The 144179-nt window shown below is 43.7% G+C and overlaps 4 protein-coding genes across 10 annotated transcripts in view; 2 read left to right on the top strand and 2 right to left on the bottom strand.

Annotated features, from left to right (window-relative positions):
- The window catches only part of SLC16A6 (solute carrier family 16 member 6), a 14950-nt gene extending 14449 nt beyond the window's left edge, over positions 1-501 (top strand). The window contains exon 6 of the mRNA XM_083727611.1: positions 1-501. This exon is cut by the window's left edge and continues 3160 nt beyond it. The gene's annotated coding sequence lies outside the window, so the exon portion shown is untranslated.
- Positions 502-8457: 7956 nt separating this feature from the next.
- On the bottom strand, positions 8458-25248 carry AMZ2 (archaelysin family metallopeptidase 2). Of its 4 annotated transcripts, none has more exons than XM_083727718.1 (7): positions 24990-25248; positions 19366-19648; positions 16613-16786; positions 13542-13670; positions 10811-10974; positions 9382-9558; positions 8458-8612 (listed from the first exon to the last, which is right to left on the bottom strand). In XM_083727718.1, the coding sequence occupies exons 2-7, from the start codon at positions 19646-19648 to the stop codon at positions 8466-8468; spliced, it is 1074 nt and encodes a 357-aa protein (XP_083583844.1). In that variant the 5' UTR covers positions 24990-25248; the 3' UTR covers positions 8458-8465. The 4 variants fall into 4 exon arrangements, with proteins under 4 accessions (XP_083583844.1, XP_083583843.1, XP_083583845.1 ...); XM_083727717.1 differs by lacking the exon at positions 24990-25248 and adding an exon at positions 24388-24747; XM_083727719.1 differs by lacking the exon at positions 24990-25248 and adding an exon at positions 24111-24385.
- Positions 25249-30039: 4791 nt separating this feature from the next.
- On the bottom strand, positions 30040-61683 carry GNA13 (G protein subunit alpha 13). Its single transcript, XM_083727703.1, has 4 exons — positions 61171-61683; positions 54586-54812; positions 36354-36404; positions 30040-34356 (listed from the first exon to the last, which is right to left on the bottom strand). The coding sequence occupies exons 1-4, from the start codon at positions 61451-61453 to the stop codon at positions 33781-33783; spliced, it is 1137 nt and encodes a 378-aa protein (XP_083583829.1). The 5' UTR covers positions 61454-61683; the 3' UTR covers positions 30040-33780.
- Positions 61684-66078: 4395 nt separating this feature from the next.
- On the top strand, positions 66079-140052 carry RGS9 (regulator of G protein signaling 9). 4 transcript variants are annotated; one of them, XM_083727533.1, is made up of 19 exons: positions 66080-66289; positions 73630-73726; positions 80432-80482; positions 81295-81401; positions 85195-85246; positions 88039-88097; positions 88952-89028; positions 90824-90905; positions 94879-94941; positions 103940-103969; positions 107072-107133; positions 109349-109462; positions 111077-111192; positions 111800-111887; positions 112768-112906; positions 115750-115838; positions 122593-122710; positions 135256-135755; positions 137684-140052. In XM_083727533.1, exons 1-19 carry the CDS (start codon positions 66227-66229, stop codon positions 137838-137840), a joined length of 2064 nt encoding a protein of 687 aa, XP_083583659.1. In that variant the 5' UTR covers positions 66080-66226; the 3' UTR covers positions 137841-140052. The 4 variants fall into 4 exon arrangements, 3 of the variants coding, with proteins under 3 accessions (XP_083583660.1, XP_083583659.1, XP_083583661.1); XR_014561331.1 differs by lacking the exons at positions 135256-135755; positions 137684-140052 and having other exon boundaries at positions 66079-66289; positions 115747-115838; positions 122593-125196; XM_083727534.1 differs by lacking the exons at positions 135256-135755; positions 137684-140052 and having other exon boundaries at positions 66079-66289; positions 122593-125195.
- Positions 140053-144179: the final 4127 nt, after the last annotated feature.

Here is a 144179-nt window from a genome sequence, read left to right as displayed (position 1 = left end):
CAAAACATGAAACTTATGTTTGCAAAATGTGTTATTTATTTATTTATTTAGCAAGCTTACCTTATGAATTATTTGTCACTATACCTCTAGAAAAGTTAACATACTAAATTAACTGGCTAAATTAATGACATCTCCGTAATAAAAGACCTCAGTACAGTACTTTTTGCTGTTACAACTTTGCTGAAGATGAAACGGTTAAGGAGCACATTCTGTGTTTGTGGGGAAAACCTAGCTGGTCCTGCAGTTTAACAAGGTTCTACTGTATCTTCTTCTTTATACAAGGATTTCCATTACTAAATAATATGTGTATAACAGACCACATCGTAAGTTATTGTTCCAAGTACATACTATATTAGCATGACTAAGAGCATATTTGTGTGCATAAAAGATCCAAAATCAGGATATAACATGGATTGCTGGTTTGTTCTGTACTGTAATTAGTGAACTCTGGAAGTGCTACCAAACACTGAATTTTGCAATAAACTTTTTTTAAAAAAGAAATCAACCTTCATGTTTCAGTTTAATAATTCCTCTTTACTCCTCCGTCTTCCCATGTGCCTTTCAGCCAAGCAAATTTTATTCATTAAAAACCTACGGCAATCTCACAAACACTAAAACACAGAAATGGCCCGAGCTCTGGAAATCTGATCTGCCGTGAACACAACATAGTATCTAAACTGAGGGAGATCAAGATGATAAATGGTGGAAACCAAGATTTACAAGGCATGGCTGAGGAAGTTGGGTATGTTTAGCCTGGATAAGAGGGGACTGAGGGGAGATATGATAGCCATCTTCAAATATCACAAGGGCTGTCACATGGAGGATGGAGCAATCTTGCTTTCTCCTCCAGAGGCTGGGACCCAAACGAATGGATTCAAGTTACAAGAGATTGCATCTAAACACCAGGAAGAACTTTCTGACAGTAAGAGCTGTTCAACAGTGGAACAGACTCCCATGAAAGTTGGTGGATTCTTCCTTGGAGGTTTTTAAGCAAAGGTTAGATGGCCATCTGTCATGCATCATCCGGTCAAAAAGTATTGTACTGGAAGAAATAGATACGCATTCAGAGCATCTCTACATGAGGCAGGTTACGGATTGGTTCGGGATCCTTGCTCACATGGAAAAGGATCCATGTACACTGTAACGCATGCCTCTGACACACTATGAACATGTAGTCAGTGTGGTTCTTAGACTTGACTCCAAAAGGGTGTGCAGCTGGAGGAAACCCCCCACAAACACATTCTTTCAACATGTGTATGTTGGCAGGGGAAGTTGCCTAAAACCGCCTCATCTAACAAAGTTAAGCTGAAGTTTCTACCACAATGAGACGACTTCTATTCTCACCATCCCACACCTTGGTCTCCGCCATGTATCAGCCAGCTATCAGGCACAGCCATCACAACCACCTGTCACAGGAGGGGTCACTCCAAGCAGGGGAACAGCTCGGCTACTTTTTCTGGCCAAAAGTGAATCAAATGGCCCCGCCAGAGTACAGAACTTGTAGCAGACGCACACCCCTCTCCCACCCACAAAGACACTCGCATTCACTTAAGTGGACAACTCTGCACAGGCAGAGTTTAAGTGAATGGGGAAATCCACTTGTGCATAAGTCCTGCATGCCCGTTAACAACATGAAACTCTAGATTGGTTGTACAAGCGTCAAACTTCTTTCCCCCATGCTATAAAGCTGTAACATTAATAACGGCATTACAAAGTAGAAGCACTTTCTGGTTGGAGTAAAATAGGTGTACAGCATATGCATGGGATTGCCAAATGTTTGGCCATTAAACAAAATGCTTCTCCCCCAACCCTCAATATCCTTTGGGGGAAAAGATTTGTTTTCCAAGCATCCTTTTGTGGATCACCTATTGCTAGCCACTTGATTGAAGCACCCACTTTTGATGGCCTCGCTAGCTCATCTTCAGCAAGTCACAAGCTGCCACCTTCAGTTTCTTATCTTTATAGTAAGAATGATTGCTATCTTCATTATTGGTAATTTTTCTATCCTTCCCTTCCTTCCAAAGGACCTGCTTCACTGAATTGTGATGATGAAGAGGATTACTGCCCCATGGCTTCTATGTTAGAAGCACTACATAATCAAGTGTGATGGTCTTTATTACTACAGAGAAGTCCTTATTAAACTGTCTGAATTTTTATTAGTTACAGCAGACCAATTCACAGTCCCCATATGCTCAACGGTATCGTGGAGATGTGGAGGTCTAAAAATAAGTAGGAGCATTTTTCCAGGCTTTGAGGGGCTTTCACATACACACAGATTGGAGGATGTTCTCATTCATTCAAAAAGGAGGGAACAAATCTATATTGCGGGGGAGGAGGAACGGATGTGCAAACTTGGTTGATGGGTAGCTTTATCTGTCTAGTGGCGCTCCCATCCCAAGACCAAATTGCTGTATTTACATAACTTTAAGGAACGTTCAATGCTTATTCACATCTCTAAAACAAGAAAAATGTATCCTGTTCAATTTTTTGATTCCTTAAAATGTTGTTCCTTTAAAGCTATAACAAAATATTCATTTCACTTGAAGCATTCTTTTTAAAACTTTAAATGTGCGGCAGATTTTAGTATTCAGGTGTGAATTTTAGGAAGGAAGGGGAAAAGAACACATTTCATTTTAATTACAAAAAGATCTTCAAACGTATTTGCTTTGCAGAAATTCTCATTAAATACACATAGGGTGTAAGGCTAGAGAGAGCAGACTTTGCTTTAAAGAGGCTAGAGAGTTCCCTCTAGTGTGCTGTTCTAGAAAAGATTTACCGTACTTATATTAAGACATGTTGTGGGCATCACAAATACAAACAATATTCTTTAGGATGTAAGAAGTTACACACACACCCTTGGTGGAATTTAACTTTTACTCAGAGTTTAGTCCATTAATTTAAACAGGTCTACTCTGAGTAAAACCTGCTTGACTATCACATCTAAGTTCATCTCTCCCATCAAGCTTTCAGTTTTCCTTGGGGGACTGGCTGCCAATTCACTCCAAACTAAGCAGGATTTTACTGACTTCACTGGTCCTTCCAGAGACCCCACATCTAGCAGATCAAGACCAGTAGGCCCATAAGCTATGGCTGGCCTCCAAAAGCCGTAATGAGAGGGTTCAATAACACATCTTCACATTTCATGCTGCCTTGTAGCAGACCAGGCTATTTGCCCCATTAGGCCAGGAGTGGCAAACTTTTGGCTCTCAAATTTCAGCAGCGACGCTAAAATTTTGTAAAACCCCCCCCCCACTCCATTCTACTGCATTGTTGTGGCCCCCCTGCAGTGCAGCAATCAAGCTGTACCAGTCACGTTACCCTAAAACCAGCTCTGAGCCCAGACCGCCAGAGGCTCTGGCAAGGGTATTTTTATATCATCTACTACCTGGTCCTTTTAAACTAGAGATGCCACTGATCTACATGCAACGTACGTGCTCTGCTACTGAGATACAGAATCTCCCCCCCAATGGCAAGCAAGCCCACCAAGACAGAAGTGAAGCCCAAACCCTGCTGGATTACTTTAAAACCTGCTTTTTTTGTTAGTTTCGTGGGGTTTCCCAGGATCTGGCCATATTGGCAGGTCTCAATAAAATCCAATGTTGCTTTTGTTTTTCCTTTGTGGCAAGCAATACTTTGTTTTAACATTTTCCTCTTGAATTCACCTTTTCTTCAGGAACAAGCCCGGCAAGCATTTGCAGCTGAATAAAAACAGAGCTAGGTTTTTTGGGGGAAACACTTCATCCAATTCAGCAACAAGTTAGTCTATACTGTAGGCTATAATGACAATACAATACATTGTGGAAGGCCATAACGAGCAGTGCATACTAGCTCATGCCAGGAATTAGGCAGGAAAAGCCTAAATTTCACGGGTCCCTCAAACGAAACAGCCCTGGGCTGAGTTAAATATACAGATGAATGCTTTCTTTGTACAAACCAATTAAACTGGCCCTGTCAGCTGTCACTTTTCACTTCCTGGTTGCAATGTAGAAAAAAAGTTACCAAATATTGATCTCAGACAGAGATCAGTTACACCATAGTTCTTTACCATTTTAGTATGTTCATGTGTATATATATCCTAGCGCATAACCTGAATATTAGGGAGTGAGGTTTCAGGTGGGAGGACACCAGCAGCATCTCCTGTTCTCCAAGAGGTCACTTTAGAGGCATTTGGAGGGGGGTTGTTGAGGAGGCAGCAGTGGCAGATCTGTCTTCCATGGTGTGCCCCATAGCTGCAGAAGCAGGTGATGCGTTCCTTGGAGGCCGGGTCTGCTGCCCTTGTAGATCTCGCCATCCAAGGTGGTCCTTTCACCTTGCATCGTGGGTGGGCCAGCCCTGTTCCTAGGAGCAGATTTAGGGGAACGCAACCAGTTCGGTTGCACCGGGCGTGTATCCTTGTGGGGCGCTGCGCCACAGCTATGGTGCAGAATGGAAGGCGAGTGGCACTAGATTGTGTCTTCCACACGACTAAAACTTTGACTTGCTGCTCGCAAAGCAGTTGCTCTGTAACTGACCCACGGCCCTACCATATCTATCTACAGTGGTACCTCAGGTTAAAGACGCTTCAGGTTGCAGACGCTTCAGGTTACAGACCTCGCTAACCCAGAAATAGTTCCTCAGGTTAAGAACTTTGCTTCAGGATGAGAACAGAAATCGTGCAGCAGGCCCCATTAGCTAAAGTGGTACCTCAGGTTAAGAACAGTTTCAGGTTAAGAACGGACCTGCAAAACGAATTAAATTCTTAACCCGAGGTACCACTGTATCCAGATCTATGTATGTGAAAAGAAAGAAAACCAGCTTAACGCATCAGTTGGCAGAGAGTATATTTGGGGCTGACTCTGCTCCAACCTGAGCACGACAACAGGAGAGGGGCTTCAACGCGACGTTTTCTGTTTTTCCTTGTCAGAGGCGGACGGGAGAGGAAACACCCCCTAAAACCACGCGGGGAAAGTAGGGGGCGGTAAGGGAACCCTCCAATTGCGTCAGCGCGCTACGTACCGCGAGCTGCGCCCCGCCCTCTACGCGCCGGGCATCGGGGCCAGCTGGGCGGGCAGAGAGAAGCATGGCTTCCCAAGCAGGCGGCGCAGCGGCGGAAATTTCCATTGCGCCGCCCTGCACCGGAAGCGCCGCACTCCGCCTTCCATTGGCTCCCATCCCCAGCGACGATTTTGAAGCGATTGCGGACGCGAAACCTCCACGCCCCCCAGTTGGAGTTGGCGAAGCTTGCCACCCCAATCCTATTGAACCCCCCTCCCCAGAACATCATGATCCCCTGGATTGCCACAAAAACCCACAAGAGCTTTGTTTGGGGGTAGATATCTCGATGCATCCCTTCCTCAGGCTGGCCCCATACTAAAGAGGCCAGGGCACCGACTCCTTCAACAGCTGCGTGCAGAAGAGGGAATAGGAGCAGGTGTAGCCTGCAGCACACGGCAACGCTAGCTGAAATTCCCTTCTCCTGCACCCAAGCAAAGATGCGGGAGCCCCCGGCCTCTTTTGCATCCAGTGACCGGACCCTTCCTTCTGCATCCCTCCCCGATTGTTTACGAGACACTTCCAAAACCGCCCTCTCCCTCGGAAAAGGCTGGCGGCTGCTAAATTGCTCGTGCCACTCAGGATCGGTCCCACCCATCACCCGGCTTGTCCCCTGCAAAATCTGCAAATCCCCGCTCGCACCCCCAGCAAAGACAGCCTGCCCCAAAGGGGCAATTCACTCACAGGTTTGCGTCGCTGAGTTACCCCACCGCTGCTGCTGCAGGCGCCGCTCGCTCCCACGTTGCACGGTTCGCGGCCCGTGTGAGCGCGGGCTTTGCGCCGCCCCTTTCTCCGATCCTGGACCAATGGGAACCTTCCCTCTAAACTCCCGAGCTCGGCGAATCCGCATCGCTCCGCGTAACGCAACGCCTTTGGGCAAGGCGAAGTTGCAAGTGGTCGTTGTCTCCCTGCGCAGGCGAGATTTTGCAAGGCCGGCGATGCAGCGAGCAGCAGGGACGCCCGTGGGCGCTTTGCAGGAGAGATCTCCGAAAGCCGTGGCCTGCGCAACGCCGCTGCCCTCATGCTCCAGGAGCTTGCGTCCGGCACGAAAGCTGAGCTGAGCAGGGGCACTTCGACCGGCTGTCCGCGTACCTATTTGCTGCGCCAGGCTGCAGCCGGGGCGAGATCCGAGTGCCTCAGCGCACGTGCAGCGGGCACTTCCTGGATCAGCCACTTGCGGCGCAGTGCAGAGAAGGCAGCCACGCCCACCCGCACTTTAATACGCACCACCTGCTTCCAACGCGCCTCTTGTTTGTTTTGCAAACTGTGGCACGATCCTGTGCACGTTTACCCAGGAGTAAGTTATTGACAGGAGTTTACATCCGTACAAGCATGCATACGATTGGGCTGTACACTGTTACTAAATAACCAGTGAGTCCAAGGATAGTGTAAGTGCAACATCCTCTATTGATCATTGATCAAAGTAGTGCAGCCAGAGACATTTCGATCTGTTATAAAGGTAAAGGGACCCCTGAGCATTAGGTCTAGTTGTGGCCGACTCTGGGGTTGCGGCGCTCATCTCGCTTTATCGGCCGACGGAGCCGGCGTACAGCTTCCGGGTCATGTGGCCAGCATGACTAAGCCGCTTCTGGTGAACCAGAGCAGCGCACGGAAACGCCGTTTACCTTCCCGCCGGAGCGGTACCTATTTATCTACTTGCACTTTGACGTCCTTTCGAACTGCTAGGTTGGCAGGAGCTGGGACCGAAAAATGGGAGCTCACTCCGTCGTGGGAATTCAAACCACCAACCTTCTGATTGGCAAGTCCTAGGCTCTGTGGTTTAACCCACAGCGTCACCAACGTCCCTTTTTTGATCTGTTATAGCTGAACCCTATCTTGCCCATACAGTGGTACCCCGGGTTACAGACACTTCAGGTTACAGACTCCGCTAACCCAGAAATAGTACCTTGGGTTAAGAACTTTGCTTCAGGATGAGAACAGAAATCGCGCGGCGGCAGCAGGAGACCCCATTAGCTAAAGTGGTACCCCAGGTTAAGAACAGTTTCAGGTTAAGAACAGACCTCCGGAATGAATTAAGTTCTTAACCCGAGGTACCACTGTATATACCTGCTGGGTGCTGCTCAGATAAGCCACTGCAGAGAGCACCACATGCCCCAGAAGTGCGCTACTTTGTACTAGAAATAGGGCTTTTAGTGTTGCTGCTCCAGCTCTTTGGAATTGGTTACCAGCTGAGATCAGACAGATGCAGTGTCTTGATACTTATGCAGCTGTTGAGGATCTTTTTGTTCAAGAAGGCTTTCCCTGAATTGTGACCCAATCTAATTATGGAATACTATTTGTAAAATTAATAGAAATGGTTTAATGCTTTTTTAAAAAGAATTTTTATAGAGTTTGTATTATAGAGCACAAATCAAACAGGGAACCAGGCAGAGGGCCTTCTCTGTAGTGGCACCCGCCCTGTGGAACGCCCTCTGATCAGATGTCAAAGAAATAGACAACTCTCCGATGTTTAGAAGACATCTGAAGGCAGCCCTGTTTAGGGAAGTTTTTAATGACTGATGTTTTAATGTATTTTTAATCTTTTGTTGGAAGCCACCCAGAGTAGCTGTGGAAACCCAGCCAGATGGGCGGGGTAAAACAAACAAACAAACAAATAAATACCGGTAATATTAACAATGAAGGGTGGGCTATGAATCTTTCATATAAGTAAAAATAATCCTTAACTCTCTGAACAACTCCAACTATTAGAGAATTTAAATTGATTGCATAGCTAAAAACTATGTACCTGTATGTTTTAGTTTAACGGATTCAAGACTGGCAGTGTTGTCTGTTCAGTCTACTCATCTTAAGGAAAATTCCCACTACCTTCAGATAATGGACACATCAATCCTCATAAACATTCATTTGAAACTAAATGCTGATTTCAATGGATATTGCTGCTGAAACCTCACTGTTCCTGACTTTTAGCTTTATAATAGGTAACTCACAGAATTGAGGCAATGAAAAGCTAAGGTTTACTTGATCCATCTATATTGTATGAATGTTCTCTGATTAAAAAAAAGTTGTGTACATCACTCTGTGCCAGAGCCATTGCTTGTTTTAGAATTCCAGATTTTCAAGGTATGTAAATGTTACACAACTGTCCTGCAGGTAGATATTGGTAAGACTGCCAATCAAAAGGGGGACAAGTATGAATCTCTGGTGTTAGTTCTTTGGATTTTAACGTAGCTGAAGTATTTTGAAATGTTTTATAGAGTTTTCTCTGATAGCTCAGAACAAAGAATTAAAGTAAGTAGCAAGGGGAAACCTTGCTCACAAAATAAACTCACTAAACTTTTAAGGACAAGTTGTTTAGTTTCTAACGAAAGAACTAAACAAATCATTCATTCGTTCATCACCATCTCACATTTTAGCAGCTGCCCACCACTGAAATAAGAGTGTTCACTTTAACATTACCTACACCCCAAAGGATTTTACTTCTGTAGAACTTCTAGGCATTTGGAAATCCAGTCATAGCTTTCTTTAAATGCTTCCAATGGTTTCTCCAAACTTGGCCTTGCTTCACTGCTAAGCCCTTCTTCTGTTCCAGTAGCTTCTTCCTCCATCCATTTCTGCAGTGCCTAGGAGAAATCCAAACACTAACTAAAAGTCTTATATAAAATGGTTGTTTCAAATAAAATAAACAGTTAAGATAAACCAATTGGTTTGGCATGGAACCATGATTATGCACCAACAATGACTTCTTTTGTGCATTTTTTTTGACCACAGCTTTCTCTAGGGCCTTTCAGTTTATTTGTGCTTTTATTTGTTGAAGATAAGAAGACAAAGAGAAGCAAAGAAACAAACCGTAGCAGAAGAAACACAAAGAAATATTTCTTCAGGCTGTGTGTGGCAGATCTGTGGATTTATCTCCTCATAAAGAAAATAGTGTGTTAAAATATAACCAGTTCTTAAGCAGTTCAGTGGCTTATTGACATTCACCTCTCAAAATCTAGGGTGGATCTGGGTTGAGGACTGAGAATCCTCAACAATCTAATCTCACAATCTGTACAGGGTTGTTTGTACAAGGAGGCAGTGTGGGATGGGGGTCACAGAGGAGAAAGTGATAACTTGTCTCTTAAGTTATTTCATTTTCAACATTGTTATGCTGTCCCATAAAAAAGTTCTCTGTGTGGTGTACAATAAATAAGCAAAAAATACTTTATCTGTTAAATACAAAAGGAGACGTAAAATCAAAAGCTACATTAAATGCACACACCCCCAACCAATAAGTTGAGAGCAGCCTGCAGTAGTTCCTACACTGCTGGGGTAACACTTGCCCATGTTTAGTTTTAGAGTAAAAGGCAAAAAGGATGGATGTCTCCAACCTGAATGGCAATCTTTTTATACCTTGTATCTTTCCAGAATGTTGAAGCCAAGGGCAGACTGTAGCTTGCGCAGACAAATGGGGCAAAGGTCCAATGGGCGTCGGTCCGATTCCTCCAAATGGTTGGAGCCCTGCATGACGCATTCTAACCACTGGCAGTGATGCAGCCCAAAGATGTGCCCAATTTCGTGAGTCAGGGTCTGAAACGCAGGACCAAATGAAACAAGGAACAATTGGAGCGTGTGTTCTAAGGACCTGACATTCCCCATGGCACTACATATAGGGAAGCTTTTTAATGTATGATGTTTCTATATATATATTGGAAGCTGCCCAGAGTGGCTGGGGCGACCCAGTCAGGTGGGAGAGGCACAATCAATCAATCAATCAATCAATCATAAGTACTGTATTGTTAGCTCTTTTCCAAGACAAGGTATACACTTAACGGTGATAAAATTCTTGCTCTTTCAGGGAACTTGAACTTGCTGTTACGCAGAGCATTACGCAATAAACCCTCCCAAAACAAAACTTGATATTTTCACTTCCCCAACAAAAACTGTTTATGTATTCTGCGCACAGTGGCTTCCACAGGAAAGGCTTGCTTATGCAGAGCTCCAGCCACATCTGCTTCCCAGTTAAACCAAAACGGTTAACTGTGAGCTGACTACAGGTTTGTCCGCGCTTCTGCTTATCCCACAATTTCTAGGCATGGGTCCGAGCAGTTCTTCATTAGCCCTACCGCTTTCCCCGAGAAAAGCCACAGTTTACTGCTGAATCGGAACAAACAACAATCTGCAGGGGGGAATGTCCAATTGACATTTGTTCCAATTCAGTGGTAAACAATGGGTTTTCCTGAGGGAAAGCAGGGTGGATGAGCCTCATTGCCTTAAGAGGGAGGTGAATTGAGCGGCCTATTCTGAGAGGTTTCGTGTAAGTAAAGCCAAAGTAAAGCAGCACATCCAAGCAACATGAGCCTCCCAAACACCACACACAAGACAAAAATGTTGAACTCCTAATAAGACTAAATAAATAAACAATGTATTTTTCTGGAGCTCTGCTAAACATCCAGTTTGTTATTCTAGATCCAAATACTCCCTTGCTAGGGCTAGGCCATCAAGCCACAGTGAAGTGACAAAACTGGGATTACTGTATATCATCATTTTGGTTTACTGCCAGCAACAAAGTATTATGTTATTTTGTGGTTGTATGCCTTTTAGATAGATAGATGATAGGTAGATAGATAGATAGATAGATAGATAGATAGATAGATAGATATTAAAAAGGAGTATAGAAATGGCCTTAAAGAAGTAAAATAAATAAACAGTGTTAAGTCCACTTACTTTAACGGAATTAAAGTATTAAAGGAAATTAATTAAAGAATTAAAGGAAATGTGACTAAAACACAATTTCATTTATATGCGGAAATGTAGTGCTAGGAATCTAAAGCACACCCACTTTGCAGGACCTCAGAAGCAGCTTGCTTGTGATCTCAGGGGTATAGTAGCCATCAAACACAGAATAGTCAGATGGAGGAAGCTTCTTTGTAGTCTTCAGTGTGCCTTTGTAGTTTGCAGTGTAAAAGTCGCTGTCATACCTGGCAAAGCTGAAGATCCCCATTCCTTAACAATGCAAAGAGGAAATCAAATTAAGACTCCCACAAAGGGCAGACGGCTGTGGTGACAGGGTAATAGCACCAAAATGCTGAATATACTACTGGAAAAGCAAGTACAATACTTCTAGAAAGTCAGAAATGAGGCTTCCTCCCCTCTTCCACCTAGAAGTGACATGGGGGAAACTTACCCATAGGCCCCTGTTGACATCAGTCCAGCTACAAAAATGTTTTTGCTCAGACACGTGAGCTTCATAAGGTCCTATGGTCTCCCTAGAACTCCTGGGGCCAGCTGTGGCTTCACAGCAGTCATCTCTAAGAAGAATTCCAAGTTTGATGTGGGAATGGAACATGTACGACTAAGGTCAGGCTGAGAAAGCATGGGTGGGGCTGGGAGTAACCACAGAACTGCAGCCCCACTGCAGCACCCACCCTTAGCTGCAACTTGCTTCAAGCAAGTTGATGGATAGCATTTTTATTTTATTTTTACATTTGAATCCTAAAGGTAAAGGTACCCCTGCCCGTACGGGCCAGTCTTGACAGACTCTAGGGTTGTGCGCTCATCTCACTCTATAGGCTGGGAGCCAGTGCTGTCCGCAGACACTTCCGGGTCACCTGGCCAGCGTGACAAGCTGCATCTGGCGAGCCAGCGCAGCACACGGAACGCCGTTTACCTTCCCACTGGTAAGCAGTCCCTATTTATCTACTTGCACCCGGGGGTGCTTTCGAACTGTTAGGTTGGCAGGCGCTGGGACCGAACGGCGGAAGCGCACCCCGCCGCGGGGATTCGAACCGCCAACCATGCGATCAGCAAGTCCTAGGCGCTGAGGCTAAGGGAGTCAGGTGAAGGGAGGACAGGCCTCCTGCACTTTTAATAGTTTGTGTAGAGATGGGAGTTTTAGCAAGTGTACTTGCATTACTGAGTTTCCTACTGAAATGGTCTCTCGTGTGTGACTAATAAAGTTGCAGGAGTCCAGCCCTCTTCTGAATCTGGCCACTCTCCTCTTACCTTAGGGAAATGACTTGCTCAAAACTCAAACCACTTCATCGCACTCAAAGGAAATTTGTATTTTGCATAGATTTGTATGGCCCTCCTCTGAACTTGGTAAGCGCTGTTGTTCATTAGCACACCTCAAGGTGGTGTGTTGCAAAGGCCAGAGTTTCAGGAAGGGGGTGGTAGGTTTTATCATGAAAATTATACATGAGGAAATGGATATCCCTGACATCTATACCTATATCTGAGTGTTGTTGTCCTCCGAGTTGCTTTTTGCAAAAATGAGAAGAGACCCAATCTCGCCTAGTTTTATCCTCATGGTCCAGAATGCCCTACTGTCCTAGACAGAGCAGGAGACTTCATTATAAAACTGTTTTGTATGTGCTATTGCCACCCCTCTGTGGTCAAGAGATGTACTGCAACCCTCTTGCAAATCCTCACTCCCTCTGCACTGTTTATTGGACCTTTATTGAATCGAAAGAACCCAGCAGAACCTTTTCAAAAGAATAATTCATTTTCACAACACCAAGCTGGAAATTCTGCAGAAACATCTATCATCTCCGGTTTGAAATCCACTGTCCGGTTCATACTAGCATGGGGCCTTAAAAGTTTCTGTTCAGCTTACTTATAGTTACTGCCAGTGCCTTAAATGTGAAGAGGCTGGCTCCGCCATTCAAAGGCTGGGAAGGTAGGGAACGATGTACACCAGGAGTGGAGAAACTCAACCCCCAACAGCCCCAGCCAAGAAGGCCAATGGTCAGGGATGATGGCTGGAGAGCCACAGGTTTCTGACCCCTCATCTACATAGTCAGAGCCATGCTGGATCTGCACAAAGGCTTCTAGGATCCTGTGTGAGTAAATAATGCCATTAATCTATTCCAGAAGGCTCTGTGCTGTGTGGAGGACATCCTTCATTCTCACAAGCTGAGCTCTGCTATCATGGCCATGCAGTCATGCATCACACCCTGTCCTCAAGTGGGATGCCTGCAGCTTCAGAGTTGGACTTCAGCTTGCCAGAAGGAAGGATGCCAATCTGAATTCCATCTGTGGCAAAGTTTAACACTGACAACACAGGGTTGGCAGCGGAACAGGATGTGTGGCACAGCTCCCTCAGAAGCAGCCTCATTTTCAAAGCTTTCTTTCTTCCGCATCATGTGCACTGATAAATAAGAAATGCTTTCTCCTCAATGTGTGTTGTATTTTAATATATAAATACATATACAAAAATAAAAAGTGCACTTTTGGAGCAGCCCCACTGCTCAAAAAATAGTTGGCTTGTCTTCAGTCTTACAGTGGTACCTCTGGTTACGAACTTAATTTGTTCCAGAGGTCTGTTCTTAACCTGAAAGCGTTCTTAATCTGAGGTACCACTTTAGCTAATGGGGCCTCCTGCTGCCGCGGCACAATTTCTGTTCTCATCCTGAGGTAAAGTTTTTAACCCAAGGTACTACTTCTGGGTTAGCAGAGTCTGTAACCCGAGGTACCACTGTACTGATGTTTTGTGCAAAGATAGAAGAAGCTCATTATCAAATTAGTCATATATAGTCTTGATGACTTAATATAACAATAAACAATGTATATACCTTCAGTCAAGGAGGCTTGGCCAAAGACGAAATTCCAGGAGTCCTTTGGGTAAAGATCTATCATGGTTACTCCCACAATACAAAAAGCATCCTTTGGCTTTTTTTTCTTTAGGTAACTCAAGAGGTGACCTGTATGAACAACAGACGTAGGTCTCTCTCAGCAGAAGCAAAAGGACAGGAGATTGTAAATGCCCTAACACAGTGATAGCATAACCCAGACGGCTTTTTAGAGTGTTGTTTGTGCTGTACTTATTGTACTGTTTTGTTGTTGTTAGCCGCCCTGAGCCCGGCTTTGGCTGGGGAGGGCGGGATATAAATAAAATTTATTATTATTATTATTATTATTATTATTATTAAGCTATCAATTTCTATTAAAATTAATGTGACATTTGCAATGATAATAAGTAGAGATGACATCACCTTGCCAACAAAGGTCCGTATAGTTAAAGCTATGGTTTTCCCAGTAGTGATGTATGGAAGTGAGAGCTGGACCATAAAGAAGGCTGATCGCCAAAGAATTGATGCATTTAAATTATGGTGCTGGAGGAGACTCTTGGGAGTCCCATGGACTGCAAGAAGATCAAACCTCTCCATTCTTAAGGAAATCAGCCCTGAGTGCTCACTGGAAGGACAGATCGTGAAGCTGAGGCTCTAATACTTTGGCCACCTCATGAGAAGAGAAGACTCTCTGGAAAAGACCCTGATGTTGGAAAAGATGGAGGGCACAAGGAGAAGGGGATGAAAGAGGAAGAGATGGTTGGACAGTGTTCTCGAAGCTACCAGCATGAGTTTGACCAAACGGGGGGAGGCAGTGGAAGACAGGAGTGCCTGGCGTGCTCTGGTCCATGGCGTCATGAAGAGTCGGACACGACTAAACAACAACAACATACAGGGGGGAAACTATGGTAGAGAGCAGGGCAAAGAGATTTCCTTTATTGTGCCCTCCAGTATGTCTCCTCACTTTTGGAAGGTTTTTTTTTTTGGCTTGATGGAAGAGGGCCCAGGATCTGAAAGCTCTCAAGTCCCTGTGATGGCTTACAATCATAGGGCTGTAGAGTTGGAAGGGACCCTGAGGATCATCTAGTCCAACCCCCTGCAATGTAGGAATAGGCAGCTGTCCCATATGGGGATGGAGCCTGAGACCCTGGTGTTATCAACACCACGCTCTAACCACCGAGCCTACCGCATTTAGAATGCTTCTGACCCAGGGGAGGCAAATTTTGCTCATCCCTTTGTAAGCGCTGAAGTCATCGTGCAAATTTGTCTTGGGTTCCTGCCCAGGCTCCATGAAACGTTCAGGACTGAAGGGCAACAGGATGAGCCTGCCTCCTCCTTGGGCTTGGGCTGGGCTGGAGGGAAGCAAGAAGTGAGTGTCATGGTTTCCTTTCAGCCGCCCACTTCGAGCACCAGCCAGCTGAGAGCTTATGCCTACACACTTGCTTTCCACACTTGCTTGTAGCCTGTGCCTACACATTGCCCTGTACACACATTGCCCAGAGACTGCTTTTGGCGGAGGGGAGGGGTGTTCCCAAACCCACTATTTTCCAGCAGCTTTAGAGGGTCTTAATGCTAAGCCATGCTATACAAAAGGAATATCAGATACCTATGTCCTTTACCTACCACCGAGTTAAGCATTCTCCACAGAGAAAAGCAGCAAAACCAACAAGTCTACTACTCGGTTTACCACTAAGCAAATGAAACTGCAGTTTTGTACTCTCCCATTTTGTTTCCGCACAGGCCTCTATCTATAGCGCCGGGGGAAAGACACAGCCAGAATTTCCCTCCAGATATAAATAATTTTCAGTTGAAAAGGAATCTAGCCGTCATAACTCTTGCTTACTATCAAGAGTCTACACAACAGATTTTAAGACAGTTACAGTTAATGTGAATAAGATCCAGCCAAATACAATAAGTAACAATAAGTAATGGTTTGTTGTTATGTGAATAAGCCAGGGAGAGTCACAGAACTGTGCACCCTTCTTCATTTCATCTCCTTATGTGGCATGGAGAACATTGGGAAGTTTTTGCTTCTGCTTGTACCGAAGTAGAGTTTACTATTATGTCAGAACTGAGACAAACTGTGGTTTGCCTTAGCTATGGTTAACTGAAACAAGCATTCTGTGGACCAAGCTAGGTGCTGAGGGGCCTGTCATCTAATCTTCTACGCTTTATTTTTCAAGTTGAAAGCAGCTACAGCAAGATGGAGTGGCTCTTGGGGAGAGGGTATTTAACCCTCTCAACCTCCAGTGTTGTTTTCCTGCTTTAAGGCAGCAAACCTATACAGCCAGTTGACTCAGTATGGCTTATTCTTAAGTATGCATGTACTGAATAGGACTGTAAATCACAAACACAACCTTCCAAAGCTGTTGTTTGTCCCACAGCTGGCAAAACCATACAAAAACTGAACAAGAGCACTAGTACTGGGAGGAGCCATAACTCAGCGGAAAAGCACATGCAGACGGTTCCTGGTTCAATCCCAGGCAACTTCAGTTAAAAAGATCACATAGCAAGACCCTGAAGAGCAGCTGCCAGCCAGAGTAGGCTATAATGGGCTGGACAGAGAAATATTCTCAAATCTGAAGAAGCTTCCTAGGTTTTATATTTCTAAGTGTTGCTCTTTGCAACTGGTGTGAACTGCCAGTCACCCTTCTTGCCTTCATGGTTAAGAACTGCACAGAAGAATGACAGGCTCACATGGAAGAATCCCAAAGGCTCAATGCATGAAGCTGACATAAAATCCACGAGAGTTTGAAGACTTTTGGAGTACCTTCTCATTTGCTTTCTGATTACAGCCAGTCATTCAGGAGTAAGAATTCTCAGTGTTCTTACTTGCTAAAAAGAGTGCCATGATGCTATTTTAACACAGCTGAGATTTATAAGCTAGCTCACAGAACTGGCAAAATTGATTTAACGCCATGAGAAAGTCCCAATCGGATGCAGGGGTACGCATACCCCTAAACATTTTGTGAATCTAAGTTTGGCCTCATTGAGGGGCAGTATTTCAATATGAGTAGGAAAATGAGAGTACCCCTAAACATTTTTTAAAAGAAAAAAAAAAGCACTGCTCATACCTGCATGAATCTGCAGATTGTGTGTGTTTTCATTGATCCTAAAAGGGCAACCTGTGTGTGAAACTGGCACTGGTCCTAGGATTCGTACAATCAAGCCGTAGTAAAAGGCTTCACAGTAATCCTTCAGCCATTTCATGTAGACATCTGTGCTAACTCTGGAATCTCCAAAAGAACCTACCAAAAAACAGTGAAGAAAAGCAGCATGTTATAGCTTCAGCTATATAGTTCTGCCCCCCTCCCACCTCAAACTACATGAAGAGCTATTGTATACATAGTACCATTTTAAAATATGAGATATGGGTTTGCATTCAATATAGTGCTAAAGAAATGCAAACATTTCTGCTTGAAAAAGAACAATCTTCCCTCTCCTCCCTCCCCGATGTGCTGTCTTAGAAGTTCTTGCAACGCTTTTGAGCAGATTTGGGGAGGGCATGGAGGGGGGGGAGTCATGTTGTGCTAGCGAGAATCATTGTGCTGGCTTCAGTTACTACATTAATTTAGTTGAATACATCCCATGATTTGTAGTATTTATCTTGTCTGGCTTTAGAATAAGACTCTGAGATGTGCACCATTAGTCTTGTTTTAAAAATGAGGAACAAAGGCAGAGAGATAATGGTTTGCCATAGACCATCTAATGCAGGAATGGCCAACGTGGTGCCCTCTAGATTTTGTTGGACTACAACTCCCACAAGCCCAAGTAAGCATGGGAAAAGGCCAGAGATAATGGAAGTTGTAGTCTAACATTTGGATGGCACCATGTTGGCTATCTCTCATTTAATAAGTCATAGGGCAGAAGGTTCACAATGCAGAGAAATGTAGACTTATTTATTGGGCAGCAAGCCATACTGAATTTAATTAGACTTACTTCTGAGTAAACATGTACACGGTTTATCTGTCTGTTTATATCCCACTGGGCACGATATTTATCTCCTGCATATTTTGGTAGGGAGAGCCACATTGTCTTGGCTGCCATTCCAAATAGTAAGCCGGGGTGGGGGGCTGAGATAAAAGTGAAAAGGGGTGTGTTGGCAAAATTATCCAGCACAGTCACAACTGGCTATCAAAGCCAGGAAACATTATCTGAGGGTCAAATTTAGATTTTCCCTTTTTAATGGCATACAAAAAGCAAAAACTCTACAAAGGCAAGCACTCAAAAAGTAGTGAAGGTTAAAATTATGGTTGTATATATGATGGAAGAACACAGCAGACATGCTTAAATTCAATTTATTGCAATGGGATATACCTGTACACTTAAGTCTGTTGATATCAGTGGGACTTTTAAACAAAGTAAACAAAAGTTTGAACTACACTTATATAACTAGGACACCCTTTTTAAAGTTCTTTTGCTCAGCAGTAGAGTGCATACTCCTCTCTGAAATCTTGGAGAACTGCTACCACTCAGTGCAAACTAGAGGTCAGAAGACTTTAGGCTTGTGGCCCACCTTGTTTTTTACTAGAACATCAAGAACCAAAGCCATGTGCAAAATACATACATTAGTTTGGATAAATGAGGGTGACTATAAGCAAACTCTGAGCTTAGGAATTTGTTTTCAATTCTAGAACTCAATTTTGCTCACAGTCCTTTCTCACAAATGACCACTCCTGTTTAAAAAGGTAAAAGTAAAGGACTCCTGACAGTTAAGTCCAGTCGCGAACAACTCTGGGGTTGCAGTGCTCATCTCGCTTTACTGGCCAAGGGAGCCGACATTTGTCTGCAGACAGTTTTTCCGGGTCATGTGGACAGTATGACTAAGCCGCTTCTGGTGAAACCAGAGGAGCACACAGAAACGCCGTTTACCTTCCCACCAGAGCGGTACCTAGTTGCACTTTGACGTGCTTTCAAACTGCTAGGTTGGCAGGTGCTGGGACCGAGCAACGGGAGCTCACCCCGTCGCGGGGATTTGAACCGCCAACCTTCCAATCGGCAAACCCCAGGCTCAGTGGTTTAGACCATAGCGCCACCCACCCGCGTCACAAATGCCCACTCCTGTTTAGCTTTCTTTATTTCAGCAGTCTAATTTAGGTATAAGAAACCGCTATGTTGTTGCTACTGCTAGACAACTGAAAGTCAGACTCCCTGGCTAGGCATAACTTGCAAACCACCCAGAGATCTACCAGTAGATCCTGATCTACTTTCTGCCCACTTCTGAGCAAGACGTTCCCCAGGACTCTATGTAAAGCAGGTTTCTATGCTTCTCTCTTTTTTTAAAAAAAAATATTTAATTTTCCAACATACATTTATAGTATCCAATCTAAATTTATCACATATTTTCTCTTTTAGACTATCTGAAATGTGTATGTGATGAGCAAATAACGCTAGTGGGATTTCAAGAAGTTCTGTAAATGATAGAGGACTATTGTATTGATGAAAACTAAGTATGTGAAGGTTTATAACATGCAATATAAAATTAGGTTTCTATGCTTCTCATGTACCTCATCCCCATCTACCAATTCCTATGTGTCATGAAACACTTTCTAGACTTCAAAGGACTGGATATACAATAAGGCACATGGTGAGGCTTCACGGGTGTCCTTTGCCAACCAAGTGCACTCCAAAATATGAGTGATATCTGCTGCAATGTCCAAGGGCTCTGTGGTAGATGGGCACAGTGTTCAAAGTGAAAAGGCTTCCCTGAAGGTGAAAAGCTTGAAAAACCCCAGCTTAATTAGTTCCTATTTAATGACTCATTAAAGAACCTGCCTAACTTGGTTAGCATGCTTTATTGGCCATAAGGTTCTGTAGGCAGCATTACCAATGGGCTGAACATAAATCCGATTTTTCTGGGGAGTTGGTGTCTTTCTGCAAGGGTCATGATAAAACTGTGCAAAATCCTGGGTGGGTTCTGGGTGTGAGGAGATCCAATCCGACTCAGAATGCAGTGTGATGGGCTTGAAAAGAACACTGCCTGGCCGAAATGCTTCATTTAGCAAACACTTCTCCTTAGGGTTAAACTTCTCATAAAGTTTTGCAAGCTGTGTGTCCTTGGAAACCAGGGCTGCCTTCAGCACCTCCTCAGAATGTTTAATAACCTTCATCTAATGAAAGAGAAAGACGAAAAGTGTTACAACATCTGCATTTCACATGCACACATTTTTTTTTATTTTAAACTGTTCCCTTTCTTCCATCACTCCTCACAAGCTCCTATTATTCCTTTCATGATTAGTAACTAGCCACCCACCAGCCATATTTTGCAGCTTGCTGCTTACTCAGCAACCATCAAGTCCTACATATGCAACATTCAGCTTCCTCATTCCTGTCCTATTTCCATACCCAACCATCATTTCACAATCAGCTTCTGCTTTTGGACAAGACGAGCATGTGAAAGGCTTGCTACAAACTCAGTCGTCAGCCTAGTTCCATACAATGTTCACTGGGTCACTACATCCCAACTTTCACAAAAAAAAAATAAAAATCCAGCCACATTTACATCAGTCTGAAACCCACATTGTAACAAGATCTAGGTGGTTCTTAAATCCAGTTACAATTCATGACGTCTGTCCTAATGAAATCGAAGCAGTGGTTTATTAAACTTGTCACTCTGTCTTCAACCACAGCCCATTCTGAACATCTGAGAAACATTAAACAGCACAGGAAACCCATTCTATCATGAATGGCCTTTTAAAATCACATATTAATGATCAGCAGAGCCATCAGTACAGGATGTTGTGGTATGTTCTTATCTTCCTCTTCTGACATGCGTGTGTTTGGGGCAGGAGAAGGGGAGAGGTGGAGTTCGAGAAGAAGTCCCAGACCCTGAATCTTCCCTAATGAGAACAGCAAGACACACATGGCTTTGAGAACTATCTGTATGATTTACCAATTTGCTCATTTAGGTAGGCATTTCTGGCTCTGCGTTTTCAGACTATGCCTCAGAATATTTAGAGGGATGCTATAGGAAAATCCCAGTAGAAAAGCGGCTTTTTATATGTGGCAGTTGAAGATCTATACCATTATGTACTATATTGTCCTTTGTATTCTGAACTGAGAGCTAAGTATATTCTTGAATTGTTATGTAAGATGACTGAAGCAGACTACTGAGTGAAGATCACTTATTTGTTGTCTGACTTGATAAGTTTGTGACAAACAACATGGCAAGATTTGCAGTTGCTACCCAAAAACTAAGAAGAATGTTCATCAAGGATACTATGGTGGACTACAAAGATCTGATCATCAATGAAATATGGAAACGTGTGCTTTGGTTTGGATTTTAAGATATACAGGTATATGTATCAATTGGCTAATACTGACTTTTAATGGTGTATCTAGGCACATACCGTATAGCATGGATAGGATGTATACAGTGGTAAAAAAGGTAAAGGTACCCCTGACTGTTAGGTCCAGTCGCGGATGACTCTGGGGTTGCGGCGCGCATCTCGCTCTATAGGCCGAGGGAGCAGGCGTTTGTCTGCAGACAGCTTCCGGGTCATGTGGCCAGCATGACTAAGCTGCTTCTGGCGAACTAGAGCAGCGCACGGAAACACCATTTACCTTCTCACTGGAGCAGGACCTACTTGCACTTTGACCTGCTTTCAAACTGCTAGGTTGGCAGGAGCAGGGACCGAGCAATGGGAGCTCACCCCATCACGGGGATTCGAACTGCCGACCTTCTGATCAGCAAGCCCTAGGCTCTGTGGTTTAAACCACAGCGCCACCCACACCCCATGTACACAGGTTTGGTTTAAGAACAGCTTAGTTTATGAACCACTTGGATTAAGAATGCTGCAAACCTGGAAGTAGGTGTTTTGGATTGTGAACTTTGCCTTGGAAGCAGAACATGTTTCACTTCCTGTTGAGTGTGTTCTATTTGTAAATTGAGTCCCTCACTGCTATGGGAAAGCACACCTTGGTTTAAGAATGCTTTGGTTTAAGAACAGACTTCCAGAACTGATTAAGTTCGTAAACCAAGGTACCCCTGTATTTATTTTTAGTGACGGTTTGACCATGATGATCCCAAATGACCAGGATGGCCACAACAACAAATAATTTCTATTCTGATTTGTATTTTACCTGAGTCTGTTGTAGGTGCCATTAAAAACTCCAGGAAACACCAAAAGATTACTTTAGGTCTGTTCAAGAGCTTGGGCCTGCCCAATGGAAGTTTAAAGGAAAAAAAGAAGGAAAAAACCATTGACATCTTAACATATCCCAAACTTCTTTCAAAAGTTCTCTCAGTTTCAAAAACAAATTGCTACATGACTTGGGTGGGTAAGAAAAGCTGCTATTTTACACACATATTCCAAAAGCCACCTTGCATGCATGAAGCTAAGGGTTCCAGACTGGGTGTCATGGGAGCACTTCTTAAGGCACACTAGCTTCACCTAATTTTTCAGAGCTTGTTTCCTGAAACAATTTTCTAGAATTTATTGTTTGTTTGCTTATTTAATACATGTTTCCCTTGCCCTTCCTGCTATCAGAGCTCAGGACACCTTGGCAATTAAAAGCCATAAAAGTCATCATATGAACAGGTGATGGACTATATGGAATTGGCAGAAATGACTGGCAGAATCCGAGACCAGGGAGAAGAACCGGTAGAAGAAGACTGGAAGAAATTTAAAGACTATTTACAGAAACATTGCAAAATTAAGGAATGTTAGAAGGATGCTGAAATGAAGTTATATGGTTTTAGCAGTAATGTTATAGAATTAAGTGAAATTGGATTAAGAACAGGTGAGAAAGTAAAGATACAATATATTGAGATAAATTATTATGATAAAAGCAAAAATGGAAAGGATTTGCTGAAACAACTAACTGAATTAGAATACAAAAAAGGGAGGTGTGAGGAGGTCAGGGAAACAAGTAAATGAAAGAAAAGATATGGAAAGATTGATTTGTTTTTAATTGTTTCTATTTTTCTTTGTATTGTGTATTTTCTGTTTTCTTTTTCTTTTTGTAATTCTTTGAAATTTTAATAAATATTATTTTTTAAAAAAGAAGTCATCATATGAACACAACCTTAAAAACAGTAGCTACTCATCATGCTCAATACAGTAGAAAGAAATAATATGCTGTCATTCCCAATCACCCTTCCCCAAAGGCTTAGCCAAGTATTTCTTTATTTTTACTGTTAGCAAAAAGAAGACAGTTATATAGATCAGCCACAGTTCTGTGAAGGTGGTTCTGACAGAACAATGAAGCTGCTTAGCAAACCTCTTCATCATCTAGCCTATAAAATATAATTTTGTGCCTATATGCATTGGACAGTGTGCAGTTACCCAGACCCCTTGCTATTTTATTCTGAGCAAATCAGCTGCCATTGCTATACACTTACAAACACATGGCAGGACCAGCTTCAGGGGCTCCTTGGGCAAGATGCACCAAATGGGCCCCTTTTCAGAATGGATTTACCTCCTCCTTCCTTCACCCCTCTGCTGACCTCTCACTCTTGTTCCCCCAGAGCAGCCTTTCTCAACCTGTGGGTCCCCAGATGTTGTTGGACCACAACTCCCATCACCCCTAGCTAGCAAGGGATGATGGGAGTTGTAGTCCAACAACATCTGGGGACCCAAAGGTTGAGAACTGCTGCCCCAGAGGGAAGGCACAAGGCAAGTGAAGGAAGCTGCTCTGTCTTCTCACTTGTATGCTCAACGGGGACAGGTGAGCAGGATGTGACAGTGAGGAGGAACAGCGCTAGGAGGTGGGCATGTGTGTTAGCAGTGGACGCTGCTTTTTGTTGAGATTCCTGCATTGCAGAAGAGGACTGGAGGAAATTTAAGGACTATTTGCATAAATACTGTAATATAAAAAATTAGAAATTACTTGAAAGAAACAAATAGGCCTAGAATTAAGCTAAGTTATAATTAAATAAATGGGATTTAGAATGTTAAGAAAAGTGAATAAGATGGACTATAATTGGAAATTGTTTTAGTTTAATAATGATATTGGAAAGCTGTTACCTTTAATTACAAGGAAACTCAAAAGGGAGGGATTTGAGGAAGCCAACCAAGATGTTTAAAAGGTTAGATTTGTGAAGAATTAAGTTTGTTGTTATTGTTTATCTGTTTATTGTTCCTTCCCCCTCCCCCCTCCGTTTTTGTGTATCATTTTGCTTTGTGGTTTGTGTTATCATTGTGGAAAAATCTAATAAAAAATTATTTTTTTTAAAAAAAGTTTCCTGCATTGCAGGGGGTTAGACTAGATGACCCTCGGGATCCCTTCCAACTCAACAATTCTGTGATTCTCTAACTTTTCAAGAGACTGCATTTAATATTTCAGTTTCCGGCTAAGTGCGTGTGCTTTATATTTGACTTGGTTTTCTAATGTTTGGGTTGTTTTATTTGATGTTTTAATATAGGTTATAAACTGCTTTGAGATTTCCCCCCCTTAAATATATATATATATATATATATATATAGAGAGAGAGAGAGAGAGAGAGAGAGAGAGAGAGAGTCTGTCTGTCCGTGGGAAATGGGGACTCTTGGGAGGGCCTGAGCAGTTGGCACCCCTGACCCAGTACAATACACCCCCCCCCTGCCCTGACTGTGACACTTCCATCTTTACCGGAACTCATGGGTGTAACCAAGGGGGGCAACTGCCCCCCAAATCAATCAAAATCAATACATGAAGTTCTGCCCCCCCCCCCGTAACAAAAGCCTGTCCCCTCCTTAACAAAAATCCTGGCTATGCCCATGCTAAAAGGCCCCCTCCGTCCCTCCCTCAAGCGTCGTCCTCGGGGCCCTCTGCTTTGACACCCACACCCAAGCACCTCCCCTCACAGCTGAACCCCCCCAAAGCAACGCGCCGCTTCCGCGGGCCGCCACGCCCAGGCGAGGCCTACCTCCTCAGGCACGCCCCTCTCTCATAGCCGCGGCCCACACGGCCCGGCTCGGCCTGCTCCGCCCTTCTGCGTCGGCCGCGAAGCCCGGCTCGGTTCCAGCCGTTGCCAGGCGGACTGAGAGGGCGGAGGCCGGGCGGGGAGGAGGGCTTGCTCGGGTCTTCTCCAGACGCGAGGGCTCTGCTCCCGGATTCGTAGCCCGGCCGGCCGTGAGGGAAGCAGCAGGCCGGCTGGTCTGCCTTCCTGCCTCAGAATATGCAGGGCCTGGTCGACGGGAGAGATGCTGCCATCCCCTCTTTGGAATATATATATATACATTTACGCCTACGCTAAGGCACAGGCATAGGAGCTAACTCCTAGGGGGTCGAGGTCCCTTCGCCCCCCCCCCCCCGCTACAAAAAAAATAAAATATTTGAGGGGGTCTGCCCCCTCCCCTAAAACAGTTTGATGGGCATTGCGGCCCAAAGTGGCTGGGGAAACTCAGCTAGATGGGCGGGGTATAAATAATAAATTATTGTTGTTGTTATTGTTACTGTATTATTACTATTATTATTATTAAAATGTTGTGGGTGCACCCCATCATGTGATCGATTATGCAGGCTTACCTGGGCCTCCCCCCGCTCCCAGAATATATTATTCAAGTTGGCACCCCTGGGCACAATGCAGTCGCACGCAGGTAGTGAGTGTCTCTAAGCATGTGCCAAGTGCATTTCTCTCAACGCTGTTTAAGGGGGCTGCTGCCATGGGCGTATCCAGGGATTTATGTTGGGACATCCACCTGTCATCCTCCTCTGTCTGGCTCTATCTAGCAAGATGCGGAATGAAATGTCTCCACAACAGCTCTTTTAAATTACTTTCTTTTCACCCCAAGCGCTCAGGAAAATCTGTCCAAATCTTCAGTAGTTTGCAAACTAGGAAGTTACCGATAAATAAAAACAATTGCATTCATGAGATTAACGAGTATATTTTGCAAAATTACAAGGAACATGCCTTTTTCCATTTTATTTTAAAATCTATAAACTAAAACAAGCTTTCTTGGATTTGCCAAAAACCTTTTCAGCACTTCCTTCTCAAATTCCTCCTTTTGCCCCCATAGTTTTTCTGTGCACACTCAGTAAGCATAGCCGATTGAGATGCTCCAGTCATCTTCCAACAGTAGCCAGGTCTGTACTCTCTGCAAGAATGACTGCTCTGTGGTACAAGTGACCACAATGAGCATTTTCATTTCAAATATTTCAATTTTTATTTATTTTTATTTATTTGATTTAGGGGCAGCTTTACCCTCCCCCCTCCAGCTACTCCCATGGCTCTTGCTGCCAACCTGGTCATAGGACAACCAGGCAGGTTCCCGTGCAGGATCTCTTGAAAATAAGCACTGGAATATACAGTAGGACAAAGTAATATGTATATTATGCAATGAGTCCAGCCCAGAACATCACGTGAGGAGATGTGATGCCTTTAGTGTAAAACTAAGGTTTTGGACTGGTTTTCATTTTGAACAGGAGCCTTTTCTAACTTGATGTGAGTTTTAGATTAGTATGTCAAGTATAGATTTTCCCTCTGCACATGCAGAAATTTAGTTTTTAGATTCCTCTATTATGTTACTTTTATTGCAGAACCAAACAATGACAAGTATCCTGCGAACAATAGGGCAATGCTGGGGAAGGGTGTGTACTAAATGAAAAATAGCTATTTCCTGTTGTCCCAGCTGCAAGATAGCTACAGAAGTTAATAAGAGTGTGTGAATGAATTGATGCTCTGGGATGGGTCTTACCTTATTCAGGAAGAAAGAAACTACACTTTATCATTGGTAAACCTTTCAATGTCATTTCCACTTTATTATATATATTCTTGTTGCATCCCAGCTTTGTTTTCCACTGTATAGATACACATTGCAGCATGTGCAGTTCCCACATATATGAACCAATCCATCAAATTTGGGCTTTAGCTTTTCTTCTATTAAAAAAATAGAATTTCAGCAACATATCCTAAATATTTATGATGGTACACTGAAAAACTACAGATGGGATATTGAGAAACAATTGTCAAATAGGTAGATTCTGAGAAAGCAAAGCCAAGTTTAGCTTCTACAAAAGAAATTAGTTTGGTGTTAGCATAATGTTCTGAATTAAGCAATTTTTAAAAAAAGGTTTGTGTAATGAATGAAAGAGAAACAACTGCAGAGACACACTTCTGTCCAGTCCAATTGTGCAAAGGGTTTTACTGAGGAGGTACAAGCTTTTGTACAAATGAACGCCACTTCCTTATCTGATTTCCTGTAGCAGAATATACAAAATCCTCTTGCCTAGACACACCCCAACAGCAATACTTTGTCAGTTTCACCATAAGAGTGTGCAGCTTACACTATAGTCTAAATAGCATATGGTATTTCTAGGTGTGCCAATGTCAGTTTATTGGGCTAAGTAATTGGATTACACTGGATCTATAGGATATTTTGTGTCAACCCCATTTTCAAACATTGCAAGACAAAAGAGTACTCCATTTTTCTTTTTTACAGAATTCTCTAAAACTTTATAGTAAACTCAAATTTAATGTAAATTAAGTAGCCATATTTTTTGAGAATCTTTTTAAATTTTAAGTTCTGCTATTAGGAAATCAGGACAACAATGTTTATTTCTAACAGCAGTACCGCATGCAAAAATTTTTTTAATGCAATACTGTGATGATACAATTGAATCAAATATTTGATGTGCTCAGAAACATGTTCTGTGTGTACTGTATTATAGAGAAGCCTTCCTTTTTTAAAAAAAAAAATCTTTCCTGTGACACATACTCAGAGAGGGGAAGATTTTATCACAGTAACATTTCACTTTAAAGTAAATAAATAAAATGAAGAAATGTGCCTTTGCCTTTTGCACATTTTAGATACATTTAGTTTCTGGAATTTCTGGAGATAAAAGAATGAACTCTACCAACTAAGTCTTGAATGCATACATCAGAGAAAATAGTGAAGTAGAATGTGTTCAGGGAACAAGGAAACAGAAAATAGGGGTAATAATGTTCTTTTTTTAGTAGAGGGGAGAATCAAAATTAAATATCAAAACTTATTTTTAAAGTTTAAAAAGTGAGCAGACTTGCTTGATACTGGCATATAGATAGAAAAGCAAGCAACACCACCTGAAAATCACCACCTAAGACCCTTACTAGTTTTGTAAAGTTTATATTTACTGGTGTTCCTTCTGCCTCGTAACTAGGTTGGAGCTGCGTTTAGACGAATAGCTAAAAGGCTTCCAAATCTGTCCCTGTGCTCCAGTAGATAGAACAAAGGCAACAGGTTTTTACAAATCAATTTAGCTCAGTATTTTCTAATGATATGCAGCACCTCTCCAGGATTTCAGACAGGTCTTTCCCAGCCCCACCTGGAGATGTCAGGAATAGGTGCTCTGCAACTGAACCACAGCCCTCCCGTGATGTCAGACACCCCTCAAGGTGTTTCATGGCCCTGAAAGGCAATATAAATATCCAGTTAAGTTTTGCATCACCAGAACAGGGATCAATGTGGTTTTAAATGATTTTGCCATCTTTATAAATCTGCCCAACCCTTCAGAGCAGCATGACACATGATATAGGAATATCACCTGAATACCTATTCCACTGACAAGGCGCTAGTGCATCAAAGAGCCTTAATATCAGTGGAGGCACACTCATTGGATGCAGCCACAATGTCTCAATTGCTTTAGCCTAGGGTAGCTGGAAAACTAAAGTGCTCTTCTGCAATTCCTAATGAGGTTATGTCTGGGTAAAAAGGACTCCTGTGGTTGGAGGCTGTATTCTTCTAAATACCAGTTGCTGGAAACTACAGGCAGGGAGAGTGCTCTTGCACTCAGTTCCTGCTTGCAGGTTTCCCATAGACATCTGGTTGGCCATTGTGAGAAAAAGAGGCTGGAATAGATGGGCCTCTGGCCTGATCCAGCGGGCTTTTCTTGCAACTGCACCCAAGGAAAAAGGGACACTTCTTTCCTTCCTTTTGCCTCTGCCACCCATATTTGAATTCGGAATGATTTGGCTGGTTGTGTTAATTCCACACTATTGCATGTCCAAAACACTACACGGATCATTTATTTTCTAGATTTACGAATGTTTAAATGTCATCTACCCCTTCATGGATCACTGCCCTGCCATGGCGAAGGGGCTTGAATAACTCAGGGAAGCTATGAACTATGCCGTGCAGGGCACCTAAGATGGACAGGTCATAGTGGAGAGTTTTGACCAAACGTGATCCACCTGGAGCAGGAACCGGCAAGCCACTCCAGTATCCCTGCCAAGAAAACTCCACGGACAAAGACAACAGGCCTGAAGCTGAGACTCCAATACTTTGGCCACCTCATGAGAAGAGAAGACTCCCTGGAAAAGACCCTGATATTGGGAAAGATGGAGGGCACAAGGAGAAGGGGACGATGGAGGATGAGATGGTTGGATAGTGTTCTCAAAGCTCCCAGCATGATTTTGACCAAACTGCGGGAGGCAGTGGGAGACAGGAGTGCCTGGCGTGCTCTGGTCCATGGGGTCACGAAGAGTCGGACACAACTAAACGACCAAACAACAACAAATGCCATCTTGGAGTGTGTATAGAAGAGGTATGAATTAAAACAAGCGCACACACACACACACACACGTTGAAACTTCATTTCAGCTCTGATAATCCTGACCGGAATTAGGAATGCACTACCACAATGAGGCCACTCAGTGAGTGTTTAGCAAAACGTCACAAAAGGAGTGCTCTTCCACTTTTTTCTGCTCATTGTGCAACCTTAAAACTACTTTCAGAGGAAGGAAGGCTTGAGAAATTTCACTCAACACGTAGAGGGCTTCTTGGGGAAAAGAACGAACTTCAAATCAAGTCACATGGATGTATCCCGTAAATGGAGACCATAAAGCTCTTTCCTAACACTGACCTATTGGTTTCTAAGTAGCTCTATTACTCTGCTAAGTCAACATGCTAATACTATTGTGCCGACTGCCATCTGAAAGTTTTCCTTTTATAGGCAAGGATCAAGCTCTGCTTCTAAATACTTGTTTGTTTTGGGCAACGTGACACCAGCACATGTCTGAGAATAACTACTACATGCTGCAATCCTATGTAGAATAAAACTTAAATAGGAATTACTTACAAGTTATCAAGGTTAGGACTGTACTGCTAGTGACATAATGTGAAAAGTGAAATAATGGAGTTAGTAGTCATGCCTACAAAATGCCTTGGACTGCAGAATATAAAACTTAGGACTAATACAATCAGAATTCTTTTCAACATTCTAGCCTTGGCAAGCCCTCACTTTACTCTCTATGCTTCTACTCTTCCCACTATTTTCCTCCTCTTCCAAATAAATTCCAAATTACACCAAAATTCTGTATTTCAACACGGGATGAGATTCAATGTTTAGTAAACTTTTCGCTTAACTTTTGGACACTTGGGTGTGTCAAAACTCTAAAATGGCACTTATTTTTCCAATGGCAAGAATGCACAGAATTGCTTACTTTGCAGCTAGAGAAGACAACGCAAACCCACAAAATACAATTAAGTTCCACATACGTTAGAATTTCAAAGACAGGCAGTTGTCAAAATCTGGCTGCACTGCCAGCAAGTTATAAAACCTCAATCTAATATACACAAAGATACAAACTCCATATGCACAGTGAGGATGTATATTGTTTATTTACCGTCAGTAATTTACATAAGGCAAATATTAATAGTTGGAACACCTGCAATGTATGTACAGAGAGCAACGTAAATCTCAAAGAGGCTTTCGTCTATTAGTAACCGAACCATTTTAAAATTATGCCTTTAAGACCTTCTTTAGAAATAATTTATTGCTGATGCTGAACTAAGGCAAGAGGGATTTTTTTTTTTACAAAGTAGCAGATTCTCTTAGTCCCTGGAAAGTTACAAAAGTTACAAATATAAAAAAAAATGTAAAGCCACAAAACACCCCACATTTATACAAAGCTAATACAAATCCTGGTTTCATTAGATAAATATTATGTGAGGTTGTTACCAAATATATTTTGAGAAAAGGTTTCTAGAATGTAAGCTCTCAATATTCTTGAAGAATGAGAAAGCAGTTTTAAGTAAGTGGCAATTTGCTTTCAAGTACAAGATAAAAGAAAACTGCAAATGGCAGTATTACAATGCTGTGTCATCTTTACAAGTCTGGTTTTAGGGATGTCTTTGTTGTGGTACCAGAAAAAGGCCTATTAAAAAAAACTGGTCTTTGTGCAGTTGACTCTAGCACAAAGAAAATCTAATCAGGGGCTCAAGCAAGAATTTGCTGCCAATGAATTGGATGTGGACTTAGTCATGCTTAGAACAGATCCTCTGAAATCATTATGGGAAGAGTCCCATAATTTTCCAAATATGACCAAGTCTGGATTCAACCTAGGCTTCTTCTTAAGATAAGTTTCCAAATAATTTTACAAGAAAATCACATTTGGTTTAAGTGAAAAGCATCTTGAGAGTGTGCAACCATCACCTTGTCTTCAAAGGCTGATTTCAAAGTCTCCCTCTAGTTTTTGGGTTCTTCAAACTGCTCTCCCACACTGCAGTGAACTTTTCAAGAAGCCTGAGAGTGGGGCAGCAGTAGTCCCATCTTGCACTTCATTGAGAAAAGAGGGTTCTTTAAGCTTTGAAAAGCTTTGAAAAGTGGCTGTTTATACAGTGCTACTCCAAAATAAGGCATGAGGCTAAAGTTAAGACTGTTTTTTTGTTGTTTAAAAAGATCAGTTGTATTAATTTTTCTACTGAATTTTTAAATGAATTTTGACATTAAATGTTTTATTTCAGATTTTTGTTGCAGTCTAAAATATTATATGCAAGATCACTCCATGTTTATTCCACGGAGGTTAGAATGAAAATTCTACTCTCTAATTTTACTTAAATACAAATCCCGGAATTTGCAAAAGCAATTTGGAAGCATTTTGTTAAGCGACACTTGAGAAAAAGTGTTCTTACAAACCAGCCCTGTATTTGAAGGTGACATCTGAAAATGTAAGGTTCTACCAAACTAGACATGACACACAGTTGTATGTATCTTTCCCATGACTTTTTTTGAAGTTGCCATGAAAGGTTAAGCGGATGAGTAGCCAGGGGCTGCTTCACTCTTTTCCCTCTAGCTGATTTTCCTATCAAAATGACACCCCCACCACCAAGCTGTGGAGGAAAAGCAGCTGTGTATGTGTGAGACTGAGTGGGAAAGCTGCCAGCGGGGAAAGGACCACCCCTCTCCTCCCTAGTTCCCTTAATTAAATTTGCAGCCCTACCCCCAAATGTCTCCTTTTGGTTAAAAAATCCAAATACTCCAAATCTCTCCACTTCTAGCAATTCTTCTGGAGTACAATGGAAAATTTGTGCACCACACACTTTAAAAACTATACCCATTAACAATATTATAAAACTGAACCAATGAAACCAATTTGTTTCTTCCTATTTGCTTGTAGTTCCACATAAATCATGATTTGTTAACACATTTAAAAACAAATACTGCCCTTAACTATATATTACTTAGAAGACTAGCAAAAAGCGCTTTGCATACCGATTTTGATTGACTCCTGAAAGAATACAGGAGTGGGAGAAATATTATCTTCAGAACACCTACACCTATACTGTTACACTTCAGAATATCTGAGTGGGTGGTTTCATTTTTATTTTTAGTATTTTCTAGCAAATATGCAACATCTCTGTGCTGTAGCTAAGTTTAACCTGGCAATGGAGTCCCCACCCCACCCCACAGAAGGCCACAATCTGAAACATTGGCATTTGTGTTAAGGCCACCGTAAGGAAAAGCAATTAAGAGGCACTTTAGGTTAAAGGATTCTGCATCAATTAACAGTGTTTTCTGATGCTGTAATAGGCTCACTATTCCACACTGAGCCTGTTCTATTAAAGCACTTAATTGGCACGAGCTCTCAAGTTACCTGGATCTAGACAGCAAAACTAAATTGGTTTCAAACCTATGGATTTTGCTGACTGACTTCCTTCCACAAAGATTACGGAATTACAATAGCAATGCATCAAATTTGGCCTGTATAACAAAAAAAGGGGGAACTGTGCTGCTAATCTCTGATCATGTTAACCATTAAAACATTTATGAGAGTAAAGCGTTATAACAGGCATAAGTATCCATTGCTTTTGTAGATGTTCCCTTTAAAGCATAGCATAAAGTTATGTTTACAATTTACTTGGAAATCCAGAGTAACTAGTAGCATATGGGCTTTTAAACCAACACCTGAGAAATCAAAAATGTCACTAGCCTCCTCAGAATTGAGATGAAAAAAGGCAGTTAGTTCCACAAAACTGTTGTTTTCCGTGAATGAGGTGCTTACAAGGCTGAATTATTGAGGTGTGCAGCAACTGACGTGGAAAGTGGAGGCCTTTTAAAATTTCACTGTCTTGGAATATGGCATTTCAAGGTTATCATTCAGTTCCCTTATAATTTTTGATAATCACTTTCTGCCTTTTTGGCCAGCAATATAATATTCAGTGCTGTATGTTAATACAGTTATGTGCATTCTCAGTATTGTCAACACTATAGATGCACCTGACATCTATAAACACTGCTGCTGCTTAACAGAAACAAATCTCTCGCTTGGTTTCCTCCATCATCCAAACCATAATGTATGAGCTAACTGAACAACAACAACAATCCTCAAGGAACATTCTTAAAACAGTTAATTCACAGCAACTGGCAGACATCTAAAGCTGCAAACAGCTGTGCGATTTAAGCTAGTTAGTTCCAAACTTAAAGCATAGATTTTTTTGTCAAACCACGTGATCTAACAATGACCAATTAAGATCAGAAGTCCCTTTGCATGATTCTTTTTGATTAAAAAATTCCCGGGTAGCGGACCTCCTTTCTGGTACCATTTGGCGAACATCCTATATTGGCATGGAAGCAAAAATGCATTTGTAAACTTCAAAGACAGCTTAATTATTTGACAGGGTGGAGCTATTTGCCACAAAGAACTGACGGTGGTGGTTGGCCAAGCTTGGAGAGCAGTCCAGAGTTATACAAATCTCTTCTATAGCCCTTTCACATGCCAAAACTGCTTTTTAAACTTAATCAAGTTTCCGAAGTAAATTCTTTAAACCGCATGTCTACAAGTTACTTGTTATTGGAGTACAGGCTTCGTCAGGCTGAAAAGAGGGAAGAGGTTAAAACTTGTGAGTTAGCTTTAAAAAAGTTGAGGTCTGTTAAGAAATGAAAACTCTTTCAAGACACGAGATATAGCGGAAAAGATTTAAGCCTGAATTTTGAGAGAAGTTGGCAATTAACTGGAACAGCAGCAGCTTTACCCCACACATCGTGAGGTCGGACAAGACCTTTTTCCAACTCCTGCTGTAAACTATTAACACAAATCAAAGTTTTTTGTTGTTGCTGCGCATCACTGTAGCATGAGCTGCTTGAGGTTGTCATGAAGGATGGTATCCTTTACATCACGGAATACCAGGCGGATATTTTCTGTATTAATAGCAGTGGTGAAGTGGTTGTACAAGGGCTTCTGCTGCTGCTGGTCCCGGCGTTTCGTGCGAAAACAATCCACCAGGAATTTTTGGACGTCTGTTAAATTGTGGGGATCCCCTTCAAACTCTGGGAAATAGTCTTTGATGCTCACTTTTTGCACTTTTTCCTCAAGTAAGTCTGTCTTGTTTAGGAAGAGGATTATGGAGACATTGCTGAAAACCCGGTTGTTGACTATAGTTTCAAAAATGTTCAGAGATTCTGTAAGGCGATTTGTTAGTCGATCCTCCATAAGTACCTGGTCGAATTCACTCGATGAAACCAGGAACAATATAGAAGTGACGCTGTCAAAGCATTCAAACCAACGTTTTCGCTCTGACCTTTGGCCACCTACATCAACCATCTTGAAGGGAACATTTTTAATCTCAAAATCATACTCATGAATCCCTTTTGTAGGTCTTCGTGCCAGTAGAATATCTTGCTGGGAGGGAAGATAGTCCTAAGAAACAAACAAACAAACAAACAAACAAACAAACAAACAAACAAACAAACAAACAAACAGCCAAAGTTAATTAAGGTGCTATAAATGGTACTGAACATTAAAATGAACTGCCCTGGAATGTTTGAAACAGAAAAGATTTTATCATCCTTTGTTACCTAAATGTGTGTTTTTTTAAAATAACTCAGTAGTTGCGTGTACGATACAGTGCCAAACGTATAATGAGAATGATACCATTCTAAGTTTATCTCATTTAATTGATTAAAAAGTTTTCAGTGACAAATATATGGTTTCAGAAAGAGAAATTATTGGGGGCAGGGAGAGAAGAGAAGGGAACCATTTTCTATGACTGTGTTTTATTCGGGAAAGCACTTACCTAATTTCTAACATTCTGCAAAGTTAGCTATATTATTAAGTAACTAATAGTGTGTCTGAACATTAAATAAAGCCCCTCATAAACTTAAATTCATAGAATTTAAAGTTGGAAGGGACCTTCAGGGTCATCTACGTCAACCCCCTGCAATGCACTTGAGAGAAAAAATATAATTCTTCCCTGTGCAGATTGATCAAATTATACCTTGTCATCTTGAAGATTTCTAACAGGAGCATTTTTTGCAAAGCAGAATTAAAATGCTAACATACCCTAGCTGATTTGTTCTAATCAAGAAAAGAAATACAGAATACAGAATACAGAAGAGCTTTATGGACAGAAAAGGGCACAGCTTGATACTTTTCAATCTTTTTGGCTATGCAGATTTGCAATGCTATTTCTTCTCCGCATAATATCGTTCAAGTTTAGGATCTTTATCTTTCAGAAGCAGACACCTAAGCCCAGAATAATGCTGCTTAACAAGCAGAAGAATGTGGAAGACAAACACGGGAGCTGAAGAAAGGCGTGTGCTGCTTGATGTGAAGGCAAGATAGATTGAGAAATGCTGGGAGCTTCCCCTCCTTCCCAAGACGCTTGTCACGACTTCACTGCTGCTGGGGCCTAAAGCCCAATACAACAGGCTCACTCCCGCTACACAAGATTAACCAACTCAACTAAAACAGAACTGTCTAGCTGAAAGTGATTATGGCTCAATTTGCACATCATGGTAAGCAGAGAGTCAGGGGTCAGCAATCTTTTTCAGCCACTGTCGCTCAGACCATGTGGTGGGCCGGACTATATTTTGGAAAAAAATTTAAATGAACGAATTCCTATGCCCCACAAATAACCCAGAGATGCATTTTAAATAAAAGGACACCACATTCTACTCATGTAAAAACAAGCTGATTCCCAGACTATCCGCAGGCCGGATTCAGAAGGCGACTGGGCCGCATCCAGCCCCCGGGCCTTAGGTTGCCTACCCCTGCAGTAAGCCATGGCTTGCCGTGAATAAGCAATGTGCTCAAGCACACTGCTCAAATTGCTCCTGCTTCATCGTTCCATCCAGTCTAGAGATGTGAGAAACAACCATGAAACCTAGGCTTAGTGTTAACATGCAAACCTGCATTGGTAGTTTGTTTCTCTCCAAACAAATCATAAACAGAAGTCAGGCTTTGCTCCTTACTTACCCATTAATGTTTAGAGATAAAACAAACCATGAGCACTGGTTTGCTCATAACACTAAGCCAAGGCCTGCGTTAGCTTCCACCTTTTTTGTATGCCTTTGGAGCTTATAAACAATTCTATAATCCTGATGGAAACTGTGGCCCTGAAGCCGCTGTTATTCGCTTTACTGTGTTTTAGAGCTGCCCAAGAAGTGGGCAACATGCAATTTGAGCAGACGAAAAACACTATTAGCATCAACCATAGCACTCTGAGTTAATGGAGGAAGCTTAGTAGAGGACGCCAATGACTACTGAACACAAACACCACATAAGCAGTTTGTTGGCAGGTTTTCTCACTTTTAATTTGCAATATAAATTAACTTTCAACTGTTACAAGCTGTTAAATAAATAAAAACATTCAAAACATACCAGACTGCTTTAAAAATCAATGAAGTTACACTTACTTGTTCTCCAAGTTTATCCAAGTTATCCAGAAAATATTTCACAGATTCCCCCTAAAATGAAGGAATTGTACAGTTAATTGCTTTTCATAGGTAATATATGAATACAACTATCTAATGCAAATTAGATAAAGCAGGTATATTGCACCCCATTCCTAAACACACTTGCTTGAAAACAAATGCCACCAAGATCTGTGGGACTTGCATCAAATCAATGGCCACAATCTATCATAGGGCAAGCACATTGATTCCAGGGAATTTAAGCATTCTGAACACTCCTGGATTGGGACCAATGTACATGGGATCAGGGTGTGCAAGGTAACTGTTTAGAAATTCTGCTTACAAGGAGGTAAAGATGGGGAAATGACTCCAAGTGTGACAATGATTTCTGAACTTCTGCATAATTTGCCTGCACAAATTTGCTGCTCATCTGTTTAAAGGGGGAAGATTGATGCATTGACATTCATATGTGTTACATGCACATAAGATTCTATTTCAATAAATACAACTGGCTGTAGCAAGCAGCAACCCAAATTTCAAGGAAGTGCAAATTCACTAATAACAGAACGTTGGAATATAGCTCCCGCCATGTTCACCATAAACTAGTACATTTTTTAAAGAAAGTGTTTTGAAAAACGCACATTTCAAATTACCTTTCCATGCATACAGAAAGTTAATATAGCTGGCACAAGCCAGAGATGGCTCATCATCGGGGGGGGGGGGCGCTATCATTTGACTCAGTATCCTTCAAACAAAATATTCTTTAAGTAGTGAAATGCTTTGTTATGTATGGCAGGTTCGAGAAAGATTACAACTGCCCTATAGTACTGGGGCTAGCACGGTGTGATTCCTAGAAAACACAATTGCTATTAGAGTAAGTCAGCATGCCCTGCAACAAAATGCTGCAGTGTACCCCACTTCTCTTAAAATATGTGCTCTTATCCACCATTTGATGCAGCCATTCTCTCCAAGCAGAGCATTGCACTCTGTATCCTCCACACTCCAGTACTTGCAGTTCTCACTGGATGTTTGGCTTTTTTGTTCTCTTATTTTTTCTTTTTACAAAGTTTACTTTTCCCCTGCAAATCTCAGAAAACGCTCAAGCATGCTCTTTTTAAATCTAAAAACATTTATTCCATATTTCCCCAAAAAAAGAACCCAGAGCAGTTTAAAGCAATAAAACAAATATGCCCAGATAATTTATTAAAACACCATCACAATAAAGCAGAACACAAGAATAGTACTCCAGAAAGCACCAGTCCATAAGATTGAACTCAAGATAAAAGATAAAAAGAAAAGCATCAACATACCACTCTTGTTTCTCCCAGCCCCCTTTATGGTTACAATCCTGCTAGTACTCACAAAATGCACACAGCATATCTTCAGGCTTTAGATTTTAATTTGGTCAAATCAGGTTTTCATAATAAGAAACAAATCTGCATTTAGAGCAACTGCAGGGCCTGGGGCTGATGCATGTAATAACCACTGTGAACAGTGACAAATTCTGGAAGGAAAACCGTGTCATTCTCCTGACGTACAATAAAGAATCTTGAGGAACTGTAAGCATGAAGATTTACTGTGGTGTAAACATGCACTCTATTAGATGTATAAATGTTTATCCTCAATTGGAAGATTTTCAAATATCCTCTTTCCCTCTTTTAGCGACTCCCTTTTCTCTGTTCCCTTTCTCCCACACAGTCGTCCCTCTCACTTTCTCTCCTTTTCCATCTTATGTGTACAGTTATCATCGCCATCAATCACTGCCAATGTGAATGGACGCTTGCATATATCTCACATTTCATGACGATTTGGCCTCACTAATGAATTTTATCTTTCCTGTAACCAGTCTCCTGACTCAGGATCACATTTCTTGCACCTAATGAAGTGGGATTTAGCTTGAGAAATCTTGTGTCACAACAATCGTGCTAATGTAAATGTCCTGCCAGACTTGTGTTGCACGAAGCACTCCTGTTTGCCAATGTGAAAAGTATGCAATGGTTACTCATAGAATCTCATAGAAAACGAAGTTCCAGCCAAGGACATACGGGGTAGATATGGGACAAACCTGAGGCTCACATGCATCTTTGACCCAGAGAATATGTGGAATAAATCTTGGCTTCCAAACTGTTGGGGAAAGTCATGCAGAGGTATGAGGTTGAAGTGTCATCACTGCACTGATGACACTCAGCTTTACTTCTACGTTGTTCTGCACAGCACTGTATAATTGCAATTGTGTCATATAACACTTAGCAGTGGGGAGGGAGAAGAAATCATAAATACAACTAGTATGGTGCAGCAAGGCAGCACTCAGCACATCTCCTGGAATCTTCTCTGTGTCCATTCACGAATTGCATGAACTTCTGTCGTTCTGCACCATCTTTCAATCTGAGAGTTATTTTAATCAGGGGTACATGCTGTAATCTCACATCCTGCTTTATTAGGCTTTAAATCTATATTAATGTGTACTGGCCACCTTACCAGGATACCTGATGTATCCAGTGGAAGCAAACTGTTGCCACAATAAAACATTTAGGATTATAGATGTTACAGTACTCATTCAGAATCATTTATTGAGAAATACAGTGTGCTTGCTTGCTTGAATTTCACTTTCTCAAATCTGTGCTTATTCTAAGGGGTTATCCACTGTGCAGGTAACATATGATGAATTCATTCCCAGATCCCCAGTAGTGATGTATGGAAGTGAGAGCTGGACCATAAAGAAGGCTGATTGCCTAAGAATTGATGCTTTTGAATTATGGTGCTGGAGGAGACTCTTGAGAGTCCCATGGACTACAAGAAGATCAAACCTCTACATTCTGAAGGTAACCAGCCCTGAGTGCTCACTGAAAGACAGATCCTGAAGCTGAGGCTCCAATACTCTGGCCACCTCATGAGAAGAGAAGACTCTCTGGAAAAAGACCCTGATGCTGGGAAAGATTGAGGGCACAAGGAGAAGGGGATGACAGAGGACGAGATGGTTGGACTGTGTTCTCAAAGCTACGAACATGAGTTTGACCAAACTGCGGGAGGCAGTGGAAGACAGGAGTGCCTGCCGTGCTCTGGTCCGTGGGGTTACGAAGAGTCAGACACGACTAAACAACAACTGATCCACTGTCCAGAAATTTCCATGACATATATTGTGGCATTCAGGATCAGAGTAAGTTTACAGTTCACCATTCATGTCTATGTCTATCCCTTCATTTTACAGAGGTTAACCCTCTTCTGTTGTTATTCTGAACACACTTACCTGGTAGCAAATCCCAATGAACTCAGTGGAACTTACTTTTTAGTAGATATGTGCACGGCTATGTTTTTAATCATTCCTAGACTATGCTTTTAATGATTCCTAAATTATAGATTGCGCTATAATTTCATCTGCACCTTTAAAGAGGAAGAGATCAATCACTCGGTAATTTGCTTGAGGTCAAAAAGAACTCTGTGGTGAAAGAGGAAACTGCACTGAGGTTTCTTATAACCAAGGATAGCATTAAATGATGAATTTTTCAACCACATAGCAAACCATGTTCTACCAGGAAAAAATACAGAACAATTTAGACAAACTTGCAAGCCTATAGTATTGTCTGACAAGCTTTTGCTAACTTAGGGAAAACTTTTACAGTACTCACCAAATAAGTAATGTTATTGTTTGTAGGCTGAGACAAGCTAGTTCTGAAGGTTGTATTTTATGTACTTTGGGATGCCAAATGTGAATTTTGCTTTCCCCTAAGCAAATGAATAAATAGTATTTTACCTGAAATTTAAGATGACAGCCATTTGTTCTAGATGTCTATAAAATCCAGACCACTTGCCCAAACTATGAAATAGAGCACCTAAGTGTTGAATGCCGTACTCATATGAAATCTCAAACATTTCTGTTAAGAAGTCGCCAAGATACAGCAAATATCTTTCCTTGTTTCGTTTCTGTCATCCCCATTTACAACTCCCGCTCCACAGTGTATCTTTGTTTCCCCCTTTTCTTTCACCTAGAGATGCATCAAAATTTCAGGAGAATGCCAAAGGACTTGCTCTTCCAGGTTTTTGTGCAAATCCACTGTGTATTTTATTGAATATCAGACTTAACTATTGTAATGCACTCTACGTAGGGCTGCTCGTGAAGAGTATTTGGATGCTGCAGCTTGTGCAGAAAGCACAGCGAAGCTGCTAACGGCCAGCACTGACCAGACATGTATTACACTAGTCCAGAAATCTGCATTGGTTGTGAATTTGCTTTTGAGCCCAATTTAAGGTGTTAATACCGGCATATGATGCCCAAAATATATGAAGGAGAGGCTACACTCAAATTGGGCATAGAGCACTAGAATATCCCATTTAAAACAATCACAGAACATGTCAAGATGAAAAGTATAAAAATATGAGAAAATCACAAGCAATTTCAAACACACATGCATGCCATTCGTTTCCTTATACAGTCAGAAGCTATCAGTAACCAAGTGTTAACTCTCTAAATCTAACAGACTTGTGACCACTGATATTTGACCTTGGATGTTTCCACAGGGTTACAAATAGAGATCCTCCAACCCTACCCTGTAACTGAACGGTGTATGGATTTCTGTACACTAAGATGGCAAAGAAGCTTAACAACATCACTGGTGTACAAAGTTAAAAAAGGCCTTCTGTCATTTTGCTGGCCTTCAGCCAGTGTCCCTGAATGCGCATGGAACATCTGCTCTCTTGTTGAATTCATCAGCATTATCCAGGGCCAAACTCAGCTACAAAGCCTGGTCTTTTTTTCCACCTGAAAGATCTGAGTAATCTACAGATGCTCACTGTTAAATACACTGATTCATAAACAGCAAGTATTCGGTTTTCAGAGGGGCTGTATTTAGATAGCATGTGGTTCTCCCCGTAGTCTTGTGATCAACTGAAGAAAGTTTAAGCAAACATTTTAGTACAGTTAGACAAGTGCTGGTTTATGATGAACTGTGAGAAAGGAAATACTTAACCTAGAACTTGATGACACATCCAAAGCAAAATCAGTATTTTCTCCTTAAATATTGTATTCATTTACAGAAGCCTAGCCTATTTCCATCTGAGTCAGACATCTGGCAAATTAGTCATAGAATCCAGTTTCAGTTTGCAAACAGGCAACAGCACTAACTATCTATGCGCTATAAACCAATGTGCCCTTCTGCTGGCGAGGCAGTCAGAATTATTCACAAATGGGAGAGCTGAATATCCAAAAAGGCTTCTAAGAAAAGATCCCTTGCAACTTAACTGCACAATTAAGTTGCCCAATGCAACATGTGTTACTTGTCACACCCGACCTTGGTCTCCTAGTACCACCAGTTCTCCAAGTCAAGCTGTTCCATCCTCTTCAAATGCAAAGAGTACTTAAGATGCCTACCTGAGAGACCTGAGCAATTGGCTCTGGACCCAATGTTCAGCAAGTCAGAGGTCACCCCCTCAAAAGACAGGGGAAAGAGCCTGTAAAAAAGCTGAGCTGCCCTGCAGTTTTGCTCTTCCCACCACCAGAGATACAGACCAGACTATCATTGCCCACTACTTGTCAGTAAACCAGAACAACTATAGTACGCTAGGATTGGTGCAGTTTTAGAGCCACATTATTCTGAATTCTGTTCTACTTTGTCCTTCACCCTGAATGAGGAGGAAGATGAAGAAGAGCTGGAGTGGGAGGACCTGGCCCCCCAAGAAGAAACCGGGGGAAACTCAGATGTGGACACCAGCTTCCTGCCTGACAGTGACAGGAGGAAGAAAACCGACAGTGAGGTTCTTCACCTATGAGAAGAACTTCGCCAAGAGTGGGAAGCCAAACAGGAGAAAATCAAGAGTGAAAAAACCCCTATACCAGAATGACATTCGAACAAGGTTATATGACTCTTTGCTAGTTACTCTGTGCTGTCCAATGAGGGATTAAAGCTTGCAAGTAAAAATGGAAAAGGGTATGACTACAAATTTCATTATGTGATCTGGCACTGGGGTTGGGCATTTGACTAGTCAACAAAGATTTAGCTGATTGATCGGTAAAACATTTGTCAGTGTTGTTTTGAAGCACTGTTAAAACAAAGTAATACTTTAATCCAGTCTTCCCCAACTTAGTGTCTTCCAAATATCTGGAGGACACTAAGTTGGGGAAGACTGGATTAAAGTATTGCTTTGTTTTAACAGTGCTTCAAAAAAAACAAAACACTGACAAATGTTTTACCAATCAATCAGCTAAACTGGCCAGAAGAATACCATGGTCAATGGTACTGAAAGCCACTGAAGAACCAACAGGGTCACATCCCCTCTGCCCCACCCAATCTACTCCCTAATGTAAGCCGTCCACATGAGACAGAGACTGTTCTTACCCAAACTAAGGTATGAAGACTAATTGAAACAGATCCAAATAATCAGCATCAGCATGTCAAGTTGGGAAGCTATCATGTGTTCTAATACTGTGACTAATAATGAAATATTAGCGATCGGAGGCTAGTTCAAGGTTGGTGGATTCAATAAGGATTTACTTTATTTAATGAATTTAACCACCACCTCCAGAACGATAGGAACCACACCCTTTTTCTGTGAAATGTTCACTACCTTCATCTCCAGCCCAGTTCTATTGCTGATTTCAATAGCCACAATTGTCAAGGATCCAGAGTATACATGTTGGGATTCAATTATCTAAGAAGCTTATCCACATCCTCCAACTGCATAAGCCATGAAATTCCAAGGTCCTCCTGACAAAGTAGCCTAAGCATGGACATTAAAGTCCTCAACCCCATTGCCTTGGAGTCTTCAATAAGACCACCTATATCAGTTCAAATAGGGTGATGTGGGCAGAAAAACAATAGGTACAGAACTGGCCAACTGCTGAATAGGGCATCTGATGAGGCAGATGCTGTCCAGAGTCCCTGTCCAGAGTCCAAAGCCATACATCCTGCCCCTCAAATTATGCTTGGTGCTACATCCAATAGCTTGGGCATCTGGGAGAGGTTCATACCTCCCTCAATATCCAGCAATGTTTCAGTAACACAGCCAGACAGCTCACTGATCACAAATCAACACTTATAGTGTTTTCCTCCACGGCTTACCAAAACATTCACAATTACAGTGGTACCTCGGGTTAAGTACTTAATTCGTTCCAGAGGTCCGTACTTAACCTGAAACTGTTCTTAACCTGAAGCACCACTTTAGCTAATGGGGCCTCCTGCTGCCGCCGGAGCACAATTTCTGTTCTCATCCTGAAGCAAAGTTCTTAACCTGAAGCACTATTTCTGGGTTAGCAGCGTCTGTAACCTGAAGCGTAAGTAACCTGAAGCGTATGTAACCCGAGGTACCACTGTAAAATGCACAATACTAAAAGCCTTTGTAGTATGTGCTAATGACTAAGTAAAATTCAGCACCCACCTGATGCCCACTAATTTCTAGCTCTCATTCTTTCCCCCCCATTACTAGGGTCAGAATGTTGTAGACAAAGGTGAAACCATGACTGTCAAACCACCACTTTCAGGGTCCACAACCCTATAGCCCTTGGTTTCATGGGCCGCATATGCCCCCCCTCCCTCACCTGTCTATTTCCATACTGCTGATAATTCATAGTCCCTAGTTTAGTTTTGCCTCTGACAGCTTTCTTCTTGGTTCCTCAGTTCTGTGCCTTCACCACTGTTTCTTCATGCCCTCCTTGTCAGTCCACAGCCTGCTTTGTCCCCCTTCCTTCAGCCACCTTGTCTTTTGACTCATCTTCCTTCCTGCCCCACCCCACAACCTTTACTGATCTTCAGGGTTTTCTTCGGATTCTCCTTTTGCTGCAGTTTCTTATTTCCTTCATCCTTTTCCTGAAGCCTCGTTCTCCAGTTAGCCTTCCAGTCCATTTCGAGTGCTGATTTCAACATCTATATAAAATTCTGGAGAAAACTAAAAGGAAAAGTAGGAAAATAAATAAAGCATTTGAGTAGTATAAGCTACTCATATGAAAGGCCTGCTGCATTTAGCAAACTGTTTTTCATGTCTTTCCACCACTAGATGCTTTCTCTCTGAAAGCCTGACAACATTTGTCTTTGTTGGCCTGCATTTCCTGCTTGGGCTGGAAAACACAGTGTAGCAACTTCTTCATGTCCTAATTTAAATCTACTTCTATGAGATCAGAGGAGAGAGTACTGCAAAAGTTTAATCCAGAAATATTTCAACAGGCGAAATGCAGCCTCTTAATAAGGGTGAAAGCTAACTCCTAGTGATGAACAGCGGATCAAGTATTGAACTTGGATGGGGGAAATCAGTGTTCAGGTCCCCATTCAGCCACGTAGGTTCACAGGGGAACACAGAGAATGGAAGCTGAACCCTTCTTGCATGTCCATTGCTAATCTCTTTGCAAGTCATCCTTCATGAGTTCTTTTCTTATCTCCAGGTTCAGCGTCCTTACAGGAGAAAAGGAATTCTGGAAATCGAACACCCCAAGCTTTGTGCCTCACTAGGTCAGAAGCAGGTTTAAACAAACGGGTTTGGCGTCATCACATAAAACTTGAGCATTGAAGACATACAAAAACAAAAAGTTCATTGAAATATAGCTACACAGCCATGAGCATTTCTGAGGCTGGCTCTCTTGTTGTTTCTACGCTGGTTCCCAACCGATTAGATCAACCCTATACATAGCTATTCAAAGACAGGCTGGTAAGCTCTCATGCCAGTTGTTTACATGCACAACCCTTTCCCCCTCTCCAGCTTCATCTTTTCTAGTGCTAAAAGCAATTCAGGCCTTACTTTTATGGTATTTCCTTAGTGCCACTGAGATAGTGACCTAGCTACACACAACCTAACCTAGTATGATTCTTTAAGCAAGGTGGTAACGCTTTAACATTAGATGCACAGCACCAGTAATTCAGCCTTTATTGCAGAATATTCATTCCATGTTTTTTTTGTCCTTTGCCATTAAAGGACTATAAATTCTTTAATGCTCTGATAGCAAGACTGACACAACATACTGTAACTCTGGGCTAGAAGTTGAACATATTTATCACTACAGCAGGGGCCATTTCCCAATCAAGTGTTCACCTAGGGATAGGCAAGTGACAAATCACAGGGCTGCAATTGCTTACGTGGATAATGAACATTTCTCTCCACTGCTTTTCATGCTAAAAAGAGAAACAAACTGTAGAGATTGTAACCAAACACACCTTTTCCTGTCATTGACAATCTGATCAAAGGCTTGCAAGCATTGTCACAGACGTAAACAGGATTCTGAAGAAAGACACTGTTCTAATTCTTCCTGGAATGGTCTTGCACTAGTTTTAATGACAATTCTCTTTCAAAGTTGCTAACAGACCAAGGGGCCAATTCTACATCCTATTTCAGTTAAATGACAGAAGTGAGCATCCAAAGATCTGAATACTGCATGAACATGTTAAGAGAATATTCAAATTATTTAGAGAGATGCTAAATCTACATAGAAGCCACAACATTATTCAAACGCAAACTATGCCTCACTGGATTTAAACAAATATATTCCAGTGTAAAACTATGCAGAAGCAAATTAATTCAATTTAGATTTATCCAAATTGTTCTAACTTCAAATTTAAAATTAAAATGCAACTGGCTTATATAGTTGTATTTACAGTTAGACACTATTTGCAAGGTTTTTCTATTCCACTAAATATTCCTTTAGCTAATAATCTTGTACAGAAATAGTTGATTTTGTTTAAGAAATAAGATGCCACCACTCTAAGACATCTCTCCCTTCCTCTTACATGCTAGCCCTTCAAAAACCTCTAAAGTGAAGATCAGCATCAGATTAAAAACAGTCACCTGATTATGCCATTGCCATCACAAAAAGCTATTAATTCATACCTGTATCACTTGCCCCATGAATCTATACAATTTAATCTCAAATACACTAGTACCTACCACCAGACAATACATTTGTTCCAGTCACACAATACTATTTTTGTTTCAAATGTTTGATAGGTGCTTCAAGCTAAAATATCAAATGATGATTTACTGAACATTTCATAATACAATCTGCCTGCCTCCAGTTCCATAGAGCATGACATTTGTGTGTGTATCTGAGAGCTGCATATGGCCAGGAAGGTGGCCAAGTTGATTCACTTTTGCTGAGCCCTGAGAGGAACAGGGGATTTATGAAGGCACTATTAACAGTGGAGTACATTGCAGGGATACTGTAGGCTAGTCTGCCTCTTTGCACAGCTGTCCATTCTGCAACAGGAGTAAAACACTGAACTACACAGTAGGGTTGCTGTAAACATAATAATAATAATAATAATAATAATAATAATAATAATAATAATAATAATAATAATTAATTTATTTGTACCCTGCCCATCTGGCTGGGTTTCCCCAGCCACTCTGGGCAGCTTCCATAGAAACCAAAAAACACTAAAATATCACACATTAAAAACTTCCCTGAACAGGGCTGCCTTAAGATGTCTTCTGAATGTCAGGTAGTTGTTTATCACTTTGACATCTGATGGGAGGGCGTTCCAAAGGGGGGGGCGCCACTACCGAGAAGGCCCTCTGCCTGGTTCTCTGTAGCTTTGCTTCTCGCAATGAGGGAACTGCCAGAAGGCCCTCGGCACTGGACCTCAGCGTCCGGGCAGCATGATGGGGGTGAAGATGCTCCTTCAGGTATACTGGGCTGAGGCCGTTTAGGGCTTTAAAGGTCAACACCAGCACTTTGAATTGTGCTCGGAAACATACTGGGAGCCAATGTAGGTCTTTCAACTACTCTCAGTCCAATCTACAATGTGAGGATAAAAATGGGCAACAATGCAGGGCTATTGCAAGCTACCCTACGAGACCCCTAACCTGCAGGGGAGGTCTAATACCTCTACGCAACATTGCTCAGTTGTTGTAAACCAGAGGTGGGGACCATTTTCTACCCTGAGGACCGGATCCAGAACTTGTCCACCCCTGAATGCCATTTTTGTTTTTCTTTGTTATTATGTTATGCATGTTTGTGTTTTCATATTGTAAACTGTCCTGTGATCCTTGGATGAAAGGCAGCATAGAAATTTAATAAATAATAATGATGATAATTTTGACAAGTAGGTGGGGTACCTACTTTTCAATTGCCTGACATCAGGCAATTCAAATTTCAAGCCAGAAGCAGGCACAGGCTTATCTCCAGTCTTAAGTGATGTATGGTTAGACTCTGCTTTGATGGTTAAAAGGCAGCAGTTAAGAGCACACTTATCACTGATCTTAGCTCTGTCCCTGTCCAGAAACATCTGTAGCTGGTGAACCACATCAAGCTGGTAAAAGGTAGTCATGGCCACAAAGGACACTTGGGCCTCTAGCGGCAAAGATATATCTAGGAGTGCCCACATCTGCTTCTTCAGAGGGAGTGCAACCCCATCCAGAATGGGTAATTTGCCTATCTTCCAGGTATGGAGCCACCCACCTAAGGAATGTTTATCTGTGGGTGCTTCTGGAGGGAGAATTGTACAGTGGAACCTCGGTTGTCAAACATAATCCGTTCTGGAAGACCGTTTGACTTCTCAAACATTCAACAACCAAGGCGCAATTGCCAGTCAGCAAAATCCATTGAAAAAAAATGGAGAAACGCGCCTTGGAAGCCATTTGACTTACGAGGCATGTTCAAAAATGGAAGCATTCACTTCCGGGTTGTTGTTCGAAAGCCGAAACGTTCAACTTCCAAAGTGTTCGACAACTGAGGTTCCACTGTACACTGATTTGCAATTAAGCAGCCTCTAATAAAAATATTAATCTGTTCTTTATTGTTGTTGTTTATATTGTGCTTATTTTAATTGTTCCTGGCCATGGGGTTGTTTTGTAAAACTATGTTAAATAATATAAATAAAATTTATGAAAAGGGGCTGTTTTCAGAGATTTCAAAATGAACCAGAAAGTCTGATCATTCCTGATAATTTCTATCAGATTCTGTGTATGAAGTGGCTGCCACATACGAAGTTGGGTGCTTTGGGGGGTGGGGTGGCGGCTTCTGGGAACCACCAGCTCTTTTTACGTGAAATGGAAACTTAGTGGTGCTCACATCAGTTTCTTATATGTCCAAATGTGCCCCAAGGGCTTAAAGAGGTTGTGAACCCCTGTATTAATGGCCAGATCACTGTATCAAATCCAGTAAACTTCAATCTTTCTAGACAGTAAGTCGCAATCTCTGATCACCTGACTCTGAGGCAAATATTTTCCCTACTCCTTATTGGGGAAAAATAAAGAGAGCGATCTCACCAGGTAAGTTCTCCTAGAGAGGAGCTACATCTACAGTGGTACCTCCGGTTACAAACTTAATTCGTTCCAGAGGTCTGTTCTTAAGCCAAAACTGTTCTTAACATGAGGCGTGCTTTCACTAATGGCGCCTCTCGCCGCTGCAGTGCGACTTCCACTTGCATCCCAGGGCAAAGTTTGCAACTGGGAGCATCTACTTCTGGGTTAGTGGAGCTGGTAACCCAAAGTATTCATAAGGAGGACGGTACGTAACATGAGGTTCCACGGTAATGTCAATTCATTCTAAAGCACAGGTGCTGTGTGGGAACTGCTCTGCATGACATGAAGTAATTTCATGTGAGACTCAAAATGATTCAGAAATACCGCATTTTTCCACACTGTAGCAGAAATCACCCAAATCTTGCAATGTACTTTATTTAGTACTCAAACATGTTAAGCAGTGAATAAAAGGCTAGCACACAGACCCTACTAAGCACAACAAATGGAAAACAGTAAAACTGAAAACAAGCAGACCGTCTGCTACAAACAATAAAGGTAAAGGGAACCCTGACCATTAGGTCCAGTCGTGACTGACTCCGGGGTTGCGGCACTCATCTCGCTCTATAGGCCGAGGGAGCCGGCGTTTGTCCGCAGACAGCTTCCAGGTCACGTGGCCAGCATGACTAAGACGCTCCTGGCGAACCAGAGCAGCACACGGAAATGCCGTTTACTTTCCCGCCGGAGCAGTCCCTATTTATCTACTTGCACATGACGTGCTTTTGAAGTCACTACCTAAACAGTACTACACATGTTTGTTTCAGGCCAAAATGTCCTCATGGCAGATCTTTTATTTAATGCATAGATTGTTTAATTTATGGTTTACATCTATTCAGTAGATTTCTATTATCTACTCTGAGAGTCATCTGAAACCTTTGGTCGACTCTAAATATCTATTTGTATAACCTATTTAATGTTATGACATGTTTACACCATAGTCCCTTATAACTTGAAGAAACATGATCTATGATTCATATCTCAAAATAGTTCATATTGCCTCGTGAATTAGACAACTACACAAAAAATATTAGCATTGTATAGCAAACCTGGAAGTTAATTAAATAGAGCATGACTTTGATCTATGCATACTATGTGATTATATTGAAAAAGGTAGCAATGTCGCTTAACAAAAATTGTAGCATTTTAAAGACTAGCTGGTTTACTGAGGCACACACTTTCTTGGGTGCAGCCCAATTCAATCAGTTTTATCGAATTAAAAAGTCTCTAGGCTAGGAGTATATTCCACACAGTATGTGGGATCTCAAATATAACAATAGTGTTCCCTTTAGAACCAAGATTTACTGTTGCAAAATGAATAGCTTATGCTAGCAGGGGTGGACAACTGGATCCCAGCCTGCTCCTGACAGTTCCCCAATCCCAGCGATGGGTGGGCATTTAAGTTCAGTGCGCAATGCAAGCCTTGAATGTAGCAGGGATCTTCTCAGTTTAGGAGCCTTCCAAATAGAGCCCAACTCAGCAAGCAGCCAAATTTAAAATGAATCTGAAGCACACTTTTATCTCCCCCACATCTGACATCATATGATATTGAGAGTAGAGAACGTAGGCACGGCTGTGAGAAAATGGCCTTGCAAGTCAAATTAGGATCCCAGCCTGCCCAGCATTGTGGGCAGAGGTTTCCCAAGCATGCATTACAGGTACCTAGCAGAGACATTCAGTTAGCAGTCTTCATCTTGGAAGACAGTTTAGAAGCTGAGCATATGGCACCTAGCTTAATTCTTTTACTTTTTTGCTCTTTATTCTTCCTCATCCTCCCCCACACCCTTCTGCTTTAACTTCTTGTCTGGTGAAGAATTCTGGAGAAGCTGACAGCTTGCCAATATTTTGCAACATTTTGGTTGGCCCTAATAAAGGTACTGCCTACCTTTTTTGATTTTGGAGGGGGGTTTTCTCAGCTGCCTTTACTCTTAACATGCCTTTTATTACACTTTCTTACACTTCTGCAATATTTACTGGGAGACATTTGTGACTTTGTTGGAATAAAGACTGAACTGAATTCCCATGTTCAGACCAGAACTGCAGTTAGTTAACTTTTATGTTCCAAAAAAACAAACACAAGAGTTGTAGTAAAAACTTGGTGTTAGAAGTACAGCTGACTTCACATGTCCAGATCTTCTGCATTAGCAAGAAGCCACAACTAAGCAAAGCAGACAGTGGAAAGTATTGCAATAACAAAGTTCTCACTATACAACTCCATGGGCAAAGCAACAGAAAAATAGTCAAATTTGAATTTAAAAGGTGGAGAGTAGCTAGCAATTTTGCAAGCTTAAGTTAAGAGTTACTCTGTATAATCATCTACTTTTGTGGAGCTATATTCTCCAGTATATTCTACAGTATACCAGGCACCTCACCGTGATACTCAGGCAATAAAAGCAAAGCAGTTTTTTATACAACTAGACTATGTGAGTTGCAGTCTAGTTGCAGTTTTATATGCAACGCAACCATCTGACCCCTACAACTAGACTATGTGACGGGTGGCGTTGTGGGTAAAACCTCAGCACCTAGGACTTGCCGATCGCTTACCAGCGGGAAGGTAAACAGCGTTCCGTGTGCTGCGCTGGCTTGCCAGATGCAGCTTGTCACACTGGCCACGTGACCCAGAAGTGTCTGCGGACAGCGCTGGCTCCCGGCCTACAGAGTGAGATGAGCGCACAACCCTAGAGTCTGTCAAGACTGGCCCGTACGGGCAGGGGTACCTTTACCTTAGACTATGTGAACTTTGTAAAGAACAAGCTATTGCCAAATTCTAAAGTGTTAATGTTCACATTTCTATTTGGGGAAGTGGAAGGGAGAGGGAGAGGGGGAAGGGGAGAGAGAGAGAAGGAAATGACAGCTGTGTGCTGTTCAAACATTCATCAAGCCAGGAAACTTTGGAGTATGCATCGAAAGTGAAACTGACTAATGTTTCCTTCCCTTCTCTCCCATATACCCCAAAGCCAAGATGCAATTATTACTTAAAACAGTACATAAATCAAATTAGTTAAAAACACAAACAAAAAAGTTGTCACTTGCAACAAAGCATCACACAAATGAAATGAGGTTTCTGAGATTTGAAGTAGTTTGCTTTAATGATTTAAGGCATTCAAAGGAACACCTAAATTATGTCACGAGAACTGGATAAATACAAAAGTTTGTAACTAGAGGCTGGATTCAGTTAACTAGCTCCACTAGTGGTAGGAAGTGCAATGGCTCATGCTGGCATGACAGGCTTCCCCCATATTGTCTTGGGTGGGGTGGGAGAAACCCCAGATGGGTGTGCAGGGGGAGAGGGGAAGTCTGGGCAAGCAGAAATGCTTGAGCTAAAATAACATCTGTATTAGCACAACGTTGAATTCCTCTCTTTGTTTCCACATTTGCCAAAGGACTGACAACCTGAATGAAAACGTTCTGAAGAAACTCTGCATATACGTGCCCATTTATTTTTCTTAAAATATAAATGCTAAGAGTTTTATGTCTTATTTCTCTTGTTGTTGTCATTGGCTTGGATCCAATATTGCCAACCAAAAAGGAACTTAAATTAGCAGAAAGTCAACCCCGTCCCTCTTTATTGATTCTGCAGCTCCCCACAACACATTCCATCCCATTCCATTCTGGAGGGTCCTTTGACCCTTAGGAGCAGCTTTTCAAGGGCTGTAATGTGGAAGATGGGGCAGGAAAGCCCCATTGTGTAAGCAGGGTTCTACACGTGCTTCTTGGAATCCAAGCCGTTATTGCATACATGCTATTCTGGAAGCAGAGGTAAATTTTTGTCACAGTTCTTCATTTCATAATATGGAGATTGAGAAGTATGGGCAACAACAGCATGGTTTCACATATAATGACAAACCATAGGGTGACTCTACATGAGCAAGTCTTGGGCTCACACACTTCCACTTTTCCCCATTTCTCTTGCACAGCAAGATGATCTTACTTACCGTTTCTACAAACCATAGTTTCCCGTTATGTCTGAACCAGAAAATTATAGTTTGATTTAGACATAGTTTCAAAGTAAATGAACAAGCCTGGAATGACCCTTAGGCTTGCATATTCACTCTCTCTCATATGCTACAATGCCTCATTTTCTTGATCTGTAGCAAAACAAAATTGGCCAACATCCAAACCAACAAGATGTACCAGAATTGTAAACCAGTTTGATCTTGATTTTCAGAAGCACATAGACAGACAATTTAATGCAAACAGTGGTTTATATAATAGGATGTCGCTACTTGAATATTGGGGACGCGGGTGGCGCTGTGGGTTAAACCACAGAGCCTAGGACCTGCTGATCGAAAGGTCGGCAGTTCAAATCCCCGCGGCGGGGTGAGCTCCCGTTGTTCGGTCCCAGCTCCTGCCTACCTAGCAGTTCGAAAGCACCCCTAAGTGCAAGTAGATAAATAGGGACCGCTTTCTAGCGGGAAGGTAAACGGCGTTTCCGTGTGCAGCGCTGGTGCTGGCTTGCCAGATGCAGCTTAGTCACGCTGGCCACGTGACCCGGAAGTGTCTTCGGACAGCACCAGCTCCCGGCCTCTTGAGCGAGATAAGCGCGCAACCCTAGAGTCGGTCACGACTGGCCCTGATGGGCAGGGGTACCTTTACCTTTACTTGAATATTAGTGCATGAGGTGAGAAGGATAAACTGTGGTTTTGAGAACTGGGAACACAACTGGGAAGTGCAACAAAATGTAGACATATGGAAGGCTTCCCTAAGTAACATCTTGCTTTCCCCCATATTTATTTACCTACTTAATTTATATAGTTGCCCCATATCAGAAATACTCTAGAAGCCAGTTTGCTGTAGTTGTTAGAGTGTCTGACTAGGACCTGGGAGACCAGGATTCAAATCCCCACTCAGTAGTGAAGCTCACTGGGTGACCTTGGGCCAGGCACAGCCTCTATAGCAGCCTTTCTCAACCTGTGGGTCCCCAGATGTTGTTGGACTACAACTCACATCACCCCTAGCTAGCAAGGCCAGAGCTCAGGGATGATGGGAGTTGTAGTCCAACAACATCTGGGGACCCACAGGTTGAGAACCGCTGCTCTATAGGGTCTTTGTAGGGATTAACTGAGGAGAGGGAGTGAACCATGTACTCAGAGGAGGTGGGATATAAATGCAATAAATAAGCTCTTCTGTGTACCTCCTCAAGAAAGCTGGAGAGGCAAGCCAGATGGAGATGTCAGGTGCCAACCTGGCATCCAGAAATCTCCATGTGGTCGTAATTGGACCCGTGCCAATAGCAAAATGTGCCTGGTACCTGGTTAATTTCTAACACTGGCAGTTCATATGCTCGTGTTTAGCATCCTAGGACTCTTTTGAGCAAAGGTAACCTTACCAAGAGTTAAGTGACTGGGAATAAGAGGAGCCATAGCTCAGTGGTAGAGCAACTGTTCTGTATGCGGAATGTTTGATACCTTGCATCTCCAGGTACGTAGGGAAAAGAATCCTGTCTGAAATCCCGAACAGCTGCTGCCAGTTAGTGTAGATAACACTTAGCTATACAGACCAATGCTCTGGCACTAAGGCGGTTTCCCATTTCCCATGTAAAATAACACCATGCTGTAGTTATTTGTGCCTTGCTCCTCTAGAAACCAAATATTCCCACATCAGTACCCCTGACTGTGTTTATCATCATCCCTAAACTTCTTTCAAAATCTACACCTGATTTTAACCAGACATATGTGGTGCACAAGTAGCTTGTAATACCTCCCCCCCTTTTTGTATCTTTAGTTTATCTGAAGTACATTAAGAGAAGGAAATCATTCTTATATGATCTCAAGGCCAGGTTCAAATTTCAGGGTCTGCTACAATTATGGTGGGCCTTGTGGATATTAAGTTCTGTGTAATGATTCTTAATAATGAATTTGTAATATGAAAATCATATCAGACTAGGCTATACATCTTCGGAGTATTTTGATCATGGCTGATGATAACTTTTACAATGGCTCAGAAAGGAACCGTTATTTCACCTGAAAACATTTTACAATATGTGATCTCAACAGGAACAACAAGTATCAAATGTGCTTCTTACCAGTTGAAATTCTCTGCGTCTGTCGTAGGCATGCTGGATACCACTATCTGCCCACAAGCTTCTTATTGCTGGAAGGAACTGCAAAAAAACTTGGGTCTCCACCATTCCGTGCGCCACCACTCCTGAGCGGGTATCAAAGGCCATCAGCATGTCACCATTTCTTTGGTTAGAAGGATTTCCCCAAGGAATATGAAGTTTCTCTCGAGCATCCACAAGGACTCTTACACCTTTAACAAAATTGAAAGCACTTTGTTATTTTCCTAGTGGTATTTATTTTAGGCCCAATAAACAGCTTCTCTCAAAAAGCCATGAGTGACACACATAGAGAGACCAGATCTAATGAGAAGTACTGTAATGGATAGAAAAATGTCTGTAGTAGCCCCGACTGTTTTCTGCATAACCAGATCCTGTGCAATTTTGGGTCTGGAGAATAGCTGTTTCATATATGCCTAAGACAGCTGCTGGAATAGGACACTTAACAGAGTCCAAAGTGGTAATCAGAAATAGGGAGGTTATCAGCTTTGACAAAGCATGTCTTCAAATTTTCTTTTCAAATAATGAACTATAGACATGGCAATAACTTGGGATGCAATTGCAAAACTGGCCTAACACCTTAATTCTAGCACATTGTGAAATAGGGTTGAGTGAGACCTGGTTTTCAATCTTGTGATGTATCGCCAGCTAAACATCATGATATACCAATATATCATGTCAGAAATAAGGATGGAGCTATGCAGAGGCACTGACGAGCTTCACAGTTTTGCCCACATTGTGATTTTTGCAAATCGCGCACACACACCATGATTTGCAATATATTGCCAGGTCAAAAATTATGAAACTGGTATCACAATATGGACTTCGAACCGTTTGGGACAATTTATCACCCAGCCCTATCGGGAAATAAGTCCTACAGACTTCAGTGCAGTCCAGCTCATCTTGAAAATGTGAAGAAAATACTATTCTTAAAATATAAGCTAAAAAATAGAATGTGTACAAGCTGTTACATTTTACTGATAAAATGAAAATACTGGTGTAAGGGATTCAGTCATGAACAACTTGTGGGTTTAAAATTTACCTGCCATGAAGTTCCTACGTAACTGTAGGTAGGCACTCTTTTTCAGCCTCAAGACACTTAACACTAACATATATTACAGGTGTGCTACAGGTGTGCTACAAACATAGTATCTGAAGCAAGGCATTTTTAACACTGTGCTATATGAATACTAAGTACTGTTATTTGATGAAAGTGGAAATACGTGTATAAGACCAGAACAACCTACTTTGGTGTCAAAGTTAAAAATATATTTGAAGTTTCAAAAACACTATTAAGTATTTTCAGTAAGATATTGATTATCTAGTATCAGTTATCATGATCCTGGAAAATAGTTGGTGAAATATATTCAGTCTCTCTTTCAGACTCTCTTACTTTCAAAGTAAGAAGAATGGGAGAATTTTAGTTTTAAATGCCAAAACAGTTAGAATTGTGTCTATTAGTTGAGATCTTTTCATTTGGGATTGTTGATGCCTATAAAGAAAAAAAGAGGGACCATTTTACTGCAGATAGTCATGACGATAGAACAATATAATCTCTCTTTTGTAAACATAGGCTTGTATCCAACTGTATCCTTTGGCTCAACAGAAGGCTCTTTCATCCATCAGAGGCTTCCATGAAACAGGGAAAGGCAATTTTCATCAATTTCCCTTTCCTTCTGGAGCCCTCAAACACCTCCCCCTACCCCTTTGGAACAGCGTGGGAGGTGCTGCAGAATGGAGGCTCTAGGGAAAAGGGAGCCAAAAAACATCCCCTCCTTCCCCTTTTCACTCAAGAAAGTCTCCACTAAGTGAAGAGCCTTCAATTAATGGAATGGCAATCTATAGCTGTGTAATATATCTGCATAATTTTCTCAAAGTGCCACCACTGTTTGATTCCCAAGAAGCCCAGCCATGTAAAATTCCTTCAATCTTAGGTGATCTAGTGTAACAACTGGGTGGAAAAAGCCTGAGGCAGCTAACATTTAGGTCTGGTAGGAGAGACATGCACATCCTGATGACACATGTGAAGAAGACATATATTAACCTGTGTAGGAATTTAAGAGAGCATGACAGCCCAGAAGGCATATTTTCTTGGCACAGAAAGTCTCAGCATGACAAGACTATGCTTACACTACAGATAACTCCCCATTCTTGTGATCGTGTATAAATTAAGCACCACCACAGACAAGGCTCAGAAGCCAAGAGCCCCATCTTATGATTTTTGAACAGATTCTAGACACTTCAAAAACTGGAGAATCAGAGAACAACTTTCCCCTACATACAGATCAAGGATATAAGCAGCTCCTCCATACGTGAAGCTTGTAAGCTGTCATGGTAAAACCTCCTGTACGCATCTTTCCAGAGAGCTATCTTCAAATATTTGAAATGTATACACTTTTTTGGTAGATACTTGAGATGGGAAGCACTTTCAGCTTTAACGCCTTATTTTTGCAAACATATGTTCTGTATGGAGATGTGAGGCCCGTGGGGAAAATGGAAAAATTGAAGCGGGGAGAGATGGTCCCCTGAAAAATATGTGTTTCTCCCCCGCAAAAAAGAAAAGAAAAAAGGATTATGAAATATTTTTATTTAGAATGACAAAGAAAGAATTTAGGCCAAAGTGTTCATATATTTTCCCCATACCCTGCCAAATGATTTCTAAAACTATGTAATAGGAAGATTTTTATGTGAGACTATGTATGTACAGTATCAAATCATTACAATTCCTGCACAGTGAGAACAAGTCCTGAGCTGTCAACTGAGAGTACAATGCTCACATGCAAGAGCAAGATGCATTTCGGCCCCTTGGAGGGCATTGTCACCGTCACATGAGAAGGAAGAAGCATTCAATGCCATCTTTGCTTGTGGTCTTCCTCTTACTGGCACATTTGTTGATCCTGTTTCTGTCCTCTCATCTAGGCCTCAAAGGACTGGGAGTGGGAGCTAATACATAGCAACATTATCTGTTGTCATCTAATCACGTTGCTGTTGGATCCAAGATTCAAAGTCATTAAGTGATGATAGTACTACTTCTGAATATGATCAAATTACAAAACAAACAGCACACTTAAGGCTTGTTGTTGGAAAAGTGCTTTCAAATGCTGCAGGCTTCAGAACATCTTCACACATTTGGTCAAGGAATACAGTGTGGAGTTGTGCCAAACATATCCTGCCTGCAGAATGATGGCAAGGTCTCTGCACAACAAAGTCTCTGACTCCTCTTGCTTCTTACATACTTCAGATTGCTCCATCTGCTCCAACATGTGAAAGAAACTGGTCTATGTTTGAAACACCAAATCAAGAAATAAACTGATTATGTGAAAGGACAGAAGTTTATTTCAATCTGGGGAAACCTTCAGCTTTTAGAGGTCCATGATAATATGAAGAAACAGAAAGTGATACCACAGAAAAAGAGACCGTTCAAATTTCATGTACTGTAGTGTTCACTGAGTTTTGTTCCTCCTCCCATCTTTCTCTTGGCTCTTTTTATATCTGTTTTATACTGTGGAGGACTGAAGAAGACGACATCATAATTTTCTGAATAATCATTTGTTTTACTATAATGTTGATGGTTTCTAGTTATTGTTTTTGAGTGCTCATTTACTGGCAAAACCAAATAAATGCTAGGTCCCTTACAGTTTGCAGCTTGAAGCTCAATTTTTTAATGAAAGCTTTAAATTCCATTTGCCTGAACAAACATTATTTTTATTATACCAGACATGATAATTCTATGGTAAATCAAGTTATACATAATGCATCTAATGTTCCTAAAGTAACAACATGCCTTTTAATATGTAAAGAGTATGTAATGTACAAGTATTGTATTTAAAAATAAATAAATCCAAAAATTTCCAGAGAAGGGCATTCAGGGCAAACACTGGGGAAAAAACCTTCCTCTCCTCAATGACTTCCAAATTCCCAGAAATCTTACATCTCTAATTCTGTGCTTTTTTACTCAATTGAGATTTGTACACATCAACTCCTCTCAATGTGCATAAAAAGAGAAACTGTTAGGAAGTTGAAAACGAGACTGGACAGGTTAAAGCTGGAATCTTAGACTGTACCATATTGTCACCAGTTGTAGCTTGAGCCAAACCCAAATATTTTGTAAGCCAGGAGGGGGCAGGGAGAGGAAGCACACAAGCCAACTGACATGCAAAAATAATTTGTTCCTATACTACTCACTTCCATGTCACAAGACAGCATTAGAATGACACTAAGCAACGGTACACATATATCCATTCTTGGACAAGTTTTGGACATATTTCCATAACTGTTCATCACTTTGTGAAAGCTAAAAAAATTCCCTCTCCCCATGCCTACCCTTCTCTCCTCACTGTGTAACCACCAAGAACTCTCCTCGCTTACCCTTCACGTCCCCAATTTCATATGCAACAAATTTCACATGCAAAAAACTACAGACACAATTGAACTGTCAGGTGTCATAAGCAAGGCATGATAACAAGCTTCTATGAACTCCTGTTTGATAAATCTCAAGAATATTTTTTAAAAATAAACTCCCCAGGCAGGATTTGCACGCCACTCCACATTGTTCCGTTATGGACCATTCACCTCCCACAGCAGACATTGAAACATTTGGCTGTCTAATCTTGAGTGACTATAAACACACACATGACTACTCACACTTATAATCCATTTTCACCATATGCAAGCCTTACGTTTTTAGGTCCACAATTCTTCTGTACACTCAGGTAACTGACTTCTGGAAACTTTTCTCTGAAGCCCCTCATTAACCTTGCAATTGCAATTCCTATGCCTATAATGCTATGCCTAGTTTCGTCTCTCTACATACCCAGAGTCACAGCTTCATATCACAATATACCCATAACATAATATATATTTGCTACAACTACTGGCACACTACACCAGGTATCTTCAACCTTTTCAGGCTCAGGACTCACTTTTAACCCTAACATGCATCTGGGGACCCATTCTTAATCTTTCATCACCTACATGCATGGCGGTGGTACTTCTGCTGCACCCCACTTTGGATCAGGTTGTGAAGTGGGTTCCAACCTGCCAATTGATGGCCAACGAGTGTACAGGATCTGGCACAAGGCCATGCTGACCACCACACTATTAATTCCATATACATGCCAGGACCCCAACTACTCCTCCAACATAAAAGAGCACTCGCATCTTTAAGCCAACGTACTGAGCACTGACAAACCTAGAGAGCATCCTAAAAAGCAGAGACATCACCTTGCCAACAAAGGTCCGTATAGTTAAAGCTATGGTTTTCCCAGTAGTGATGTATGGAAGTGAGAGCTGGACCATAAAGAAGGCTGATTGCCGAAGAATTGATGCTTTTGAATTATGGTGCTGGAGGAGACTCTTGAGAGTCCCATGGACTGCAATAAGATCAAGCCTCTCCATTCTTAAGGAAATCAGCCCTGAGTACTCACTGAAGGACAGATCCTGAAGCTGAGGCTCCAGTACTTTGGCCACCTCATGAGAAGAGAAGACTCCCTGGAAAAGACCCTGATGTTGGGAAAGATGGAGGGCACAAGGAGACGGGATGACAGAGAGATGGATGGTTGGACAGTGTTCTCGAAGCTACCAGCACTGTGGGAGGCAGTGGAAGACAGAAGTGCCTGGCGTGCTCTGGTCCATGGGGTCACGAAGAGTCGGACACGACTTAACAACTGACTAAACAGCATGCTTCTAATTCAGGATTCAAAATAAAAGAGCGCAAGCCAGTGTTGCCACCCAGACTCTCTGGGCCCCCAACTCCGCTTTACTCCCTCCCTCCCGTCCCTTCTTCATCATGCTCTGATCACGTTTCTCCGAGTTATGTCGTACCCACGACATGTCCACCCCCACTAGCTCAGTGGTAGAGAACATGCTTCGCCTGCAAAGCGTCCCAGGTTCTCAGTGCTGTAGAAAGCCCTCCGTTTTCACACGGCTCAAGGCAGCTGTCAGGTTCCTTCTAAAGGCCCCGTTCGAAAATCCCCAACTCGTCACAGCGCAGCCGAGTCGGGCGACTCACGCGCGGGGGGACCTTTCCATAGCCAAGCACCCTCCAAAACCGATGACACGTGTACTGAAAAAGTGAAAACAGGAAAGCTGCGGCGAGGGCGGCTGGGGATCCCAAGGGCCAAAAAAAACAACAACAACGGGGCAAGAAGTGAGACGTTCGTTCTGGCCCGTCTCCCCCAAGACACCCTCTCCAGCCGCAGCCCTCACACGCGTGTTTTCTTTTCCTCACGTACACCCTAAAGGCTCCAGCGACCTCGCCTCCACAGACCTTTCCCACCCTCACTTTTTTTCTTCTCTCTCTGGGCTTCCGTCTTTCAGCAGCAGCAGCAGCTGAAGTGTTTCTCCCTGCAAAAGCTACGGTTCTTTTTTCTCTCTCCCCACCCACCCACCGCTTTCTTGTTGTTTTGCTGGCTTCCCCCTCCCCCACATCAACGGATATCGGGGGGCGCGCGCCTCTTCTGCTCCCCCTCCCTCTTTCCGGTGACCCCAAAGTTTGGGGAGGGGGACGGACGGGGGCGCGCGCGAGGGAGACCCCCCGCCTTCCACCCTCACCCTTGATGACGTTGCTGTAGATGGTGGCGCGGAACTCCTCTCGAGCGGCCCGGTCCCAGTCCTGCCCGTGGATGATGCGCATCTGCTTGAGGAAGGTGCTTTTGCCGCTCTCGCCCGCGCCCAGCAGCAGGATCTTGACGAGCCGCTTGACGTAGGTCTTCTCGCGGTACAGGCACTTGTCGATCTCTTTGGACTTTCGCTGCTGCTCCGCCTCGCTGCTGTTGAGCAGGCAGCCCGGGAAGCAGCCCGACAGCGGGGACCGCGATGGCAGGAAATCCGCCATCTTAGCGAGCACTGCCAGCCAGGGAGCGGCCGCCGCGGCCCTGCGCCGCTCTGCGCCTGCGTAGCTCCCGGGGACGGGCAGCCCGGCCCCCTCCCCCCAGCCCCCTCCCACGTGACGCGAGGCGCCGCTCCGAGGGCGTCACGTGGCGAGCTCCCCAATCAAGAGCCTCCCTGTCGTCACGCGGCTGACTTCTTCTCGCTTTCCGTCCGTCGACGCTCCCGCCGTCCTCCGTCACGTGGCCGTGTGGTGTACTCCCTACAAAACTCCCCCGCGCGCTTTTTTGTCACGTGATTTCTCTTCTGCGAGGCAGAATCCCCCTCGTATCGGTTTCCTTTCACGGTAGCCGAGGCGCCTAAAGTATAGTGAGAAAAGTGCTCAGAGCATGTGCAGAGTGCGTTTCTCGCCAGGGGCGGGCGGGGAGGAGCTGCACTGTCTCCGCCAAAAATCAAGTAATTAAATAAAAATACTTCACTAAAAGTAGAAATTGTAGAATGATTTTGACAATTCCCCTTCCCCAGCACGGGTTAAAAGGAAAAATTGAAACGACTGCTGTTGAGACGTTCCATTCCAAATCTGCTAAGCAAAGCCAGAGAGGCATGTGCGTAGCCAGGATTTATTTTAGGGGCGCAGGCTTTATGTTGGGGGGGGGGCAGAAGCGAGTTATCTGTGACGCAATTGGTCAGTTAGTTATTTAAGCATTTTTATTTACTTGATTTAGGGGTGCAGCTGCCTCCCTGCACCCACTGACTACGCCCATGGACAGTGGATGATGACAGGTGGGTGTCCTGCCCACTCCTCTAACATAAATCCTGGCTATGCCCATGTTTCCCTCTGTCCTCAAATACATAACCGAATCTGATCACTGGAGGGTGAAGAAGAAGAAGAAGAGTTTGGATTTGATATCCCGCTTTATCACTACCCGAAGGAGTCTCAAAGCGGCTAACATTCTCCTTTCCCTTCCTCCCCCACAACAAACACTCTGTGAGGTGAGTGGGGCTGAGAGACTTCAGAGAAGTGTGACTAGCCCAAGGTCACCCAGCAGCTGCAGGTGGAGGAGCGGGGAAGCGAACCCGGTTCCCCAGATTACGAGACTACCGCTCTTAACCACTATACCACACTGGTTTTCTGGTTCTCGAATGTTGCTTCGAAGCAGGGTAGGGGCATCTTCACCTGTCCTGTTAGAAATTAAGCATTCCAGCACAGAAGAAAGGAGATCTCCCCATCAGGTTGAGCCTACTCTGATTGCGTTTGGCTGCAATTTTTCAGTAGGAAACACATGAGACCATTGTTTTATCCAAGATACAGTTCCCATTAGCCTTAAACTACAGTTCCGAGGATAAAGTAATGTTCTTTATATGCACATTGCTTGTATGTGGGGATCTGCCCCACTTGTAAGCACTGCTTATCCCAAGGTCTCTAAAGTGATTTTATGAAGCAGTCACATCTGGATGCCATAAGGGAAGCACATTTCTTTATATATACAATAATAATAATAAAAATAAGACACAATCAGCAAACACAATTTAAAACATAAACTGTGAGGTAGGGAGGAAAGGAAAGACAGAAAAGCTCAGGCTGTGATAATTACATTATTAACAGTGGCCATTCACAGTTTCATTGAAGACACAGATATAACACTTGCTTATCTCCCATTCTTCAGAGCCTCTCCTCTACCTGAGATACATCTATTGATGATTGTCATCTTTATAATCCGGACTCCCTGACTGGGGATATCTGAACTATTCCACCACGACTCCAGCAATTTCTACCTCACCATCAGTGTGATCCTAGACCAGTCTGCATAAGAGGTTCACATGCCACTGTGCAAGTTCATAACAGAGCATCTCCTTATATAGGAGACTCACTGGTAGCTGCACATACTAACATGCTTTCTGTTTTCACCCCAACACACTATTGTCTACAGCTAATCCCTATGATGTAACCACATCTGCTCAGATTATAACAACAACAACAACAATCGGAGTTTCCTCTTAGCACAATGTTCCCCTAACAAAGTGAAAAAACAACAGACCAACAAGAACAGATTAAAACTTGGGAAGTATTATCTATTATCCAAAAGCAGAGGCAAAACTAGGCTTCATTTCACCCAGGCCAAAGACCCAGTTTGACACACACCCCATGTGCATTTGCATACAAACACATACAGCTTGGGAGCCTCAATGGTGCCCCTCTGGAGGCTTTAACCGGAGCAAAAAATCCCCCCTATAACTACAGCACTGCCTAGAGGAGAAAATGACAGGCCACATTTTTTTGTCACCTCAGTTCCCAGTTAAAATCCCTCGAGATCAATAATAAACAGTCTATCCTGGACAATAGTGCAGGCCTTGGGTGAAATCCTACACCTGATCACAGGCAAGCTAAAATACTGTAGCTACTAACTAGTAACGACAAGACATGTAGCAGAAATGAACACAGGAATCAGGTCTCGGAGCCAACTCTGACCCTATGTCTACTATAACAAGACCTAGTAAGTGTCATCCTCAACACTGGAGGTTCATTCACCTGTATATCTTCCAGTGTGATATATGGCAATACTTGCCAGCAGCGCCCTACTTAAGGCACAAATGTTGAAAAACCAGGGGAAAACATTCAAACTCCCAGGATACCCTACCAGTGACCTAAAGGTGGCCATCCTTGAACCAAAGGAACTTCAAAGGGAGATTGCAAAGTGAAACCGCTCAGATCACAAGACTTCAAGAGACTTCAAGAGGCTCAGTGCTATCATTTGTGTACTGAATGAGCACAATGGATTTTCATCACGCTACATGTGTTAATTGGCTTGCTAATGTCAATGTTATTCACACAACTGTTTGCTTATGTGCTAATAGCTGCTGTTAATAATGTAATGTATCCCTGCACCTTTCTGCATTTCATTTCATTTTCTGACCTCACTGTTTACAATCCCCCCCCTTCCATCACTATGTGTGTATATATATACCTGCAACTCAGGATACAAGGGCATGTATCTTATGAAGTAAGGACAGTAATAGGGGTTGTTACAATACCCCTGATATGTCAATTGTTGCTATATAAAAAAATGCTCTTGATAATTTTTCCAAAATGCATTTGATAAATGCTGACTTGTAATGCCATAGTTTATTCTGTTCCTATCGTTTGTGTGTGTTTATGGGAGGTGATTAATGGTGTTACCCTACTTTTGCGATTGGTTTCCTGCAATGTTACACATGAGTACTCAAAAACAAGCGCACTGAGTTCAATTAGGCTTTTCCCCAGATATACGTGTAGAGAACCGAAACCTCAAGTGCTTGGGGCCACTCTGCTATATTCTCTTGAAATCAAATTCTAATTTATTCTTTTCCATTTACAAATTGTGGCCTATGAAACAACTCAAAGCAAAATGGCAGTTGCGTTTAACACTCATATGCTGGCTAGGATTCTTAAAGAGCAGCTTTCAGTATGCCCCAGGACTCGGGAATTTCCAGGGATATATGATGATGATGATGATGATGATGAACAGAAGACCTAATTGCCATATTACAATGGTATCTGAAGAAGTGTGCATGCACACAAAAGCTCATACCAAGAACTAAGTTAGTTGGTCTTTAAGGTGCTACTGGAAGGAATTTTGTTTTGTTTTGACTATGGCAGACCAACACGGCTACCTATCTGTAACTGCCATATTACAATCTGCCTTTGAAAGGTCCCCTCAATTCAAAAAACGAATTGCCATACGTTATGTGGAGAGCTGTTGTTTTAGAAACACAAACCCAAAGTTAAATTAGGTCTGTGGAACTAGTTGTGGTTCTTTGGAAGCCAGCCAACGTCGATGATGTGAAGGAAAAACGTACATTTCCAACAGGAACAAACAGTAGGCTCACGATGATGGCACATCTGAAAACTCAGGTTTTGACACTCTCTGTTCATTGGAGCACTGATCAAATACTGGTTATTGGGGGGCAAGAACAGCAGGTGGTCATGGGCTGAAGTTTTGACTCCAAGCACCCTCTTGTGTTTAATATGGCAAGGCTGGGTTTTCCTCTGCATGGGAGATATGTCCAAGCCTTAGCATCTTTCTGAAGTTTACAACAGCCAAACAGGGAGCATCATCAGGTGAGGTCATGAGCTATGGAGACCCCTCAGTCTGGATTTTGAATATTTGTGGCCTGGATCTGGACTACAGCCCAGAGAAGCTGCACATCAGTGGAATGTAGAAAATATGCATCCTGTATTTTTCTCGGTGCAACCGGCTGCTTTACAGCTTTTTAATGTTACCTGCAGGTGGGGATCTAAATAAATCCAGCGTTTCCAGTTAAACAGCGTTTGAGATTGAAACAAGTCTGTTTCCCCATATTTTTCAACACCTCAACTCATCCTGAAGAAGAAAGAAAAGAGCATCTGTTCCAATTTTGTTCCTTTGCTGGGACGTGCAACCTGCTAACAATTTCTAATCTCGTAAACGATTCAGATTAGTTTCCGATCCGAATTCTCCTTCCGTTTCTTATCCCGTTAGTATTGTAAATAGATGAGTGGGCTCCCCCTAATGCTGGCAGCTTGGAAAGACTCCAAAAACACATGCAAATAAGACCTCGGCGCTCCTTGCTGATTGGCTATGGCGGGACAGTGCCCGATTCCACCGCTGCCTTTATTCTCTAGGCTGGGGATTTCGAGTCATGCAGTTTGCCTGAAATCAGTAACAAGAGGACCAGCTTCCCTGCAATTGGTTAGGCCGGTTTTTTCTTTTTCTTTCTTCCTCTTCTTTTTGTAGCTTTCGGCTTGGCTAAGTAGACCACCATGACCATCAGACGCATAGATCAAGGGCAGCGTTACAGGCCAAGAATGGCATTCCTGAAAAAGGTAACTTGCTATTATTTTAAGAGTCTACCTGAGAAATAGATGAACTGGCTAGTGCAGGAACCCTGAACACATCTGGGAAACATCTGCCCTCTGACCAGAATTGTATATCACAAAGATTTTTGCATGCAAACAATAGGCATATTATCCGGATCAGGTGTGCTGTTTCTTACAGTTTTCAGAATTAATTATTTTCCAAGGAGCCTATGATTCCATTAGCGGAGTATTTTAAAAAGAACCTTTGCTTGCTGTTTTCCCCAGCCCTTTTGCTACAGAGCAAATAAAGACAAAAATACCCTTGTTTTCGGAAGTCACCGTATGAAAGCAACCTGTTACACACAGTTTGTTTGCGAATGGGAACAGCAATAGCTGCTTGAAATAAAACTGAGCAGCTATAAGCATTTTGGATATATCATTATTTTTTATATTTAAAAATAGCTCTTATTATTTTACCTCATTCATAAGGCTACAATTTCTTGCATGGAGGGTATTTTTTTGCTTTGATGGCCATTAATATTTTAATTTTGAGGGATAAAAGCTCATCACCTCAGGGTTTGCAGCCCTAATTCAGCACTGAACTGTAACCAGGTTAATTTCACGTCCCCCTCCAAGCGTTATTCATTGCTGCAGTTCTATCCTAACCCCATGTAGACCCAGATGTTTTTATGCTGAGGTTATTAATCTAGAGTATCTACAACCCCCTGGTGCTGTACTCCCAGCCTTTCACATAGATTTGGAATCCTATTTATTTAGATAATTTATGACTGCTTAACATTTTTAGGGGGAAAAACCCAACAACTCTAAGCAGCTAACAGATTGGTCTACATCGCATAATCCATTATCCATTATTTGATTTTGGAGAAGAGAGCCAACCTCATTTGCATTCATTTACCTCACTCATAAACGTGCAGAGGAAAGGATGAAAAAAACACACCTTTTTTTCATCAACCTTTTTTGGAGGTAAATGACAGTACAATCTTAACCATATCTGCTCAGAAGTAAGTCATATTGAAGTCACTGGGACTTACTCCCAGGTAAGTGGGGTTTAGACTGCCGCCTAAGCCATTTATTTGAGTAAATATACTTGACATATTGATGGTGTCTTTCCGCCCCCTCAAAAGATGCTGCAAGCTGTTTTCTCTGCCTGTTCATGATCTACTTTAAAGTGGGTGTATATATGCCTTTATAATAGTTTAAGCCTTACAGACAGCATGTTGACAAATAACTATGTTTGGGATTAACTACCTCATTCTTTCCCCCAAAGCATCTATATAAAAGCATTTTATTAGCACCAATATGTGAAAAGAGTTTAAGCAGGCAAGGTATTAGCCCAGCTTTTCTCCCCTGAACGTTCCTGCCTTTTTTGTCTGTGGCTTATCCTGCTGAATAGAATTAGCTGACTTCCCAGTGATATGGACAGCTGCCCATTTCTGGTGTGTGTGTGTGAGATTGTGTGTGCACACACTATGGCACAACATAGGAACACATTCACATCTAAGCTGTTTTAGCTGAGTATCAAACATAGGAGGCAGCGACAGGATTACAAGCAAAAAAGAAAAGAGATGAGAGGGAGTGTGAATTTATTTTGTGTCACAATATTTGTCATACATCACCAGCACTTGTACTTTTCATGCTCAAAGCGGGATACCACAATGTTTTCCTTTGGAACTGTTTGTTCCTAGAGCCTGTCAAGATTTATTTAAAAGAGCAATTGGGCCATGTTCTGTTTTGATTTACATGCTTGCAAATTCCACAGAAGGCAAGGAGATCAACTCCAGGAGGAACAAAAGATCAGTTTAGGAATTACATTTTCCTTATATTAAGACAGCTGGCGTAGCTCAGTCGGTAGAGCATGAGAGCCCAATGTTGGGCAAAGTATTCCCACATTTCAGGGGGTTGGACTAGATGACCCTTGTGGTCTCTTCCAACTCTATAAATTCAATGATTCTACCAGAATATGCTTGTACTTAAGCCAAAACACACACAGAGATCTTTCTTTTTTTTTGCCACAGATTATAATAAATTATCCTCATATTGTTCACTTGTCATAAAGCACAAGATGAAACTGGATCCAGTTTATAAAAAATGCCCACAGGTAGTAAAGATGGGATAGTAGTGATCATGTCCACATATTTGTGTCTTCATCTTGCCTTCCTCTAATATTTAAAAAGAAGTTGCAGGGCTCACCCCTCTCTCTTTTGAGCCTTACTGCAACAACCTAAGTCCCTTGTCTTCCGTTACTTGTTTCTAAAATTTAAAAAGCAATTCCCATTGATGCCTGTGGGAAGCTTTGAGGAAAACGGGGCCTCTTGCGAGATGCTACTGCATACTTCATACCTGAGAATTTGGTCTAAAACTCAAGACACCTGTGGCCACCATTCTGCTGAAGTTAAGCAGGTCTGGGCCTAGTCAGTAACTGGATGGTACTGAGAACCATGCTGCCTTGGGCCCCATAATGCAATGAAAGTTAAATTATACTGCAGTGGTGTTGCCGACCTTTGTCTACTCAGAATAAGCCAGCCTCTTTCAGTTCATTGGGGCATCAGAAGATTGCAGCTGCAAATGACTGTCCCAAACCAGTCAGTCATGCACTCCTCTTAGGTAGAGAGTCAACAAAGGATGGATTGACAGGATTTGTAGATCGATATCTCAATAACAATAGAAAGATGCCGAAAGCTCAATGGGGGAGGGCTATTGTGTGAGCCTTGTTATATAATACATTATATAGGGCATCTGGCAAACCTGGAACAAGGTGATACAATGTAACATTGGGCTGTTATATGTTCAGAATTTCTTGGACGTAGCCAGGGTTTGTCCTTCGAAAATGGCGTCCAGGCAGAATTTTCTGAAAGTGGTTAAAACGTCTGGGAAAACCTGGATATATGTTAGCACATATTGGAAGTGTTGATTTTTTGGCGATTTCCCTAAAAAATAGGTTAAAAACTTCATTTCTTGTTGAGATTTTTTTTTTGGGGGGGGGGGGAGCGCAACAAACAAACCTCAACAACTTTTGTGTCCGGATTTTCACTTTTTGAAATACGGCAACCCTATGTAGCATAAAGATACTGAGAGAGCAGTAAAAGCAGGTAAGGAAAGGCTTGGGACATCTTTTGACACACCAAGCTGAATGAGAGGTAAAGGACCCCTGGACAGTTAAGTCCAGTCAAAGGCGACTATGGGGCTGTGGCGCTCATCACACTTTCGGGCTGAGGGAGCTGGCGTTTGTCCACAAACAGCTTTCCGGTTCATGTGGCCAGCATGACTAAACTGCTTCTGGTGCAATGGGACACCGTGACGACTGCCAGAGTGCACGGAAATGCCGTTTACGTTCCCGCCACAGTAGTACCTATTTATCTACTTGCACCGGTGTGCTTTCAAACTGCTAGGTTGGCAGGAGCTGGGACAGAGCAACGGGAGCTCACCCCGTCGCAGGGATTCAAAACGTCGACCTTCCGATCGGCAAGCCCAAGAGGTTCAGTGGTTTAGACCACAGCCCCACCCACATCTGGGAGGTACTAAGATATGGCAACATTGATGTTTTTGCTGCCTGCCCATGACCGCAAGGATAAGATTGTTAAGTATACAGTACCCTTATTCCTTCAGTTAAGTTTTCAGTCAGAAACCTATTTCAAGGCGTGCCTGCCGTGTTTCCTGCTGCTTCCCCTCAAGTTTCTTATTCAGTGTTTAGCACATCAGTAGATCCAGGGCCTTGTTGGTACTGGCCCATAGTCCTTCAAATCAGAGGGCACACACACAGCCTCCCTCACGCACTTGTGCAATATGTGCTGGGGTCCTAGAGCTGCACCAGATAGCTCCACTGCTTGCTAGCCTCATCTTCGGGATAGACAGATCTGTTAATTTTGGTTTGTCACACAGCTCAGCGCAAGGATGCCAGCCTAGGAAGTTTGGAGGTTCCTCTGCTCTCTCACATGCAGATTCCACAGTGGAAGCTGAGTCGCACCCTGATACTTTCAACAATTTCCATTAATATGTGTGCTGTCATACAATTTAATTTGTTTAAAGAACCACACTGCAAAATTTGGAGAAGTGTAAATTTCAAAAGATAGCCTTGTTTCGATTTGCTATATTATTTCAGGAAGTGCGAATGAGGTAGGCTTGCGTTGAAACACAAACTGAATTGAATTTCTCCCCATTCCTTCCTCGACTGTTATGCAAACTAGCCCTTCTGGGCATTGGTTGGCCTGCCAGCATGGCTAGCAATTTTTAATATATCGGAACTCTTAATAAGCAGCCACTTTCCTTCTCAGATGAGGGAAAAGGCCTGCTGTGTTCTCATCAGCAAAAGGCATGGTTTGTGGCTGAGTCAGTACAGCAGCACCTAATGAAAGCTTCCTACCCAATCTCCCTTGTTCACTTTGATATATATATTATATTTCTTAAATGACAAGAGGGCACTCGGCGGGAAGAGGGAAGTGACAAGCCTCTGGAGTTATTTGCTCATTACAAAAACAGTATGCCCTGCACCATCCGACTGATCCGAGTTTTCTGAACACACTGTTTGCTCTTTACAGAGGCAAGTACATAGGGATGAGGCAGCAGTAGGGATGTGTTTGTGTATGTTAAGAACCTGCGGGCTCAAAACAGCACAGCCTGACAAATTACTTTGGCCAAAGACCTAGAGGGGCTTGGGAGATTCGCTTCGTTTTGAACACAGTGAGACTTGCAGCAAGATTCTGATTTTTACTGAAGATTCTATGGAACGTTTCTGACTTCTTCCTATTGTTCAGGGGAATTAAATTAGGCAAATGCATGAAAATCTGGTCTGCGACACTTGAAGGCTTGGGCGCGCATGTACTTGGCCATTCTTTGAATCCTTGAAAGGACTTGTTCGCATATACATATTATGATTTCTGCAAGAAACATCGGGGTTTCCTGCAGCAAACACAAATGGCGGATAGCATACATTTAGGGACATGTGTCTGGGATCCATAGATGTATTACTAGTGCTTTTTGATGCAGTTATTTGGGTGTGTTAAGTGTTAAGACATAACCACCACGTGCCAGGTCCTTGCCACATGCATTCTGGGTTATGTTCAAGTGAATGAAAGGTGAACAGGATGGAACCGTCTTCGGTGGCATCAGTAGATATTGGGAATGTCATTGCTCCTTCTTGACTTACCGTACCTTTCACATTTGAAAAAAGTACACTATGCCCCAGGCTCTAAGCAATCCATTTTATTCCACTGTGACCAGAGCCTTCTTGGTAAAATGGAAGAGATGTGAGCGGCATTAGCACTTTCCTGTAACTTCTCCAACTGCAGGACATAATTTTTTATCCCTCCCATAGACAATAAAGTTTTTTTAAGGAGAAGGACATATTTCCAAATTATTGTGGGTTTTAGGTCAATACTTTCAAATCAGGAGACAATTTCTCCAGCCCCATGTGTTATGCAGGTGTGCGGTCTTCATGTCCAAAAATGAGACTTATCTGCCCCTTTCTTGCAGAGGTTGAATGTTCCTGCAGTTACTCCAGCCCCTACCTGCATACAACAGCTGCTTTATTTTATTACAGAACAACAAGATGAGGGACAGAAGTCCTTATCCTATCCTGCACATTCTTCAACTCTCCACACTGAGCTGGGACAGGCCCTATGATCTCTTATGAATATATTGTCGAGTATAGAGTTCTTTTGTCCTGCATCAAGCTGGAACAACAGGCAGATGCCCTTTCGTTTCCCCCTCCCTTCTGCTGGGAAGGAGGAGAAGGGAAAATACAAATGTGTGACCTGTACATCATGAGTCACAGTGGCACCATTTTATAGCTCAGCACACCTTCAGTACCAGCAAGAGGAGCAGATCAGCCTGCCTTGTCTACTGAGTGCTTTGCCAGAACAGGTAGAGCAACATTCTGGCTTCTGCTCTCAGGTGCCCTTGTCTCCTCCTCCCCACCACACTTCCATTTGAATCCCCTTTCTGTTCCTCATACCAGTGGCTGCCGTTTGCTTTCCAGGGACAGCAGACATATGTTAACAGCAAGAGCTCCTGACTGACGCACAGTTCTCCTCCGTAGTCAATGTCAACCGAGGTTGTAGTTGTCTTGGTCCGCAAGTGCAAGTGGTCAGCTGGTTTGGTGAATGTGGTAGTACTCCTTTTCCTCTCCCCCCACTATCTAGCATAGTGGTCTGTGGATCATAAGAAAAGAAGGAAGACTTGTTACACCTTAGGCCAAGGGTAGCCAACTGCTCAGGTGCTGTTAGACCACAACTCCTATAATCCCAGGACTTTGGCCATGCTGGAGGGATTGATGGGCGTTGAACAACATTTGTATTTTCACCATGTTGACTACCCCTGCCTTAAGCTTTCTCTTTTTGCTTTGCCTTGTGTCTGTGCCTTTTGCAGCCACCTAGATTCTTAATTCCTGCCTGCTTTGTTTATTTGCTTCTTATGATTAGGGATGGGCAGCCACCCACCTGATTGGCTCCCAAAAATGTTGGGTTGCTCAAGTTGAATAGTAAAAATAAAAAACCTCAATAAAGTTTTTAAGTACGTTGATGAATCTCAGCCGTGCCTAGCAATGGACTTTGAGGCTGGAATTTCAAAGAATACTTGAGCAACTCAGTTCTTCCTTACTTCCTTCTCTCCTCTTCCCTGCTGTTATCTATCTTGCCCAAGAACATCATAATCCCATTGGGAAATGTGGGGTGGGAATGGGAAGCAGGAGAGCAGGATGAGCTCTGGCAGGTAAGAGTGTTGTTGTTTAGTTGTTTAGTCGTTTAGTCATGTCTGACACTTCGTGACCCCATGGACCAGTCGCCAAAGTATTGGAGCCTCCGCTTCAGGATCTGTCCTTCCAGTGAGCACTCAGGGCTGATTCCTTAAGAATGAAGAGGTTTGATCTTTTTGCAGTCCATGGGACTCTCAAGATTCTCCTTCAGCACCAAATTCAAAAGCATCAATTATTCGGCAATCAGCCTTCTTTATGGTCCAGCTCTCACTTCCATACATCACTACTGGGAAAACCATAGCTTTAACTATTTGGACCTTTGTTGGCAAGGTGATGTCTCTGCTTTAAAAGATACTGTCTAGGTAAGAGTACCTGACCGCTAATGTAATGCATTCCTAGTGAGAAGTATGTGTATTATAAGTAGTAGCTGTCACTGGAATGCTTTGACCACCAAATGCAACAACAAGCATCATGGGACACACGAAATACTCATTTGGTTTTTCTGTAATAGAATAACACCACTGGAATAGCTATGAAATTGATGGGATATTGGAAGAGAAAGTGAGGCCGACCAAACTTCTTGACTCTCTTGATTTTGTTCTACATGCTCAACACATTCCCCCTGTTTTTCTTAACACGCTCCTGCTCCAATTTGCAGCTGGAAGTTCTGTTGGTGGAGATGCAGGACCCAAGTTCTGGCATCAAAACGCACGCTCAGAAGGTCACGGTCGTCGATATCCCGCATGCAATGACTGGTAAGTCTGACAGTAGCAGCTACAAAGTGCAACAGAAACCATTTACCCCCTTTTGTATAAAATAATCCGACAGTCAAAATTACACAGTCCTTCAGCCGCAAGGGGACTGCCATCCTGACACTGCAAAAGAAGACAATTTATGATAAGGAATGTTTGTGCTGTCGTGGGATCACAAAATTGGGAGCAAAATATCCAACCTACCCCTAGGCCTGTAAATCACAGCAGTCCTTCCCTCAGAACACACTGAATCTGAAATAGGCAGGTAGCGGTGGTGCTTTGAAGTTGCGAGCCTGTCATTACTGTCTACTGAGTATTCTACAACAACAATTGTACTCTGGTGCCTGCCAGCTATGTTCACACAAGGGAACCCTGCAAACATACTCTAAGCACCTCCTTGTGGGTTGCTATTATTATTATTTTTCTAAAAAAGCAAGCTCCAGAACATGTTGTAAATACTTTACTACCATTTTGCCCTTGTCATATGTACCAAACCCTCTTCACTGAAGACAAAGGTGTCCTGGAAGTCAGTTGAAATTAGCAGGTATAACTGGAAGGGGAAGTTATGGTTCACAGTAGTTCCTTTGTGCCTTTATGAGGCAGAGGTTCTCTTGTGCCCTTGGCAAGGAGCTGTATTTGTGCCTGCCCCCCTCCCTTGTGTTTGTCTGCTGAGGCGCCCAGAGGAGATGTGTGCCTCACCTGGTTGCCCAGAGCAGCGGAAGAGTGGCCCAGTGAGGACTCGGGTAGATGGGTGGGTGAAATCCTTGCCACTACAAGCCAAGAGTGGAGAGGCATGATTTCTGCGCTCTCCTGGGCCTGCGTCCTTGTCAGGGGGTCAACCCTGACCCACCCCTAGGTATGCCCCTGTTATGAGAAGCATCGGTTTGATCTTTCTAATGAAGGAACTAAACTGCAGACCATCGCCAAGTGCATTGTGGTTGAATTCAGTGGAAAACCAGAACCACACAAATGTGCTTAAAAGTTCAGTCCAAGGGGTAGATTCACATAAGAAAATAGAACTTGTTCGTTTCTTTTTAGCTAGGACCACTCGGGTGCTGATTGTATGACGAGTTCCACCATTCCCTGGTAATATTCCAATAAGTTCAGGAGACCAGCTCTTAACCCACAGATTGTTCCTTTCAGTGTTCCAAGGCACTGAGAGAAAGTGCAGCCCCTGCCTGTCCCACACTGTTTCTTTGCCAATCTGATGATTGCTGTAGCCAGCAGATTTTAATTTTGCTCCACAACAGACAGAGGAGAGGAGTGGGTCATGTTCACCAGCTGCATTCTGTCATTGTGTCTTAGAATATTTAAAGGCATAGGCTCAGTCTCTCAGTGAAGAACCAACAGCCCTGTAGGAACCTGTTTTAGTGAGTTTGCCAAATGAGCATGGACTCACCCGGAACAATTGTTGACTTATTCAAAAGAATGAGGTTGATTTTTAACTTCGCTACAAGGTGTGTACAGAAAGTTGCCCTGAGGTCGGGGAAAACAGTTCTGTGAAATTTTCCAAGACCACACTCTGTCTCGCCAGAAGCTGAACACTAAATTTGTTAAAACTGATTGGTATTTATATCGACTTTATTGCTGTTTTGTTTGCTTTGTTTCCCCTCCCTGATATTGATCGCAATGTTATTGGTGTTGCTATTATTATTGCTAGTTGCCTTGAGTGTTATTCGACAAAAGATGGAACAAATTTTTGACTAATGAATAACAAGCACCTGAGAGCTTTATGTCAAAAGCCAGGAATGGAGAGATGACTTGAGAAATGTACGGTATACCTCTGAGACAAAGCCAGCCTCTTCTTGGTTGATAGTACCACTGAAGTCAACAGAATGACTTAAGAGTGCTGAAACGTACATTGCATCGGTTTGCACTAAGCCAAACCTTGGTTTAGCATGGCATGGGAGTTAAAGAACTGGGGAGAAGCAAAGTAACTGTGAGTTCCTCTCCAGGAGACTGGATATCAGTGCAGTCTTGGTACACCATAGTTTGACTGGCTGTGTCATGTGAATCAGTACACTATTTATTTATTTGTTTGTTTGTTTGATATATTTGTATGCTGCCCTGTGGTTAAAAAATCCCAGGGCAGTTTGCATATTAAACAAATAGAATCCAATCCATCTAGGTAGTCAGCATTCACATGAGAATATCAACATTCACCAAACTTTTAACATCTCCTATAACAGTATAAAACCAGTCTTGTCTCTGACTGAGGCAACAGGAAAATGGGATACTTTCTATTTTTAAATCATAGCTGCCTTTCTCTGGATGTTAAACATCTGTACAGTCCTGCTAACACTGCATTTTTATAATTGAAAAGGTTTTTGGGGGTTAGCATCTGATTGTAAGGCTTCCAACAAGTAGGGGTACAGTTTTCCATGTTTTCCCCAACCTCTGCAGCTCCAGCTCCCGATATCAGCTTCAGAAGGTTGGGGAACTCTCCAGAGCATGTTTACGGTGCATTGTGTGTTTCTTTGGTTTCTGGGTGTGCATGCAGGGTAGAGGGAGGAATAACTGAAAAAAATCTTTCTTATTGTCATTAAATAAGTTTCTGTGCCGAGGACCACAAGGTGGTTTGCAAAATAAAGACCTAAAATTATATACCATAGTAACAAATGAAAACAATACCCTGCAGTTTTAAAGGCCATAGATTGTTTCATTGGCCAATGGCACCTAAGAAGATATGCAATGAAGGAAACCTTATTACTGCAGTGCATTGCACAAGGGGCTGCCTTTGAAGATGGTTCAGAAACTGCAGCTAGTGCAGAGTTCATTGGCCAGATTGTTGATCAGAGGTAGGAAGTCTGAGCATATAGCGCCATTTTTAGCATAGTTGCACTGGCTGCTGATCAGCTCCCAGACTCAATTTAAAGTGTTGTTTTTGAGCTATAAACCCCTATGAGGACCAGGACCCTAATACCTTAGGATCCGCCACTCTCTGCATGAATCTACTCAGACCCTGTGTTTGTCATCTGAGTCCCTACTTGATGTGCCCCACTGAGGGAGGCCTGGAGGGTGTCAACACAAGAATTGGCGGCTCTTGAATAGTTGAATGTTTGTGTTTCAACAATGCTCCTGGCACCATCATTATCAGGTAAAGATATTCCTGTTCACCCAAGAATTCGGCTTTTAGGGTAAGATTTCCCCCTTTTATGTTATTGCAGGATGAGCATTTTTAGTCAATGATTAATATCATTTGGATGCATTTTATTTTACACACTGTACAGTCATACCTTGGGTTGAAGTAGCTTCGGGTTGAGCATTTTCGGGTTGCACTCCGTTAGGCGTTACTTCCGGGTTTCAACGCTCGCGCATGCGCAAACGCTCAAAATGACATCATGCGCGGAAGCGGTGAATCGTGACCCGCAGACGCGATCCCGTTCGTATCCAGAGGTACCACTGTATCTTTTTTTATCATTATAAGCTGCTTTGAGGTACTTTATGGAGTAAGCGACAAATAAATGCAGCTGAGCAACACCATTGGCTACAACTCTATGAACTTTAGAGATCTTAGGCCACACTCTCGCCTGGAATAAACAGGAACGGCTCCACTCACATCGTGCCAGGGATGGATGATGTTTCCCCAGGATTCAGAAAATAAGCACCGCCTCTTTAAGGGAAAAGAACAGGTGCAAGCTGGGTTGCCTAGCACAGGTCTGCATTACAGGCTAATCTTTTAATTTCATCTATTTCAGGAAGCAGATAGTAGGGATAAGAGCTCCTGGCTGCTTGGCAAAAGTCTCAAGTGATCAGCACAATGTCAGGAAAGGTTAACATTTTTAATCTGCATTGTGGAGGCATTTGCAGATGAAGATTAGGACATGCTCAGGGAGGGAGTGCATTCCTGAAGCCTTGCCCTATTTAAAACTTCTAGTTTTAACCTGTCCTACAGTGCAGAGTACAAAGATAGGTGGCAGAAACAGGGGTGGCTTAATGCCAGATTAATTCATGATATGTATTAAACTCTTCTCCCGACTCCAACTGGTTGATATCATATTTTTTCCTGTATGTATCTATGTATGTATATTTTTAATGCCTTTGAAACAAAGCACTCTGTGGCTTATTTATCATTTTCCTCCACCCAGTCAATTCCCCTACAGCTCACCAAACATACCTCTGTTGAAGATGGTAATGTCTCCTTTTGTATTGGTTCCATGCCTCCTTTTATTTTGCTCCCCAAGTTACAAGCTCTGGCCTCTGAAACCTGACATCTCTCTTTGTGTTCCATTTTAATTTACAAACCACTAATTGAATTGCACAGTTCCTGGCTAGCTTGCCCTTTCTCTTTCGCACAGGAAATAATAAGGTTCCCAATGAGTCACCTTGTCGAGAGAACACAATTCCGTTTCCCCTGATGTTGGATTATGATTTAGCCTTTCAGTGGCAATCCTGAATACTCTCCCTCTTTCACGAAAGTATGCAGTAAAACATATGCATTGAGAACTGGCAGGAATATGAGCTTTTAGAAAGCAGAGGGATTTAGATTAGAGTCATAATATTAACTCCCGAAGTGTTTTTTTTTTTTTAAAAAAGACCAATTTCCCCCAACCTGGTGCCCTCCAGATGTTTTGGTCTAAAACTTCCTGTCAGCCCATTTGCTATGAAGGAGTTGGTGAGAGGATGAGAAGGCAGTTATTCCATCTTACGGCTTTTAGAATTTGAACAGGAAGTGCAACATCACAAGAACAGAGCATCTCCTGTCATCCCACCCCTCTTGCCTTGGTTGCTGTATTGCTAAGATTTCCATGTCACCTCTGATGTCTGTAACCAAATGAACCAGAATAGTTTACTGCCCTGAAACTGCTTTGTTCCCAGATAGCTAACTTTCAACTTCAGATTCTCTGTGTTTCCATTCCCCCCCCACACCTTAATTTTAGTTCTCCACATTTTCAAGTCAGTTAAAAATGACATAAAGGATTTTGAATGCTCATCAAGGAAAGGGATGTAAACGCAAATATTCATCCTGCTTTTTTAAAAACAGAGCTTCATTAAAAAAAGTATGACCAACCAACCTGTGACTCAGAAACTGTGTTAGAAACTGAAATATGAAAGCTAGGAGCTAAATGGAACCTTAAACCTTGGTTATGGGTGCCGCAATGGAGTGTTTAGGCACACTTTTTTATAACAATAATACAAAACTGAAATTGAATGAAGTGCAGCTAAAGTCTTGTGTTCATTTTTCACGTGGTCTAGTCCTCATCTAAAGAGTGCAAAAAAAAGCCATGCTTCCTGAAATATACTTGGAGTCGAGAGTGGATTTCATGCTCTTTATTCAGCTCATAGTGGTGAGGAGGAATGCAAGTTCCCCCAGAATGTCTGCTTTATATACATTATTTACACAATGGGCCCCACGTGATTGGCTAATTCCAGGATTCACCTGTAGGCCAATCAGGTTGCAGATTCACTTCCATCTGGAGCTGGATTGGGTGGCTCCTGTGGACCAATCAGACTGCTGCATTCTGGATCCTATTGTTCTGGGACCAATCAGACTGCTGCATCCTGAATCCTATTGTTCTAGGACCAATCTGATGCATTTTGGATCCTATTCAACTCAGTATATAACACTTCCCTTGCCCACCCCTCTAATATTCTTATGAGGGTCCCTTCTCCATTCTTCAGAGAGTGGCTGGAAGTGGGGAGGCAGAAAAAGGCCCTCTACTTCCAGCAGTGGCAGTTTTAATCTGAAATCTTAGGCGCAGTAGTGTGCCCAGAAACTGCTGCCATTAATGAAATCCCCTGTCACAAAATGCGCCTGGAACAATGGGAGTTTCGAACACTGTGCGCATGGTTTCCCAGATTCTCCTGGTCCCTGTTGGAGTAGCAAGTTGAAGCCAGGCGAGAGACTAGCTAGGAGACAGACTCACCGGGAGAGTTGTGAACCATAGCTCACTCCATCAACTCTGCTGTGGCAGGGCAGCTGCATCAGGCCTCCTCTCCCCTCAGCTGTCATTTGGGGGTAGCCATTCTAGCTGCATTAATGGGGGAAATAGGAATCACGTGTCATTTCATCAGCTTTGCTGAATGCAATGTTCCATCAAGTACCTCCTTCACAGAACTGTTCCAGCTGGTCATCATAGGAACATCTGGTGTAGGAAATTGGTGGCCAAGCTTTGATTTTGATTTTTCTTTCCTTCCTTACTGTCCCTTGTGTGTCAAGGTTGTCCGCTTTCCAGTGGGCGGCGTTGCGGGTGGGCATCGGGCCCGCAGTGATCTGGCTAGGGGCGGAGGCCAACGCTATCCGGCCGCTGTCCAATCAGCACTGCGCTGGCAAAACTTAAACCACGGTGCGGCTGTGGGACAGCCCTCTCGCGCCCTTCGCCGGATTTCCCACCCGCCCACCCTCTTTTTATGCTTTGCTATGACACCGCCTTGCTATGGACAAATGTTTGCCCTTCTGAGACAAATCAATAAGATATCAAATACAAAGAGAAATGAAAGTGGGACGAGCGTACAAGTGACCGTCACTTTTTCAACCCACGTTTGAAACCTATCTGGAAAAAAGCCAAGCTGTTACCCATTTCCAGTCTGACAAGTCTCTTGTAGTGGCTGAGGATGGGAGTTGCAGGTCTGGATCTGCCTTTTCCTCAGGGGCGGGGGGGGGGGGGGCTTTCTAGATGAGAGGCGGTTCTTGTAAGCAGGTCGCGGAGGTCAGAATGTGAAGTTTTGTTATTCTGATGATTTACACTGTCTGCTCTTGCTTCCCAGGTTCTGATATGCTACAGTGGCTTATGCAGCGACTGCAGATTACCGACGAAGGTGAGTTTTGGCGGGAAACACGGGTGGCGTTTAGTCCAGCTTCCTCCCCACCCTTTCCCTCTTCTCTCCCCCCGCCCCCCCAGTACGGTGGTACCTTGGTTCTCAAACACCGAAAACCTGGAAGTAAATGTTCCGGTTTTTGAATGTTTTTTGGAAGGCGAATGTCTGATTGGCTATTGTTTCCAGGGCACCTGCACCAATCAGAAGCTGCGCCTTGGTTTTCAAACATTTTGGAAGTCATACTGATTTCCAGAACAGATTAAGTTTGGCGCTTTTGTTTTTGCTATTTATTTTGCATTTTCGTTTTTGATTCTTTTTCGGTTAATTCGTTTTTGCGACTGTGTGGAACCCAGTTCAGCTACTGATTGATTGATTGATTGATTGATTGTGTGACTGCGGAAATGGATAAAAGCCCCCCATCCAAACAATGACTATCATCAGTGCAGGGAAGAAAAAAAATAATAATTTTAATTTTTATCATCTACAATACTGTCTTATTTATTGAATAGTACAGTACATTGATTATTGCTTTCATTTTATGGATAAATGGGCTCTTTAGATAGCAAAATTCATGTTAAATTGCTGCTTTAGGGGTTGCTTTTAAACGTCTGGAACGGATTAATCCGTTTTGCATTACTTTCTACGGGAAAGGGCACCTTGGTTTCTAACGCTTTGGTTTTGGAACAGACTAAGTTTGAGAACCAAGGTACCACTGTATTTGAATTCTTGTCTTTTTAATAGCTGGTTGCTTCTGCATGTTTGGCCGTGCTCTGTGTGCGCCAGTGAAGGCAGCTGATATCTTTCTTTTTTAGAGGCACTCAGTTTGGGAAGTATGATTATCAGGTACGGATACATCTATCCTCTTCAGGATTCGAAGAATCTGAATCTCAGACCAGACAGCAGCCTCTACAGGTTTCAGGTGAGCAGAGCAGTGAGCCACACGCAGGAGAAATGGAAGCCTGCTAAGGTCTTTTAGACTTTTCACATAAACTTCATTCGCATATCAGGTAAAACCTTTTTCAACTCAAGGTTGACACTGCTTCATAGAGAACTGCACTGGGACTGCAACACAGAGGAACCAGGACTCGAGCTGCAGAGGGAACTCTTTACATTTCTACAGTCAGCAGTGCTCCAGCCATGCAAAAAATGGACTCTCCATCCTAGCAAGGCCTTATCCCAGTTCAAAACACTTGAGCCCAAGGGAGGGGTGTGGCCTAGGAAGAAGGGGCATGGCCTGGGGGAGAGAGAGACTGTTGCATGTGGCCTGGAAGGCCCACTTGGCCTCTGGGCCTGAGGTTCACCACCCTTCCATGAAATCAAGGATAAAATTAACAATGGTTAAATGTGAAAGAGCAGCATGCTAATTCTTGTTGCTGAAATTGTGGGCGCTTTGTTGTTACCTGAAGGGACGTGGGTGGCGCTGTGGGTTAAACCACAGAGCCTAGGACTTGCTGATCAGAAGGTCGGCGATTTGAATGTCTGTGATGGGGTGAGCTCCCTGCTCCTTCCAACCCAGCAGTTCGAAAGCACGCCAGTGTAAGCAGATAAATAGGTACCACTCCAGCAGGAAGGTAAATGGCATTTCCGTGCGCTGCTCTGGTTCACCAGAAGCGGCTTAGTCATGCTGGCCACATGACCCGGAAGCTGTACGCCGGCTCCCTCGGCCAATAAAGTGAAATGAGCGCCGCAACCCAGAGTCGGTCACGACTGGACCTAATGGTCAGGGGTTCCTTTAGCTTTTACCCAGCTCCAACTGGTGCCACTCTAGGGAGGAAATAAGCCAAAGCAAGGGTGCCAACAGGAATAAAATGGGGGGGCAGGTAAGCCCCACCCCACATAATCAATTACAAAACGCCCACACCATTTGAATGGAATGCCCATCAACTTTGAGGGGTGCCTGCCCTCCCCCAATATTTTATTGGGGGGAGGGCAAAGGGACCTCAGCCCATAGGAGTTGGCTCCTGTGAGTCATAGTCTTGTTTGGCATCTTTACTGAACCGGGACTCGTTTTCACCAAACCATGAGTGGTAAGCCAGGAACAAACCTTGGCTTCAGATTGTGGTTCATTTGAAGAGAAACCACAAGCCTGGATTTAGATGTAATGAAAAGCCAGAGTATTACTTGATTCTTCCCTCGGGTTGTAGCACCTGGGATGGGGGTCACAAACAGGGACCTTTCAAGCAACATCCATCTGCATGCTCCTTGTTCATGTTAAGCGATGCTTTTATTTTAACGATGGTTTAATAGGATAGGTGAAGTGGGCCACAGACGTTAAGACTTCTTTAAAGCCTTTGGCAATTCATTCCTGCATGAGTTCGCTCTTAACTCTGAGAAGCTTCTCACAGTCCTTTCAATCTGTGACTTTGCCTTATCTTTCACCTCGGTCCTTCTTTGTCAGCCTTTAGGAAACGTTGAAAGATATCCTTATTTGGAAGACTTTTTCAGTGGCTTCATTGTGCTACATTTAGCTTTTTAAAATGTTTTAACTAGATTGTTTTAATGTTAGCAGGTGCGCAGCTCAAATAACTGCGTAGGGATGCCGTAGAGGAAGGGCTACAGCTGTAATTTTACTGTTCATTATTTTTAAACTATACTGTGATCTGTGTACATGTCACTTTACAAAGAGTAGGTATGATGGGTTCCTCAGCAACCTAAAAATACACACAAGGAAAATTGTTCTCTTCTTTGTTGGGTCCCTTTCCTGGCTGTGCTGCACTCTGAGGGCAGTTTTTGTTAACTCAGCAAGGCCCCAGCACTAAGTTAGCCACAGGACATCATTTTTATTGCAATTTGCTTCAGTGTCCCCCTTTAAATGAATTTATTACTGATCTCCCTTTCTCCCTCTAGGTCTCCCTTTCTGCACCACTGCAGGCCTCACTCACCTTCTCTTTTAACCATGCAGCCTTCTGCCTCTGTACCCATCCTTACTTCTTTCACATTTTACCACCAAAAGTTGGCATCCCATAGCACTCTTGTTTTTGCTTTGAAATATTTTTTATTTGATTTTACAAGTGCAAAGTTATAACAATACCAAATATATGTTCATGTTTAGAGATTTCTCTGAATCTCCAGACTCGCCACCATCCCCTCCCTGGGTCCTATTGTCAACATTTTCAACTGCATAATATTTCATCATCCATATTTTATATCTCTCCATATTGTCCATAGTCTTTGTTACATTACAAGTGTTATTAGAATCCTCCAGTGTTTTCATTTGTTTACAGTGGTCTCCTAAATAAATATTTTCCCATAGCATTCTTGCATTGCCACAAGCCTCTCATTTCTGCCACTCATCCAACATGTCTGTTTGTCCATCCCTTTCCCCCTCTTTTTCCTTCTCTCCCTTCACACCATAGTGCTCACCAGGCCCAAGCAGAGCTTGTCTGAGGCCCTGAACAGGAGTCGTTTTAGAATAAAGTTATAAACACAAACAAAAAAGCACCTGGGTCCTTGCAGGACCCCCTGGCTGGCTTTGGCCTCCTAGGCCCAGGACAAGTGTACATTTGGGACCCGCACCCGTATGGTCTGATGCTCGGTCTCTACCCCTATCTTGGTTACTTCCTCTTTCCCCATCTTACTGGGTCCTCGGTTGCTCCCTTTTCCTTCCTCCAGTTCCCATTTTTCTCTGCTTCTCTTTATTGTTCCCCCACTCCACCCCATATGTACTTCTCCTCACTGAATTTGTCAGCAACAGTACACAAAAACTCTCATTTTTAACCCCCTGACAGAATCTGTCAGAGACCTGTGGCCTGGGAAGTTGGCAACAATCCAGGCGAAGAGGAAGCAATGGCAATGTAGTGACACAGCACCCTCCCATTCTCCCCCCCCCCCCGTCTCTCTCACATACATACACAGGAAGGGTGTAGAGATGTTGGGAAATTCTGGTGGAAGGAGGAATGGAAATCGTTGATGTTCATTTACCCATCTCATTTCCTGGACAGACGTCAATTCGGCGAATTTGATTTGCATTCACTGTTGTTGTTATTTTCAGTCTGCAGCTGATAGTCTCCTATGGATAACTCTCTCCAGTTGCATTGTGTTTCCTTTGCATTGAAAGGAATGGTGTGGAATAACATGATAATTACGTGATTAATTGTGCAGAATTTCACTATAGCAGACAGTGTGACCGAATAATGTGGTTTTACGAAAGGCTGAAATGCAGTGGAATGGAAGCAGCACTGCACATGACAAATATGGGTCGGAACGGAAACCAATGCCTTCTTACATCCCTAGTTGGGTGGACCTTACCTATTTGGACCAGAAAGTGGGAAGGGGCCATGAACAATCATTTAAAAACCTCACATAGGGAGAGAGCTGTAGCTTCAACATCCACTGAAAGTTACTATTTTTAGTGTTGTTGTTAATATTTGTATAACCACCCTTCATTTGCAGATATCAGGGTGGCTCAGAGCATAAAAACACATGATAAAAACACAAAATACATATAAAAAGCAAGAACAGAAACAAAACAATAGCCCCCACCCCCAAAGATTGAGGGCTTACCTCTCCCTGCCTTTTTTATTTTATTTGATTCTTTTGTTTTCCAGGCCTCATTTAGAATGGATATAAAATAGCTCAGAACATACATTTACAAAAACATGAAAAATATGCAGGGCTGCCATTCACATGCCAGCTGGTAGAATGATTTAGAGGAATTTAGTTAAAGAATCAATTGATAACCTGGGTCTTAGTTTTTGTGTTCTTTCTTACAGACACCGTATTTTTGGCCCACCCAGCAGTGGGCAGCAGATGATACAGACTATGGTAAGCCATAAGATCGGGAAGGTATTCTCTGCCCTTTTAGTGAAATCTTAAAGGTGTAGATCCATAGCTGTCAACTTTCCCCTTTTTTAAAAGGGAAATTCCCTTATTCTGAATAGGATTCCTCGCAAGAAAAGGGAAAAGTTGACAGCTCTGTGTAAATCATGTGCAATTGGAGGAAAAGATGGAGTAAGTGTTTGTATGAACTCCAAAGATGATGTTTGTAGAAACTAATCAGTTCTGGGAAAGGTCCAGTGGTACCTTGGTTTCCTAACATCTCTGTTGACGAATATTTGGTTTACGTACGTCGTAAACCCGGAAATAAATGCTTTGGTTTTTGAACACGCCTCAGAAGTCGAACATGCCACGCGGTTTCCGCTGAGTGCAAGATCCTGAGGCCTAGCTGTCGGCTGTTGAGTCCTTGGTTTTCGAACGTTTCAGAACTCGAACGGTCTTCCGGAACGGATTACGTTCGAAAACCGAGGTACTTCACTTTGAAGAGGAGGGTACCCGCTTACACTCTCATTTCAACTATCATTAAAAAAAAAAGATTTACAAAACATGCAGATACTGTGGTACCTCGGGTTAAGAACTTAATTCGTTCTGGAGGTCCGTTCTTAACCTGAAACTGTTCTTAACCTGAGGGACCACTTTAGCTAATGGGGCCTCCTGCCGCTGCCGCACAATTTCTGTTCTCATCCAGAAGCAAAGTTCTTAACCCGAGGTACTATTTCTGGGTTAGCGGCATCTGTAACCTGAAGCATCTGTAACCTGAAGCGTCTGTAATCCGAGGTACCACTGTATATAATGCGTTGGACCCTTCCTAGGACTGTAGTACTTCAAGGTATGCATGGGATGTTCACATGTTTAAGCACCTCTTCATATGAAGGCAATCCATTCATATTGAAAACTGGCACGAAGGAGAAAGCTGGTCAGAATCCCTTTTTCCTGACATGCTAGCTATCCGCAGGTAGGGAGTTTTTAACATAGCAGAGCATTTGAATTTACAACCTTCCACTTGTAGTCTGGAGTGTAACAGTACAGGTAAAAGCTGTGTTCCTTGATAATTCTGAACATCTTTAATTGCCTTAGACCTGGTCAATGGTGTGGTAGCAGGTTCCTGAAACTATAGCCTCATAGACGCTGTTCCATGTGGCAAGTTGCAATGTGAAGCAGTACCTCGCACAATTCTGGCAGTGCTGAAACCACCGAAAAGAAGGATTGAAATGACATGTTAAGGCAATCCACACACAGAAAGCCAAGATGCATTGATTGCATATGCAAATTGGGCCATCTGTTTCTTATACTTTTTAGAGAATGTATGTGAATTTTGTTCCCCTCTTTCAGCCTTAAATAAAGAATAAGATTATGTTTTATTAAAGAAATATTCCATAGTCTGATACACCCTTACGTGGGACTAAGTCAACTGAACTTTGGTTTAGCTCAGGGGTAGGCAACCTAAGGCCCGGGGGCCGGATGTGGCCCAATCACCTTCTCAATCCGGCCCACAGACGGTCTAGGAATCAGTGTGCTTTTACATGAGTAGGATGTGTCCTTTTATTTAAAATGCATCTCTGGGTTATTTGTGGGGCACAGGAATTCGTTCTTCTTTTTTCAAAATATAGTCCGGCCCCCCACATGGTCTGAGGGATGGTGGACCCGCCCACGGCTGAAAAAGGTTGCTGACCCCTGCTTTAGCTATTAGTTTACTCAGAGTAGACCCATTGAAATGTATGGGCATTTCTAATGGAGGTCTGTTCTTTTCAGTTGGTCCATTTTGCATATAGCTTGATTGGATGCGGCCCTTACTTTTGCATAAACGTGCTACAGGATTGGACTAAACTTCTTCGGCTTAATTTGGTTTGTGGAATGTGTTATTAGAAATGTGTTAATTTGGCTCCTTAACTTGCCTTCCTCTGCACCTCACTGCCGCATGAATATGTAGCTGAGACACCAGAAATTAGCAAACTGGCTTTAACCAGAGCACAAGGTTAGAATTCACAGCGGGAAAATAAGAACGGAGCAATAAAAACACCACACAAATTGAACAAACCGACACACACACCCTCAGAACATTTTCTCATGCACGACACCAATTTTATGTTGAAATGAAACTGCCGTTCCTTTTCCAATCATGTTGGTATTAGCCAAACCTGCAATTGTGCTGCATTCATTACCCTCTACCTGTGTTAATTATACGCTGCTTAAATTGCCAGCTTTTATGGACACACTGCCTAGTTAGGAGAAATAATTTCCATAGCTAGATATTTAGTTCAAAGAGCTTCAATAAGACTTCCGGATAAAACAAAGCGTGGGAAAGATGGCTGCTTACAGAAAATTCTAGATGTGCATGCCAGGAAAATAGGAGCACTCTCTGCTGAATGGGCTTCTGTAGGAAGTGTGGTCATTTGTTTCTTGAATTCAAAGCCATTCAGAACAACATACAGCTGTTCTGATCTTAGTCCTATACACATTAGTCCTATACACATTAAGAAAAAAGTTACAATCACGGTGAAGCTTACTAACACCACTTAGAATATCCCCCCCCTCCTACATTTGCCCTAAGCTTCCCGCTGCACCAGAGTTGTCACTATAATGCAGATTCCTTTCACTACTCCTGTGGGAATCACCTATTGTGAAAAACAGCATTGGCTGGAGACACAAGCTTATGTGGATCTTGCGCCATGTGGATTCACCCGGGACAAAATCTTTATTTGGAAAAGATGTAATTTTACTTTTCTTTCACTGGGCCTTCTCATTAATTACATGTGTATGTTGTTGTTTTTCATCCCCAGCCATCTACCTAGCCAAGAAAAATATCAAAAGGAAAGGAGTTTTAGAAGAATATGAAAAGGTAAGAAAGTATTATGGCATATTGTGCAAGCTTTTGGCTAAGTATCTTTTGTGCAAGCTTTTTGGTTAACCAAAGGTTGAGGGGCCCCAGTGGGACGTCATAGAAGGCTGCACCAGTATGCATGATGTCGAGAGATGCCACAGGGATCGGCGCAGCCTGGTGTGAGGTCACATTGGCCTGTGCAGTGTCTCCAGGTGCTGCAGGAATCCATGCTGACTAGTGGAAGGTTGCACCAGACTGCACAGCGTTGTATGTGACGACATGTGTTGGCTCCCCCAATCTTGGGGGCAACCTGCGCCTCTGGTAAAGCACATCCATGGCGGTGGAGCATTAAAGCTCAGTAGTGGAACATGTGCTCTGCATGCAGAAGATCACAGTCTCTGACATCGGTCTGGCAGGGCGCCACTGCAGGTTAACTGCAGAAAATACTGGGCTACCTAGGCTGATGATCTGACTTAGCAGAAGGCAACTTCATGTGTTCCTGTAATTCAGCCATGGACTACCAAGATTAGCAGCAGCCCTGAGCTTTTGGATAGTATGTAGTTCCAGCATCATAGATTCACAACTGTAGTGTTTCCGCCCCTACTCTACTTCTCTACTTTCAGATTTTGGTTTTCCCCCTCACCTATTAAACTACATCTGTTAAACAAATTTGTCAGCTTAAATATACACAAAATTGCTACAACAGCAGTGGGCTAAGCTAATAAATCTTACTGAGAAATCTCATCAATCTTACTTGTTCCGTGTTTCGTACGTGTGGCCGTGTGCTGTAGCACTTTATCACATCCTTCGTGCTGCGAGCGAAACAGAAGTCTGTGTCTTTCCTTGCTGTCTCACTGCTGCTGTTTTTCCAGGAAAATTATAACACGCTGCACAAAAAAATCAACCACAAATGGGACTTCGTTGTTATGCAGGCCCAGGAACAGTATAGGTGAGATGCTTAACACTGTTTCCCCCCCTCTTTTCACCTTTGTTTTGAGTGATGCAGTGAGCAGTAAGCAATTTTCAAGTTCTCAGTAGCCGAGGAATTATAACACATTCCCATTCTCTCTAAAACAGCTTTCAAAAATTGACACGGACTCCTGCTACATCTGTGAAACTCTGCCTTTGCTTTTGCACCTGCCTGTTAGCAAATGAGCTTGCAGTTCTGCTTACAAATAACCACACTGGTGGCAGTTTGTGCTGCCTGCTTGAAAGGGGTAAATACTGCTTTCTGTCAATGCAGTTTCATTTTTCTCTGATAATGAGGGTGCCTGACTTGGAAATCCATTTTCAGAGAACTCTTCTACTGATTCTCAGTAGCAGGTTTTTATTTTTGTTAGAGCTGTTGGCAGTAGCTGCTCTTTTGCACTGGCAGGCTCATTGTGCTGGTTTCAGCTAGTGGAATTAGGGTGGTTGGATCTGGCTCAAGCTGTCAATGCTTGGTGATGTCCATCGATATCTTTGACCATGTACTAAGCCAGGGAACCTTAACAAAATGTCTTAAGTGAGTCTACAAAAGCAGAGTTGCTGTGACCTCTGTGGTTGCTGGTTAAATGGCCTTTCCTGTGAGATAACTTGAAAGGATGATTGTGCTCACACTTAGGGAATGTGTCTTGTCCTCACATCAAATTCGGTAGTAACCATTGTAACTTTCCCTTTACCAACAAGGTCTGCAGGCTCTTCACTGCAGTTCGTCCATTGTCTGCTTGCACAGCATCTGTGGTATTAACTCCTCCTCCCCAGTTTGGTGTCATTTGCAAATTTGATGAGCCATCCCCTTAATTCCTTCACCCAATATATAAAAATGTTGAACAGTAATGGGCCAAGAACAGAATGTTCTGACACCCCACTTGTCACTTATTTCCAGGATGATGAATAACCATTAGTGAGCATTCTTTGGGGCTGGTTGATTATCCAGCTACAAATCCACCTAACAGTCACCTCATCCAGTCCACATTTTACCAGCTTCTCCACAAGAATATCATGGAGACTTTGCCAAAAGCCTTACTGAAATCAAGATACACTGTGTCCACAGCATTCCCCTGACCCACCAAGTCTATCAGAGAGAGAGAGAAAGAAATTCGTCTGGCATGACTTCTTTTTGAGAAACCCCTGCTGCATCCTAGTAAACAAAGCATCCTTTTCTAAGTGCTCACCTACAGACTGTTTAACTATCTGTTCTAGCACCTTTCCTTGTATTGACATCAATAGTGACCTAGGTCTTCCTTTTCCCCAACTCCAGTCCTCAGGTGCCTCACCAAGAATTCTAAAATGCTTGTTGTGATTTGAACAGTCTGGTAGATGTGTGGAGCCCTTGGGCCAGGGAACTTTCTGTTCCCTCCTATCATTCTGTGGATAGTTATTTTATTCTATTTAAGTAGCCCACTTTGTTCGTGGTTCACCATGGAAAAGTAGTGTCTGTATAAACAACACTGATGGTGATTTTAGGGGGGGGGGGAATTCTACTCTGACTTTTGGTTCAGTCGCTAAAGGGTATAGTCATGTGGACAGGAGAGGAAGGATGAGAGGAAGAGTGCCTGTATCCAAAAAGGAAAATACTCGCAGTAAAATCGTAGGCAGTGGACCATTCTGGAGCATGAGAGTTAAGAAATAATTTCGTTATACACCAAATTCCTGGTCCATGTTATGCTACTTGCCAGGGATGTGCAGGTAGTCCTGTGACAGGGAAGTGGGCCTATTCCGCTTTGATTTGTTGAAATGACACTTCCCTCCTGAATTTGCAGGACAGGAAAAGAACGAAAGAAGGAAGATCGATATGCTCTGGACTGTCAGGAGAAAGCCTATTGGCTAGTGCACCGAACAGCTGTAAGTGAAGAATAGACATATCTAGTAAACAATGTGGTTCTGTGATTCTTATTAGAGTAATAATAATAGGATCATATTATTGTAGAGTTTGAAGGGACCCCAAGGGTTATGTGGTCCAACTCCCTGCGCTATAGTTTTGCACACCCGAATCGGTGAGTACTAAGAGGTCTAGGGGGCTTTGGCTTAACGTTTCCTTAGAATGAAGGTCATGGGAAGCTGTGGTTTCTTTCTGCTGTATGGTTTTATTTCAACGTACATGGAAACGGAGCATATGAAAGAGGTTCACAGCATGAACACCCTTATATTTTATGACACACCTTATTTCAGTAATTGTGAGTTGTTTGGAACAGTTTTAATATTGTGTTTTAACTGTTGCAACCCACCTACAGTCATACCTTGGGTTAAATATGCTTCAAGCTGAGCGCTTTCGGGTTGCGCTCCGTGTCGACCCGGAAGTAACAGAATGCGTTACTTCTGGGTTTCGCAGCTCGCGCATGCGCAGACGGTTAAAATGATGTCACGCGCATGCGTGGAAGAGATGAATTGCAACCCGCGCATGCGCAGATGCAGATTACATTCGCTTCAGGATGCGAACGGGGATCCGGAACAGATCCCGTTCGTATCCAGAGGTACCACTGTACAAATCTTGAGCCGTTATTAAGTTTTTGGTGGTTCCGTCCCCAAAACCGTGGCTTTGGATTCAGTAGAGGTGTCGCGTCAAGTTCAAGATGAGACTGACTATTCTTCAACACTTTCCTCCTGCTGGGGCCCAATTTTAGCTCACCTTACAGAAGCCTCTGTAGTTAGTAGCTTCTTTGGCAACCAGCTTCTTTGGCAACTCTTTAGACATGCAAGGAGACAGACTTGACAAGAGACTGGTTTGTCCACTTTGGCATTATCTTTTTTCTACAGAATCTCATCTCACAGTTTTAACTCTTGCAATAGGTAGTTTGGAATCACTGCAAGGGAGAAGGGAGGAATGGCTCTTCTGGCAGAGAGATAAGGACGCCCAGATATCCTGCTTCCTGCAGGTGGGGGAAGTGAGGCACAAGCTTGCACCGGAAGCAGCTGGGGTTTAAGCCCCTGTCTTCTGAGAACTGTGCATGCTGCATACATCTGTGTCGGGTGCATTTTGTTCCTTGAAGTCAGCTCCTGCAGCTTGACCTCAGTAATTGCAAAGGGGTTGCGATCGCACTCCCACCCGCCAAACGCAGCAGGAAGAATGGAGGCAAACCTGATACAGTGGTACCTCAGGTTACATACACTTCAGGTTACAGACTTCGCTAACCCAGAAATAGTGCTTCAGGTTGAGAACTTTGCTTCAGAATGGGAACAGAAATCGTGCTCCGGCGGCGCGGTGGCAGCAGGAGGCCCCATTAGCTAAAGTGGTGCTTCAGGTTAAGAACAGTTTCAAGTTAAGTACGGTCCTCCGGAACGAATTAAGTACTTAACCCGAGGTACCACTGTACACAAACGCACAGCACCACTGCCTCCTCTCATGGCCTGATCTATCCGCGTTGATCTTTCCACGCCCACGAGCGCTTTTGGGCGAATCTTCCATGCTGGGGAAAGACTCCAAGCTGTGGAGCGCAGCACCGAGTTTCTGTTATTTTGGAGGCACTTCTGGCAGATGCCGGTGGGGTGTTTTCCTGAGCAGTGCCGCACTGATCACAGCATGCCGCATGGCTCTGACACATGCCAAAGAGCTACATTCCCTAATCCCAAGTCATAATCAAAGATCCACTTTTAATTGTGCACACGGTGTAAGCGGCCAACTGAGAGCCCAGCGGTTAACAGACAGAGAAGGTATAAGCCTCCGGCAAATGTCAGGCCGTAATTGGAGCTTAGCTTGCAGGGGGGCGGGGAAATACCATCTGTAGAAAAGGCCCCTGTGCCACAGCAGCCCCTTTGGTCCTAGTTCATCTTCCCTGCTGAATCCCCTTTGATCACACCAGAGCTGAATTTGGATCCTTCTCTTTCTTGAGCTGTTTCCCCTCTTTTCGCCCTTTTAAGATAGCGCTGGCTGGAGTTTAATTATTGATGGCCAAACTTCAGCAGACGTCAGATAGCTGATCAAAAACAAAGCTGTGCTCCAAACAGATGCGACAGTGGTACCAGTCTGTTTGCCATGTCGAGACACCCCCTTCCCTCACTGGGCAGGGTTTTCTCTGCATCGTCCCAAGTTCCCATGCCAATAATTTTATTTTATTTTTTTTGCTGAAAACACACTTAGAAACATACAGAAGGTGCTGTTATCGTTCGGTTTGTCAGGTGCGATGAAAGACGAGACTCGCGTGCTTTTAAGAGACCTGATCAAAGGAAAATTTGCCCAGTGATGCTTTTCTCAATTGTTCATTACCGTGGCCATTGCTAGGATAAGCCTGCTCACCCTTTCGCGTGCGGCGGGATTGCGGGACGGAGGAGGCTTCACTGGGGCCCCAATGGAGGAATTCAACCTGGCTGGGCTCTTCCTCATGGGCGGAGGGGGCATAAGCCTATCAGGAACCAGATCCTATGCCTGCACCCAGTGGTGGAGCTTCATGCTCCCCTTGGACCCGCCCCTCGCTCATTTAAGCAGCCAGCACCCTGGCCTCAGCTGGTTTCTTCCTGTGCCGGGTTTTCTCACCAGTCTCTTCGGTCTCTCATTATACGGGTTGGGGTATGGGAAGCCCGATGCCTGGTCCTGTAAGACCATCAGAAGACTTGAAGACTCGGCCACCTGGGATACTGGGCCCATAGCAAGTGTGTCAATGCCAGTGGACACTGCCAGACTGCCAGGGCTCTGACACCTGCCCAGTGGGGCTGGGTGCTAATGCTGAACTCAGCCACGGCTGTGCATAGTCTGTGCCAGCCTTCACCATTCTGGTGCCCTCAGAATGTTTAGGACTAAAACTCCCATTAGCGCCAGCTAGCATGACTGTGCTGATGAGGGCTGATGGGAGTTGAAGTCCAAAACATCTGGCAAAAGGCTGGCAAAGGTTGCTCTGCACTGGAAACGAAACAGCGTTTTCCACCAAGAATTCTGTGCTCTGTGGAAATTTGCAAAATGGAACAAATTTGCATCTGTTTCCCCATAGCTGCTTATTTTTATGTATTGAATTAGCAGTTGCAGGATATTGAATTTTGTCTGCTTCTCTTAACCCTAGGAATAGCCCAGGGATTACTCGGGCAGAATTGTAGAGAACACACAACGCTAGCTGTGGCATATTAATTAATATTTCTGCAGCAAACACAACTAGAATAAAGGTCTTTTGTAATTTAGGCTTCTCTGGTGGACAAGCTGGTGGAGTTGGAGAAGTATTAGGAAAGTAAAAAAAATTGGAGACCTTTTTGTTGGGGATAGTTTTGATGGAAATTCCCAGGTGTCAAAAAATGTTATTTCTGTATGCCACTACTGTGGCCCATGTTTTGTTAGCCCCAAAATGGAAAACGTGTGAGGTCCCAACTAATGGCAACTTAAGCTGACGGAATATGCACAGCTTGCAGACTTAACATATAGAATAAGAGAACAAGAAGAACATACGTTTAGAGAAGATTGGAAAATGATTACAGGGGGAAATTGTGTACACTTGAAAACATTGGCAACATTAACATAAATTCAACAGTGTAAATAAGTTTTGATGGATGCAATAATGGAATAATGAATGGTTTAGTTTATGTAAAATATGCAGGGATTTATGATATGCAAAATGAACTATGGAAAGAGAAGAAGGGAAGTCACTCATATTTTAAGGATGTTTAAATGAGTATTCTAAATTGTAAAACAGAAGATATATATAAAAATTTTGGAATATATATATATATATATATATATATATATATATATGGAGGTCAAAAATTATTCCAAAATTTATTTGTCTTACCACTGGCAGCTAAATAATTGATGCAATCATACTTGATATTATAAACAATATTTTTTTTAAAACAACACAAATATGTAATTGTATGTTTTGTTGTTTTTTGACTGTAATAGCCAGGGATGCAGGACACACTTGACTATGGCTTAGACCGAGTAACTGATCCCTGTGAAAATACGGTAAAATAGGTAAGTTTGATTTCCTTAGTAGCACTCTGATTGTATTTTTGAATGGTGACAAAGCTTTCTGTATCTGCATTGTAAGGACATAAGACCCAACGAAGTCAAGATTGGGACTGAATATCTGACAGCTGGGGGTGAAAATGGGCAGATATGGAGGGGGTATGATGCAGTATTGAGAACAGAAGACTCCCTGGAAAAGACCCTGATGTTGGGAAAGATGGAGGGCACAAGGAGAAGGGGACGACAGAGAACGAGATGGTTAGGCAGTGTTCTCGAAGCTATGAACATGAGCTTGACCAAACTGCGGGAGGCAGTGGAAGACAGGAGTGACTGGCCTGCTCTGGTCCCTGGGGTCACAAAGAGTCGGGCATGACTAAACGACTAAACAACAACATGATGCAGTATACAATCATTATGAAGTTCCAGAAAATGTTTGATCCACACTGATCACTCAGTTTTGAGTACCAACAAGAAGTATGAGAGTGCTAACCATTTCTGCCACTGGGTGTTTTCTTCTTCTGAATAGGAATAACAACTTAATACAAATATAATGTCTTGCTCAGGGTTTGTTTGACCTAGTTCTTACTAAGGCAGTCAACCTATATCCTAGCTGTTTTTATTTCAGGGTGATATTAAACAAGGCGAAGGAGATCTGTGAGTGGAACCCCTATCGCTTTTGATTTGGGCAAATATGAGTTGCAGGGGAGAGGAACTGGGTCCAGATTGGGACTATAGTGTTGCAGGGAGAGAGGGCTTATCTATTTGCTTCCTTGTGCCATTTTCCAGGTGAAATAGGCTACGACTGCAGCTCCTGTTTGCTGCCTTAGGGAAAATTCACATGCCTGGGAATTTCCCTTGAGGTCGAATAGCAGCTTGGAACAGATAGGGGAGACAAATTTCAGCAAGCAAACCAGGTGTAGGGGAAAAGTTAAACCCCTCCCTTCCACCAGTGCCCTGGTCCTGAACTAAACTGCATCCCTCCCACAGCCAAAATACAATGGTACCTTGGGTTATAAACACGTCGGATTACAAACACTTCAGGTTACAGACTCCGCTAACCCGGAAGTAGTACCTTGGGTTAAGAACTTTACCTCAGGATGAGAACAGAAATCGCGTGGCGGCAGTGGCAGCAGCGGTAGGCCCATTAGCTAAAGTGGTACCTCAGGTTAAGAACAGTTTCAGGTTAAGAACGCACCTCCAGAACGAATTAAGGTACCACTGTATAAAGAGGTATGGGATGTGATTATGGATCTCTGCCATCTTACTTGACCTTCGGACTGCAGCTGGGATTTAATTAGTTTTTACGTGGAAGGATTTCGATTTAAAAACATCACGGGCACCTCATGGAAAAGGGGTCCTAGCCTACCTTCCCATATTATGGTTCTGCGTTGGAGTGGGGTTATTCGTGGGGGATATTCAGCCATGCAATAATGCAGAGGGAAGAGAAGCTCTGGCAGCAATAGTTTAAAGGGACCCCTGACCATTAGGTAAAGGGACCCCTGACCATTAGGTCCAGCCGTGACCGATTCTGGGGTTGCGGCGCTCATCTCGCTTTATTGGCCGAGGGAGCCGGCGTACAGCTTCCGAGTCATGTGGCCAGCATGACTAAGCCGCTTCTGGTGAACCAGAGCAGCGCACGGAAACGCCGTTTACCTTCCCGCCAGAGTGGTACCTATTTATCTACTCACACTTTGACATGCTTTCGAACTGCTAGGCTGGCAGGAGCAGGGACTGAGCAACGGGAGCTCACCCTGTTGCAGGGATTCGAACCGCCGACTTTCTGATCAGCAAGCCCACAGCGCCACCCACGTCCCTTCATGAATAGGATACTGTAGCTTAATTTTGTGTAGGGCAGGCCGAGAGCAGTGGTGGAGCAAGCCGATCGGGCACCTGGGATGGCGCGCATGCCCTGTGCCCACGGCAGGGCCAGCCGCTCACGGGAGCGGGGCGGGGCCAGCTGGGACAGGACACTCTGTGGGGCCTCCAAGGAGTCTGCCTGCCTCCTCTCACTTAGTGGGCAGACCATTTGGGGCAGAGTGGAGCCTGTGGGCATCCAAGCCACCACATCACTCCCAGGAGAGATGCGTGGCTCAGGCGCACTGCAGGCCTTGCAGCGAGTGCCGCCCGGCATTTTGCCACCCCCCTCAGTGGTGACACCCGGGGCGGACCACCTCCACTGCACCCCCTTCCTCTGCCCCTGGCTGAGAGTACATTCTGTAGCCATGTTAGCTTCTCGCGGAGAATGAAGGGAATAGGGGAGACCGCACACCAGGCAGTTGAAGTGATCTGTTATTTATGGGCCTGCAGCTGAAGGTGAGGCTTGTATGCTGCTTGTCTGAACCCTCTTCATAGCAATTGTTTTCGAGGGACCACTAGGGGCGCATCAGAAGATGGCTAACAATAACATCTCTCCGACCCACACGAGGTAAATTGGAGGCTGTGATGGGAGTAAATAGCCTCCCTACCCCCCCAGGATTGTGGTGGGGGACTGCCCTTGCCTGCTGTGCCCTATACCACCCCTGAATTTGTGGGGATGGGGGCACTAAGCACAATGCCCTCCTGTGGGATTTCGGCGCTCCTGGACGCCGTCTCTGATCCGCGCCACTAGCTGCAAGAACTTCAAAAGAAACAATTTGGATGAAGCGAATGCACATGTTTCAAGAAAGAAGGGGGAGTAAAGACTGCTAACAGAAGAGATCTCTGATAAAACAGGACGGGTCGGAGGAACAAGTATAAATCATGAGAAGATACGCCAAGACTCAGTATGGCAAAGGGACTGATTGGGGAGGGGAAAAAAAAACTTTCCTTTCTTTCCCTTATGTGATTAAACAAGACCCCCCCCCTCACAAGTCAGAAATGTCGTTTTAAGGACTTAAGCTATGGATTTAAAGCTGTGTGGAGATAAACTTTTGAACCAAAGCATGTTTTAAGGAGAGCATGGAATGTATAAGGGCTTTGGGAATGACACAGTTAAAAATTCCGTCGCCATATTGGGAAGTTCTGTCGGAGGACTTAAGTCTGAGAGGAGAAATAGAGAAATAGAGAAATAGAGCTGTTTTTATATTGTGGGTGAAACTCCTCAATGGGACTTAAGAACGACAGTTCTGTAATTAATGATGGAAAGAGTGCTGTTATCTATGAAGGCGATGATATATGGAAACCATCTCGATTTGAGGATTGGAAGAATGGAAAAACTCACACAGGATTATTATTGGTGTTTATCGGCTTAAGGAGACTATCATAAAGAAAAAAGAGAAAATATATGAACAAGATGTGATGTGGAAACAGCAAGATAAGACTGGATAGAATTATGAACTTTGTTTGGATTGATTTGGACATTAACGCAGTGGCAAGAAGGTGATCAGAATCCCCCTTTGAATCTTGAAATATGGGTTCCCTCAACAAAATTTAAAATTCGGCTTTGTAATTCGGAATTTATGTGATGTGATTTGATTTGATTGGCCGGTTAATAAATTATTTTTTTTTAAAAAAAAGCAATTGTTTTCATCAAACCCTGCGCAGTACTAATCATTTGCGTGAGGACTCTCAGCTGCAAATAATTGCGGTGGCCAAGTGGGCTTGGTTGCCATGGAGACTGAAGAGGAGAGCTAAATGCTGAGGCTGAGGATTTACCTCTTACCGTTAAGGGGAGGTGGCTGGCATGTCTTTTTTAAAAAGGAGAACAGGAGTCTATGTCAGCCGGTAGGGGACCAAATATAGACTTCAGGAGGAGGTTATCATGCCAAGCTATGTCATATCATGCTTGTATTTACAGAGTCCTGCAGAGAGGGAAGATTTTGGTGTGTTTTTTTAATGCTACAGAATGCTACTCTCCCCGGACCTGTTTACACATGCAAGCCTCGACACTTTCAGAACTGGCTGCTTTCCATCTTTTCCCCAATCCTGACTAATAAGGCTTCTGTCTTTTTAAAATCTCTTCCCTCCCTGCGATGTAGTTGAATGCTCCATTTCTCTTGAGACTCAGAAGCGCCTCTTCTGTTGGGGAGAGATGCAGATTGAATTGGGGTACTGGACAGGAGAGGCATTTCATAGTGAACTCATCAATGCTTCTTCACAATGAGCGGAAGCTGTGGGAGCAGCAGGTTGTAAAGAGACAGACTTAGACGCAGAAAATTTGAGAGGCAGGAGCTGTGCGGGGAAGATGAGCTGGTTCCTCCCCTTCCTGGTGAGCAGAGCGGATGAGAGTACCTAGGACAAAATCCCCCGTCCTCCCCAGCAATTGCAGACAGACACACCTAAATGCCGGTGAAATGCAGCCCCTTAGTAATTGACAGACCAGCACAGTAGGAAGGAATTTGTGGCCCTGTAGATATTGATTCATGGGACGTGGATTCATGGGGTGTGTAGATATTAATTCCTGTAGATATTAATTCATGGGACGTGGGTGGCGCTGTGGGTTAAACCCCAGAGCCTAGGACTTGCCGATCAGAAGGTCGGCGGTTCGAATCCCCGTGAAGGGGTGAGCTCCCGTTGCTCGGTCCCTGCTCCTGCCAACCTAGCAGTTTGAAAGCACGTCAAAGTGCAAGTAGATAAATAGGTATTGCTCCGGCAGGAAGGTAAACGGCGTTTCCGTGCACTGCTCTGGTTCACCAGAAGCAGCTTAGTCATGCTGGCCACATGACCCGGAAGCTGTATGCCGGCTCCCTTGGCCAATAAAGTGAGATGAGCGCTGCAACCCCAGAGTCGGTCACGACGACCTAATGGTCAGGGGTCCCTTTACCTTTACCTTTAGATATTAATTGGTCTCCAGCTCCCGTTAGCCATAGCCAATGATAAGGCCAACGATAAGGCATGATGGGAAGTGGAGTCTAACAATATCCACAGGACCACAGTGCTGGGCTAGTAGGATGCCTGAGTTCTTCTATAACAGATGCACTTTCAGGGTGATGGCATCTGGAGAACGCACACAACAGTTTGGGCTAGGAACGCACATCCGGAAAGGCCCACTGCAATTGTGCACAGGCAAAGATAGTTGGAAAACGTGAAACACGTTGATGCTGTTTGGCCTCCTTTCCCTTAAATAAGTGTCCTGTGAAAATACTGATATAATATGTACTCTCATGGCAACTGGTATCAAATAGAGAAGTGAAAGCCTGATTGAAGTCAACAGAGGTTTGTTTGTTTGTTTGTTTGTTTGTTTAACACAAAAAGCGGTGGGGATTTTATGAGCCCGGTCGAGTGGGGAGTGATGGCGGGAGTGGAATCATATAAGTATCTTTGGGCTACATCTATCTCCCTGCAAAGGAGAATTCTTTTGTGACTGGTTCCCCAAAGGACCACCCCTTTCCGTATGATGAAATTATGGTCTAAATTTGAAACATGGAGGTTGTTTTTATAGATTTATGTATTTTGTGTTCTTTGTGTTTTATGTGCAGCTATATTTTGTGCTTGGAGTATTCTATAGCCTGCTTCACACTTCACGGCAAACCATACTTTGAAACAAACTATGGTTTAATGTGATTGAGCAGTGTGCTGAAAAGTTCTAGTTCTGCCCCTGCCCCCTGTCCCACTCCTGCTGCTGCCACACTGCCAGGAAACAATCAAGAGTCTGGTTTGTCATGAAATCTGAAACCAGGCTCATGGTTTGTTTCTCTTTAAAACCAGTGTTTCTCAAACTTAGGTTCCTAGCTGTCATTGGACGAAACTCCCATCATCCCTGTAAACTGGTCCTGCTAGCTAGGGATGATGGGAGTTGTAGTCCAGCAACTGCTGGAGACCTAAGTTTGAGAAAAACAGTTCTAAACAAACTACAAGTGGTATCCAGGGTTTGTTCTTGGCTTATTACTCAGGGTTTATTTTGGAGGAAACAGCCCAAATAATAACATGCCAGAATCTGACTTCTTCCCTGGTGCTATGTGATTAGCGTAAATCTCTTTGAAGTCCATACTGGGTAAACTGCATTTTTACATTTTTTAACTAGCTAATAGAGCGCAACAGGAACACTTTGTATGGAGTCCCTTTGTCCAGGCCCTTTGTGCTTTGGTGTTGATCAATGTCAATGTCAAATGAGAAGATTATGTTAAATCTGGAGAGACACTTTCATGAGCTGCTGTATCGATGGGGGGAAATGCAGCAAATAGCTTCTGTAAGACAGTTCAATGCATTGTGAGTTTTGTTACTGTTTTCAGTGAATTCTAGGATTTGTTCAGTTGAGTCCATGACCAATAGAATATAGGGGTGACAACCCTGAACTAACAGCTCGTTGCATTTAGAGAAATTATAAATAGTGAATGAATGAATAGTAAATAACAAAGTGATGACTAAAATGGAAGGGGGAAAATAGCATGGATGATACTATTCTCGTTGGAATAGCAAATATGATAACCATTTAATTAAGAGCTTTGTTGCTTTCTGAAATAGTTAATTAACCATTTCCCCCCTGTCTTTTCTCTTTCTTTCCAGTTTATTTTTTCTGGGATGTGTGCATGGCCTTCCTGTCTGTGAAGTCCTGGGTTGATTGTTCCGTAGAAGACTAAAGCTCTATAACCTCCATATGAGTTACATTCTGTTATTTCACCTCTGTTCCCCTTATACAACTGTACTGTGTACCTAAGAAACATCATCCTTGGAAATGAAGATTAATGGGAATGAGGGACGGATCTAATTTAAATTAGCAACTTTTTTATCTTTTAATGCAAAACCTTTGCTTTCTGTGGATTAGCCACACAATTCAATTAATGTTTCCTGGGAACTCTGATGGGATTTAAGTGTAACTTTGGACTTTTCTAATGGGATGATGAACTGCCTAAACATGCAAAAAAGTTTCCATTTTAGAGTCACGCACCAGGTGAAGTCTGTGGGTGCATTTTTAACCCCCCCCCCCGAATATTAGTTAATGGCCGCCATTCACTCCTAAGGGGGAAATCAACGTGCTTCAATTGGGGGCAGTTCTGCCCATCACCCCTGACACAGTTGCTCAGCCTCAAGGACTCCATTGGGGAAGCCTTGGGGAAGCTACATTGACACACAAGCCATCTGCTGAACTTGGCATTCAGTTTGGGCACATGTATTTATGTGACTTTCAGATCAACAACCACAGGGATAGATTTCTTCACTGCATTGTGCACTTGAATCACATGTAAAGTCAAATGCGCAATGTAGCTTGTGAAGAAGTCCTCATACAGTTGTAAGTTTTGATACAGTTTATTATTGTCTCCTGATTGTCAGACTTTTTAAGTGTTCACAGCATAGTTCCAGAAGTCAGTAGCATGAAGCAACATCTACTGGTATTCCCTATGCTGTAGCATTGCAGCTGGCAGAAAGCCCTGGTTCATCCTAACAAACTAAGGGTGTTAATAGATGAGACATTGGCAGGACCTGCAAGCTGTCGTTTCCTAAAAGTTTTAACAGCCACAATTGGCCCTGGCATCACTTGGGACTGCAGTGCTGGGGAAAGCAGGTTAACCTTTCCCAAAAATGCTGTTTTCCTGTTGAAAATTGAGCTTCCTGTCTCTGAACATAGGGGCAAAATGTGCAGGTATTATATAGACACTATGTGGCTCTTCTGGTGTCATGTCATATTGACCTGGTTTGGACAGTCAACTCATGGTTAAATAAGCCAGGATATGCATGAACTCTGCACATCTTCACATAGCTTCTTTGCTTCCACTCCACTCTTTCTGTTGCGAGATCAGCTAAGCAAACCAAGAAGCTGAAGTTAGCTATAGCTTCCTGCTAGATCTGAACCAGCAAACCATAGCTAATGGCTTCTTGTTGAGCCAGGAAATTAAGTAATGGTTTAAAGCTGGCTTTCAAATCCAGATGCGCTTGGAAGCCATTCTCTACAGTGCCTGGTTTGGACATCATGGGAGGCTGCGATTAATCACAGGGAAGGTTCTACATGCAAGGTGCCCAGAGCTTCATGCATGCTCAGTGATTGTCTAAAAGCAGCTATTGTGACAATTAATTCTTGCATGCTTTTATTTGGTAAGCGCTGTCCCTTTACATATTGGATTAAGGGCCTAGCTACATGTTACACACTAGTGTGTATGACAGTAGTTCAGTCCTGCTCTTTAAAAAGCAAAGCCACTTGAAGGGGTGGGGAGCACGGGTGCTAAAACCCCTCCCTTCTAGCTGTTTTCTGGGAAAACCATCTTCCATGAAATGCAAATATCCATTTGGAATCCAGCGGGGTGGGTGGGGTAGAAGTTGGGGAGTTTTGAGTAGAAATCTGGCTGACAAATCCCTCGCCCTCCTCAAATGGCTTTCCAAGAAATAAAGAAAGAGAACGGGCGCCCACATCCTATTGCATGCATTTGCATATTATAATTAGTTAGCCCCTTACACATGGCAGGTTTGCAAGGCATGAGCTGAGTGCGTACTTGGATGTCTTAGAAGGAAAAGGGCCTCCACAAAACTTGGAGGCTTTCCTGACAGCCCTCGCTTGGCGTGCCTCTCCTCTGTTTCCATCTGCTTATTCCAAACAAAGTCACGGCATGATACTTCAAAGGGAGCTGCAGGAACAAACAGCCTGCAGTTAATTTCTAGCTTTCAGTTGCTTGCTGGCTGGTGGGTGACACATAACATCATCTGAGCTATTTAAATAGCAGCATAAGCACAGCAGATATTGTTTCTGAGGCTTTTAATTGCTATGTTTATGTTTTGCAATATGTCAGTTCCTGTCGCCTTTAACTAATACTGAATGATCTAATCCCTGTCTCCTAAATGAATCTGTATTAGCTCCATTAGAATAACCCTGTAATTAAATGCACACACATATATGGGCTGAGAGGGGAACAGGCAACGCTATCTGCAAAGTTAGGCTTTACAAAATCGTACAGCGGGTGGAAAACTCTTCACATCAATGTTCTCTTTGTTAAATAGGCTCAGTAGATGCTAGTCTGAATTTAGCACTAATTGTTAAAGTGAGTTGGATAGAGAGCAATGCACTATTTGTTCAGATACAGCTTTTTTGAACACCCAGTCAATTATTATTGTTGTTGTTATTTTGCTACCGTGTTCCTTTCTTTTACAGAAAAAAACCATGGATGTTTACAGGAGAGAGGTAATTTCTTTCTCACATATTAATCAGTGATTGTTGCTGCTGTTAATAACGAGTAATAATACAGTCCTGGTAAAAACCTCATTTTCCTTGAAACCTTATTCACAAGCCTTCAACTAAGTTTTACTCAAAGTAGACCTGAAATATACTCAGAGTCGCAAAGTGATTTCATGCTCTTTATTCAGCTCATAGTGGTGAAGAGGAATGAATGAATGTCCCCTCAAAGTATCTGCTTTATATACATTATTTACACAATGGGCTGCACATGATTGGCTAATTCTGGAATTCTACTGTAAGCCAATCAGGTTGTGGATTCACTTATATCTGGAGCATGATTGGATGGTTCCTGCCAACCAATCATATTGCTGCATTGTTCTAGGACCAATCAGACTGCTGCATTCTGAATCCTATTGTTCTAGGACCAATCAGACTGCTGCAATTTGGATCCTATTGTTCTAGGACCAATCAGACTGCTGCAGTTTGGATCCTATTCAACTCAGTACATAACAAGACCCATTAAAATGAATGCTGGCAAGAGTTTTCCACTTCTCACAGCATGCTGTGGCAGGGGGTGGTGGGTGGGTGAGAGAGAAGACTGTGGCAGAAAGAGAGATGACAAGAAAACAAGATGGCAGAATGAGAGGAGGGCTGGCCACACCCACTTTTGACCCCTGGTCCCCATCTGCCATTGGGCTTTGGTCCCATTCAAGGCCAGCATGCAGCCTCCAGCAAATCAACTCTAAGGGAATATCGTCCTTAACGATCCTGGGAGGGAAGGATTTGTACTTCTGCTTCACAGCCAGCCAGATAAGGATTCTTGGGGAGTTATAATCTGCATTTTCTATCTCTTGTGTCCTTGGCTTGGCAACAGCTTCCTCCCCCCCCCCCCAATGTATTTCATGATACCTTGGTGCAGAAGATCTAAAATCCTCCCCCTGCCATGGTAAAATATATAAAATTCCAAATTATTTAATCGTTGGTGAAGGTTCGGTAACCCCTCAGTCCACACATGCTGTTTAATAGCAGGGACAGCTCTTTGCCCTCGCTCCCCGACTCCCCAGCTACCAATGCTCAGCCCAAATTACCAACTTGAGACCACATGTAGCGCATTTTCACTTACATGTCAATTAATGTACAGCCCTCACAGTTCACCCACCCATGCACAAGTGTGTGTGTTTGTGACTTCATCCCATGTTGGTCCCCTTGACTAGCCACGCCTCACATTGTTGCAGATGGAGGTGACGGTAGGAATAGCGCAGACTGGGCTCTTTGCATAGCAGGGGATGCGTGGATGGAAGAAGAGCACTGCTCTGGACCAGGCCAAGGGCTCATCTAGTCCAGCGGTTTGCTCTCAAAATGGCCGACCAGATGCCTACGGGAAGCCTGCAAGCAGGACTTTAAAAAACACACACTATTTAACCATTTTTTCGATACAAACATCAACCACAAAAGACACATACAACAAAAACCATAATAACAATAATAACACAATTTGACAATTCAGATTTGAATAGACTGATATACCTATGACTACACCTTTTTAAACAATATTTCCCCACCTCTCTCTCCTCCCCCTACTTCCCACCAATATCCGCCTTATCGCTTAAGGCGGATTCGTTCCATATTTCTTCATATTTATCCATTCTTATTTTGTGTCGACATGCAGTTTGTTCGTATGTAGCTGATCTGTCCATATTATCAATCCATGTGCTCAATGGAATCTTTTTGCGGCTCTTCCAATTCATCAAAACAAGTTTTTTTGCTTCTAATATAGCACGGTACACCCTTTTTTTTTTTGCTCCCTTGAAATCTCCCACATTTCCGTAATATAATTTAGAATTAAATTCAATTCCCCTAAATAACAATTTATTTTTATTACTCTTACTATAAATATCCTCACCTCACACCAAAATGATCTTATCATCAGGCAGTTAATCAACATATGTACTAAGTTCGCATTTTTACTCCCAGCAGTTGTCTGCACTTGTTATTTTCTTCTGGTATAATTTTGCTGGAGTCCAGTGGACTCTGAATATTATTTTCTGTTGAATAAGTCTTAGTCTTAGATCCATAGAGGCTATTTCTGTTGATTTTATACTTGACTCCCATATATCATTTGTTATCTGTACCCCTAACTCTAAACTCCATTTTTGTCTTTCATATTCTAAATCATATTTCTTCCTGTTGAGTAGGGTTTTATATAGTGCAAGTGTAGAGTTTTTTGTTTTTGTTGCACTCTCCCCACCTGTGATTCCTGGCAACTGGCATTTGGGGACACGCTCCCTCTGAGAGCCAGTGTGGTGTAGTGGTTAAGAGCGGGAGTCTCGTAATCTGGTGAACCGGGTTCGCGTCTCCGCTCCTCCACATGCAGCTGCTGGGTGACCTTGGGCCAGTCACACTTCTCTGAAGTCTCTCAGCCCCACTCACCTCACAGAGTGTTTGTTGTGGGGGAGGAAGGGAAAGGAGAATGTTAGCTACTTTGAGACTCCTTAGGGTAGTGATAAAGCGGGATATCAAATCCAAGCTGCTCTTCTTCTGACAGAGGAGGTTGAATGTGGCCATCATCATCATACAGTGGCGCCTCCTTCCCAAAGCCCAGGAAGCTTCTGCCCAGCTTAGGGAGGGAGGCGCAATGCTCACATGCGCAACATCAGGACATCAAAACATTGCTCATGTGACATCGCCCTCACAAACTGGCACCTCTGGCCCTAACTCTTCGCCTATGAAAAGTTTCACCACACACCACTGATCATCATCATCAACAACAACATTATCATTTATTAAATTTGCATACCTCCCTTCCTCCGATGATCACAGATAACACAAAACGCATAATGAAACAAAAGCTAATCCAATAGCCCTGCTCCCACAAGCACATCTAAAAGGCCCTAGTAGCTTCTGATAGCCTTCTCCTCCATGAATGGAGCTTTCCAAATGGTATCTGCTTCAACTTCTTGTATTTCCATTGTGAGAATTTCTGGACACTCACCTAGGTAACCTTCTTATAAGGGTATAGGAAACCTCTTGCTAGCTTCTTGGTGGATGAGGATTTCTCGCAAGCGCCTGTGGTTCTGCTGACATAATGAAAACTGTTTTCCTGCTTAGATCATGTACTACCAGCAGGCCATAATGAAAACCACAGTAAAGTCCTCTGTCTCCCTGGGAGGGTAAGTGCTAACTTTGTTTTAAGGCATAGCATATTATGCCCTTCCATTTATTAGTGATTGAGGGCTTACACGCACTTAACTTTTCTGCCACTCTTTCCAAGCGCAGTCTGTGACTTAAAGCTTTTTGTCCAAGCACACCCACCCACCCCATTTGGGGGGGCTTTCCCTTTGAAAACCCACTCTTTAAAGCTCAATCAGAGCAAATGTCAATCCACAGAAAACCTGAATTGATGCTTGCTCTGAATCAGCTTTAAAGAGCGGGTTTTCGTGGGGAAAGCTCCGGGCAAAAAAATAAAAATGCTCCGACACACGAGTGTCACAGCACAGGCCACTGTCTAGAAAGAGTGGACCCAAAGGTCAGTGTGGATAGGCCCTAATTCAATACTTTCAATAATGTGATTTAGCTAGTGATTATTTTAAAAAGAAAAGAAAAGAAATGGCAGGAAGGGTATCTGTTTTGAGCTTTGCCCTTTCTGACCTGGAAGCCTTTCTTTCTAATCTCAGATCATAGAACCATAGAATTGTAGAGTTGGAAGGCTCATCTATTCAAGGCTAAGTTACACGAATCCAACTCCGTTCAAGAATTCCTGGCCTGAACGGAATAGGGCAGTGGGGAGTCTCTTCTCTTCGCCTGATACACTGCCTGCCCCTGGGAGACATCGCCATGTGAATCTCCCCCTCTGAACTCTCCTGCTCTTTGTCAGGCTGGGCCACTGAATGCTCCCCATCCTCCACAGGCTGGGAAAAGGCAGGGGGACAGAATCTTTCCCAGCGGAAGCATCTAGAAGCAGGAGCTTTCTATTAGCCTAGAGCAGTGTTTCCCAACCTTGTGCCTCCAGCTGTTTTTGAACTACAACTCCCATCATCCCTGACTAGCAAGACCAGTGGCAAGGGATGATGGGAATTGTAGTCCAAAAACAGCTGGAGGCACAAGGTTGGGAAACACTGGCCTAGAGGGAAGCCAAAGCTAAGGGGACCAGATGCACGTCAAATTACACTTGCTAAAATTCCCTGTTCTGCACAACTATTGAAGAAAGTGCAGGATCGCTTTACGGTTTTGCACCTGGCCTCCTCAGCCAAAACAGTTGTCTGTTTTCTGGCATGCATGAGCAATCAATAGCTGGAAAGCACTGCCAGGTTGAAAAAAAGCCCAGGTGCATGCCTGCACCGAAGCATGCAAACACCAGGAATGCAGCCAGGTTTTTGAGTTTTTAAAGTAAGATAACACAAAGTTGGATACCTGCCAGGTTGGGTGTCTGCTAACGGAGGCCCAGCTCCCATCAACTCATTGCATGATTAAGCAAACTGGTTGCCTAGAAACATCATTTGGTGCAGCTCTTCCTGGACATCGGCACTTCAGACTGCAGGTTTTAATAATCTCCCATGTTAAAATAGCTTTCTAGAGAGGAACTACCATATCTACAGGAAGGCTAGGCTATGCCACTTTTGCTCCATGTACAGTGGTGCCTCGCTAGACGAAATTAATCCGTTCCGCGATTCTCTTCGTCTAGCGGTTTTTTCGTCTTGCGAAGCAAGCCCATTGACAGCTTAGCGGATTAGTGCTAGAGCTGTCAAGCGGCTTCCAGCGATCAGCTGTTAAGCGGCTTATCAGCGGAACAGCTGATAAGCGGCTTAGCAGCTTAGGAAAAGGGCGAAAAAAGCAAAAAAAAACCGCCGGGGGACACAAGATTTTTTCGTCTTGTGAAGCAACCCCATAGGGAAATTCGTTTTGCGAAGCGCCTCCAAAACGGAAAAACCCTTTCGTCTAGCGGGTTTTTCGTCTTGCGAGGCGTTCGTCTTGCGGGGCACCACTGTAGTTGCTTTCTGCTAAATAGGTGGGGTTTTTTTTTTAATACATTCAGGGGTACATTCAAACCCATGATCCTTCACCTGCATTCCAAAGTGGTGGAGTACAGGCTGGGCTTTGCCAGGTGATATTCTGGAATGTGTTGTTCAGCTTTGAGTTCCCCATAGGCATATGCATGTAATGGATTGTTCAGCCTTTTCGCTCTTCTGCAGTGAGCTTAGAACCAACACAAAATTTGTAGCTGTTCTGTGAAATGACGGGTATAAAAATCACTGTTGGGCTAGGTAGGAAGGTTCCAAGTGTTATAATTCACAGCACAGAGCGTCCTTCATCTAGTTTCCTTCCTACTGTGCTGTTTATGATGTTGCCCACAGATGATCACCTTGTTTTCATCTCCAATGTTTTCAGAATTGTGAAGTACTGTGAACAGTTCCGCTCCAATGACTGCATAATCTCAGGATGCCTCCCCAGCAACCCCTGGATCTCAGATGAGGTTGACTTTTGGGATTACAACGCAAAGCTGTACGTACTACATTTACATTCATTTTGTGAGTTACAGTGGCTTTACCTAAGCAGGGGTGAATCTGTCAGTTTCAGTTTCTCTTAGACTCTCATTTTCCCAATCTTAAGCACAATTCTCCACATTTCCACATCAGTTTGAGATTTTTTTAATTTTTTTAAAAAAAAGTTCACATGAAAATTCACCAGCCTTTTTTGTGCAAATTTCTCCTTACGTATGTTTCTGTGCAATTTTGCTTGATATACACTTTTTTTTTGGCAAAGCAATTTCCCCTTATATAATGAACACTTTATCTCCATTATATGCATTATATTCACGTTACTTGGCTGAAGAACAAGTGTGCATTTTGAAGGATGACCGTGTTTTGGTTTTTACAGTACATTGTTTAGATTGGAAAATGTGTCTTTGGAAAGCAGAGGAGAGGCATTTGTAACATGGATGAGCATTCCTGACCGAGATAGGTTTTACCTTCCCATTACAAACCTGTTTTCAAAAAGAGCTGCTTCAAGCCTCATGAATGTTGGCCTAAGGGAGGGGTGTAGAATCTTTGTTGTTGTTGTTATTGAGAACTATGCTGTGTCAGGAATAATCTGTTGGCAGCCATGCTGTTGGTGGACAGAGTCAGAGTCAGTGGTGGAAAGTAGCTGAAACCAGTGGTTGGCAAAAGTGGACGAGACCAGAGCTAAACACAGGTGAGACAAACTGCATCCTCTCTGTTTGGCCTTCTTTCCTGTCTCTCCCCTGTTGCCACCTACAGGAAGTTAGGTCTAGGGCTGCACATTTCTCACCCTGGGTGAAGAGCTGATCTGAGCATGCTCTGGTGTTAGTTGCAGGTGCCAACGCAAATATATGCCTCCTTCTTACGGTGTGCCTTCTCCAAAATGTAATTAGGATTCGTGCTTTGTCGTTGGACAATGGGAATCAATAATACCTGCTCAGTGAAGCTATTGCATTATGAATCAAATTAGAATCAGACGCTTTGTGTATAAACGGCCTCGGTCCAGCTCCATTGTTCTGCCCGGAAACTGAGGTCCAGCACCGAGGGCCTTCTGGTGGTTCCCTCGCTGCGAGAAGCCAAGTTACAGGGAACCAGGCAGAGGGCCTTCTCGGTAGTGGTGCCCACCCTTTGGAACGCCCTTCCAGCAGATGTCAAAGAGAAAAATAACTACCATACTTTTAGAAGACATCTAAAGGCAGCCCTGTTTAGGGAAGCTTTTAATGTTTAATAGGTTATTGTATTTTAGTGTTTTGTTGGAAGCTGCCCAGAGTGGCTGGGGGGACCCAGCCAGATGGGCGGGGTATAAATAAATTATTATTATTATTATTATTATTATTATTATTATTATTATTATTATCCTGCTATATGCAACAATGCTTAATTGCTAGTTACTTGGACTCGAGAGCTCATTGTGGTGTATTGGAAAGCAGAGGGGAAATCTCTATGCTGTCAACCTGGTATGTGTGGAGTGTGTGTGTGTGTGTGTGTGTGTGTTTGTGTGGTGTGTGTGGGTGTGTGCCTGCACATGGGGCTTCTGCTTTCTATTAAAGCACACAATCTCACAGGAAATGATTTCAGAAAGAAACAGTGCAACCTCTTTGCCATTAAACTTCTGCAGGGTGGAAATCCCCACCAAATCACGAGTGGAGAGATGGGCCTTCAATTTTAGCGAGCTGATGAGGGATCCCAAAGGCCGCCAGAACTTCCAGCTGTTCCTGAAGAAAGAGTTCAGCGGTGGGTGTGAAATTGTGTCTCTGCTTTTCCACCTCTCTAGCTCCTCTTTAAAGTGCTGGAAGACTTTGATGTCATATGTGGCTCCCCTGAGATGAATCTCATTTTCAAAAAAAACCTGCTTCCTTTCTCCCTTTACAATAGGTGAGGTGCCCTGAGGTAACAGTGCAAAGAGTACAAATCTGTCCATTATAGCTTTTGCCCATGGCTTTACATCCAAGTGGCTCAAGACATAAAACAATACAAAGCCTGCTGCCACAAAGGGGCTGCTGTGATGTATTAAAAGGGCTTGAAAACGCAAAGCTTTTTGCATATTGTAGCTCCTCTCTGTATTTGCAAGGCCACAAATGAATAGGGCAAGAAGTAGTATGCCCAGATACAAAGACAGAGAAAGCTCCCATACTTCTGACATTTGTGCAAAAGCAAGAATTCTGGGAAGGGCAACTTTCCATGAGGAGGAAATAAGAAAATCTCTGCACCTGCTTCTAGAAGAGTCAATTCAGGGTCCCCCTTTGCATCACCACACTAGAATCACATTCAGCCGATTTAGGCTATTGACTTAAAATATTATATATCACGCAGGATTATTTTCCTTTCTCTTTTAATTCAGGGGAGAATCTAGGATTTTGGGAAGCTTGTGAAGATCTGAAGTATGGAGACCAATCCAAGGTGAAAGAAAAAGCAGAAGAAATTTACAAGTGAGCACAGTATATAGTGTTACAAAAACTTTCCCTGGTGTCCTTTTCCTACATTGTGCCAGTTTTTGTAAAAAAAATAATGAAACGAAACGCTGAGTTGTAATTTCTTTCATGTTTTTAGTAGGATTTCAAAGCACTGGTAAATCCATGCAGAAGTCTTCATGTGACCTAGTTGCACATAGATTTCTGCCACATGATAGATGCAAAAAAAAAGCTACTTTACGGGGAGAAGAAGGGTCACACAAATTCAAATTAAGAATATGATTGTAAGCACATTTGCCAGGCAATAAGCTATGCCGGAACGTTCTCCTTTCTAGCGCTGGAAGACTATCTACATGGCCTGAGACTTTTGCACTGAGGAGTCTTTAGAATACAGTGGTACCTTGGGTTACAGACGCTTTGGGTTACAAACGCTTTGGGTTACAAACTCCGCTGACCTGGAAGTGGTTGCTCCAGGTTAACAACTTTGCACCAGGATAAGAACGGAAATTGCATGCCAGTGGTGCAGTGGCAGCAGAAGGCCCCATTAGCGAAAGCGCGCCTCAGGTTAAGAACTGTTTCAGGTTAAGAACGGACCTCTGGAATGAATTAAGTTCTTAACCCGAGGTGCCACTGTATCCTAAGTGAAATGTCAGCTGGAGCCGCTGGAGTGGTTCCAGTGGAGTACTGGTGGCATTAAAGCTACACATCATTAGGTACATGTGCAGCATCCGAGATAACAGGAGACCTTTAGCGATACCTGTTCACGTCAAAGAGTAAGAATTGCATTCCGTCGGTCGACGGGAGAACATTTAGAGCTACCTCAAACAGGAAGTATGTCCCTACAGCCTTTCTTCCCCAGCTTTATTTTAATCCCCTTTATTTTCATTTTCGATTTCAGGACCTTCTTGGCACCTGGAGCCAGGCGCTGGATCAATATTGATGGCACCACTATGGGCATCACGGTCAGAGGCCTCAAACACCCTCACCGCTATGTCTTAGATGCCGCACAGACTCACATCTATATGCTGATGAAGAAGGTTTGTTGTTTTTTTGCTTATTAATTCCGGCTAGCTGTCCTTCCCAGTTATCCAAGTGGCATTGCCATCACTCCCACTCAAGCCTTTTTGAGAGTAGCAGTATTTGCCCGTTGTCCGAATCTACCCTGCTGAAGTTTGAAGAAAACACATGAAATATTTTTTTTTGTGACAGTCTTGGGACACCTCCTTTTGGGACTGACTCAGCCCTTTTTTTGGCCATGCAAAAATATAATCAAAGCTATGCTTTGATGAGGAAGGAACTAATACACTATTTATGTAGAAGAAAATTATGTAAGATCTAAGAATGCCCAACGTATACAATGGAAGTATTTTTGAAATTAGAAGACAAAACAGGATAGCTTTGATCTTTTGTACAACAGAGCTGCAGTTCTTAATTTCTCTGGCATTTTCCTATAAAGTGGCCCGGTCTGCACTTAAAGCAAACCCATGGTTTGTTTGACCAAACTGTGACTTCTATTTGAACATCTAAACCCAGTCTAACAGACTAATCATGGTTTGTTTTCTAATGAAACCCATTATGCGAAGCCATGGTATGGTGTTGGCTTACAAACCATGGCTCGTTTTAACTATGGTTTAGCATCATGCCTTGGCCACCCTACCTCAGATGCTTGCTAAGCACAAGGCTGGAGCAGCTGAAAAACAAACTAAAGCTTCGGGGAAATGAAGCATGACTAGTTTGCTCATCTACGTAGGAAACTGCCTAATGCCATTTCAAACCGTTGGTCCATCTAACTCAGCGTGGTCTAAACTAATTGACAGCAGCTCTCTGGGATTTCAGGTGTAAAGCAGCTTTTCTCCTGAGCTATGGCCCTTCATCCACCGTCTGTGGGATGACTTGTGGTTTGCTGAGCAAGCAATGGTTAAAACAAGACTTAGCGTTATGTACGAACACACCCTTTCCCATCCCTGGGCACTCTTTTTCAGATGAAGGCATACCTGCCTCTTTTCCTGTTTGGCTGACCTCATAACATTACAGAAGCAGTAGCATAGCTGTCAAGCGTCTCTTATTTGGCGGGAAAGTCCCTTATCCTAGCGCCGTGTCCCGCTGTTGTCCCTTATTGATGATGTCCCTTAAATTTCCCGGGTTTCAAAGGAAGCAGCTCCTCTCCCTCCCTCCCTGCCAGCCAGGGATGAGGGAGGCTCCAACTGTGTTGCTTGGCTGTGTTGCTCACCCAATAAGGAGTCTAAGAACGACTGCGGGTGGAGCTTGCATGCCTTGTGCCGATTAAATCAGCCATGTTGCCTGGGGACTCGCCTTTGCTCAGCGGTTCCCAGTGGAGAGGTGACGGTGGTTTTCCTTGCTGCATCTCCTTTGCTGGGTTGCTGCGCTGTGGGAACCACTGCTTGAGGCTTTGTTTGGCTGCTGGCTGGACTTTCTGCCTTTGGCTCGGAGGGGCTCAGAAGTCAAACATGCCTGTGCTCGCAAAATCCCTTATTTTGGCTGCTGATCCCTTATTTTTAAGGCTGCTGGTCTCTTATTTTCAAATTTGGAAGTTGACAGCTATGAGCAGTAGCCAAATGAAGAAGGTTGCGAAGGTGGCATTCAGTTCAGTAGTCAACTTATTTCTCTGGGGTTCAGCTTTCTCAGAAGACTTTAAAGCCTCTTAGTGTGCTTTCAGAAAATGTAATGCAACCACAGGAAACTTAATTTCAGCTGACACCGACTGCAACTTGACACAGGAGATGGATGGAGGAAGCGAAATAGTTTAACCACAACATTTGTCCTCCCCTCTCCGCCCCAGCAAGTTTGATAATGTGATTTGAAATGTGTTGGGGCAGATGGTGGCAAAATGATGTGTCATTACAAGAACAATAGATCCAATAGATTTAAGAAATCAGAAGGCCATCTAGCCCAAACGGCAGCAGTGTTTCCGAGCACAATTCAAAGTGTTGGTGCTGACCTTTAAATCCCTAAACGGCCTCGGTCCAGTATACCTGAAGGAGCGTCTCCACCCCCATCGTTCTGCCCAGACAGTGAGGTCCAGCACCGAAGGCCTTCTGGTGGTTCCCTCACTATGAGAAGCCAAGTTACAGGGAACCAGGCAGAGGGCCTTCTCAGTAGTGGCACCTGCCCTGTGGAACGCCCTCCCACCAGATGTCAAAGAGAACAACAACTACCAGACTTTTAGAAGACATCTGAAGGCAGTCCTGTTTAGGGAAGCTTTCAATGTTTGATGTGTTACAGTATTTTAATATTTTTTTGGAAGCCGCCCAGAGTGGCTGGGAAAGCCCAGCCAGATGGGTGGGGTATAAATAATATATTATTATTATTATTGTTGTTGTTGTTGTTGTTGTTGTTGTTGTTAGGACCATCTTACCTCTTCCAATCTCAGTTAGGTAATCCCACCACACTTAGGGTATGTGCCCTGCAAAGGTGCTTACATAATATAGTAGCTCTGGGTGACTCAAGGTCTATCAGGCCATAGCCTTCAAGGAGTCATAGTATATATACCCTTTAATAATACAATTCCCACTTCCTTTCGCTGGCTTTGAATGGCTGAAATGCACACTTGAAGAAGGGAGCGTTGGAGCTTATGTGATGTTTTTTCCTTCCTAGGATGAGAACCTCTCCCCCATCTCGTACTGAGTGCTCTGGCCACAGATTTCTAACCACATGGGCGTTAATTTAACCAGTGGTTTTCATAACACATATGTAGTGTGGAGAAGAGATGTTCCGTTGTGCTCTTGGGCGACATTATTCTCTTCCCTTGCATGCCCCCCCGCCCGCCTCTTTGACTCCCAAACAGCTGTAAGGAGAGATGATTTTAATTAGGATGCTTGTAATCTATAACTACCGTTTCCCCTTTCCTTCTCCCCAGTAGGATTCGTTCGGTCGCTATTTAAAGTCTCCAATATACAAGGAAATACTGTGCAAGGCAATTGTGCCGCAAGAAGCCGCCGTGAAGAAAAGGCAAGCAGATTGGGGTTTAATTGCGGGCTATTTGCTGTTGGTTTAATCGAGGGCACAAAGTGCTGGGGCCTGAGCAAAAACTACTGTGATTTAGGCATTTGCATAATTTAAAGTGGGTTTTTCATGGTGGGCGGGACAGAGAGATAACCCCTCATTTTGGACGCTGCAGATGCTTCGCTTCCAAGAAGGAATGGCTATTGCGGAAAAGCCTTTTGCCCTAACAGCAGTTTCCTCTGGCCACTAGCCTGCGCCACATCCCCCTTTTTCTTTAAAGCATAGCTGGACAGAAACAGCTGTACCTTGCACTGCTGTTGGTTGTCATGGAAACCACCCTATGGTAAGCCTCATCTGCAGGCTCCTGAAGCTGGTTTATTGAGCAGCAGCAATAAGAAGAGTTAATATTAATATTAATATTAATATTAGCAGCGGTCGTGTATTAATTGAGTGGTTTCCCAAGCTGCTTGAAGGGCGTGTTCTCGAGATCCTTACTAGCATCCTTGTGTAGTAGGCCTGTAGTAGGCCTCATGTTGCAGAAGGGGCTGAGAAATGGGGGGTTCCCTAAAGGCCAGGCAGCCTGCTGACATTCCGCGCAAAAGACAAGACTAGTGGCTGGCTTAGCATTCTACCTTCTGGAATATGCATCTCTCGCGCAAACTGCAAAGCTGAGAGCTCACCCTACAGGTGAATAACATGATGCAGTTTCTCTTTCAAGGACACATTTGTCTTTATCTTTTTGGGACGGTTTCCTCAAACCACCCTCCTCCTTTACTTCTTCAGATGCCAGAACAAGGCGACTCGTTTCCAGCAAGCTTTTGAAATATTCCAACTGCTTCTTTATGAAAACTGTCCCCCCCCCACCTCCTCGCCCACTTTTGTTGCTGTTGCAGCAGGGCTTTATTTGTTCTTTGCATGCTGTTTCGCCGTGCGTGTTTTTAGTAAGCCACTTTCTGAATTGCAAGATTACGAGAAGTGCGAATTTCGAAAGGCAGCTGCGTTTCAGTGTTGTTGAGTTCAGAAAGCGTGAATTAGGTAGATTTGCCTTTAAATGTGAACTGAATCAAAACTCTCTCACCCCCCATCCCTACTGTAGAATGACATAGGGCTACATCAGGGGTCAGCAACCTTTTTCAGCCATGGGCCGGTCCACCATCCCTCAGACTATGTGGGGGGCCGAACTAATTTTTTTTTGGGGGGGGGAATGAATGAATTCCTATACGCCACAAATAAGCCAGAGATGAATTTTAAATAAAAGCACACATTCTACTCATGTACAGTGGTACCTCGGGTTAAGAACTTAATTCGTTCCGGAGGTCTGTTCTTAACCTGAAACTGTTCTTAACCTGAGGGACCACTTTGGCTAATGGGGCCTCCCACTGCTGCCGCTCCATGATTTCTGTTCTCATCCTGAAGCAAAGTTCTTAACCCGAGGTACTATTTCTGGGTTAGCGGAGTCTGTAACCTGAAGCGTATGTAACCCGAGGTACCACTGTACTTAAAATTCTACATCAGCAGACCCTCCAGGTGTCTCTATTTTTCAAGGATACTCCCAGATTTACAGAAACCATCCCAGTTTCTGATTTGATCCTGGGTTGTCCCGCTTTTCCTTAGGATGTCCCTATTTTAATCAGAAAAATGTTGGAGGGTATGGAGTTATGTGTTCCCCGAGTTAAGGAGATAAGTAACTATACAACCTTTAGAAGACATGTGAAGGCAGCCCTAAGTTTTTTTTAAAAAAAGTTTGATGTTTTATTATGTCTTTATATATGTTGGAAGCCACCCAAAGTGGCTGGATGGGGTATAATATAACAACAACAACAACAACAAGAGCGTCTGTAACCCAAGGTACTACTGTAAAAAGCACCAGGCAGGACCCCAAAGTAACCTAGAGATGCATTTTAAATAAAAGCACACATTCTGCTCATGTAAAAACACCAGGCAGGCCCCCAAAATAACCCAGAGATGCATTTTAAATAAAAGCACACATTCTACTCATGTAAAAACCCGCTGATTCCCTGATCATCCGTGGACTGGATTGAAAAGGCGATTGGGCCGCATCTGGCCCCCAGGCCTTAGGTTGCCTACCCCTGGGCTCCATCAAGTAGACACAGACAGTAGCTGAAGCTGCCTTTTGCTATGAAAACCAACATAGAAATATATTACCCTACGAATAAGCGCTTCTCCTGCCTGCTGCTTCTCCCCACCCTTTTCCCTGGGCTGCCCCCACCTGGACTTCTTTCTAGTCTTCGGGCAAGTTGTGAGGAAAGCCAGCAAGTTGTGAGGAAAGCTCTGTGGCTCTTTGGCAACCATCATCCCTGTTCTAAGACACAGTTCTCACTTCCGTGTATATACACTCAAATGGAAACATGTGTTATATCCCTCTGTTAACAGCAGTTAGAATGGGCATTTTGGCTTCCCATAAATTAACAAAGGGTTCAGAGGACTAGATATCGATCTCATCTCCCTGCTTGATAACATTTGGATCTGCACTAAGAATGTGAGTCTTGGGTTCTGTCTCTTAGCAGGAGAGAGAGTTCAACATTACCCTGTATAAGATTTGTCTAGACAGAGAATTGCCGTAGTTTAATCAAAACCAGATTCTAGGGAACCCAGATTAAGCATGTGTTTGAATACTCTGTACATAATCTTTTGAGTGTTTTTATTTTTTAGGACTGCTCCGCTTTTTATGTGGCAGTTGTGTTTGTTGTGGCAAGGCCAGTGTTTCCTTCATTAAGTGCATAAAGGCTGTGCACACATGGTACTTTAAAGTGGATTTGATGCATCTCATGTTGTCCACTCAACATTGTCCTCATCCAAATGATTGCCAATGCACAGATCCTTTTGGATGTGGGGTGGGGATATTTATACCTGGAGTACTGACATGCACAGAGGTCGGGAATGGGACCCCCATGCAAAATGGTCATCGTCTGTAGACTTCCTTTGTGAGTTAGAAGTACCCCCCCCCAATTCACATAACAACCTTTGAATCCTGAATTGAGAATTAACAAGATATCTCATTCACAGAAGTAGCATGTTCTTGCCATATATGGTACAATCCTCCAGAGTAATCCTGTCAGATGGCTGTTGCGGTTGCTTGAGAGTAACCAGGCAGGACTCCGACCTGTGTTTTACAGGCTTTATTTTGGTGCAAACTATTTACAGTGAAGAGCCCCAAAGCTCATGTCTGGCTCAATCGCTAGCAGAATCTGGGGGTGGTCTTCTTTTGGACCTTCCCCAACATAAGAGTTTCGTTACCCCCAACCGTGTCCGCCCCTCTGTGCCTTAGACTACTGCGCAGGATGGGCGATGGCAAAGGCGTGTTTCCCTTCTATCCGGTTTGCTCAGGAGTGGTGTTAAGGCTCCTACCAGCATCCTCTGGTCCTTGCACCTCTTCCCCACTGGATGTGGGGCTTTCCTCCTCCCCGGAAGAGGAACTGGAGGCTCCCTGTAACACAACTGCCCTTCTATTTCTCGCCTCTGAGCCGATGGCAGTTCCCTGACAAATCCCATTGACTTTAGTCGAAATGTTGTCTCCCTGCCCCCCCTCCAGCCAATGGATGTAGCTCTCTTATTCTGGGACCACACTGTCATTTGGTGTGTGTGTGTGTGAGAGAGAGAGAGGTAGATGGAACTTAGTCTAGGTCTTTTTAATATATATAGTTCCCAATTACCAAAGTCTCACAATGAGAATTTCATATGCCTGATCCAGAGTGTTTGCAAATGCCAGCTTCTATCTGCATTTTCCCAAGGTGTAAAGGGAAAAGGTAAAGGACCCCTGGACTGTTAAGTCCAGTCATACTTGAACTCTGAAGTGTGTGCAGCCTGCAGCTCTCTAAAATACTGTACCTGGCTGCCACCAATGCGATTTTCAAATGCTGCTATGTTGCGCAATGTTGCAAGCAGCACTCACAAATGTAGTCGTGTTTGCTGTGAAGTGCTTCTGAAAAGGCTTCGCACATAACCAGAAGGCTGCAGACAGCATTCAACTGCACTTTGGAATAATTTGCAGGTACAGAATGAAGTGGTGGCATAGAGCAGGTATTTGTAAAGCTGAGAGAGTGATCTGCTACCATCTTTCAGCCATGAATATATCACTGAAATCACTTGCAGGTTGAAAATCTAAGGAGAGATCTTGTTCCTCCCAAATGGAGTTTGGTTGCTAGCGTTAATAACAGAAGTGCTTGCTTTTTAAAATGTTTTGCTTAGGATTTAGGGAGCACGTATCTGTAGAATCAGTAATCATATCTTAGGAAGGGGTTTGCATTGAGGGACAAGTCCTGAAATGTACACACACATACACACAGAAAACAATTAGAGGTCACTATCTCAAGCTTGGGGTGCGGGTTAGCACTGTGGGTTAAACCACAGAGCCTAGGACTTGCCAATCAGAAGGTTGGTGGTTCGAATCCCCGCGATGGGGTGAGCTCCCGTTGCTCGGTCCCTGCTCCTGCCAACCTAGCAGTTCGAAAGCACGTCAAAGTGCAAGTAGATAAATAGGTACCTCTCCAGCGGGAAGGCAAACGGCGTTTCCGTGCGCTGCTCTGGTTTGCCAGAAGCGGCTTAGTCATGCTGGCCACATGACCTGGAAGCTGTACGCTGCCTCCCTCGGCCAATAAAGCGAGACGAGCGCCACAACCCCAGAGTCGGTCAAGACTGGACCTAATGGTCAGGGGTCCCTTTACCTTTTATCTCAAGCTTGTTGACAGACCTATCAAGGAATTCTAGGATATTTCTACTATGCTCCCTTGCTGGCTATCCTAGATAATTTTCAGATCTCTTGGAATTCTTTATAGTACTCTGAACCTTACCCATCAGAGATCTCTACTCAAAAATGTGGGTGTTTATTGTTGTTGTTATTTATTCAACATATATTTTGCCCTTTATCAGAAGATCCCAGGACAATGTACAATATTAAAAACACATTACAGAATATCAGTGATAAAAACATACAGACCACCAATAATCAAATAGTCATCTTAATAAGAGTGCACTCCCTCATGCTTTCACGGGCCATAGATTATTTAATAGCCATAGGCCTGGGTAAAGAGAAATGTTTTTGCCTGGTGCCTAAAGACATGTAGTGATGGCGCTAGGCAAGCCTCTCTGGGGAGAGAATTCTACAATCGGGAGCCACCACAGAAAAGGCTTGTTCTCTTGTTGCCACCCTTTGAACCTCTCTGGGATGAGGGACACAGAGAAGGGCCTCAGATAACCCAAAAGTGATCTGTATAAGGCATGAGTAAAGCGGCGGCAGGAAATGAGCTTATGCAGTCATGAAGATCTCACAAAGCAAAGGGTTGGTGGGGATGAGCCCAGTCTAGAAGCCAGGGGACAGCGTTCATGAGTCCAGGGTTGGTAACAAGAAGTGCAGGAGCTGAGAAGTTGTCCCAACAAGTTTCCCACACCAAGCCATCAAGTTTTAAGGTAGACCTTCTTTCTCCAGCATCACGGCCTCGTCCTGGGAGAAAGCATCGGACTCACCTCCCTATCTGAATCCTGCTCGGCCACCCCAAGCTCAGAGTCCTCCTGAGACTCCTGACAGTGCTCTCTCCTGTCTCAACATTAGAACCAGATGAGTTCAGAGGGAGGCTTCCATCTGTTGCAGCCTCCTCCTCCCACTCTTTCTCGTCTCTCTGCTCATCTTCCCCCAGAGTCTGCCATCCTGAGTCTGAGACCAGCGGCACCAAAGGAGTAATGACGTCATGTTATTTGATGTAGGAAATCTTGCTCTCCCTTTGATGTGCACACATTTGCCACTGAAAGTGTGGAACATCGATGTAGGTGCAGCAAATATGCTACAGAAAGGGTGGCACTCCCTCTAATCCTGATCTAGGGATGGGGACCTTGCAGCGCTCCAGATGTTGTTGTGGAGTCCCAACTCTCATCAGCCCATGCCAGCATGGCCAATGTTTAGGGCTGATGGGAGTTGGAGCCCGGCAACAGCCACATGTTCCTCATCCAGCCCTGGGATGAAAGGCAAGGACCTCTGACCTTTCCAGCATTTGCTGCCTCCCTTTCATAGAATTGCAGAGTTGGAAGAGGCCCCCAAAGGTCATCCAGCCCAGCCCCCTGCAATGCAGGAATCTCAGCTGAAGCATCCATGACAGATGGCCACCCAAACTGTCCTTAAAAACCTCCAAGGAAGGGAGAGTCCACAACCTCCCGAGGGAGACCGTTCCACCGTCGAACAACTCTCCCTGTCAGAAGGGTTTAGTCGGAATCTTCTTTCTTGTAACTTGAAGACATTGGTTCGAGTCCTACCCTCCAGAGCAGTTTGATTCAACCCCTGATTCATTCCCCCTGTCTGTATAGAAGAAGAAGAGGAGTTTGGATTTGATATCCCGCTTTATGACTACCTGAAGGAGTCTCAAAGTGGCTAACATTCTCCTTTCCCTTCCTCCCCCACAACAAACACTCTGTGAGGTGAGTGGGGCTGAGAGACTTCAGAGAAGTGTGACTGGCCCAAGGTCACCCAGCAGCTGCATGTGGAGGAGCAGAGACGCGAACCCGGTTCCCCAGATTACGAGTCCACTGCTCTTAACCACTACACCACACTGAGTTTATGGGATGTTATCCCAGGGCAATTCGTTTTGTAAACAGGCACTGATTAATCCATTGGCGCAGAGCTGGGTTTGATGTGGTTTCTCGACGCTCCTGTGTTTTTCTGCCTCCCCAGACACCCTCAGATACGTCCGCCTTCCACTGTCGTACACAACGACCCTCGTCTTACTGTCTTCTCCTCTGCTTTCTTTTTTAGCTCTAATAATCCGTTTGCTCGCCGGCACCTCCGCTCCAGCCCCAGCCCCGTCGTCTTGAGGCAACAGGAGGAAGAAGCCAAGGCGAAAGAAGCAGCGGCCAACGTGGACATCACCCAGGTTATGAGCAAGCTGGATCGTAGAAGCCAGCTCAAGCAGGAGCCCCCACCTGCTAAGTAGGGCTCAGATATTGGTGAAAAGGCCAAGCGGAGGAGTCGTGAGGGTGTTGGCTGAATGTAGAGCTGCATTTCCTGTCTCCTCCCTGCAGGTGGCAGTGGTGCTTCATCATTATGCGAAACATTTCTCTGTGCTCTCCATCCCTCCTTTACACACAGCATGTTGTTGCCATGGCGCCCAGAGTAGTGTCACTTCACAAGCCATCGCTGGTAGAATCGTTGAACGCAGGTGGCAGTAGTTGCCATGTGAACCTCACAGTGACTTTCCCCATATCAAATGGGCTTGTGTGTGTGTGTGTGTGTGTGTGTGTGTGTGTGTTTTAAACAAGCCAAGGAAACAATGTTTTCTATAAACTGCCTGAAACATCCCTCCCGGTTCTAAATATTCGGAAATCTAGATACCATGGCAACTGGCTTCCCTCTTCTCCCGCTGCCTGCAAAGGATGGAGGGGAAGAGATGGCAAAAGTGTGCTCTGAGGGCAAAGCTTATTCTGGTTTCCGGGCGCTGTTGAGGAATCCTAAATAAGGGTGCATACTTAACACAGCTCAGGCACCACTCACCTTGCCATGCAAACAGTTCAGACGGTTAAATATCAAACAAAGGGTAGATTATTTCCCCCCTTTCTTTTCAGGGTATGCTTGGGGATTAGGTATTCTGATCAGTATTTGTTGGTGTTAAGCACAGAACCAAGTGGCCGCAGTTGGCCCATACGAATTAACAAGCAGTACGTACATGGTCTTGTGCATGTAAACATGCATTCCGCATTTCCAAAGCAACTTGAAGCAGCTGTCTGCTCAAATGCATATTCATTTGAGCGGAATAGGAGTATCAGTTGGCCGGGGTGCAACTTGGTCATAGAGGGAGGAAGTCCTTTATGGATTCAGAGCCTCTCTAACAGGGAGGGCCGTAGCTTGGGGAGTTGGAGCATCTACTCTGCATGTTGAAGGCCCCAAGTTAAGTCCCTAACATCTCTGGGTAGGGCTGGAGATATCCCCTGGAAAGCTGCTGTCCATCAGGGTAGAGAATACTGAACTGGATGGATCAATAGTCTTGACTCAATATCAGGCAGCTTCCTATGTTCCTTAGGGTTCTTGTATTAAAAGGTAAGCTAACAAATGGAGAACGTTCGTTTTCCTCCACCTAGCTCCAAGTCCCATTTGGTTTTATTTGCTGTGAAATTCCCCAAAGATGGGAACCTAATATCTTAGAGGCGTGCACATGGGGCTGCCATACTGTAAAGTAAGAAGACGGGTGCTTTTCGGAAGGAATCTTCCTAATATTCTTGCAGCACTCTACGGCAGTCTTCTGGCAAGCAGCTGGCCTGTGTTGACTCCAACAGCCAACCCCCTGGAACACAAGGCAAGCAATTTGTATGCATCTTGTTTGTGGAGGGAGGATCACATGACTGACGAGCGGTAGCCATGTTAACTACCCCTGCATTTGCTGAAAGTTTAAGAATTGAGATATGGTATTCTAGGCAAGAGGCTTTTTCTCTGCCATAGTGTGGAAAGCCAGTTGACAGCCATAGGGATCTATCCCTGCTTGCTGTGCAGACTGAAAATAACATAGGTCAAAGCCATCGGAGTTGTACTGACTGGAAGTGTTGAATAAAATGTAGCCTCTCTTGTTTCCTTTGTGGGCATAGTCAGGAGGACTTAAATGCTTGCCTCCTCCCACCCTCTCAAAAAAAAACAAAAAACACCCCTAATCCAAAAACAACGACAATATCATTTTTTCCTTAAATGTTCAGTGCTTCATAAGTCTGGATCAAGAAGTGTTTAAAACATTCCGGAATCTTATGGGCATCTGAATGGAATCGGGACTCCCTCCTACTCATCTCTTTTCCCATTAAGTTATTTCAGCTGTATGATTTATATCTCTTTATCGTCTGCTCCATCTCTGGGCTTGCTTGCAGTTTCTCTCTCCTCTTTGTCACTGCATTTCATCATTTCCTGCAAAATGCACTCTGACAGTAGCAGACAGAACACCACAGTCAAAAAGGCTGAGAGAAAATAACACAAAAATGCAATATTAAAAGCAGTGTAGGAGTGATAGCTTCTACCAGCTCAAGGAAGTGTAAAGGTAGCCAAGGGAAATAAATAAAAATGTTGTCCAGTAGCACCTTAGAGACCAACTAAGTTTGTTCTGGGTTTCCGAGCACAATTCAGAGTCTTGGTGCTGACCTTTAAAGCCGTAAACCGCCTCGGTCCAGTATACCTGAGGGAGCGTCTCCACCCCCATCGTTCTGCCCAGACAGTGAGGTCCAGCGCCGAGGGCCTTCTGACGGTTCCCTCACTGCGAGAAGCAAAGCTACAGGGAACCAGGCAGAGGGCCTTCTCGGTAGTGGCACCCGCCCTGTGGAATGCCCTCCCATCAGATGTCAAAGAGATAAACAACTACCAGACTTTTAGAAGATATCTGAAGGCAGCCCTGTTTAGGGAAGCTTTTAATGTTTAATAGGTTTTTAAATATTCTGTTGGAAGCTGCCCAGAGTGGCTGGGGAAACCCAGCCAGATGGGTGGGGTATAAATAATAAATTTATTGTTATTATTATTATTATTATTATTATTATTATTATTATTATTATCTGGTTATAAGCATTTATTTTGTAAGCAGAGTCCCATGAAGCACTCAAGTTTGAAAGTGCGACTATGGAGATTAGCTCATTAAAGGAAACCCCATACCTTGTCTTGCCTCTTTGTTTATCGAGGCCAATATGGAAACAACAGAATAGCCTGAAGCAAGAGGTTTCAAACTGTGTTTCAGTCAACCTTGAGGTTCCTTGGGGACTTCTTCAGTGGTAACTTCAGCAGTGGCAGCCAAAAAGTGCATGCCCATCAGTGTTGATGCCCCCCCCCCCCGCAATGTATAGTGACAGTAGAGCATTGGAAGCATTGTAGGTTACATTCTCCATTTACATGGGATGACTGTAAGGCCAAGGACATAGTGGGTGAGATTCAACTAAGTTGTGTGCATTGAATGACGTCCGCTCGCCCCTTCTCCCCATCTGCTCTGGAGGTTTGGTTGTGCACAAATACCCCATTTAGCACTACACTGAATTCCACCCAGTATGCCCTAAAAGGTACTCTAGAACCCTTTGTAATGAGTAGGTGGCCTTCAGTGTGGAAAGAGTTCAAGTTCACAAGTAGAAAGCTTGAAAACTGCTTAAGATACCACAGAGCTGTAAGCCTGTTTGTTGGCCTCCAAGCTTGTACTGTCTTCCATCTTTCTTTCCTTGTAGCAAATATGTCAGTGCATGTATATGATGTCATTGCTTTTCATTTTCTGTTAAATGCCCAAGATGGAATGGGCTTCACATCTAGTTAAATAAATTAAGAAGAGGGGGACTTCTAGGGGGATTTCAGAATGCTGCTTTATTTTTCTCACTTTTCCTTTCTTTTATCTCCTCTGGTCAAATAAAACTAGAAAGCGAAACCATCACTGTGCTTGTCTGTCATGTCTTTTGCCTCTCTTCTGTGCATCTTTCATTTGTTCATACTGTGTTGCCTCTGTCCCATTGGTTTGAATTGGTTTTCCTTTTCTAAAATACTGGTGAATAGTGCATACATCGATCCTTAGTGCTTCAAGAGAGCTTGAAAAACCATTGTGTAAGACAATGTCAAATTAGGTAGGCTTCTACTTAATTTGTCAACATTAAGTCTTGCTACATGTCTTAATCATAAAGTACCATCTTCTAAAACTGCCTTCTACTGGCTGTGTTTGTAGCAATACCAGAGCCTAATAGTCTTCAGAAGCTCCTCATTTACATCCTTATCCTAACTATACACACCCCAGTCCTATACACCTGTACTTAGACGTACTTCTAAGTAAGTGGGCATAGGAATGCAGCTTTCATAAAGGGAAGCTGATTTCAACCTGGCCACTATTTGCTCCTCTATCCCACAGTCACATGGCGGGAAAAAGTGGTGGTGGGGAAACATCACAAAATTACTGGGAACACAATTATGCTACTGCAAAGCGTGTAGTGAATCTAGTGAAAAGAGTGAAGTTACACTTGGATCCATTCCCTAAGGAGTGACTGCCTAAAAGGCATCCCACCTCACGCGTGAAGGACAATTCCTGACAGTAGTTGCAATGTAAGCCCAGTATCTGTGCAAGATCACACCATTCTGTCTCTGCTTGATGGACTACTATGTATTCTCCATTATATTTGGATTAGGATTTGTGGATCACTTCTCTACAGCGGGTCTAATTCAACAAACAGAGAAATTAGATAGCCACAAAGCAGACTAGAAAACAACAAACACTTAAATAACCAAACCAAACCATTTTGAAAAGCAGAGCTGAGTTAGAAACCTTGTTGCACAGATTAAGTCTTAACCTGATGCCAAAATGAGACCCAAGAAGGCAATTACCGTATTTTTTGCTCTATAAGACTCACTTTTTCCCTCCTAAAAAGTAAAGAGAAATGTGTGTGCGTCTTATGGAGCAAATGCAGGCTGCGCAGCTATCTCAGAAGCCAGAACATCAAGAGGGATTGCTGCTTTCACTGCACAGCGATCCCTCTTGCTATTCTGGCTTCTGAGATTCAGAATATTTTTTTTCATGTTTTCCTCCTCCAAAAACTAGGTGCGTCTTGTGGTCTGGTGCATCTTATAGAGCGAAAAATACAGTATTTGATCTTTTGGTGGAGGGACTTCCAGAGACGATATGGCAATACTCAAAAAGGCAACCTCCCCATACATAGAGGGTTCTCGGAAGAAGACATTAATGGTCAGGCAGGCTCACGTAGTCTGAACTGTTGTTCAACACGATAATCAGCTATCAGTTAAACTTTGAACCTTCCCTTTTTTCATTTTAGAAAAATGACGACACAGAACTAAGCCACATTAGAGTTTGCACATGAGTTAGTTCTTTAAAATGCAAGATCACCCACTGAAACAAATAGCCATGTTTGTATACTTTATTGTTTTTTAGGTTGCATCCAACTTAAATCATTGCATGTGCAGAACATCTCCCACAAGCACAACCAAACTCCGCTCTAGAGGGGGGGGGATGGGACCCAGAGCAGACTTAGGGGGAAAGCAAGGGGGCGGGAAATTCCTTTGCACTTGTGGGAGAATTCTGTGCATGCAATTATTTAGTTAGACAGAAATATAGGGTTGGCTCCATCACATTTTTATCGGTCCACAAGCCTTTCGTTACATATGGTACATGGCACAAAGTAAGTGAAACATGCAATTTTTATGAAGTTAAACAATCCAGGGCAAATGCCCTATAAAATATCAAGCCATTTTGCTAGAGGTTATTCGAGTGTCGCTGATGAATTCCTGGATCATCGTCCTTGGGTACCTGCCATCAAACATCACTTCCTTCCGGCTTGAACCAGTATGACTGGCACCACTACGTTCATTGGTATATATCAAGGCCGTGTGTAAATTCATATTCCCCATATTTTCTCCCATCTGTCTTCATTTATTCATTCCACCAGCAACATATCTACATCAGCAGCTTTGGCTTTGTCATTCAACTCCGAATGTACTTCACCTGATCATTGAGAAAAGAAGAGAAAAAACTGTTTCTCTTACCCTACTGTGATGGGATAATGAGCTGCTTGTGCGTAAAAGCTTGATCCCGCTGGGGTTTGGCCGGTCATCCAAACCCAGGCACTAACGGAGCCCCCAAAAGCATGACTCCGTCAGTCGCTGGTAGAATCTGACAGTGGGCGTCTACGGAATTTACGCCAACATAAAAGCTGTTTGACGGACATGCGCTTTCGTGACTCTCTGCGTGACAGTTTCCGGCGAAGGGAGGGAATTCCTAAAGGGGGTCTAGTTACCTCTTCACTATTCTCACTAGAAGCGTCTGAGAGCCTCCCCTCCGCTGTAACTCCTGCACTCCCCCTGCTGGTTCCTGCTTCTGCTGCAGAGTCTCTCCTACTCTGCTGGAGCCTGTCCAGCACCTCTAACTCCGATGGCAGTTCCCTGACATCCACCTCCCCCCCAGGCCCCCCTTCACCCCCTCCCGCCTCCTCTCCCACTGGCGGTGAGGGCGGAAAGCCCCTGAAAGAGCAATCCTCGTCATCAGAGGATTCAAACACTTCTAGCCACGGCGTCCCGTCTCTCTCCCCGTCTTCTTCTTCGTCGGAGGCAGCTTCCTCACCCACCCCTGACTCTGGGAACCCTTCAAACTCTCCCTCCTCATCGGTGGTCCCAAAGTGTTCCCTTCTAAATCGTGCCACGGGTTGCGGTTTTCTTGGGAAACGCTGATGAAATGTTTCTATTAAGATCTCGTCATTCACTACCTCTGCTGGCACCCAAGTGTTTTCCGACTCTACTTCCCCCTCCCATTCTACCAGATATTCCACCTGATTCCCCTTCCACCTGGAATCAATGATTCCTGCCACGTTCATGTCGCGCTCTCTCTCTTCTATCACGAGCGTTTGGGTGGCCTCTCTCTCACGCTCCCCCCACTCACGTCCCTCTCGGTACGGCGACAGTAATGACCTGTGAAATACTGGGTGTAATTTCATGTGACTGGGCAGTCTGAGTTTGAATGCTACTGGGTTGACCTGCTGTATGACCTCAAAGGGTCCCAATTTCTTGGGTCTCAATTTCTTACTCCCACCCTTGAACGGTAGTCCTTGGGTGGACAACCACACTCGGTCTCCCACCCTTATGATTTCACCTTCCCTCCTATTTCTGTCTGCTTGCTTCTTATATTCTTCCTTGGCTCTCTCTAAGTTAAGTTGAAGCTGACGGTGGATCGCTTCCATCTCTTCAAAAAAATGTTCCGCTGCCGGCACGCTCCACCTCTCCCCCCCCTCTCCTGGGAATGCCCGGGGATGGCACCCATAGTTTGCCAGGAAAGGACTCATCCCTGTGGACACATTCTCCGCGTTGTTGTAGGCAAATTCGGCCAGCGGTAGCTTATCTACCCAATCATTTTCTCTGTCCTTTACATAACACCTCAGGTATTGTTGCAAAATGCCGTTTGCCCTTTCCGCTTGCCCATTAGTTTCTGGGTGTCGGGCAGTGGAGAAATTGAGTTCTACTTGCAGTAAGCTCATAAGTTTCCTCCAGAACCTGGAAGTAAATTGTTTGCCTCTGTCACTGACCACCCTCAAGGGGGCGCCATGCAACCTGAAAATATGCTCTACAAACAACTTGGCGGTCTCCTCCGCTGTAACCGCATGTGAACAGGCTATAAAATGACACATTTTGGTTAATAGATCTACCACCACCATGACAGCTGTTTTGCCTTTGGATTTTGGCAGGTCCGTCATAAAATCTATGGATACTGCCTCCCAAGGCCTTTCTGGCGTGGGTAAGGGTTGTAATAGCCCCGCTGGCGCCACCCTCTCTCCTTTTGCTCGCTGACACCTGTCGCAACCCCTAACATATTCCCGCACGTCCTCCCTCACCTTGGGCCACCAAAACTCCCTGGTAACCAACCACATGGTTTTGTGCTGTCCAAAATGTCCCGCTGTAGGGCTGTCATGCAACTGCTTGAGTACTCTGCCCCTCAGTTCCCCATCTGGTATGTACAGTGCCCCTTTGTAATACAACGCCCCGTTCTTTTCTTCAAATCCCCCTGTGTTCTCTTCTGTCCTCCTGAGTTCTCTGAGTTTCTCTTGGGCGTATTCATCGTTCTCCGTACCTTCCATCAGTTCCCTTTGCCCCACCAATGCCGCCCCACACACCCAGCGGTCTTCGGAGATTACATGCCTTGCCTCAGGCGCTCCCTCCCCCTCTAAGTACTCAGGTTTCCTGGAAAGGGCATCCGCTCTCACGTTCTCTGAACCTGGCACGTAACGAATCTCAAAGTGGAATTTGGAGAACTCCTGGGCCCATCGCACTTGTCTCTGGTTCAGGACACGGGCTGTTCTCCAATATTCCAGATTTTTGTGGTCAGTTCGGACTTGAACCTTGTGTTGCGCCCCAATCAGCAAGTGCCGCCATTTCCGGAATGCTTCATGAATGGCGAGCAGTTCTCTGTCGTACACTGTGTAGTTCCTCTCGGATTTGTTCAATTTCCGCGAAAAGAATGCACACGGTCTCCATTCCGACGTATCCTTTCCCGGCTGGAGAAGCACGGCCCCCACTGCTCGGTCTGACGCGTCAGTCTCCACTCTCATTGGTTGTTGTAGATCCACGTGCAGAAGCTGTTCTTCCGACGCAAACGCCTGCTTTAGGCGTTCGAACGCCCGCTGCGCTTCTTCCGTCCAAACAAATTTCTTTTTGCTACTAAGACAATCTGTGATGGGCGCGGTCAAATGGGCAAAGTTTTTGATGAACTTCCTATAGAAGTTTCCGAACCCCAGGAACCTTTGCACGTCCTTCTTGGTCTTTGGTGTTTTCCATTCCAGTACCGCTTGAACCTTGCTGGGATCCATGGCCAATCCCTTGTCAGACAACCGGTACCCCAGGAATTCCACCTCCCTAGTATGAAACTGACACTTCTCCAGTTTCACCCACAGCCGGTTTTCTCGCAGTTTGCTCAGTACCTCTCTTACATCTCGCACATGCTGCTCCTCATTCTCTGAGTACACCAGGACGTCATCTAAGAACGCTACGCAGTTCTTGTAGAGCAATGGCCCCAGGACGTGATTCATGAATGATTGAAAACAGGCGGAGCCTCCTTGTAATCCGAAAGGCATAACGAGGTACTCAAACGCCCCCAAGGGGGTGAACATAGTGGTCTTCCACTCATCCCCCTTCCTCACACGTATCAAGTTATATGCCCCCCTAAGGTCCAGCTTGGTAAAAATCTTCCCTTTTCTCACCTGTGTCAGAATGTCATCAATTCTAGGCATAGGGAAAGTCACTGGTTCTGACACTGCATTCAGGGACCTGAAATCACACACAAGTCTGGGCTTGCCCGTGTTTTTTTTGTCCACAAAGAACACTGGACTGCCCCCCACCGCTCGTGACTCTCTGATGAAACCTCTCTTGAGATTCTTGTCAATGAACTCCCTTAACTCCTGCATCTCACTGTCTGACATTGCATACAGCTTCCCCACTGGCAATTGTGCTCCTGGGAGTAAGGTAATTTGACAGTCAAAGGGTCTGTGCGGGGGCAATTTATCCGCTTCCTTTTCGCTGAATACGTCAATCAAGTCAGCGTATTGTGGTGGCACCTTCCCCTTGTCCATCACTTCCACCCCTGCTAGAGTGGCCCTGCTGCCTGCCTGGGCCTCTCCCTCCTTGCAGTGTTCTAGGCAATGTGCTGATCCAAAGGAAACCACGCGCTGATGCCAGCCTACTAGCGGATCATGTAGTGCCAGCCAGCTCATTCCCAAGATAATAGGGGCTCCTCCCAGGGTGGCTACGTTAAACGCTATCAGTTCTGTGTGCCGTGCCACCCTCATTATCATTGGTACAGTCTGTTGGCTCACTTCTCCTCCCAACAGCTCCCTCCCATCAATCGTGGTAACCTGCAAAGGCTTACTTAATGGGATAGTCTGTATCTGGTGCTCAGCTGCAAACTCCTTACTCATGAAATTACATGAGCTACCTGAGTCCAATAGCGCTCTTATCTTTAGTGGGTGTCCGTTTGCCAGTTCCAGCAACACCTCTATCACAAGTGCTGGTCTTGGGGGTTCCGGCGTGGGCACGTTCACTACTCCCTGGCCTGGCTGCTGTGCCCCGATGTTGGCAACCAGGCGTTGGCTTTTACTTGCTCCTTCATTTCATCCTCCTCCTTCCCCCCAACAGTTCCTGCCATCCCTTGCCATTCCTTCCTTTGCGGACAGACTCTGGCAAAGTGACCTGGCTGTTGGCAGAGATAGCATCTCTTGCCGCTCTTTCCCTCCTTCTTCCGCCCTTCACTGGTGTTTGAAACTGTGCGCGCGCGCGCTGCTCCAAGTTCCATCGGCTCTGCTGGCGGGAAAGGCTGCTCCGGAATCTCTGGAATGCGGAAGTCCTTCCAACGTTCCCCCTTTCCTTCCCGCTTTTCCAAAGCTCTAGCCTCCTGGCGTGCTCCTATGGACAGCGCTGATTTAGTCAGCTGGTCCATAGACTCCGCCCTAGGCGCCCGGGAAAGTTCATCTTTCACTGCCGGAGAGAGACCTTCTTCAAATAGCATTTGAATAGGTTCACTAGCAAGGTTCCACCCCAGTCTATGAATCAGCATGGTGAACTCAGTCCAGTACTCACGTACAGATCGGCTCCCCTGTTTACAAGCCATCAACTCCCTGCGCACCATCCCCTGCTCAATCTCGCTGGAAAACATCAAGTCCATGGCGCGAAAAAACTTCATTGTGTCCTTTAAGATTTCATTATTGGCTGCCATCAGGGGGCGAACCCAGTCCCTCGCCCCTCCCTCTAGATGGCCAATCACGTACGCCACTCTAGAGTTCTCATCGGGGAAGTCATCAAACAGTAGATTGAGAGCATATTGCATCTCTGTTCTAAAGGCTTGATAGTTCCTGGGATTCCCCCCAAATTTCTGCACCAATCCAGGCACCCTTCTGGCAAGTGGGGTGGTTTTCCCCTTATCTGCATCTTGAGCCCTCCTCTCCTCCAGCCTCGCCGTTTGCAGTGCGAGCTGGACCTCCAACGCCCTGTACCTTTCTTCCAGGCTTGGATCTGCTCCAGCTCCAGCTGCCCCGGTTCCTGCTGGTTCACTCATGATGCCCTCTGCTGCCCTCTGACTGTCAGATTGCTGTGATGGGATAATGAGCTGCTTGTGCGTAAAAGCTTGATCCCGCTGGGGTTTGGCCGGTCATCCAAACCCAGGCACTAACGGAGCCCCCAAAAGCATGACTCCGTCAGTCGCTGGTAGAATCTGACAGTGGGCGTCTACGGAATTTACGCCAACATAAAAGCTGTTTGACGGACATGCGCTTTCGTGACTCTCTGCGTGACAGTTTCCGGCGAAGGGAGGGAATTCCTAAAGGGGGTCTAGTTACCTCTTCACTATTCTCACTAGAAGCGTCTGAGAGCCTCCCCTCCGCTGTAACTCCTGCACTCCCCCTGCTGGTTCCTGCTTCTGCTGCAGAGTCTCTCCTACTCTGCTGGAGCCTGTCCAGCACCTCTAACTCCGATGGCAGTTCCCTGACACCTACTTTTGAAAAAAAATTAAGAACTTGGTAAGAGATAGGAAGGGGAAGTTGACATTCAAAGTGAGATTCCTTCTTCCCAGGACCATGTTTTTTAAGTAGAATACCAGAATTTATTACAGTGTGCCAAAGCTTTAATTAAACATCTTTGCTTGAATTGGATAGGTATTACAGTGGTACCTCAGGTTACATACGCTTCAGGTTACAGACTCCGCTAACCCAGAAATAGTGCTTCAGGTTAAGAACTTTGCTTCAGGATGAGAACAGAAATCGTGCTCCGGCGGCGCGGCGGCAGTAGGAGGCCCCATTAGCTAAAGTGGTGCTTCAGGTTAAGAACAGTTTCAGGTTAAGTACAGACCTCCGGAATGAATTAAGTACTTAACCTGAGGTACGACTGTATTTTCTTCCCCCCCTTTTAATGCACTAATTTTTTCCATGTTCAGTAGCAACTTTTATTGGTTATTGGGTGCCATCTTTACTTTGTACATTGCTTTGCACATAACTGCATTGAAAGGCAACTTTGGCAGTATTCAGACCATCACTTTCGTCTATCTTCGTGATGTTCCTTTTCACATTTTATGTGATCGTGGTGGAATCTAGTGAAAGTTTTAACACTCATTTCCATGTGAATTGTTTGCAACCCTGCCAACTCGGAGAATCACAGAGTTTTGCACTGACAAAATCTGGAGCATTGTATCAGCAAACTCTACTGCCATTTAACATTTAGCATGACATGCAGGTATATTGATCAAGAAGCCATAGTTCCATAACACAAGATACTGCGATGTAAAGGGAATGTTAGAACTTGGGACAGAACTAAAGCAATAAGGCCCACATCTGATTGAAGATCTGAAATCTTCGGTGGGTGGGGACTGCTGGATAGAATGGAGGGTTGGGAACAGCAATAAGAAGATCAATCGAATTATGTGCATCCTTCAGATGAAGCAAGATGGTTGGCTGGATTAGCTAATGTTTCAAAGAATTAAATCGCTGTGGTTTAAACCACAACCCATAGGGTGAGCTCCCGTTACTCGGTCCCTGCTCCTGCCAACCTAGCAGTTCAAAAGCACGTCAAACTGCAAGTAGATAAATAGGTATCACTGCAGCGGGAAGGTAAACAGTGTTTCCATGCGCTGCTCTGGTTTGCCAGAACCGGCTTAGTCATGCTGGCCACATGACCTGGAGCCTGTATGCCGGCTCCCTCGACCAATAAAGCGAGATGAGCGCCGCAACCCCAGAGTCGGCCACAGCTGGACCTAATGGTCAGGGGTCCCTTTACTTTTACCTAACTAGCTAAAGGTAAGGTAGGAAAGAGATCCAAATCAGGACCAGCTCCATGGTTTTGTGGGCCTTCAGGTAAAGAGGTGGGAGCATGAGAATGGCTGGCAGATACAACATGACCATGCTTCCTAGGAATTCCACTCTGCTTCCTGTGCTATAAATGTTCTCCTTTTCTTCCATGCAGTTGTGCCAATTCACTGCTCCTGTTCCCCATCTGGCCATTTACAGTGGTACCTCTGACTCTCCATCGACGTCCAATGCTTTCTCTTCCTCCCGCCGTGTGCCTAGCGATCGTCCTCTCCAGTGCCCTGGGCGCATTACTCTACCAAACAGTGCTAGCTCCTCCTCTGTTAAGGTAGCTCCAGACAACACCTCTGTCACGGGCAGGAACTGGGATGGGCCTAGCTCTAACTCCGCCCCTTCCTTCATGGAAAGCACTGAGATCGCCATGGATTCTGAGCTGGAGCCCTGCCGCAGCTCCCAGTGCCCTATGAGCTCTAAGACCAAGCTGCTGCCCAAGCCCCAGATGTCCTCATCCCTTGGCAGGTTCCTCAAACTGGGATGCTTGAACTCTCCAATGTTTGCAACATTCTCACCCAAGTGCCCTGGAGTGACTCATGGGAAAGTACAACCACTCGATGGTCTGAACCCACAACTGCAACAGAGGTCCAAAAAAGTGTCCAAGTGAGTATCCTTCTGAGTTATTCCATCGTGCTTTGCTTTGAGAGCTGCTATAAGGGGAGATAAGGGAGAACTCTGGTTTTGTATGCATCTTAATGAGAAAATACCTAATTTGCTGTTGTTATCTAACCAATACAGTGGTACCTTGGTTTGCATATGTCTTGGTTTGCATACCTTTTGGATTACAAACACATCAAACCCGGAAGTGCATGTCCCGGTTTGCAACCTTTTCTTTGGATTACAACCTTTTTTATTATTATTACGAACAATTTTTGGGGGGAGGCCCCAACTGGCGAAAGCGCACCTTGGGTTACAACCTGTTTTGGTTTACAAACAGACCTCTGGAACGGATTATGGTTGTAAACCAAGGTACCACTGTACATGAATGGAAATGTCTCTGAACTGTGGTGGTTCAGTTCTCCAACCAATGTGTACTAAAATACATCCATTAGGTGAAAGTGTGCATAAAAATGCATCTCCTGGTGAAAATAACATGGAGAAATGCATTGCTATGTTAGGGAAAATTGCTTGCAAAAATGTGTATGTTAGTCAAAACTGCATGCAAAAATGTTTTGCCCCCAAATATATTTTCTTAAATTTCCACAAATCTCACATAAAATCCCAATACATAATATTTTTTTCTTTTGTTTTATAGACATCCCATTTTTGTTGGTGTTTTCCCCCACCTCTATGCTGCACCCTATCTTCCCTCTCTCGTATCATAATCATAGTACAATGATTTCTGTTGCTCATAGTTCAAATCCTGCTCACGAATTCACCACATTATAACATTTCTTTATAAATAGTCTGAAAAAGACTTCTGTTCTTCAGTGAAGCAGTCATTGTTAAGTTCCCTTATTTTAGCTGATTCAGCATAGTCCATCACCTTGCTTATCCATTCTTCTTTGATGGGAACTTCCTCATCTTTCCATTTCTGTGCATAAAGAATCCTAGCTCTTATAGTTACATACATAAAAAAAACCTTGACCATCATTTTTGGAACTACAAAAATGTTTTTATTGGGGGAAAATTTGCACTAAAATACTGATGGATTTTCATGAGGATTTTTTTTTAAATCAAATATGTGTGCAGAAATGTGGAGAACTGAATTTAAGATTGGAAAAATGAGAAACTCAAATTAACAGATTCATGGATCTCTAGATGGACATCCCCCCTTGTGTGTCTTTTGGAAGAAGCCACCTCTGGTTTAGCCATAAGTTCTGAACTGTGAGAGCATTTCCATTAAAAAAAAAAAAACAACTTACACCTTAGGAATTAGCAGCCTAGTAATCCAGTTGTTACTAATTTATTGTGATTGGGAGCCACTTTGTAGATTTCACTGTAGAACTGAAAGGTGGGATACACACATGTTAATAAAATAAATAAATCCATCCACTTCTTAATTCCAAATACATCAGCCAGCCACATCTGTGAGGCAGGTGCCTCTAGACTCAGAATGCAAAGCTTTGCCTCCAACCATATATGGTATTTTTCACTCTATAAGACGCACCAGACCACAAGACGCACCTAGTTTTTGGAGGAGGAAAACAAAACAAAACAAAATTCTGAATCTCAGAAGCCAGAACAGCAAGAGGGATCGCTGCGCAGTGAAAGCAGCAATCCCTCTTGCTGTTCTAGCTTCTGGGATAGCTGCGCAGCCTGCATTCGCTCCATAAGACACACACACATTTCCTCTTACTTTTTAGGAGGGAAAAAGTGAGTCTTATAGAGCAAAAAATACAGTACCCTCTGGTTGCCCCAGAAACAATTTGAGGCAACCATAGTAATGGGGAACTGATTGGCAGATGTGCTGGAAGATCCCCTGTTTTGATGCTATCACAATAGCAAAAGTCCAGGCCAAACAGCTTGCTCTTGGACTGTCTGCCTGACAGATGCCCACACTGTGACGAGTTTTTCATTTTGCATCCCAGCTTCTTCCAGATAAAAATGGAAATACCTCTGGAGAGCAAGGTCTACCCAATAGATTTGGAGGAGGAGGAAGAGGGCAGCCACTGGGCTTGCAAGGATTCTGCAAATGAAGTTATCTGCCCATGGGAGAATCTGATAGAAGATGGAAAAGCTGGATAAAAAGAAGCCTTTGACGCTATTTGGATATTTTTAAATGGCTAATTTTTTATCCTGCTCCTGAATTAGCAGGTATTATTTCCTACAGTTCGATTGATTTCATAATGCTGTTAAAAGGAGTGCAATGGAATAAAGAATGAGAATAATCCACATGGATTGCAAAGCAAGAAGCCAGATACATATTTATTTCAAAATTCAGAAATTTAAGGTTGGCCTTTGTTTTTGGCAGTTCAGTGCCATCACTTCCTGGTTTCTTTTATGTAACTCTTAACTACATCAAGTGTATTTAGGAAACTCTCCTGCTTTGTTAGCCTTTCAGAACTATTGCAATTGTATTTATTATGCCTGTGCCCTGCTCTTCCTTTGGAAGGTCAGATTTACGTATATCTCCTACAGATCTCCTAACCAGGTACTGATTAGGTTGACATCTGCTTGGCTTCAACAATGCTATAGCATCAGGTACTCTTTAGGCCTCATATCTAACTCTGAGTTAGACTCAAATCTTGGAGCAGAAAATATATGTTTGATACAACATCATTTTCATTTATCAGATAAATATGACATTTTTTCGTTGAACTTTAATTGCCCTTCACAAAATCCTTTGCAAACATCTGTGAAGGGAAGATTGATATTTCCTTATCAGGAAGTTCTACTGCAATTCATGTAGCTAAATTGACACATATTTTTCTTCTTTTTTGTTGTTTCATATCAAATGTTATTTGCTAAATCCACATGACTCTTGGTGATGATGAAGGTTGCCTTCTGATAAACGGCTTGTAGCTTCTGAGTGAAATCAGACTCAGGTTCTGGACAGTCCTATGTCTGAGTAATTATAAAGCTGATGAAATATTGGTAGCAGGGTCCTGCCTTTTTCTGTTGCTCCAACCTTGCAACATAGTCCATATTTCAGCGAAGCCAAAGACTTGACACGACTAATTGGAAGTCCGTTGTCTGTTATTACTTTTAATCCCTTAGAGAACAGAGAACTTTCAACTGCAATATTAGTCATCCTTTTTATCTTGTTGCATTCTCAACAGTTTTGTAAAGGTAAGTCACCATCGCTCCTGTTTTATATATAAATAACAGCTGAAGGGATTGACTTTGTCTGTAGCCAAACAGACAGACAGACACACACAGGGCTTCCCTGTCCTTGTCCAGCTGTCCACACCCTGAACCATTCTGGATCTCATCTGCACCAATTTATCTGCCTGCGATGCCTGCAATAACTTCATGTTTGTGATAATCTTATGGTTGACCAGAGGCCTCATTTCATGCTATCATGCCCTGTGGAACGCCCTCCCACCAGATGTCAAAGAGAAAAACAACTACCAGACTTTTAGAAGACATTTGAAGGCAGCCCTGTTTAGGGAAGCTTTTAATATTTAATAGCTTATTGTATTTTAGTGTTCTGTTGGAAGCCGCCCAGAGTGGCTGGGAAAAGCCAGCCAGATGGGCGGGGTATAAATAATAAATTATTATTATTATGTTATTATAACACAGTTAAATCCTATGAACACTTCTGTATACCAGCCATGCATTCGGACTTGTACCTGCATCAATAGCACCACAATATCAGATCAGTTCTTTACTAGGTCCATTTTCGATCAGTACTCTCCCCTCCCGCATCCCCACGACCTTCCCTACAATTGGGACCAGTCACGAGATCAGAAACACTAAATGCAAAACACCTCTACAAACAAGCTGGGGATCAGACTGTCAAATCTAGTTTGATTTGGTTCAAACAAGTTTAAAACCCATTCCCTCTTCCCAAGCAACCGTAGGATTTAGTTCTGTATGGAAAGAAGAGTTTTTTAACTGAGAGTTATCAGCACCTCACCAAACCATTCACATAATATTTGGGATGTAAAACCAGTCTAAACTGTAGTGCAGATACTTCTATATTCTTCTGAAACACGAGCCCCTTATTTGTTACCAACTTTCTCACTGAGGTTATTTTTTGCTTCTGTTTCCCTGTGTTTGGTTCAGTTGAAATTTGCAGATTGACTGCATCTCCATCAAGCGTTCCTCTATGTTCATATATTTGTTTTAGCCTTTAATAAACCAACACTGTCCAGCTCTTTCAGCTGTCTGCCCTCATTACACACTATAACTGCCTTTCTATATGGGTGATTTCCTGATAATTGAGTATATTTCCTTTATCTGTATCAAGTGTTTTTGCTTCTAATAAGTTATAAATAAAACTACTTTGAATGACTCTGCTTGCGATAGGATATTTATGATCAGCATGTTGTGTCTCTCTTACGTTTTACTTGTTTTGATTTCATTTATTGTTTTTTATTATTATTTATCAATTCATATATCACATGCCAAAATGCCATCCAAGTGGTTTACACTTATAAAATCAATACATGCACAACGATAAATCCATTGGAGCATAAAGAAATCCTTAATTAAATGCGCCAGATTTGCAGAAGTTGCGGGCTAATGCGTGGTGGTCACTTTCCAACAAAAGTGCTGCCTTCATGTCTGAGAATGAAGACTTGAGTGTTTGTACACAAACATGTAATGTAAAGCAGCTCTCTTTATTAGGTTTTGTTCCAAGGTGCTGGGATTATTATTATTCAAAAAACAACATCCTGGAAACCAAATTTCCTTTTAAAAATTCCTGTGGCCATAGCTTCTTGGTAGAGTACACCGTGTTCTCATTTTTCTCAACTTTGATCATTGTAATAGAGAAAATGTGTGCGCCTTTGTGTGAACGTGAACCCATTCTGCTTTTCACCTCTTAGCGACTTACATTCTCAGGAATCTGATGCTCTCCTCTTGCTGCATTCTGAAGTTTATGGCTATGTTTTAGTGTGGCTTTTAAAAAAACAAAACAAAGATCATGGGCACTGGTCCCATCACCTCCTGGCAAATAGAAGGGGAAGAAATGGAGGCAGTGAGAGATTTTACTTTCTTGGGCTCCATGATCACTGCAGATGGTGACAGCAGTCATGAAATTAAAAGACGCCTGCTTCTTGGGAGAATAGTAATGACAAACCTAGACAGCATCTAAAAAAGCAGAGACATCACCTTGCCAACAAAGGTCCGTATAGTTAAAGCCATGCTTTTCCCAGTAGTGATGTATGGAAGTGAGTGCTAGACCATAAAGAAGGCTGATCACCGAAGAATTGATGCTTTTGAATTATGGTGCTGGAGGAGACTCTTGAGAGTCCCATGGACTGCAAGAAGATCAAACCTCTCCATTCTGAAGGAAATCAGCCCTGAGTGCTCACTGGAAGGACAGATCCTGAAGCTGGGGCTCCAATACTTTGGCCACCTCGTGAGAAGAGAAGACTCCCTGGAAAAGACCCTGATGTTGGGAAAATTGAGGGCACAAGGAGAAGGGGACGACAGAGGAAGAGATGGATGGTTGGACAGTATTCTTGAAGCTACCAGCATGAGTTTGACCAAACTGCGGGAGGCAGTGGAAGACAGGAGTGCCTGGTGTGCTCTGGTCCATGGGGTCACGAAGAGTCGGACACGACTAAATGACTAAACAACAACAACAAAAATGTTAACCATGTTTGCAGCCTGTCTTCCTCCAAGGAGATCAGGACTGGGTATATTATCTATATCTCTTGACAGAGGAGATAGTCAGAAACCCAATTTTTAAAGTTGTTTAAGAGCGTGGGCAGTCCAAAGCATTTCAGCAGCTGAGGCAAAACACCCTATTGCTACCCCCGTGATACGCCAGGGGGCGGGGGCGGGAGACTCCATAAGAGCTTCTTAAGGAGAAGTCTCCTTGTTGGGTTGTGGTGGACATCCTTTTGGGATCCCTGCCCTCCAGACTGGTGGCGAAGCTTTGCACTGGCTTCTCCCTTCAGGAGAAGATGATGCAAAGCCCTGTCACACTGCCGGATTGGGGATGGGGGAGATGTCTGGCAAAGCTGGGTGCCTGAATGTGTCCTCTCTCGCCAACTAGGCAATAAGGGAGGTGTTCTACAGAGCTTTGCTGCTTGTTGTTGTCGTTTAGTCGTGTCTGATTCTTCGTGACCCTATGGACCAGAGAACACCAGGCACTCCTGTCTTCCACTGCCTCCCGCAGTTTGGTCAAACTCATGCTGGTAGCTTCAAGAACAGTGTCCAACCATCTTGTCCTCTGTCGTCCCCTTCTCCTTGTGCCCTCAATCTTTCCCAACATCAGGGTCTTTTCCAGGGAGTCTTCTCTTCTCACGAGGTGGCCAAAGTATTGGAGCCTCAGCTTCAGGATCTGTCCTTCCAGTGAGCACTCAGGGCTGATTTCCTTCAGAATGGAGAGGTTTGATCTTCTTGCAGTCCATGGGACTCTCAAGAGTCTCCTCCAGCACCATAAGTCAAAGGTTTGCTGCTAGTTCTTCTCTATTCTGGAAGCTGGGCAGCAGAATGTGGATGTCGCACCTTGGCGGGTGTGTGGTTGCCGCCTGAGGTGGCCGCTTGATCCAGCCTCATGGATTTAAGGGCTAAGTCACAGAGGCTGAGGGAAGCCGTGCCTGGCTTGGAAGCTAATGACAAAATGAAATATTTGGTCCGCTGCTCTTTGGGAGCATGCTTCACCATCATAAGAGGAAACTGACTCATGTCGATTGGCTTAAAATGGCTGCCGATATCAATCTGTCCCCAGGCACAATCAGAAACTAGACTTTTTGGGAGTGAGGTCAGCTTGGTTTCTATTAGCACACGCAGCAAAATGTCTTCCAATTTGTACTCCTCCCACCAGTCCACCTGAGATAAAAGGGGAAGAACCTGAAGAAGAAATTAGGGTAAAAGTTGAAGACTTTAATTTTTAAGAAAAGGAGCTAAATAATTGATGCAGCCCTGGTGCCAAAGGTAATTTCAGCTGTGCTCTCTCTCTCTCTCTCTCTTCCCCCCTCTCATACAAAGACATTTAGCATTGATTGAGATCAAAGTATTTAAAACCCCTGCTGTTGAACCGAAAGGCAAAACTTTCAGCTGCCTTTCTCCACTCTAATAATATCATCTTTATGTAGTTAATAAACTGCACACTTCAGTCAAACTATATCATTACAGAAGACTTAGGGAGCTAATAATTTAAAAGCAAAGAAGGTGCCTCTGTTCTCTGCTTTGAACTAAACAACATTCTGTTGAATGAGGGAGACATCAAAGCTTAGTCACTATTGCCAGTGTGGATGGAGCAGAGGGTCTCGCAGAGTGTGTACTTCAGTCATCTGAGGTAAAAAATTGGGGGGGGGGCAGGTTGAGAGTAAAGATACTGGCTTATCAAGCCACGGGTAAAACCAGGTGTTTTCTTTTTCTGCTGCGCAAGCATCAGGTGGTTTGCTTATCAATGAGTTTGCTTGTTAAATGGATGTATATGAATTAGGCTGGGCCTGGTGCTCTCAGCCCCAGCCAGCTTTAATAAGATCATTTGGTCCCATTCAGCCCTTCCAAAAAAAAGTAAAAAAAAAAGTATTGTTGACAAAAATCACAGTTACACAGCAGGGGACAGGAAGGGATGGAGGACACTGAATGTTGAGAACTATTTGCCCTTTTCTGAAGATGTCACAGAATTATAGAATTGGAAGGGACCCCAAAGGTCATTTAGTTCAGCACCCTGCAATGCAGGAATCTCAGCTAAAGCGTCCATGACAGGTGACCACCCAACCTCACCTTGAAAACCTCCAAGGAAAGAGAGTCCACAACATCCCAGGGGAGACTGTTCCACTGTCGAACAGCTCTTGCTGTCAAGAGGTTTTTCTGTATGTTTAGTCGGAATCTCCTTTTTTCTAACTTGAATCTCCCTATCTTGAAGCCTGTAATATCAAACCTGGTCAGTCATTCAAGGTTTGAGTGGACTGCTGTAATATGCTCTCTGTGAGGCTGCCCTTGAAGACTGCACAGACATTTCAAATGGTCCAGAATAAGGCAGCCACAAAGTTGCCTGGGGGGCTTCCAGTTTGTTTCCAGGTTGAATTCAAAGTGCAAAGTTTGATGGTTAAATCCTTAAATGGCCTAGGAAAAGGTCCTCTCAAGAGTCATCTCCTCCCATACAAATCTCCTCAGGGATCCCTCCACTGATGGGAACTTTCAATTTCTCACACCCAGAATATGGAATGATCGTTCTACAGAGGTGGCTTCCACATTGCTGGCTTTTAAATGGAAACTCCTGTATCCTTAGTCCGGACATTTGCTCATCTAGCCTGGAATTGTCTACTCTGGCAGTGGCTCTCTTTCTCCCATGTTTTCCAGCCCTGTGACCTGAAATTCTTTCATCTGGAGTTGCCAGGGATTGAATCTGAAATCTTTTGCCTACAGAGCAGGTGCTCTACCGCTGAGCTCCGAGACCTTCCTTTGCACGTGAAAAGCTAGCCATGTGGATTAACACAGCTGTGCATGGAT

Source organism: Podarcis gaigeae (genome assembly GCF_964106915.1).
Source record: "Podarcis gaigeae genome assembly, chromosome: 2".
Lineage (NCBI taxonomy): Eukaryota > Metazoa > Chordata > Lepidosauria > Squamata > Lacertidae > Podarcis > Podarcis gaigeae.
Note: the sequence above shows the minus strand (reverse complement) of the source record. Positions and strands in the feature narration are given on the sequence as shown.

Coding starts and splice junctions, on each gene's coding strand:
- AMZ2 (XM_083727718.1), bottom strand. CDS start 19,648: ATGAAGGTTATTAAACATTCTGAGGAGGTGCTGAAGGCAGCCCTGGTT. Junction 16,787..19,365: donor GATTTATGTTCAGCCCATTG/GTAATGCTGCCT, acceptor GTTTTTTGGTAG/GTTCTTTTGGAGATTCCAGA. Junction 13,671..16,612: donor CAATCTGCAGATTCATGCAG/GTATGAGCAGTG, acceptor TTGTTCATACAG/GTCACCTCTTGAGTTACCTA.
- GNA13 (XM_083727703.1), bottom strand. CDS start 61,453: ATGGCGGATTTCCTGCCATCGCGGTCCCCGCTGTCGGGCTGCTTCCCG. Junction 54,813..61,170: donor CTACAGCAACGTCATCAAGG/GTGAGGGTGGAA, acceptor ATTTTGTTAAAG/GTGTAAGAGTCCTTGTGGAT. Junction 36,405..54,585: donor GACGCAGAGAATTTCAACTG/GTAAGAAGCACA, acceptor CCTTCATTTTAG/GGGGAATCTGTGAAATATTT.
- RGS9 (XM_083727533.1), top strand. CDS start 66,227: ATGACCATCAGACGCATAGATCAAGGGCAGCGTTACAGGCCAAGAATG. Junction 73,727..80,431: donor TATCCCGCATGCAATGACTG/GTAAGTCTGACA, acceptor CTTGCTTCCCAG/GTTCTGATATGCTACAGTGG. Junction 89,029..90,823: donor CAGGCCCAGGAACAGTATAG/GTGAGATGCTTA, acceptor CTGAATTTGCAG/GACAGGAAAAGAACGAAAGA.